Source organism: Epinephelus lanceolatus, chromosome 23 (genome assembly GCF_041903045.1).
Source record: "Epinephelus lanceolatus isolate andai-2023 chromosome 23, ASM4190304v1, whole genome shotgun sequence".
NCBI lineage: Eukaryota > Metazoa > Chordata > Actinopteri > Perciformes > Serranidae > Epinephelus > Epinephelus lanceolatus.
In genome coordinates, this window is record NC_135756.1 from 34,492,241 (window position 1) to 34,604,897 (window position 112,657).

At 41.6% G+C, this 112,657-nt stretch overlaps 2 protein-coding genes across 2 annotated transcripts; one reads left to right on the forward strand and one right to left on the reverse strand.

Moving 5' to 3' along the window:
• The first annotated feature begins 27,406 nt into the window (after positions 1 to 27,406).
• On the forward strand, positions 27,407 to 67,294 carry LOC117249434 (carnitine O-acetyltransferase-like). The gene is made up of 14 exons (XM_078165303.1): positions 27,407 to 27,599; positions 37,566 to 37,838; positions 41,158 to 41,276; positions 41,483 to 41,536; positions 42,124 to 42,274; positions 50,938 to 51,112; positions 53,006 to 53,184; positions 54,633 to 54,733; positions 56,987 to 57,109; positions 57,731 to 57,853; positions 58,291 to 58,426; positions 58,614 to 58,676; positions 65,679 to 65,816; positions 67,009 to 67,294. The coding sequence occupies exons 1-14, from the start codon at positions 27,573 to 27,575 to the stop codon at positions 67,225 to 67,227; spliced, it is 1,881 nt and encodes a 626-aa protein (XP_078021429.1). The 5' UTR covers positions 27,407 to 27,572; the 3' UTR covers positions 67,228 to 67,294.
• Positions 67,295 to 85,419: 18,125 nt separating this feature from the next.
• On the reverse strand, positions 85,420 to 92,103 carry LOC144461791 (uncharacterized). The gene is made up of 3 exons (XM_078165368.1): positions 92,081 to 92,103; positions 91,752 to 91,873; positions 85,420 to 86,242 (listed from the first exon to the last, which is right to left on the reverse strand). Exon 3 carries the CDS (start codon positions 86,053 to 86,055, stop codon positions 85,678 to 85,680), a length of 378 nt encoding a protein of 125 aa, XP_078021494.1. The 5' UTR covers positions 86,056 to 86,242; positions 91,752 to 91,873; positions 92,081 to 92,103; the 3' UTR covers positions 85,420 to 85,677.
• Positions 92,104 to 112,657: the final 20,554 nt, after the last annotated feature.

A 112,657-nucleotide genomic window follows, 5' to 3' on the forward strand; every position in this document is an offset into this window, starting at 1 on the left:
TGTCACACTTCCATCGCGTAGTCATGATGCATGAGTGTGTCAGGTACAACCTCCTCGTTGTTAACTTTCGTGTGGCTAGCTTGCATCTTGCTAGTTTGCATGTCGCTTGCTACGATTTATGTTGACAAAACGTTGCTGTTTTCCATGGAGACTTGATTGTTCGGCATTTAAGCTAGTAACCCATAACTTTTTTTGCGGGGTAATAGTCCTAATTTAACTCTTTTGAGGAACTTTTGTATGCGCTCTCGATAGTGCGTCTGCTCAGTCCGCCATCTTGCCGGCGACCCCAGGAAGTGTATAAATGGTCTGTTACCCGGACTGCTAGCAGAGGCTATGCTATGTAGCTTCGCGCCAGCTACAGGTGGCTGGCTAACAGCTGCAGCTATAGAGTGATTTTCCATGGTGAGGAGCCGCGCTTCCAATTCACTAAGCCTCGCCTCCAACGCAGCAAATAAACTACATTTGTTATATGTACCACTGTCACTAAAGGAGGCAGAGGAATAGCTGAACATCTGGCACACCGAGCAAGAGAGAGCAGGAGAAGGAGAAGCCATTGCAACTGTTAAGCCAACGTAGCTAACAGGGCTAATAGCATGTAAACAACAGCTAAGATTAGCAAGAAAGTCGTTGAAAGTAGAGGAGAGCCAAGAGTGCTTAAACGGAACTAGAGTGGGTTAAAACGTGTAGTAGATGTTTAGCAGCTGAAGTGAGGAAAATCAGAAAACTAGCTGGAAAGGGTTCGCCAGAGCAGCACAGAGTCGCTATTGCAAGAAACACCGGAAATGACACAACACGCTTACCGCAGTACGTCAGCACACAGGGCTATGACACTTCAGTTTCAGAACTGAAGAAGCCTCTTGGATGAGAGGTGAAACGTCTTCAAGAAACTCAAGCAAGTCCAGTTGCCTACGATATAGCACTTAGGATTACCATGACCTGGATGACTAAAAATCTTCACCAACACTCCTCACTCTCACATCTGTCTATTATGCATGTGTATAGGTCCTGTTTGTGCATGTGGGTGTATTTCAGGCCTCTGTGTATGTAACATAAATAACAACAGAGTGGAAAACTTGAATCTCCCCTCAGGGATAAAATAAAGTATTCCTCTTCTCTTTCTTAACTAACTGCAGAATCTGTGAGGAGATCACTCACATTGTCTCAGTAAATGTGTCTACAGCTGTTAGTGTAGTTTTTGAGCTCACACAGTTCTCAGTGTTGCGTGCTTTCATCTCCAGATCTCTCGGCAGTCTTACTCCGACTCCTGCTTTCCAAAACTCTTCGACCAGTTTTTTTTTTGTTCACTTCAGCTTATCCATCTCCAATAAAAGTTAAAGCTGGAGTGTGAAACCTTTGTCAGCACTCTCTGGCAGTGAGATCAATCACACAAAACTCTTGGTCTTCCTTTCCTGGGTCGGTCCTGCTGCTTAACAAAAGCAGTGGGATTCAGAACAGTTACGTATTTAATGTAAAGTTATGAAGGTTACTTTTAGGCAAATAAAGTTACTGTAGTTAGGTTTAGAAAAAGAAACATGATTAGAATTAACCTTCAAATGACTCAAAGTTCACTCAAAGTTCACACAGTTCCGAACACATGAATCCAGGTGAAAGTCCCAGGGGAACGTCTGGGTTTTGGTGACCCATCCACCACCTCCTTACAAGACCGCTTAGAACCACTTCCTTTTGTACTACCATCAGCGCAATGATCACATTTTCACAGCCTTTCAAAATATGTGGGATATGTTTGAATTTGGGTTCTTTTCTCAGGAAAACAAATAAGCAGTTTATGAGAACAGCCTGAATAATACCACATTGCTGTGATCTCTCCCCCTGCCTACCTTTCAAGGTGCTTGGTAATACAGGTAGTACGTAGAGCCAGGATAAACACCTCTGCTGGGCATTCCTGTGGTGCAGCAGTGCAGGATTGTAGCCATAGATCACAAACACCACAACTCCAGTAAACTGATAAATACAGAGAGCTTTCCCTGGTGATGAAAGGCTTCACTGGCATTACATACAAATAAACTTAGTTTATTTATGTAAAAGTTCTTCACTCTCATTTAAACATAACAGTCAAGGCAGTAGAGACCCAGTGCAAGAATTCATCTAAAAATATCCAAACAAAATGTAGTGATAATGTAAGACATATGAATGCAGGGTAGTTAACACTACTTCTGTGCATAAACAAACAAATATATGTACCAAATGGTGTTGTTCACTTACCAGAGCTCTGTTGCAAAATGTCAACATTGTGCTCTCAAGAAACTCTCAGACTGAGGCTAGACGCTATTTACCTGTTTTTTTTGTTTTGTTTTGTTTTGTTTTAACGATACTTATATGTAAACAGACTGTTTGACTTCTACAGAATGTAAACACCAGAGAAGGTTTGTCTGTACTGGACTGTCATGATGTAACTAACTGTCAAACTGTTCCAAATTATATTTGTTTTTCCACACCTGCATTGTTTGTCTGACAGAGGTAGTTAGGACTAATCAAACACTTCTAACTGACAAAGTTGCTAAAGTCATATTAAGTCTTGTTCTACTCTTTACAGTAATTCATGCTGCTATTCAGCAGTCTGATGGCCTGTGGGTAGGAGCTGTTGATCAGTCTTGTCCTGGATTTCACACTCCTGTAGAGTCTGCCTGATGGCAGAAGTGTGAAAAGACTGTGGTTGGGGTTTGCACTGCCCTTGTTGTGGGCCCTCCTGATGACCCTGCTGTTGTAAATGTCCTGGATGGTAGGAAAGGCTGCTCCTGAAATGAGTTGTGCTGTTTTTATCACATGCTGGAGAGCCTTCCTGTCCTGAGCAGTACAGTTTCCATACCAAACTGTGATTGAGCTGGTGAGGACACTCTTGACTATACATCTGTAAAAGATACTGAGGATGTTGGTTGGCATGCCAAATTTCCTCAGCTTTCTTAATAAGTACAGTCACTGCTGGGATTCCTTAATGTTGTGAGACCAGGTGATATCCTCGCTGATGTGGGTGCCAAGAAATTTATACGTTTTCACCCTCTCTACCTCTGTCTCACCCATGTGTAGTGGCATGTGCTCCCTTTTCCTCCTCCTGGGATCAATAATCATTTCCTTATCTGTACTTACAGAGAGATTATTTTCCCCACACCAGGACACCAGGGGCCTCATGTACAAAGACTTGCATGGATTTCCTACTGAAACATGGTGCACGCTTAAATCCAGAAAACATCGTACACACAAAAACATCCAGATGTATGAATCTGTGCATAGGCATGAATCCAAGTACATTTCCTTTGTACATCCCAATCAATGTGGAATTGAGCGCACATGTTGGAGTACCCGACCCATCCCTGTCCACGCCCCTATTTGAATATGCAAACCATATTTAAATTAACCCTGCACCTGAGATTCCCCTCTCTGCACGATCAGAAAACTAAAACAAAAGAATGAGTAAGATGGGAAAAAAGAAAAACTTCACAGAATGCGAATTGGAGACGTTACTCACTGAAGTGGAGGCACGCAAAAATGTACTTTTTGGCACGCTGTCCTCTGGCATCAATACTAAACGCAAGAGGAGTGAGTGGGAGAGTGTGTGTGAGGCTGTCAATGCTGTGGGGTGAGAAAAGCATACACAATTAAAAAAGAAGTGGCCCGACATTAAGGTGGACGTGAAGCGGAGGACGGCTGCCCACCGCCAAAGTGTGGCCAAAACAGGCAGGGGGACAGGAGAGGAGGAGCTCACCCCGAGAGTCGCCTGGGGTCAATTGAAAGACAAATAATTATGTGAACTGGATTTACAGTTTCCATTTGTTAATTTTATACACCACTTACATGGATCACACACTATTGTTGTAAATGAATGCAGAAGTGCGCCGGGGAAAAGGTGAGGCTGATTAAGAAATGTCACACTTTACGCGCTGGTTTATTGACATGAGTACTTTACACACAGAGACAATCAGGGGCTTGTTAGAAAGCTCTGTAGCTGTAGTTTAACCAGCAAAAAACAGCAAGTCACTAACTTTAACCACTGACTGGCACTGATGCTGTGAAGACAGGATAATATTTGGGGGTGCACATGCTCAATGTGCATCAGGGGGATTAATATTAGGACAATTAAACAAATAAATTATTTACTCACGAAGAAGCCACTCATCTCACACAATGCCAGCTTGTAGTCTGTTCCCAACCATGCTGTTACTCACAATGTAGGCTATGAATCGTGCGTTGAACCAGGCCACCTCGCCACAATGTTGGTTAATTGCATTTGCGCATCACATGTGATCTGTACACTGATTGATCGTGCCCTGTTACTGCATCTTGCTAACTCGGCCATACTGCATGTCACTAACTCGCCTTCTTCTCCCGAGCCTTTGTGCTCCACTGTCTCTCAGGTCGGCCAGCTCCCTCTGGAATGCCCCTGTTGCTAGGAACCCTAGTGTGGTCAGCACCTGTATGGATAGGCTACAGGCAGCGCATGGCTCCTTGTCGTGTTGCGCTCCAAGGCTGGCCGCAGCTCTGCGTACAGTTCCAGGAGGATTGCCTTGGGAACCTAAAGCAGCTGATGAGCCAGTTGTTATCATGTGTCAGTGCCATCTGTCTTGGAATACACGCTCTCTTCGTATTGCGCCATTTACAATGTCTTCTAATACTGCTAAAGCAGCTGTTGTTGTTAACAGTATTTTCTGCACCACTTTGCACATGCTTTTATATCCACTCATCAAGTGTCGCCAAAGGATCAACAGCTGTAGAAACGTACGTACGCCAGCCATGAAGTTGGCGTGAGGCACCCCACATTTCCACAGTCATTTCACTCTTGATACATCTGAACTTTGCCATGGAAAAGGACATACGGCACGTTTTTGTGCGTACGCACCCTTTGTACATGAGGCCCCAGGTCTGCCACCTGTTTTCTGTATGATGTCTCTACCCTAGGCTGACCAAACGTCCTCTTTTGCCCGGACATGTCCACTTTTCACGTCCCGTCTGGGGCGTCCGGGCGTCTTTTATAAACTGATGATAATGTCCGGTTTTCCGTGTGTGTGTTAGAGTGCGGCACGGGCAGCATATTTCTGTCCGAACCCGAACCGAGCGCGACATTATTTAATGACCAAAGCACTGAGTTTGTGTCACACAGTGGTTACAGGCTATTTAACAGTTCGGGCGTGCGCCGTGGGTGCTCAGCTGCAGAGAGGGAGACCTACGTGTTTGAGACGGGAGCGGGAGGTCCGGCTTCCAGCGAGAGGAGAGGGAGAAATAAAACAAAATGAGATAAAATAGGAAAAACCTGTCTCCCGCTTTTATTTTATTTTCAGCGTTTAATCAAGGCGGAGGCGGGCGGCTGGAGGTCCGAGACTTCCAGAGAGGAGAGAGATAGAAACAAACAGCCAATGTGTGTCTGTGTGTGTTATGTTCAGGTGTTGTCACGTAAATAACAGTGCCCAAGCAATAAACAGGACAGACAATAGGATTTTATGTATTTTTACACTAAATTTTCACTGAAAGCTGACCGAATCCGACCCGAGCCCGAATACAATTTATAGCCACACTCTAGTGTGTGTATGTGTCCCCTATTGGGGCCTATCTGAATTTCTGTCTTTGAGAGATATTATTTTGTAATATAACTGAATTTTCAATCCATACATATAAATTTTAAATATATTAAAATTATAAGGCATCTTTGAGTAAACTGCGAGTATCATTTAAGTAGGCTATGTCGTGGCAGGCCGAGTGTCCTCTTTTATGGAATTCAAAATATGGTCACCCTACTCTACCCCACCAGTGATCAGCCCAATGACTGTAGTGTCATCTGTGAATTTTGTAAAGCTGGTGTTGGTCTGGGAGGCCACACAGTCATCTGTGAAGAGTGTGTATAGTAGGGGGCTCAGCACACAGCCCTTGCTGGTCCCTGTGCTTACAGTAGTGATGCGCGGGTCTCGCGGGTTACCCGCGGGTCAGGATGGGTTGGGTCAAGAAATGTTCACTTTATTGGCGGGGCGGGTGGGGCGGGTCATTAAAGATTAATGGATATAGCCTACTTGTTAACAAAACTGTTGTAGGTTACGTAAATGCATGTTATGTAACGTAACCTGCGACCTGATGTCACAAAAGCACCAAGCAGCGGCCACAACAAACCAGAATCAATAGGCTCATTCGAGATGAAACTACTGAAGCGGTGAATATGGAAGAAGAAGTGAGGGAAAGATTACGGTCGGGAGAGTACAGAGTTAAAAGAAAAGAAGGTGATGAAGCAGAATTCGGGGCCTGGAGTTGGGCCTGATGACTCCCGACCTCGTCCTCAGCCTCCCGATCAAACTTACTTTGTTTTATATTAACTGTCTAAAACTCTAGTACTCAGAAGTCAAGGAATCACTGGAGACACATAGAATCAGGTGCAACTGAGTTTAATGTGCTCGCAGGCAACAACACATACAACTCAATGAGTCAAGCTCTGGAGCAGGACTGAAGTTTCGCTTTCTGTGCATCCCCTTTTATGCTGGTGAAGATTCTGTCGAATCTCCACCTTCTTTTCTTTAATCCTACCCACCTGAGCCCTAACATAATGGTGTCACGGTTTTTCCCTTTTTTGCCGAAGCCAATTTTAACTGTGTAATGCTTTTCCGAGCAGTCTGGGTCCGATTCATATTTCCAGGCCATATTAGGCCAAGCTGGAATTTCCCCAACTTTCCCACCAATATGTTTGAGCTCAGTCTCACGCTATTTTTTTAAAAATAATGGACATTGAATCCTAGGTACTTTCCAGTACAGCCCTTAAGTGCTCACATGCTATACATAGACCAATGAGTGTGTGTGTCATGGGAATGCATGAAATAATAAACCAGTGTGTGACTGTAAGTGAACAGAGTACATTGCTTTAACAGGTATCTTTTAAAAGTCAGCTTGAAGGCAAAACATAAATACTACATTGAATGAGTACATTACACTACAAAGGCCAAGCTGCTAAATCTCATGTTTGGGACAATTTCTGTGAGGTAGTTAGTGCAGCAGACGACAGCAGCATTGGCTACGTGAAGTGCAATTGCTGTGATAAGCTACATGAGAGCCACAAGACAGGTAAGTTGATAGCGGCGGGGGCGGGTCAAATTATTTCATAAATGCAGGACCCGCGGGTTGGAAAAAACCCCGACCCGCGCATCACTAGCTTACAGTTCTTATACCTGATGTATGGTTTCCAACTCTAACTGACTGGGGTCTGTCTGATAGGAAATTTGGCACTCAGGCACAGAGGGAGGGTGTCAGTCTGATGGTGAGGAGCTTTTCAGAGAGTCTGTGTGGTATGACTGTGTTGAATGCTGAGCTGTAGTCAGTCAATGCCATTCTCACATATGTGTCCTTGCACTCTAGTGTTAGGCCTGTATGGATGGTAGCGTTGACTGCATCATCAGTGGACCGGTTCTGACGATATGTAAACTGCAATGGGTCCAAGGTGGCTGGGATGGCCTTTTTGATGTGGGTCATGACAATGCTTTCAAAACACCTCATCACAATTGTGTTGAGTGCAACGGGACTGCACTCAAACACACCCCCTTACAAGGCCGTTCAGGACTGCTTCCTTGATTGCTCCCATCTGCGCACTGGTCATGTGATCGCAGCCTTTAAAAATACGAGTGACATGAATGTAGCCAGTTATGTCCCTCTTGAGCCACCGTAGAGTCAGGCAGGCCTCAGCCCCTCCCACTTCCTGGTCTTCAAATTGTTTGGCTCAGTATAAAAGCCCACACCTTAGTCTTGGTACAGTCCTTTGTCCTTCTGCTCCCAGGTTTCTGACAGGGTTCCTAAGCAAGTATGGAAAGTATGGAAATAAATTTGATCAATTTCCAGGTATTAAAAAGTATGGAAAATGAAAAATAAAGTATAGAAAAATATTTATGTTTCCAGACTGTTACCACTGTTCTAAAATACTGTTTTCTAAAATAGAAAATTAGGTATTTCCAAAAATAATTTAATCAATCCGGATTGTGTTTTATGCCGGGCCAATCACAGTTTGTGTGAGAGCAAACGTCTCAGAAAACATACCGCTCCTTTTACCTGATTGACAAGTGGTATGTCCAGTCCGCTGCCCCATGACCCTCCTCCAGCCCCCCAGATATCAAGTTTCACTCCAACACTGCACCTGCATCGACAAGAAGACGAATTTCACGTGGTTCACAATGGGTAGATGCAAGTTTTTGGATGGATGGCTTGACAATACTGTATATAAATACTGGTTGGCCAAGGATTCCCAATTCACACACAGAGCTAGATGCAAGCTTTGTGTGAAATCGTCTGACATCGCCAACATGGGGGAGAAGGTGATTCTGAGCCACATGAAAGGAAAAAACACTGACGTTTCGTTACTGCATCGCTTGCACCCAGAGTCCCAACCTTTTTGCCTCAGCCCAGACATTGAACTTACCTGAGTTTTTATTTGCATACCATTATGGTACTTGGCTACAATCGTCGATTAAGAATAATTAAATATGATATGAAATATGATACACTGATATATTTACTCAGATGTCGCATATTCTCTGAAAAAAAAAAAAAAAAACGCTGAGAAGTCTGGAAATTAGGGTTTGGAAAAGTAAAGTATTTAATTTTGAAATTCCAAATGTGTAGGAACCCTGTTCTGACTGCTGGTGATTGGTTCGGTCCTGGTAGGTAGTGATTTTAGGTTTTCTGTTAAGTGAAATGCTGTGTTTTACCCTCTGTTTTGTGTCTTAGGTCCTGCTCCATTGCGAGAATTGCTCCCCAGCGTATTTGGCCTTCTGTGTGAGGTCCTAGTAGTAGTCAGGCAGGAGAGGTAAAGATCAGTGTTGCATTTTGTTGTATGTATTTGTTTGGCAGTGTATTAATTTATTAATCTGCTGTTTTTGTAGATGATACTGCCACTGCTGTCTTGTTCGTGTTGATTTTGTTCTATACGTTTGTACTATACTTTTGTTTTCCCTAAGAGGTACATTTTAAATTTTAAAACAGTTCTTATCTTGTTTCTTTTTTTGGATGCAACAGGATTGTCGGCGTGTGATCGTCGATGGTGGAGGGTTTTTGTGATAGTTTCTCCCCCCTGCCTCACACCTCTTTCACCTGTGTGTTGTGGTAGTTTTTTCTTCCACCTCCTTCATTAATCACATTTTTCTTATGTTGCTCTGTGTGTGTGTGTGTGTGCATGGTGTGTGGAGCACAGTGGCATCGGTGAGTATTCTATCCCAGTCAGATTTCTCATCCCTCTTTTACTGTCTGCGGTCTGTCCCGGCGATCTTTTAGCACTCCATTGTTTTAATGTAATTTGCTGTTTTTAAAGCAACGCTTACCTATCTGGAAATTTTACACTTTTCTTTGTTCAGGTTAAAATGCTATTAATAAGCTGATGGCACACTAAAATGTAAGTGAATTCCACCAGAAATAAAAACTCATAATTATACCATTGTCATATGGCTCTAAGAAAAATCCAACCAATCATTGCATTCGGACCGAATGAGTTTTCTCCTGTCCTGTCTGTCTTCAGGCCTCCAACTGACGTAACCATAAGTAATCAAAGTACTGTAATGCATTACAGAGTAACGCGTTATACCCAACTCTGCAGACAGGTCAGACTCAGGACTTGTATTATGCCTGGTACATACTAGTACTACACAACTTTTCTGCCCATTCTGAAAGTAACTATGTCACATTACACGATTGTGGAGTCCTAAAATCGTGCCGTGACTTGGCCGACAGACACGACACACTACACGATGGTACTCACCAATTATCCCCGGTTGTCTTTCACTATTCATGTCCTATTTTTATTACTTTTACTATTATTTCAGTCACTGTCTGTTCATGTATCAGCCGAAATGTTGTTGTAGTCACCTACAAAGCGTCAGCAGATGGCAGGAGCTTCATTTGAAGTACCGTACGCAAACATTCAAGCTACTGTATCCTCCACAACCAAGTTCCTACAAATGTTTCACAAGCCTATTTAGAAAATGGAGGGATTATCTCATCTGAGGTGTTGGGAATAGAATGACGTTATGTGTTTTACTATAAGTTGTGTTTCACTATATAAGTTTTAGATGTGTGAACAATGAGAATACTGAGATGATTTCAGCTGATCTGAATGTGTTTGCTTTGCAGAAGTGGAGAAGTACAGGAGAGGAAGAGACAAGAAGTCTGAGGAGCAAATACCGCAATGCTTAGATAATTAGTTTCATATATGGTAAAAAGAATAGAAAGTGATATACAGATAGTAAGGTACAGCACGTGTAGGGAGTTGTGTTGTTCTCTTGTCTTTCAAAACAGGAACCACGCCCCCACCGCCAGCGGGAAGGAGTCAGATTAACACGAGGCAGGGGCGTGGTGTGGTGAAGGAGGAAGTGGAACTGCCAATGAGAAGAGGACAACGCCTTGCGTGCACAATGACACTCTGTTACGCTCAAATATACTGGGTCAGGGGAAGGACAGGAGGTCAGACTTCGTGAACTGACACACCTTTGTTGTTCGTCAGGGACGTGAAGTTGAGACCCAGAGCTCTGTAATTTTATTCCTTTACTGCTTAATAAACTACATTAACTGAGACCGAATATCTTCTCCTATTGCTTCATTAAAGAACACGCAGGACTGAGCTCACACATAGCACATTAGAGAGTAGGATGAGACTCTCAGTCCATCAGAGGTTATAAGGGACTTTTAACAAATTCAGGAAGTGTTAAGTTTGTACAGAAGCACATTGCATTCACTGGATAAAAAAAAAATTAGACACCTTATCTCGTAATTACGAGATCCTGATCTCAGAATTACAAGATAAGATCTCATAATTACGAGATCCTGATCTCGTAATTATGAGATCAGGATCTCGTAATTACGAGCTAAGGATCTCGTAATTATGAGATCAGGAAAGGTGCCACATTAGCCACTGCTTCACTCAGAACCACATACTGCACATCCACGAAGGGGGGTCGGAACTACTGTAACCAGCTGCCACTCGGGTGGTGCCATCTTGACTAGCCTATATCCCATATCTTTATTATAATGTGTGTATATATTGGAAATTACGATGGAGTATTAGGGTACAACGGAGTATTAGGGCCACACTGAAGAAATTTTTTTTTTTGAGATTTCGAGAATAAAGTCATAACTGAGAAAAAGTCATAATATTAGGCTACGAGAATAAAGTTGAATTATGAGATTAAAGTCGTTATTTGATGAGATTGAAGTCATAATATTACGAGAATAAAGTCGTAGTTTTTTAAGGAAATAACCAACAACAAACAGAATGTCAGATTGTCTTTCATGCCGTTGTAAGTAGCCTACTTAATTAGGTTCGGGAACCCGCACCGTGCCGGTGTTCTGACGATTTGGTTCTGTGTCAGTTGAAATGCGCTGTTTGTGACTCCGGGTCCATCTCTGCCACCGATTGGCCAGTCTGACATCCTTCATAATACATAAAGAACATTAGTGAAACACATAAGCCTAACAGAAACATGCGTTTGTTTGGGGACAAGTTAGTTGTCACGTTACTTGTTCCACAGGCGAAGGACCCCAGACACATAGCCTACAGTAAATACACCGGTGGTAAGTAACTTTTAACATAGCCTACGTGAGTCTTTGTGACTCTTGACTCTCGTCCCCTAACTAACGCTTGTTTCTGTTTCACTAACGATATTTTCACACGATTAAGTCACATCCCGTTATTTCCTCTGAAAACCTAATGTTACAGCAGCCTACAAGCATATTGTGTCAATAAATCAGCTCAGGCAATGTTAGAAATGTAATATTTAGCCTAATAACATCATGCTACAGCAGTAATAACGTCAGCTTTAGTCAAATGGCTCTAGCTCTCCCGGTAAATGTCACAAACTCTGGACACATTTTCCCTGTATGTTGACATGATAATGGCCGCGTTTCCCAGATCGCTCTTAGCTTAAGAAGATCTTTCACTCAGTGTTGCCAGATCTCGCGAGACAAATAAGCAACCAGACCTGTGAAAACAAGCCCAAAACAAGCGACTTTTCTACTGAGCCCTCCTAGGTTCTGGGGAGAGAAAAATAAATAAACTGAGTGCACGGTTTTACAATCTGTGGGGATGGATTTTAAACTGTGGGTACAGATTGTCAATATACATCCGTGGACAGATTGGTAAACTGTGCGCAGTTTTGCAAAACTGTACCCACGGTACACAGTTTATTTATTTTTCTCCCCCCTGAGCTTCAGGACAATGACTACAAGAGGGAGTTAAACCACCTTTTAACATTATTTAACATTAGAAAACAGATGGGATATCAAATATAGACTGATGTACCAAGTACATTATATACACAGTAAACCTCTGATAATTAAAATTTGCACACACAAATAAATATCATCCTGAATTCACAAATTCTTTATTTATTATTGCTTTTTATGCACTCATCTAACTTTTTTCTTTTAGTTACAGGACTGACGTTTTCCTAACCAGAAAAAAACACATTACCCTGCTCTGCCTCTGATTGGCTAGTACTCGTTGCCATCAGGGTCAGAGCCAATTAGAAGCAGGATGTGGGTGGGAAAAAACTCTGCTGTCTCCTGTGTGTATGGAGAAAGGGGAGGGACAGAGGCAACAGGCAAGACAAACTATCCTACGTTTAAATAACATATCGAAAATATCTGCTTGACAACTTATTATGGAGCTGGGAACAAGCCCAAATAAGCAACTACACTTTAGAAACAAACCCCAAAAAAAACGCGACCCGCGACTACCAATATTTGTAAGCGACTTTACAGAAAAACAAGCCCAAAGTTGCTTATAATAAGCGGACTTGGCAACACTGCTTTCACTAAGAAGGAGTTGTAAGATCGAGCTGATCCACTCTTGACAGTCTTCTTAGCGACCAAACGCTCACAGATCCAGCCGCGGCAGGCACATTAATATTACAATGAGCAAGGAGATATTAAAACAGTGCGCGCTGTATATATTTTGATCTATTTTATACTTCAGATTTATATTGTTTGGCATTAATTGGAGACAGAAAAGAACGAATTTCATTCTGCAGGGAAACGTGTGTCCTTACTGTGCATATTGAATCTTGAATCTATGTTTTATGAAGACCCTGTGTGCGCTCAGAGCTGTGGCACAAGTTACGCACCGAAATCTGACTTATGCGCTGATGAAGTGGTGGGTGATCGATATGCCTGACATCGATTGATTTAGTTTCAGGGGCTAACACTACAAAGAGCAGACAGGGAGGCTGCATCATCTGGTAAGCTCCATGGTGGCGGTCTGGCAATATACACAAACAATTCATGGTGCTGTGATGTGAAGAGGATCTCCCAGTTGTGCTCTAAGGATGTGGAGTTTTTGACTGTGAAACCCTTTTCATCTTACTATTGCACTATATGTTCTTTCTTATGTTGTACAATTTCTTTAAAAAAAAATGTTTTGTTTCTTTTTGCTTGGGGTATTCACCTTATTTTCAAACACGGAAGTAAATAGTGATTAACTTCCGTGTTTTTGTGCGTGACTTCCGGTCAGTCACTTTCCCTTACTGGAGCTAACGGTGCAAGCCAATTTTCAATTGTTTATGTTAGTCAATCAGTTAGTTAGTTAGTCTGTGTATTTTATATAGACAACTGTGCCCACGTTTCCGTTATCCGGTAATTGCTGGTAAAAATAATTCCCCCTAAACGCGAATAAATCGCACGTCAATCATAAACTATGAACCAAAAAAGCACAATCTATCCCAAGTGAGACAAACTGCTTGATCCCCGTCTCCAGTGTACCAGCAGAGAACCTGCAGAACCGAATCAGCGAAAAAACACCGCGCTAAACAGCCTCTCTACTTGAGCAGCTGAAGCTGCGGCTCGCACCCTCGACACACAGACACACAGACGGTGCTTCTGCATGCCAGCCAAACGTGTGCTCAACTGTGAGAAATAAATATGTGAAGTGTATGCTGCTTTTCTATCTTTTTTTCTTTTCTTCTTTCTTTCTGTCAGCGACATACACTCCTAACACAGGACAGGTTGTTTTTATTGACTGAGTTGATTATTAAGCCATAGTGATGCACGGATCGGCTCTGATAGCATCCGAATCAGCATGTACGCATCAATCATCCGGCCGTTACAACATCATTGAGCTAGCAAAGCAGTTTTGTGTTGCTATGTGTGGTATTTATTCAGTTTTGGGAAATCACGATATCTAGAAAGCATCAGTGGCTGCAGCTGACAGGGACAGCTAACAGCAGCAGCAAAGCTAACATCAAGACGTCATCTGTTAAAAGCCTCCCGTTGTTGGACACGACATGAAACTACTCCAGTTAGCTCAATCATGTTGTAACTAAGACATCCGCTGGAAAAAATATTTTTTTCACGGACCGTTTATTGAGTTATTACAGACACCGCTAACGGCTAACAGCTAACAGCTAACGGTTAGCCCAGCAAATCTACGATAACAATGTTATTAATTACAAAATGTGCACACAGAAATAGTAATGTTTGTTCAATCATTGTGTTTATAGACTTCACAAACATCAGATTAGTCTAAACGGTGATATAGTGACGTGAAAAATGTGATATATATATATATATATATATATATATATATATATATATATATATCTAAACTCAACAAGGTGATTCCTATTTACACAGTGGTCAAGAGTGCTGGACCGGAAGTGTTGCACAAAAAAAACGGAAGCTAGATGCATTCTGTTTTGCCTCCATGTTTCTGTGAAAAATAAGGTGAATACAAAATGTCATTTCGTTTTTGTGCTGCGCATAAAAATGACAAATAAAGTATGTTCAGTTCAGTTCATAACATTATGACAACACAGCATCCAGTTGCTAATGGCTAACGTTAGCCTACTGTAGTGTAGCCTCTGAAACATTAACATTATCTTCCTTGTGCATTTCCACTTACTAGTTACGTTAACGCTACTATCTAATGTTAGCACTGTAACCTTATTCTAAAACTCATCAGTCATCACTGACTCCGGTTGAGTTTTAAAACTCTGGGGTTGCATTTGACTGTCTTGGTTGTAACATTATGTGGTAGGATGGCACAGCTCGTCTCCACTCATGTTGTTTTTGTGTGTATTGGACCAGTGTGAATGGCAGTGTAGGCTCCCTCCTTTGCTCCCTGCCCATTGAATGCCGCTGAGCTGGGAGCAATCCAACTTGATCTCACAGAAATACGTGACATGACCACGACCTCTTAACACTGCATTCCGTGGTGGCAGCACGTAATGGGTTGAAATTACGTGCCAGTACCACGGAAACAATGCCAATGTAAAGTCAATTAGGATCCATTGTCGTGGTGGACACACGGATTCCCTGATTCAACAATGTCCTGTATACACACAAAAACATGAAAGTGTTCTTGTTCTTTATAATAATAATAATAATAATAATAATAACAACATGATAGTTCGGCTGTAGTAGATATTTGATATAGGCCTATTCAAATATTCACTGTTTCTACAGTACTAGCTAAATTATCTGAAATTAGCCAACATCCTTGCGTAGTTCATCTAGGTGTAGTGTCATTACTAGTTCGGCTTTACTAGACATTTGATATATTCAGTAGATCTATCTTTTTACAACCCTATTTTACAACTCTTAACTCTATTTTACAAGCCGCAAACAAACCTACTGTCCTAAAAACGCTGTTTCTAGCGTATTAGCTAAATATCGAAAATTAGCCGACATCTGTGCTTTTTCTTACCATAGTTCATCTAGGTGCAGTGTAATAACTAGTTCGGCTTTACTAGATATTAGATATATTGGGTAGATATATCTTTTTACAACCCTATTTAGAACGCTACTTTGCAAATCAAAGAACTACAACTATGTTGCTGATATGTATCAAACTGCATGGCGCGGTCCCAGGGAATTGTAGTTTTTAAAAAATATAAGTGTTTTTCCCAGATTTGGAAGTTGTACTGAATTGAGAGTACATTGTGGACTTTAAGGGGATGGTAAACACACTTGTGTAATCAGATTTTAAATATCTAATTTCTAAATGGGTGAAAATTAATTTTATCCATATTTTACCCATATCTGACAGCACCCCCAGTTGTTGACTACACTCACATGATAGTTGAGGTCAAGAGCTCTCTATAACAGTTGGTCCCATGTCTGTACCCCCTTTTGTTGCTGAGTTAGGAATAGGAATGCAGGGGTCGCGTTAACCGGATATTCTCCGTCACTGACCGTTTTTTTACACAGGCCGCTAAGCAAAGTGGAGTGCCCGCGGAGTAGAGGCAGTGCTTCAGTTCAGCATCTGGTCTCTTTTTCACAGGAGCCACGAGTGTTTATAATTTAAAATAACACAACAGTGCATAACCTAACACATTTTTCAATACCATAATCACTTCATTACAATTTTAATTTTGTGTCACCAAGCCTACAGGCATAACTACATAACGCCCTGGACACACCGGCGGTGTTAGTGCCGTCCGGTGTGTCCGGGGCGAAGCCTAATGGCACAGGTGTGTGGATGTCTGTTCATCTTTTTGTTCATGTCCTTATTAATGCACACTTTATAGCTTGCTTGTTGGATTTATTAAAAACGAATGAATGAAAACTAAATATCTTTGAATATCTTTATTATCATTTAAAAACGAAAATTAAAATGACCGGTAAAAATAGATTATGACCGGATTTTTATGACCCTGTCGGTCAAAATGACCGGCGACGAAAAAGTAGCGCAACGTCTGGGAATGGGACAGCACTTATCCCCCTCTCTACAAAATGTTGTTGACACTGGCGGCTCTGGGCGTGATCATTTATCGGTTATTGTCAGCACGCACAAGGCGTGTGAGGGATAGACTCCCTGATCAGTCAATCCATGTCCAAGCACTTGCGTTGCAAAATGGGCAAGAGGTAAGTTTGAAATAATGAATTTACTGTGTTTTTACCATATGCATGTTTTTTCTAAACTAGCATCAAAAGTGTTGTAAGTGATATAGTGATATCTATCTTATATATATCTATATCGTTACCGTTTGCAGATCTGCCGACCGTGTTTATTTGTTTCCGTTTTTTTTTAACACTTCCGGTGTTCCGAGGGCAACCCCTACATTTGACGTCACAACGCTATGAACTGTGGGTAGTTTCCTTACCGTAAGTCCGCATCGATGCTGATCTACGGTAAGGGGGCATAAAGGGCTCACTCACTGACTTGATGATTTGACAATGGGACAGCCCTCACACACTCACGCACTTCACATGAACGCGCCTCTAAGTCAGTGAGTCTGTAAGGGATCAGATTGGAATTTGGCCACTGACATATGTTACTCTCCAGGATGAGACCTTTCCAATGATGTATTTGGTTTAGCTCTACAACAAAGTTTAGATTTTTTCATTTTTTGGACACAAGCCATGCCAGGTGTAGTTTCAGAGGGCACTTTGAAGGCCCAGTGTATAAAATGATTTTTATTTGTTTCTTTGCTTGTTTTTTTCTTTTTTACTGTAGATATTTACTAAAATGAGTCATCCTCAGACAATACAATACTACTACAAAGTAAACCAATAATAACAATAATGAAATAAACAAAAATAATATTAAAATTATATTGAAATGTTAAAATCTATTTATAGAGTGGAATGGTAGCCTAATAGATAACTTAGATAATATTTATTATTGTTTAGACACTTTATTATTGCTTAGATACTATTTAGCCTATTATTGTATTTACTTTTAGCATGCTCTACTTTTGTCTACTGTGGGCTACATGTTTTAATTTATCTAATAACGAATTTATTTTATGTTAGGCCTACATCTTAATATTTTATGTCATTTATCATAGTTTAGTTCTTAACACCAGTGTTTCCTCAGTGGGAGCGTGTGTGTCGGGGGGCTCTTAAAGCCCTACGCTATCAAAAGCTGGCAAAATACATTTATTTAATTTTATGGCCTTGACATTAACCTGTCATATTGTTGAGTTATTCAATTCAATTCAATTCAATTTTATTTATAAAGCCCAATATCACAAATCACAATTTGCCTCACAGGGCTTTACAGCATACGACATCCCTCTGTCCTTAAGACCCTCACAGCGGATAAGGAAAAACTCCCCAAAAAAAACCCCTTTAACGGGGAAAAAAAAAAAACGGTAGAAACCTCAGGAAGAGCAACTGAGGAGGGATCCCTCTTCCAGGACGGACAGACGTGCAATAGATGTCGTACAGAACAGATCAGCATAATAAATTAACAGTAATCCATATGACACAATGAGACAGAGAGAGAGAGAGAGAGAGAGAGAGAGAGAGAGAGAGATGCAGGTAATGACAGTAGCTTACAACAACATTAATGAAAGTAATAATATTATAGTTATAGTTCTGGCTACTGTGGTACAATATGTTGAAAGTATGTATTAGTATCAGACAGTATACTTGTGTGACAATAGTCATATGTGTATAATAACAGTAGAAGTATGACTAATGACTAATGATGGCAGCAGCAGCAGGAGGCATCTGGCAGGACCACGGCAGCAGCACAACCACACACGTCACACTGTCCAGGCACCGCTGCGGTATGAGTTATTCTGAGAGACAGTGGAGCACAAAGGCTCCGGAGAAGAAGCCGAGTTAGTGACATCCAGAATGGCCGAGTTAGCAAGATGCAGTAATAGGATGAGAGTGAGAGAGAGAGAGAGAGAGAGAGAGAGAGAGAGAGAGAGAGAGAGAGAGGGAGCCCGGTGTATTATAGGGGGTCCTCCGGCAGACTAGGCCTAAGTCAGCCTAACTAGGGGCTGGTACAGGGCAAGCCTGAGCCAGCCCTAACTATAAGCTTTATCAAAGAGGAAAGTCTTAAGTCTAGTCTTAAATGTGGAGACGGTGTCTGCCTCCCGGACCGTAACAGGAAGATGATTCCACAGGAGAGGAGCCTGATAGCTGAAGGCTCTGGCTCCTGATCTGCTTTTGGAGACTTTAGGGACCACGAGTAACCCTGCGTTCTCAGAGCGCAGTGTTCTGGTGGGATAATATGGCACTATGAGCTCTCTAAGATATGACGGAGCTTGACCATTTAGAGCTTTATAAGTTAACAGTAGGATTTTAAATTCAATTCTGGATTTTACAGGGAGCCAGTGCAGAGAAGCTAAAACAGGAGAAATATGATCTCGTTTCTTAGTTCCTGTTAGTACACGTGCTGCTGCATTCTGAATTAGCTGGAGAGTTTTTAAGGACTTACTAGAGCTACCTGATAATAGAGAGTTACAGTAATCCAGCCTTGAGGTAACAAAAGCGTGGACCAATTTTTCTGCATCTTTTCGGGTCAGGATAGGCCTAATTTTCGCAATATTACGCAGATGAAAAAATGCAGTCCGTGAGGTTTGCTTTAAATGAGAATTAAAAGACAAATCTTGATCAAATATTACTCCGAGGTTTCTTACGGTAGTGCTAGAGGCCAGAGCAATGCCATCTAGAGAAACTATGTCATCAGATAAAGAGTCTCTGAGTTGTTTGGGGCCAAGAACAATAACTTCAGTTTTGTCTGAATTTAACATCAGGAAATTGGTGCTCATCCAATTTTTTATGTCTTTAAGGCAGTTATGGAGTTTAGTTAATTGATTACTTTCTTCTGGCTTCATCGATAAATACAACTGTGTATCATCCGCATAACAATGGAAGTTTAGAGAGTGATTTCTAATGATGTTACCTAAAGGAAGCATATATAGAGTAAATAGGATTGGTCCGAGCACAGAACCTTGCGGAACTCCAAAACAAACTTTGGTACGTAAGGATGATTCATTACGAACGTCAACAAATTGAAAACGATCAGATAAATAAGATTTAAACCAGCTTAGTGCTGAACCTTTTAGGCCAATTAAGTGATCCAGTCTCTGCAGTAGAATTTGATGGTCAATTGTGTCAAACGCCGCACTAAGATCTAATAAAACAAGAACAGAGACGAGTCCTTTGTCTGAAGCAATCAGAAGGTCATTTGTAATTTTAACTAGAGCTGTCTCAGTGCTATGATGCACTCTAAATCCTGACTGAAATTCCTCAAATAAATTATTATCCTGGAGAAAATCACACAGCTGGTCTGCGACTACTTTCTCAAGGATCTTTGACATAAAGGGAAGATTAGATATTGGTCTATAGTTGGCTAACACCTCTGGATCCAGGGTGGGCTTTTTTAGGAGAGGTTTAATTACAGCTACCTTAAAAGACTGTGGTACATAGCCTGTTAATAGGGATATATTGATCATATCTAATATATGAGTGTTAACTAAAGGAAAGACCTCCTTAAGTAGCCTAGTTGGGATGGGGTCTAAGAGACACGTTGATGATTTAGATGAAGAAATCACTGCGGTCAATTCTTGAAGAGAAATTGGGGAGAAGCAATCTAAATATATATTAGATTCTACAGCTGTGTTTGAGGTTAGATAGGTAGGCGTACCATCCGAGGGCAGGAGGTCATGAATTTTGCCTCTAATAGTTAGAATTTTGTCATTAAAAAAGCTCATAAAATCATTACTGCTAAGGGCTAAAGGAATACAAGGCTCAATAGAGCTTTGACTCTCAGTCAGCCTGGCTACAGTGCTGAAAAGAAACCTGGGGTTGTTCTTGTTTTCTTCTATTAATGCTGAGTAATAGTTTGCTCTGGCATTGCGGAGGCCCCTCTTATAAGTTTTGAGACTGTCTGTCCAGATTAAACGAGATTCTTCCAGTTTGGTTAATCGGCAATTCCTTTCAAATTTTCGCGATATTTGTTTTAACCTACGGGTTTGAGAGTTATACCAAGGAGCAAACTTTCTTTGCTTTGTTAACTTCTTTTTAAGAGGAGCTACAGAGTCGAGCGTTGTTCGCAGCGAGCTTACGGCGCTATCAACAAAATGATCAATTTGGGAGAGGTTAAAGTCGGCACGGGAAACCTCTGTTACTGAAGGTATTGGTATTGAATTTAACGACGAAGTAATCTTTTCCTTAAATTTTGTGACAGCACTATCTGATAAACATCTAGTATAGTAACTGTTGCTAAGTGGCGTGTAATCGAGTAAAAAGAAATCAAAAGTAATCAGATAATGATCTGATAGCAAGGGATTCTGTGGAAAGACTTTTAGGTTATCAATTTCAATTCCATACGTCAGAACTAGATCGAGGGTATGGTTAAAACAGTGAGTGGGTTCATGTACACCCTGACTGAAGCCAATGGAGTCTATTAATGAGATAAACGCGATAGCCAGGGAGTCATTATCAACGTCGACATGAATGTTAAAATCGCCTACAATAATAACTTTATCTGATTTAAGAACTAAACTGGATAAAAACTCTGAGAATTCAGATACAAATTCAGAATACGGGCCAGGAGCACGGTACACTATAACAAATAAAAGTGGCTGCGAGGTTTTCCAGGTCGGATGTAAAACACTAAGAACGAGGCTTTCAAATGAATTATAATCTAGTTTAGGTTTAGGGCTGATTAACAGACTAGAGTTAAAAATGGCTGCAACTCCCCCTCCTCGGCCGCTGCCTCGAGGAATGTGGGTATTATTATGACTGGGAGGAGTGGACTCATTTAGACTAACATATTCATCTTGACACAGCCAGGTTTCAGTGAGACTGAGTAAATCAATATGATTATCTGATATTAATTCGTTTACTAACACTGCTTTAGACGATAGAGACCTGATATTTAACAGTCCGCATTTAATTCTCCTGTTTTGTCTTTCTGTCACAGAAGAGGTTTTAATTTTTATGAGGTTGTTATGCACAACTCCTCTTTGTTTAATTTTAGATTTAAATAATTTAGGTGGTCGGGGGACAGACACCGTTTGTATAAAACTATGAAAACTATGGCTGGGTAACTGAACTAGAAGCTCAGAGAGGCGTTTAGGACTGCAACTCTCTGTCCTGGTCTCAACTCTGGGTTGTCAGGGATTTAAATTACTAATAAAATTTGCCAGCTTCCTAGAAATGAGAGCAGCTCCATCCAAAGTGGGGTGAATGCCGTCTCTCCTAATAAGACCAGGTTTTCCCCAGAAAGTTTGCCAATTATTAACAAAACCCACATCGTTTGCTGGACACCACCTGGACAGCCAGCGGTTAAATGATGACATGCGGCTAAACATGTCATCACTGGTCAGATTTGGGAGGGGTCCAGAGAAAACTACGGAGTCCGACATCGTTTTTGCATATTCACACACCGAGGCAATATTAATTTTAGTGACCTCCGATTGGCGTAACCGGGTGTCATTGCCGCCGACGTGAATAACAATCTTACTGAATCTACGTTTAGCTTTAGCCAGCAGTTTTAAATTTGATTCAATGTCGCCCGCTCTGGCCCCAGGGATACATTTGACTATGGCCGCTGGTGTTGCTAATTTCACGTTCCTCAGAATAGAGCTGCCAATAACCAGAGTTTTATCCTCAGCGGGTGTGTCGCTGAGTGGGGAAAAGCGGTTGGAAACGTGAACAGGCTGGTGGTGAACCGTGGGCTTCTGCTTGGAGCTGTGCTTCTGGCGAACCGTAACCCAACCTCCCGGCTGAACGGGAGTTACCGGAGGACAGTTAGCAGAGGCTAAGGCTATGCTATGTGGCTCCGCACCGGCTACAGGGGGCTGGCTAACTACCGCAGCTTTTGAATGGTTTTCCATGGTGCGGAGCCGATCTTCTAATTCACTAAGCCTCGCCTCCAACGCAGCAAATAAGCTACACTTATTACAATTACCACTGTCGCTAAAGGAGGCAGAGGCATAACTGAACATTTGGCACACCGGGCAAGAAAGAGCAGGAGAAGGAGAAGCCATGGCTAAGCTAAAGTAGCTAACAAGGCTAAGAGCGTGCAAACAACAGCTAAGAGATTAGCGAGAAAGTCGTAGAAAGAAGGAGAGCTATAAGTGCTTAAACAGAACCAGTGTGGGTTATGACTTGAAGTAGACGTTAAAGCAGCGTTAAAGCAACTGAGGTGAGAAAGCAGGCTAGCAGAATTCACCAGAGCAGTACAGAGACACTGTCACAGAAACACCGGAAATGACACAACTCGCTTACCGCAATACGTCAGCACGTGAGTTATCAAGGACACTTCCGTGTTTTTGTGTGTATACAGGAATGTTAAAGATATCATTGAGGAAAACGAGGTTGACGTGATGTTGTTGAATCAGGGAATCCGTGTGGACACCACGAAAAAGGATCCTAATTGACTTTACATTGGCATTGTTTCTGTGGATCCGGCACGTAATTTCAAACCATTACGTGCTGCTACCACGGAATGCGGTGTTAAGAGGTCGTGGTCTTTTCACGTATTTCTGTGAGATCAGGTTGGAGCAATCATTCTATTCCACCTTGATTACTGGGCAGTGCCATGCAAAGCTATATCTGGGGGAGGGCTACCCAGCTCGGATGTGCGTCCTCCTACCTCTTCCTGGAGCCTGACTTCCGCGTCGGCAGCATTGTTTGGCGTGGCTGTCTTGGATCCACATGGCTGTTACAATGCTGGTGTCGAATTTCCTCTGTTCACAGGGCTCAAAGCTTACCTTTTCTCCAAGTAGCACTGTGCTACCATGCTGAAAAATAGCGTACAACATTTTTTAGTACACACATTCAGCAATTTTCATAAAGGGGACATTTTCAATCAAATAAAGTACTTTATTTAGCCTAACCCTAACCCTGCAGAATTTAATTTTTAATGTTACGACTGGCTCTTCGCTATAACAAAAATGGAAACACACACAATGTAAATGTGTGTAAAAATATTAAGAATATTTATTAATTGTGAATATAAGTATACAGCAAATGGTATGAGTTCATAAATGGTATACAGTAAATGGTATGAGATCATAAATTAAAAAAAACAAAAAACAACCTTGGTAAGTCCATTTAAACGCCAAAAATTTTCCGTTGTCCAGCAGTCTACATTATCTGGTCGCCTGGCCCACTTGGAGCTAAGCCATCGTTCTACAGCTGCACTTGAATCATAACTCTCCAGCGGAAGCCCCTCCAGGCTGATCTGCATCAGGTCTTCTGTCGCGGACACCGACAGGCTGTTTCTGGTCGAATTCTGGCCGAAAACCCCCTCTCACACTGGGCTGCAGAGATGGGCAGCACCAATGTGATCCAAACCAATTCCAGTATGTTCTAAGGGGAGAACAATTTTAATTTTTAACCCTCACCTCTCAATATTCAAAAACAATACACATACAAAAAACAGGAATGTGTTTAAGTAGGGCTGACTACTTTTACTTACTTAGTAGTCTCTCTTGTAGGGGTCTTTTGTAAGAAGAAGCTCCCAGAGGTCGGTGTAGCTCTTGTCACTGAAGTTTTCGCTGATGAGTATTTTGAGACCTTGCCATTCTTCCATAATGGCAGGAATATCACAACCAGCTCTGAAGGATAGAAGAGAGCAATTGAGTTACATGAGTGACTATTCTCCCATTAACACCAATACAGTGCAGTTTTTGTTCCAAAAATGTGAAAACTGCATCATATTGCTTTAAAATGCATTCTTACACTGTCGTGCCTTGCCAGCTCTGCAATGCTCTCATTTCCAAAAGTCAGTAGACTGGCTTGGTCCTTTGGCCAGGCATCAGGGTTCTAGGCTTTGAAGGAGTCCAGCGTGGTCTGGACACCCTCATCGGAGACCAAACTACCGAACCTAAAATAGATTTGTGGCAATATCAACACAATCAATTGGGATTTTCCTTGGTGTGATGATCTTAAAAACTAAAGAGAATGCTCAGAGCTCCTTTATAGTTTTTGTTGTCCATACCTTGATCACATCCAGGTTTATCTTAACGGCAGCATCAACATGTCACTTTAGTTGTAGATGTGTCAGACTGTCTACGTTCCCCTTCAGGATCATTCCCTTCAAAACACACACACATACACACTTACAATTATGGTTTTGACCATAGCAGTATTTCATCCTCCCCTCATCCTCAGACTCTCGCAACCCTGCATAATCCGCAAGATGATCAATTTTAAATCCTGACTTATCCTTATTTTCTAAGTGCTGTGTGAAATGCAAGAAAGGTTGCTTTAACTAGTACTTACTTGCATTTTTATGTAGCTCTTACCTTTTTTTGATACTAGCTTTTAATAGGATTCCTGTTTTAATATATACCTTTTTCTTGTCTTATTAATTTGTTTAATAAACTTTGTAATCTTGCAGGAATTTTTTGTCTCTGCTCATCATCTACTGTATCATAAAGTACCTGTGGGCTTTTGGTTGTGTTGAAGCAAAAATAGTAAAATCTTCTAAATGAAATCAAAGCTGAGCCATGGTCCGGCCACATATACAAATTTGGGTGCGTTACTTTTCGTAGGAAAACATATGAGCAGTTTATGAGAACAGCCTTTTGTAATATCTTTAAATTTCAATGCTTATGCCTCCCATTCAACCAATTTGAAGTGTTATATGACACCCATCTTGGCACTTGTACACTCGAACCAAAATATCCAGACTTCAGTCAAATTGTTAATCTACATAAAATAGTCAGCCGTGTACGAAGAATAGTGCCCAGATCTTTGTTTGACCAACACAAGTGGATAAGTCTCGTTTTTTGCAACATTCCTGGCTTCTTAAGTTCAGATACTGCTTACTTGGACAAATAATCGGGAAAGCCCTCAGGTTAGCCTTAAAGCTTCTAGCCACACAAACCATACAAGGCTGAAAAATAAATATACCTTTCACAGTTTGTGACATCATTGCTGTACAAACAAACATTCTCTGGTCTTTCTATTCAGTTGAACTTAAATAGTCTGTAAGAGCTGGCAGCAGAGCAGTGGTTACAAACTCCTCTCATATAGCAGAAACATTACCTATCTGTATCTTTAAAAAAGACAAAAAAAACACCTTTATAGAGGTAAATAGTGTTCAGCCTTAATCTGTGGGAGTTTCTCTGAAAGCACAATGTTGAGAATTTGCGGCAAAGCTCTGGTAAGTAAACGTTACCATTTGGGTACGCATATTTCTTAATCCTTGCACAAAACTAGTGTTTACCTGTATTCTAATGTTTTAGATTATCATTACATGTTGTTTTTATATGTTGATTTTAATTTTTATTCGGGGTCTCTAACACCCATGGTATGCTCAAGCTAGAGGGTGGAACTAATACATATTAATGAATTCAAACTTTTAATTAATTCAAGCCCGTTCCAAATGAGTTCACACAACGTTGATAAAGCCTTTCACCACCAAGGAAAGCTCTCTGTTCTTCTGACTATACTGGAGTTGGGCTGTTTGTTATCTATGTGGGCATCCAGGGACTTGCACACCAAAGGAATGCCAATATGGCTTATTTGTACTGTCTGTGAACAAGTAGTTTAACCTCACAACAATGTTTTGTTTTTTTGTTTTTTTAAGATATTTTTTGGGCATTTTTGCCTTTATAGACAGGACAGTTAAGTGTGAAGGGGGGAGAGAGAGAGGGGTAATGACATGCAGCAAAGGGCCATAGGCTGGAGTCGAACCTGGGCCAGATACTGCTTACTTGGACAAATAATCGGGAAAGCCCTCAGGTTAGCCTTAAAGCTTCTAGCCACACAAACCATACAAGGCTGAAAAATAAATATACCTTTCACAGTTTGTGACATCATTGCTGTACAAACAAACATTCTCTGGTCTTTCTATTCAGTTGAACTTAAATAGTCTGTAAGAGCTGGCAGCAGAGCAGTGGTTACAAACTCCTCTCATATAGCAGAAACATTACCTATCTGTATCTTTAAAAAAGACAAAAAAAACACCTTTATAGAGGTAAATAGTGTTCAGCCTTAATCTGTGGGAGTTTCTCTGAAAGCACAATGTTGAGAATTTGCGGCAAAGCTCTGGTAAGTAAACGTTACCATTTGGGTACGCATATTTCTTAATCCTTGCACAAAACTAGTGTTTACCTGTATTCTAATGTTTTAGATTATCATTACATGTTGTTTTTATATGTTGATTTTAATTTTTATTCGGGGTCTCTAACACCCATGGTATGCTCAAGCTAGAGGGTGGAACTAATACATATTAATGAATTCAAACTTTTAATTAATTCAAGCCCGTTCCAAATGAGTTCACACAACGTTGATAAAGCCTTTCACCACCAAGGAAAGCTCTCTGTTCTTCTGACTATACTGGAGTTGGGCTGTTTGTTATCTATGTGGGCATCCAGGGACTTGCACACCAAAGGAATGCCAATATGGCTTATTTGTACTGTCTGTGAACAAGTAGTTTAACCTCACAACAATGTTTTGTTTTTTTGTTTTTTTAAGATATTTTTTGGGCATTTTTGCCTTTATAGACAGGACAGTTAAGTGTGAAGGGGGGAGAGAGAGAGGGGTAATGACATGCAGCAAAGGGCCATAGGCTGGAGTCGAACCTGGGCCAGATACTGCTTACTTGGACAAATAATCGGGAAAGCCCTCAGGTTAGCCTTAAAGCTTCTAGCCACACAAACCATACAAGGCTGAAAAATAAATATACCTTTCACAGTTTGTGACATCATTGCTGTACAAACAAACATTCTCTGGTCTTTCTATTCAGTTGAACTTAAATAGTCTGTAAGAGCTGGCAGCAGAGCAGTGGTTACAAACTCCTCTCATATAGCAGAAACATTACCTATCTGTATCTTTAAAAAAGACAAAAAAAACACCTTTATAGAGGTAAATAGTGTTCAGCCTTAATCTGTGGGAGTTTCTCTGAAAGCACAATGTTGAGAATTTGCGGCAAAGCTCTGGTAAGTAAACGTTACCATTTGGGTACGCATATTTCTTAATCCTTGCACAAAACTAGTGTTTACCTGTATTCTAATGTTTTAGATTATCATTACATGTTGTTTTTATATGTTGATTTTAATTTTTATTCGGGGTCTCTAACACCCATGGTATGCTCAAGCTAGAGGGTGGAACTAATACATATTAATGAATTCAAACTTTTAATTAATTCAAGCCCGTTCCAAATGAGTTCACACAACGTTGATAAAGCCTTTCACCACCAAGGAAAGCTCTCTGTTCTTCTGACTATACTGGAGTTGGGCTGTTTGTTATCTATGTGGGCATCCAGGGACTTGCACACCAAAGGAATGCCAATATGGCTTATTTGTACTGTCTGTGAACAAGTAGTTTAACCTCACAACAATGTTTTGTTTGTTTTTTTTTTTAAGATATTTTTTGGGCATTTTTGCCTTTATAGACAGGACAGTTAAGTGTGAAGAGGGGAGAGAGAGAGGGGTAATGACATGCAGCAAAGGGCCATAGGCTGGAGTCGAACCTGGGCCACTGCGGCAACAGCCTTGTACATGAGGTGCCTGCTCTATCCACTAAGCCACCAATGCCCCTCCTCACAACAATGTTATGGGCAATACATGAGCAGTACAAAAAGTGCCACCATCCAACCTTACAGTTCTTCACAACATGTCAAGAGTTTTTGTGTAGAACAGGGAAGCGATTTGTTCTCGTTTGAAAACAGATTAGTCACATTTCTTAATGTTGCAAGAGGACCCAATCTTCGCAAGTTAAAACATTTAAAATTTACATTGATGAAACAGGTTTGTTGGATATTTGGAGGGAGATGCATCCATGGGATTGCAACTACTCGTTTTACTCAGCATCACACAAAGTATATTCACGAATAGATTACTTTCTTATACTGATAGACACAGAATGCAAGAATGCACCATTGGTCCCATGGATGTGTCAGACCATTCACCAATTTACTTAATTCTTCATTTTGACAGCAGACCTAGGAAGCAAGTTGGAGACTAACTACAAGCTTGCTCAATAATAAAATGGTAATTGAGCAAATTCAAGCTGAAATTAAGACATAGAACATAATTATAGGTGGATCCAACTATGCTTTGGGATGCATTTTTAAAAGCCGTCATTAGGGCAAAAATCATCGCGATCAGCTCTGTAATAAAAAAGGCAAAAGAACATAAACTTAAGACATTAGAACAGAAACTTGAACATTTAGAGAAAGGCCATAAAGAAGATTCAACACATCAGAACAAATTAAAGCAGTAAGGAAAGAAATCGACTTATTATATAACAAGGAAATAGAGAAAAAATACAAATTTCTAAAACAAAATTACTATGAAGTCGGTCCAAGAGCTACAAGATTACTAGCAATGAGGCTATGAAGGGAGCAGGCTTTAAACTTTATACCTAAGATTAAAGACACCAAAACAGGGAAGATATCAAATAATCTTAAAGAAATAGAGAAGTCATTTGTATCATACTATAAAACATTATATACACAACCAAGTCAAGAAAGCACCCATGACACATATGCATTCTTAAATATATTAGATTTACCCTCAATAGGAAAAGTTCAAAACACATTTATGACCAAGACAATTACAGAACAAGAACTGGATACAGTAATAGGCAGACTTTAAAATAACAAAACACCGGGAAATGATGGATTGCCTGGGGAGTGATGCAAGACATTCCTTAAGGAGATAAAGCCTGTTCTCCTTTCCTCCTTTAATTGGACTCTTAAAAATTAAATTATCCCTCCATTATGGAATCAAGCCTTGATATCAATAATACCATAGGAAGGCAAAAATAAAGAACTACGTAGCTCATATAGACCAATTTCAATTCTGAATCAAGATTACAAACTTTATGCTGCAATTATAGCCAATAGACCTAACTAATTTGTTCCAGAGCTGACTGACAAGGATCAGACAGGTTTTGTGAAGGGACTCCAAACACAAGATAATATCAGACCTGCACTCCAAGTTCTGCACCTTGTTGAAAAGAGGCAAATAAGTATGCTATTGATGAGTTTGGATGCCGAGAAAGCTTTCGACTGCGTGGGCTAGCAGTTTTTATTTCAGGTATTAGAGAGATTTGTTTTTTCTGAAGATTCAATTAAATGTATAAAGGCTCTGTATTCTAAGCCTGTAGCCAGAATAAGAGTAAACGGTCGTCTTACAGATAGCTTTGAGCTAACACAAGGTACAAGACAGGGATGTCCCTTGAGTCCGACACTGTTTGTCTTTTTTATAGAGCCACTAGCACAGGCAGTCAGACAAAATCAGCATATTAAAGGTGTAGTTATAGATAATACAGAACATAAAATAGCGTTATATGCAGATGATGTCCTACTGTATTTAAGGAATCCAGACCATAGTCTCTCTCATGTCACTGATCTCCTTGAGACCTATGGTCGATACTCTGGATATAAGCTAAACATACAAAAAAAACGCAAGTTTAATCTTTTTTCTTTACCCCAGGTGCTAAAATGAAAGAAAAGTATCCCTTTAATTAGAACCTTGACGCTATAAAATATCTGGGGGTCTGGATACAACACAGGTAGGTGAAAAATGATATGTTAAGAATTATGGCTCCATTAACTCAAACATAAAAGATGATCTCTGCTGTTGGTCCTTACTCCTACTTTACTTGAGTAACAGAATCAAAACTATCAAAATGAATGTTTTACCAAGGCTTTTATATCTTTTCATGTCACTGCCAATCCAAATTCCAACCAAACAATTCAATGAATGGGATAAAGAAATATCACGTTTCATTTGGAATGGCAGAAGACTACGAATTAAGTATTCAAGTATATTAAGTATGTCTCTACCAAACTTCAGAGATTATTACTATGCCGCACAACTCAAATCAGCGGTCCCCTGGTGTTGGGGTCAACACATTAGGCTTCACATGGAGGCACCAAAAATGTTGGGGTTTAATTGGCTATTGGAAATAATTAATAATTATTATTAATAATTAATAATTATGTTAAATAATGTGACTTAATTAATATTAACTCACCTCGTGGGGCACCATTCCCGTAAAGGGAAAAATGATAGCCAGTTAAAGATATCAGTCTCATAAAATAGGCTAAACTATTAATTTGGAGTTTGATTAATAATTAAATTAATGACAACAACCAAAATTAACGGTAATGCCTGAAGGATTTCGGAGTTCTTGACGCAGCAGAGGTTGACTATTCATTCACTCTTGTGCAACATTAAACAAACAGCAGGCATGATTCCAAAGAATTATATTTATTCACAAACTAGCAAAGGAAACCAAAACACACAAATTCTAACTAACTATATACAAGCTTGGTGTGTATGTGTGTGTGTGTGTCAGAGAGAGAGAGAGAAAGAAGAGAAAGGCAAAGGCGGGTGTGGTGATCAAGGAGCCGTTTGGTCTACAAAACCAAATGGCTGACAACAGAGAACTACCAAAATGGCCGAATCAAGTTTGGCTTCCAGGTGGGGGAGGTGTTTGTCTGACCATGTGGTCAGGACAAAGGGTACGTCCCAAGTCCCTTAAAATTACTGCAAACCACCTAACCTAGCCACCGTACCTAACTGTTTAGTCCCTCCCACTTAGGAAAACATTTAAGGAGTCAGGAGTTAGGAGTGAGGAGCGAGGATTGCTGATAAGAGACATGAGACGGCCTTACTCTGAAGTGTCACGTAAAGCGACGTCCTGGTGACGGCGGCACCTATGGGCGGCACAGCTGGATCTGCTGTATAACGGAGCCAGCATTTGGCGTACATCCCAAGTCACATTATATTCGCTGATCAAAGCCCCCCCGCCGTCATGACTTTGGTCACACACTTTTGCATGTATTACCATTGTTACTGAGTCATTTGCCGAAGTTTGTGGCAATTAAAGAACAGTCTGTAGCCCTGCCACTGTCACTGTGATGAGCATCATTATCATTATTATTATCACTACTATTAAATCCACTCGCCATCATTCAACAAGTCAGCTGCTGAGTGACTATGACATCATACCTGTCAGTCTGCCTCAATCAATTCAATTTTATTTAAAAAGCCCAGTTTCACAAATTACAGTTTGCCTCACAGGGCTTTACAGCATATGACATCCCTCTGTCCTTAGGACCCTCACAGCGGATAAGGAAAAACTCCGCAAAAAAACCCTTTAACGGGGAAAAAACGGTAGAAACCTCAGGAAGAGCAACTGAGGAGGGATCCCTCTTCCAGGACGGACAGACGTGCAATAGATGTCGTACAGAACAGATCAACATAATAAATTAACAGTAATCCGTATGACACAATGAGACAGAAAGAGAGACAGACAGAGAGAGAGAGACAGAGACAGAGAGACAGACAGAGAGAGAGAGACAGAGAGAGATGCAGGACAGATGGTAATGACAGTAGCTTACAACAGCAGTAATGAAAGTAATAATAATAATTAATATTAATATTACCTACAGCCTATTAAACATTATTCCACTCACATGACATGCAGGACAATTAATGATGGGCAAATGTGTTTGTGTATGTGTGTGCGTGGTGTTATATCACTTGAGCAGCTGCAGATTTAACAGCCACACATCACCGACAGTCCGCTGAACACCGCAACGGGTTGTGAATGAAATAAACTTAATTACAACATGACACGAAATATCATTAACGTTACTCTTTGTAGTCACGTAGGCATGTGAATTACAGCGTTTCATTGCAAAGAATGCATGCAATGGGTACACTTGCGCTGTTTCTCCGCCATCTCGTTCAAATGAGCCAGACATAGGGGGCGGGTATTTATACGTCATGGCCTCAAGCTGAAAAAGACTTCCTGTTAGGAACCTTTCGTGTTACCTTACTCATTGCACCTAACAGATCCCTCCTAACTCCTAACGCTAACTCCTTACTGGCAGGAATAAGAGACATGAGACGGCCTTAAAGATGGTGGAGCTCGAACGACTTCCGGTTCAAGTAAGGAGTTAGGAGTTAGCAGTATAAAATAAGAGACTTGGGACGTACCCAAAGACAAAGGAAAAGAAGCGGGAATTTTGAGATGCTTGTTTGGGTGTAGCTCTGTTGAAAGCCTATTTGTTAATGAGTCTATGTGAATGTGAGGTGTGTTGCAAACGGTCTGAATTAGTGCAGAGATTGTTTAGTTGCATGCAAGAATCTGTTTGTGAACAGTATTAGCAAACTAAACACTTAGCTTTGGCGAAGCCAACTAATCAGTGACCTAACTGCAATCTATCACAACAATAACTCAGTAAACAGCATCAAATCACATACAACAAGTTAAACAGTCTTGCTTAGCCTGTAAAGCTGTGATAAGCTATGCCCAGTTGTTACGTTACCGATCCTTGAATGGATGGGAGAAAGAGTCACTTGGTGGTGTGCTGCTTTGTTAGCCGGCAGAAGAAGGCTGGGAAGATGGTTCCAGGTGCAGTCTTTGCTGGGTCCTTTGTTCCAAAGGTGAAACTCTGAGGAAGCTGGTTGCTCAGGGTTTCGCAGAGTTAGACCCTGGGTGCTAACTCACTTAGTTCCTTGTTGCTGGAAAGCTAGTTGCAAACCTTGTGTTTGCAAGAGAGTCTGTGATCAGTTGCCCTCCCTTTAGTGGTTTGGGGCTATGGAGCCAGGGTCTGGTCCTCTGGGCTGTTCCAGGCCCAGCCGGAGAGAGGTGTGAGCTCTTGAAGCTCCAGGGCAAAAGAAAGATCTGTTGGAAGGGAGCAGATCTTTGCAGGCCTGTGACATCACAGAGCCACATGTCACTGTAAAAGGTCTTGTCCAATCAAGTTTTGGGACTTGAGTCTCACTGAGGTGTGAGGTGAGATCTCCTGTGGAGATGGGTGTCACCTAGCTGTCTTTGTTTGAAGACAAAGAGCATGCAGAGGAAAAAGCCTTTAAACGAAAAAAATTAAAGCTGCAAGCAGTGTTGGGCAGGACCTCGGACTCCCGCCGTTTTGGCCTCCAGCTCACGTAAACTTTTAGACGATTTTAGACCCCTTTCCACTGGGCATTTTAGTGTGTCTAGGTGAGAAAAAGAGAATTTATGAAAGGGCAAATAGCTCACTTCCTATTGGATTTAGGTCAGGGGTGCGTGATTTGTAGGGCTCGATGAGACGAACAAGCCAGTTTTGGTTTGATCTTTCTATGACATTCCTACAGGCCGCAGTGGCCATTTTTGTGTGTCTAGGTGGCACTAGAGAGCCCATTTTGGCACTTTTAGGTTTATTTTTTTCATTTTATCAAATTTTTTGCCAGTCAATCAATCAATCAAACTTTATTTGTATAGCACTTTTCATACATTAAAAATGCAGCACAATGTGCTTCACAGAATAAAAACATACAACAAAAATATTACATACATATTAAATTAAAATAACATATAATATAAGAATTAAAAGAGTAAAAGAAATCAGTTAAAAGCTAAATTAAAAAGGTGAGTCTTGAGCCTCCTCTTAAAAACATCAACAGTCTCTGCAGTCCTAGTCTGAGTGGCTGAAGTCCCGCCCTACCACCTTCGGTTGTGTAGCAGTTTTCAACCATTTTCAACACGTCCTTTACTAACTTTTGCGGTGTTTGATCTTGCGGGGATGTAGCCATTTTTCTGCCATGGTTCGCGTCCTGTAGGTGATATTTTTGAGGGCGTGTTACACCAAAACCTGTTTACCCCCAGCAATATTTTTGCAAGCGCACCGTTGCTGTGGCACCGCCCAGAACGATTGTGATTGGTTGAAAGAAGTACAAGCAGCCGGGGCGTTTTTTTTCTCCAATCTCAAAGTGAGAGCCGGCCCAGCCAGACCTTTCTTTTCTTGAGAAAGGTCTGGTGAGCGAGACTACTGCAGTCCTGATGCTCTCCGGCAGGCTGTTCCATAAGTGAGGGCCATAATGACTGAATGCAGCCTCCCAGTGGGTTTTTGTTCTCACTTTTGGAACAATTAAAAGGCCAGTGCCGGAGGACCTCAGGATCCGCAAGGGTTGATATGATAAAAGCATGTCAGATAAATAAGATGGCCCAAGACCATTAAGACATTTAAAAACTAATAAAAGAACCTTAAAATTGATCCTGAAACACACGGGGAGCCAATGCAGCGATTTTAAAACTGGTGTAATGTGCGCCCGCCCTCTGGTCCTCGTCAGCACTCATGCGGCTGAGTTTGGAAGTAACTGCAGGTTAGAGATGGTCTTTTTGGGAAGACCAGAGAGCAGGGCATTACAGTAATCTAAACGACTAGAGATAAAAGCATGCATCAGCATCTCCGTGTTAGCCTGAGAGAGTCCTGACATGTGTGCCAATTTTGGTGAGTTTTTGAGCATTTTTAGGGGGTCTTAAACCCCCTAAACATGCCTTTGGCCGAGGTCCCTAACAATCCAGAAGACTGAGATGGGTAAATCTGGAAAAATCTGACTTTTTCAGATACTTACAACTATTTCACTATTTTGATCGTGAAATTCAGCCCCACGGATCAACCACAAATTCAAATCAGCTTATTCTACTATTTGAACAGACATATAGAATGGGGAAAAAGAAAGTAGTATCAAAATTATACCAGAGTATTTCAAACTCCAGAGTTATTACAGAATATATTAAAGAAAACTGGGAAAAAGAAATAAATACCGTAATTACATCTGATCAGTAGCTGAGTATCTGTAAAACACAACACACAATGTTGGACTCCGTAGTTTTCTCTGGACCCCTCCCAAATCAGACCACTGATGAGATGTTTAGCCGCATGTCATCATTTAATCGCTGGCTGTCCAGGTGGTGTCCAGCAAACGATGTGGGTTTTCATTAATCATTGGCAAACTTTCTGGGGAAAGTGCTACACCCATAGTGTTATATAAACGGTGTCTGTCCCCCGACCAGCTAAATCATCTAAATCAAAAATTAAGCAAAGAGGAGTTGTGCATAAGAACCTAATAAAAATTTCACATTCCTTGAGGCAGCGGCCGAGGAGGGTGAGTTGCAGCCATTTTTAACTCTAGTCTGTTAATGAGCCCTAAACCTAAACTAGATTATAATTCCTTTGAAAGCCTTGTTCTTAGTCTTTTAAATCCGACCTGGAAAACCTCGCAACCACTTTTATTTGTTGTAGTGTACCATGCTTCTGGCCCGTATTCTGAATTTGTATCTGAATTCTCAGAGTTTTTATCCAGTTTAGTTCTTAAATCAGATGAAGTTATTACTGTAGGTGATTTTACCATTCATGTTGACGTTGATAATACTAACTCCCTCACTACTGCGTTTATCTCATTATTAGACTCCATTGGCTTCAGTCATGGTGTACATAAACCCACTCACTGTTTTAACCATACCCTTGATCTAGTTCTGACGTATGATTGAGTGCCTATTCCTTTTCATGATTTGTTAATGTTTAACCCATAAAAACCCAGACCCATTTTTTCGTAAAGGAAAATTATGGGGAATATAAAACCGACCAAATGGGCTACATGGAAAACATTTCTGAATTTATTTTTTGAAAAAGAAAAGGCACTCAACTGTGTAGACATGTGCCAAATGAAACAGACACTCCAAAATCATACGTAGCCTACCGTAGCATGTCTGGCCATGGTAAATCTATATAATACAGTTGCACGTTTGGCCAAGGTATATCTGTATAATATATCTGGTGTGTCTAAATACTAACTCATTCATCAAACCTTTGCACTGACTGAATTCATCTGGTTAAAGGCTATCAGAACTGTCGTGAAAGCTACATCTTTTCCACATCAAATCTCTGTGATCGCCTAGACCCGTGCATAAAAGCACAAACAATTCCATGTCCTCTCACCGCGGATGCGGTGATTTGATGATCCGGTACTCATTGTAGTCCATTCTTGTAAGACCCAGGTGCTGATCGATTTTCGTTTGCTATATAGGCCTATGAAAACAACCCGGCCTTGAGTTGGTAGCCAACGAGCTGCTGCACTTAGAAAGTCTTGTCATGTTGTTAAATAAATATGCATAGAGTTCATGAGAATCCCTCATTCAGTGATAACAACAATAATAACAACAATACTACTACTACCACTACTGCAAATACTACTACTGCTACTACTACCAGTACTACTACTACCAGCCTAATAATAAAAACAATAATAATAATAAATAAATAAAGCGTAAAAGCGCAAACAATTCTGTGTCCTCTCACTGCGGATGCTGTGATTTGATGGCCCGGTACTCATTGTAGCCCACTCTTAAAAGACCCAATAATAATAATAATAATAATTATATATATATATATATATATATATATATATATATATATATATATATATATATATATGTTGCTGTGGACCTATATGCCATGCTTTTTAATAAAATTACCAGAGGAGTTCGCTGAAAAACAGGTACTGTCTGTCTGAATCACTCGCGAGCATCCCCAGAGTTCGCTGAAAAACAGGTAGTCTAATGTCGGCCTGAATTACTTGCATGCGTCCCCGGTGTAAATTGCTGAAATGCATGGGAAATACGGCTACTGTCAGGACTCAGGGAACAGAATTCGGAATGTCGACCCTCCTTGGTACAACTCTAAAAACCGAAAATTAAACCGAATATTGCAAAAATTTGAAAGGAATTGGCGATTAACCAAACTGGAAGAATCTCGCTTAGTCTGGGAACAAAGTCTCAAAACGTATAAGAGGTAAATGTTCAAATCATTTCCTGTCTGAGGTTACAAAAAGCAAAGTTTGAAAAAAAAAAGAAAAAGTGGACTTTATATGTGACTGTAGTAGCCTTAAACTGACTTGTCTCCCAATAACTGTATACCTAACCGATTGTTTAATTTCTTTTGGTGGCTTCCTCAGCCCGTTGACATGAATAATACTCTCACAGTTTAATACATAGGAACAAATGAGAGTACAAGATATGTGGACTCATGAGACTGATTCTCATCACAACCTCTCCTTGTTGTCATTATAACTAGTTATACATGTATTTGAGTACATTGTTGTATCTTCCGCATAAAGGTGGGGATGGTGAGGCCCTTTCACTTGGTGAAACCTGTATCAGTGACCCTGGTTCCTGGCAGAAACCTGATCCAGCAGAAGGGATTGCCCAGTCAGCCTGTCCCCCCTCTGCAGCAGACTTGTGAGCTCTACCTCAGCTATATGGAGCCCATTCTGGAGGAGGACGAGTTGAAGCGAACCAAAAAACTGGTGGAGGAGTTTCGGAAAGCAGGAGGAGTCGGAGAAAGACTCCAGAGAGGCCTGGAAATGAAAGCACGCAACACTGAGAACTGGGTGAGCCAAACAACTACACCAGTAGCTATAGACACATTTACTGAGACAATGGGGTAACCTCCTCACACATTCTGCAGTTCTTTAACTCCTGGTTTACTAAATCAGGAGCTCATTATGTACTCACCTCCTGGGATTGACCTTATAGACACATTCTGCCAGTGGAGGAGAGCAGATACAGATCTCCAAGGTTAGAAAATAAATCATATTTATCTTAACCAAATAATTACATAATACTTTTTGCTTCATATTTCTTCAACCACAGTTAAACTACACATGAAAAAAGGTTAATTTATCATAAATTGATGATTGTCTATTAAAATCTGTGGTCTAAAATGAAATGAAATGAATGAAACATTTTGTTGGAAATGAAAAAAGAGAACAAAATAGGCCTTCACAACTGGTGGAGAAAGGATGGGGCTAAAGTGAGAGGGGGTTGCTAGACAGCGATGGAGAGAGAGGGTGGGGCTGAAGAGGGGCAGAGAGAGTAGATGGAGCTGGAGGGTAATGGAGAGAGGGTGTGGCTTGAGAGGGGTGGAGAGAGAGGATGTGGTTGAAGTGGCAGCTGCACCAGCTCAGAGGTGGAGTTTGTGTAGATACAGCAGATGTTTCACTGGAACATAATTAATATAAATGTCTGATCAAAAACCAGAAACACTGCCTGTAGCTCAAGGAAGTAGGTGTGTCAGACCACCGTCAAAGGACACATACCACCTACTGTTCTCTCAGGTAGGTCCCTTCCCACCCTGTCAGGGATGCATCTGTGAGCACCGCGGCGTAAGAGATCACTGGTCCCAGTGGTGTTCCTGCAACAGGTGTTTTGGGGACCCCCAGTATCTCAGGTGGTCCCATACTGAGAGGGGAATGGTGACCAAGCATTGCTTGTGTGTCTTGGCATCCAAGCGAGGGCTGGCAAACCACCTCGGCAGGCACTGCGTGTGCAGTAGCCCCATCAGTACTGCCAGGTGGGCCACTGCTGTGAACCCAAGTGCCTGCATAATGGTCAACGCTATCACTGTCGCACCAAGCTGCTCAACACTCTGCCATATGGCTGGCAGAGGGGGCAAGACAAAAGCCGCATAAGCTGGGTGAGCCAGATCATAACAAAGACAGCTTGCTGGCTTGGTTGGAGTGATCGAGGGGAGCCTGACATGGCCCACTGCATATGGTCCCACCAGCAGGAGTGAACAGGCAGTGGCTGTGGAGTATGGCAGTTGGCGTAGGGGTTCACATCGTCATTGTTCTTGAGTTCCTGCTTACCCTAATGGCGGAGAAGCACCACGTCAAAGTGTCTGAAGTGATCCCACCACTGTTGGTGTCTAAACTTGGGCAGTGCAAGGCAGGCCTTGCAGGCTGGTGGCTTCTGAATAGTGCTCTCTGCTTGGTCTGTGCTAAGGCACTGATGAGGTCCTTGAAGATAAGATAAGATAAGATAAGATAAGATAAGATAAGATGAGATAAGATACACCTTTATTGATCCCACAATTGAGAAATTACAGTGTTACAACAGTCAAGGGGAAAGAGTCAGATTAAAGATTTCAAACTTTAAAAACTTAAAAAACTAGGCATAGTTTAATAATGAGAGAAAGTGAGCATATTTAGTGCAAAGTGAAAATTGTATGTGCAAATAAACAACAACAAGGAGGACAGTTATGCTTATTATGGTGTCCCTAAAGTGTCCATGGTGCAGTATATTGTGAGCAGTGCTGGTTATGTAGCCTGACAGCAGCAGGCTATTTTGTCACTTTCTGTTGACGTCACATCCCGCCTTGAGTATATCCAATCAGCACCAAGTAAACCCCAAGCCCCACCCAGGAGTTTTTCGGGGCCGTTCTGAGTACCTACTCCAAGGCAGGGATTTGTTTAGGCCCTGTAAAAGTTCCGGAACTCTGTCCTTCGGGGGTGGTTCCTGCGGTGGAGACACGCACCAATGGCCCGGCCCCGTAAAATTACCCTGAAGTTCCTGCGGTGGAAACGGGCCTTATGTTTATGCTTTTCTCAGTGTGCGGATGCATCTTATTGAGGAGCATTACCCGAAGAGTCCAGTGGAGGGCGGCGCGTACGTGAGATAGAACAGCACAGTTGCAGCCTGTAAGGATTTTACAATACAGTTATTGTCAAATAAATTAAAATATGAGTTGAGTGAAGATAAGCCACCTCCTGTTAATTTGGTCAGCTACAAAATAATCACATATGTTCATTCATTCTTCCTGCTCTGTATTTCCGTCAAAGATTCACATTAAAGTAGAGATTTGTATTGTCATTAGGTGAACCCAAGATGCTCACAACACTGGGTTGAGTCTTTATTCAACTTATTACCTCCGCCAAGGAGGTTATTTTTTCGCTGGCGTTGGTCTGTTTGTTTGTTTGTTTGTTAGTTTGTTTGTCTGTTTGTTTGTCTGCAAAATAACTCAAAAAGTTATGAACGGATTTTGATTACATTTTCAGGAAAGGTGGATAATGGGACAAGGAACAGATGATAAAAATCTGGTGGTGAACGGTTGAAGCAAAGTGGATAAAATAATAAAAGTCTATCGTCTGACAGCCTCAGCAGCAATTCCAATTTCTAAAGATGGTGAAAATAGTGCCATCTGGTGGCTGGAAAGCAAGTCTTGTTCTACTAAATATTGTTTGAATGGCTCTTTATGAGAGCTTACCAAATAATAAGTGGACAGTGTAGATGTCATAAACTGAAATGTCACTGAATTTTAATGGTGATTACATGTCGAACCTAGTAGTGTCATATCAGTTTCAATTGTTGGATGAGAGGAGGACCTGATGCATTGGAATAACTTTTCAAATGGTATAAAGGTAACTAATAAAAACCCTGCCCAATTTTGCAGCTCTGCTTCTGTTTCATTTCTGACAGAGATGTTCAAGGCGTGTTTGCTGCACCCAGATATCATACAGATGTCTTTTCAAGAATAACTCGCATATGTATAATAAAATGTGACCACCACTAACCTCAGGTGTCATCAAACAGTTACAGTTTCAACCAGAATTAAAACTTTAAGGATTATAACTTTCAATATAAATTCAAACCTTAACTGTAGCAGTCTATGCAACCCTGGAAGGGGTGGAAAACAAGGGAAAGACACTGTTACCGCTCATGTAAATAGGAACTACATTTCACTTTGTTTGGTCACCAACTTTATTCAGGCATTTTGTTTATTTCACCACTAGCTTGGAAGGAGACTATGTCCAGAAACACTTAATATGAAGTACAGGTGCCATGAAAAACCTTCTTTACAAACTCAAGGGACTATATCTGTTTTTGTCTGTATTTTACTGTGTGTCACTTATAGTTTGTAACTGTTCTTAGTTTACAGAGGATTTTGTCAGGACTGGATTTCTTGCTGCACGAAAACCTCTCGCAGGTGTATCAAATTCTGCAGGGTTATTTCCCAAAATAGACTACAGTGATAAAAAGGAAAAAATAAGGTAAACAGACAAGACACACACACACACACACACACACACACACACACACACACACCTTAAAATCCAACAGTTGTTGGATTTTAGGAAATTGACCTGTATAAAGGATAAAAGTAAGCCTCTAATTTGAACAATTCATTAATAACATTAGTCTCTTTTTGGAGTTCCTTTCAAACATTTAAATGAATAACCATGTTTTCTCTGTTCAGGTATGCTGCCAAACACATAGCATCTGCAATGGAATTAAAGACAATGATTGACAAGTGAGTAATGAGCTTAAAATGTTCTCTTTTTACCAGACACAAAGATCTTTTTCATCCTAGGAGTTTCATTATCTTCTGTCATGATTTGCTCACGCAATGTAATCATAAATATTAACTGGAGCTTATCAATTAATTTGTTCCTTTTACCTTCAAACATTAAACAGCATAGGAAGCAGTAAAATTACACATTAACAGAGGTTTCAACTGCTGACTGAAAGTAGTGCTATGCTTTTTTTAAGCCAGAGATATAAAATTAGTTCTCTGAACTCAGGTGTTTGTAGTTTATCTACAGTTGAAAGTTAAACTTGAACTTCAAGAAGTTCAAACAAGTTCAGACATTTGCTCTCCGTACATCTTTGGTTTGGATCAGTTTTAGTGTTTTTACTTTGCAGAGAAATCTATAGGTAAAACTATTCATAAAAAAAGAAATGGCTAAACCTGAAAACCCTGTTTTTTGGTCATCTTATTGAGAACAGTTATATATATTCAAACTTCCATTCAAACTTTATAAAGGAGTATTGTGTGTGCATCACATCCTGAACATCCAGATGGCTGAGGTAGTATTTAATGTTTGTGTGTTTTTCCAGTGACACACTACCAGCTGAGCACATAAAAGGGACGCCACTGTGTATGAAGCAGTTTGAGTATTTGTTTTCATCCTGCCGTATCCCTGGTGCGACAGTGGACACCATGGAGTTCTACACCCAGAAACACATCACTGTAGTACACAACGGTCAGGTGAGGAACAAGTCAAACATCTGTGCCTGAGCTTTTCTGGGACCAGTGCTCATAACAAAATTCTTAAGAATTACACATAGACATTGTCTTAAGAGCAAATTTAGGGGGCGTCTTGGTGTGTTGGGTATTTTGGCCCTGACTATAAACCATACCATCCCCAGTTTGTGTTGGGCCATCCACTTTCTCCCTCTCCTCATTCCCTTCATCTTTCTACTGACACTATTGCGTAGAGGCATAAAATACCCCAAAATATCATAATGTGCTGAGTGAGGAGTGAATAGAATAGGACATTATAAAGTAACTTACTCCTCTTCACAGCAAAGTGTAAGAGGTAAAATGAGGATCTCTCAAGTGATTATGATCAATCACATGAACGCTCAGAGCAGAGCCAATGAGAGACAAGGATTTGTCCTACACCTGCCAGATTATGTTTTCTTTTGAAAAGAAATCCTTACATTTTACCAGTGATTTGTTAATCTCGAAAAGGATCTTATGAATTATGTGAAATCATTAACAATTAATACATGGAAATAATATTCCATATATTTACGATCTTTAAATGTAACAAAGACCGAACTGGAGGATGGTGGAAATACCACTGTTGGAAAACAATGTGATAATTAAAATTTTTAAAGGTGGTGTAATGTCCTATAGTTTAAAAATAGTGGGCTAAAATTGCTCCATTTAGAACTATACATATTATAACATTTGCATTACTATTGTACAGTCATTGCTAAACAACTTCCTTCCCCACCACCCTGTCTCTAAGGCTAAGTCAAGACACTCTGCAAAGAAAGATAATTTCAGCAAGATCTCATTCTTTCAGCCATTACCCACTACTTGTTACCATAGTTGAGAGTTTGAACATAGATCAGTCAAGTACTTCACCTTCAGGTACAGCTCCCTCTTCACTCCAGTAGTCTGGTACAGTCATCTGCATCACTGATGATTGGGTACCAATCCAACTGTCAAACTCTTACCCTTACACAGTGGCGACAGGTGTCTGCTGCATGTCAGATATGCATGCTTGTTTGTTTGTAATTTGTCTTTGTGTGCATTTGCTCTAATAAAAACATCATAATCAGCTATAGATCTTTGAAGTGCTGGATATCAGAATAATAGAATATGATCAAGTTGCATCTAATAGTGATCTTGCAACCTGTTTGACAATCTACTGTTGTGACCATGAAGTGAAACTGTGGCATTGATCAATATTTTGTAAAAGCATTCTGAGCTGATTCAATGAAGTTTCAAAAGCACTCTGAAAAGATAGGACCCCAGAAACTGACCAAAATCCATTGCAAAAAGGTTTATTTATTTACAAAAGTAACAGTCCATAAACCAGAATAGAACAGAATAGAATAGGATAGAATAGATACTTTTTGTCTAAACCAAATGGTACCAGAAATTCCTCTTTGACAGGGCTCAACATAACATTTACACGTGCAAGACTTTACAGACATTATAAAAAGACCTAAGAATCTAAAAAACACATAGGATGGAAAAGAAACAACACACATTGATACATAAAAGAAAAGGACCAGCAGTATTCGCACTGACCGGCGCACTGAAATTCCTCTACTGTTGAGGGCTGTTATTGCATTTGGAATGAATGATTTTTTATAGATTGTTTTTCTGGCCAGCGGGACTTTATATCTCCTGTCTGATGGGAGGAGACTGAATGAATGATGGAGGGGATGAGAGGGTTCCTCTGTAATCAGGGTGGCCTTCCTGATAACAGAGCGCTCATACAGATGGGACAGTGGAGTTTGTGGTGAGCCAATTATTTTGCTGGCTTGATCTGTGATGCGAGAGAATTTAGTTTTCTGTTTGTTAGTGAGAAAGTTGTACCAAGATGTGATACTGAAGGTGAGAATGGATTCATTGAGTGACCAGTAAACCATCATTAAAATCTTTTAACTAACATTAAAATTTCTTAGCTTCCTGAGAAGATGGAGGCGCTGGAGTGCTTTGTTGTAGATTGTGTCAGAGTGTGTTTGGAAGGACAGGCAGGTGTCCATCTGTGTCCCCAGATACTTAAAACACTCCATCTGTTCCACCCGCTCTCCCTGAATAAATAAAGGTTTAAAAAGCTGAAATGTAGTTGCTGCTCTTTCTCTTCCCACAAAGCACAACTCCTTAGTCTTTGAAATGTTTAGTTCTAGTGATTTCTCACTAAAACTTGTGACCAGGTCGTCGGCTGCCAGTTGGTACTGGGTGAGAGCCTCCATACTGTCCACGTGGGCCACCAGGGCCATGTCATCAGCATATTTAAAAAGACTCATTCCCTCCCTACAGGTGATGTTATTGTTTTTCAGACAGCATATGTGACATTAAGTCACACACAACTCCCTCCATGCATTTGCAACGCACTGATGTGAGGGCCACGGGCCTGAAGTCTTTAGTGTCCTTTGCACGCGCCTTTTTTGGGATGGGGATTATTAAGGACTCCTTCCACTGTCTGGAAACACAACCAGAGTCCAGAAGATGCTGAAACAGTCTGGTGATGACTGCACCCAACTGCGCAGCACAGCCTTTGAGCACCCTGCCCCTGAGCCTGTCAGGGCCAGAGGCTTTGTGTGGGTTTACTCTCTGTAAGATGGAGGTCACCAGCTGCTCATCAACAGTAAGGGCTTGATTGTTGGTCAGAGTCTGGCAGCTAAAGCTATCTGATGCTTTGTTTTGATTAAACCTACTGAAGAAGGTGTTCAGCTCTTCTGCAAAAGAGGCAGGGTCTGTGCAGCCTGTCAAAGCTACCTCAGAGCGTTTCAGTTGCTTCACTATTCCAGACTTTAATGGGTTTTGTTATTGTCTCACCTGTTTTAAGCTGTGATCTGTATTTTGGTAGCAGCAGGATGATGTTGTGGTCTGACCGGCCGAGAGGGGGGCATGGCTTTGATACGTATGTGTTTCGGATATTTCTAGGGATGCACCAAAATGAAAATTTGTGGCCGAAGCGGAAGCCAAATACCGAATACCGCTGTTTAGTTTTTCATTAGTTTTTGCAGATAAACCCCCTCCAGATTAGTGTTGTCACGGTACCAAAATTGGGATCCACGGTACGATACCAGTGAAAATATCACGGTTCTGAGTAGTATCACAATACCACAGCAAAAATGAGACAGATGTGCCTTTTGTCATTTATAAAAAGATAAATCACTTGTCTATAATACATCAATGATATTTCAATGGAATAAATTACTTATTGACTTGTTCATACTTCAAAAACAGCATCAATAAGTGATTAACATAGGGGGGGATCAAAATAAATGAAATAAAAATCAACCAGCCACCCTCCTCCCCTGACAAGTAAAGAGCAGTCCCTTCATAAGTAAAGAACAGTCCCTAAAGTGCGGTGAGGTTTGTGGACCGTTACCTGCCACAAAGAGAGAAATGTGAACGGCTCGTTTTGTCCTCTGACACGTCACATACCTGTGTGCTGCCACGGCTCGGCTGTCCAGGTACTGTTGGGCAGTCATGACTGCAAGAAGAGGACATTATTGGAGCCAGACTTCTCCGTCGCCGGTAAGCCTTATCTTGCGCTGCAGAGCACTATGGCTGCCGTATTTGACAGGAATACGTATTCCTGTCTGTGTCTGTGACCCCCGTTCAACCCACAACCGGTGGGATTTGCCTTTCGTTTCTGCTGCTGGTTGAATTCTGTACTCGCACAGCGTGCTGAATGATTTATTTTGCTCGCACAAAACTATTTTTAGTCTCAAATGCGAGTGCGGTGACGGACGGAGTAAAATATCGCCACACTGCCGACATTTTACTCCGTCCATCACCGCAAGCTGTTTGATTGCGTTATCAAAACTCGCCGCTATTATTCGGCCTTGCTTTTCACTTATTCCACCGAATACCGAATGTGTGTTTTTTTGCAATATTCGGCCGAATATATTCGGTTACCGAATATTCTGTGTATCCCTAGATATTTCCATAGCACAGGTCCAGTATATTGTTCATTCTGGTGGGAGTGGTGACATATTGCTCCAGGTCGGGCAGATGTGAGGTAATGTCACAGCGATTAAAATCCCCCAGGAGAAACACAGGCTGCGCTCCAGTCTGATTGGCAGCTTTGTGATAGCTGTCAGCTATCCGCTCTGCTGCCTTGTTAAAATCAGGTCCTGGAACGTATGCTAAAATCACAGTCAACTGGGAGAAGTCTCGGGGTAAATAATGTGGTCTGAAGGACACTGTCAGCAGTTCGTAGTGCTTGCAGCTCTCGGTCTCTCTCACTGTAATGTTTGTAGCCCACTTACTGTTGACAGCCATACAGAGCCCGCCCCCAATCGATTTTCTGGTTCTTGCTGCGTCTCTGTCAAAACAAACAATGTTGAAGCTGTCCAGTTGCAGATCTATGTCCTCGGTAAGCCAGGTCTCAGTGAAGCACAAGAGACTGGTCTGTTGGTAGTCCTGATCGCACTTTAAGAGGGTGGAAGGTTCTTCTGACTAATTCCGGAGCGATCGCACATTTGACAGCGCAATGGCAGGTAGCTGTAGCCGGCTGCCTCTCCTCAGTGGTTTCTTATGCCTCCTCTGGACCAATAAGTCAACTGCATGCATTTGTCTTAAAAACCCCAGGGACCTCCCTCAGATTTGAACCAATCATATGTTCGAAACTATTGGTGACCCATGGTAATGTTTTTCTTTTCTTTTTTTCAACAATTGGTCATCGTTACTTCAAATGATCTGATCTAATCCCTGGTTTTTCCCTAATTTCCCAGCATAGCCCTATTTTGGCTGCATCTCAAGATGACCTATCCCCTCAGGCATGTCCCTGTACCAGCCTGTGTCAGGCTGTCAAAACAGCTTCTCTCTTCTTTTTTTTAAAGTTGTTCAGTGGGTTTTTTTCTTCCAAGTGATTTGGGTTTTGCTCAGATTACATTTTTAATAAACTTTAATCACACAGTAATAAAATATTTCAGCACAAAGAGCTTATGATTGGACTCTTGGTGCTCTTGATTAACATTCAACTTAAACATAAAATATGATGAATGTTATGATTAAAAAGCTTAATTCCACTTTCAACCTTGATTATTGTTTGTAAAAAAACACGACACTACAACACTACACTACTTGTTATTACCGAGTGCGAACAGGTGGATGTGTGCCCACTGAAAGCTATACAAAAGGAAATAAGGCTGACTACAAATTGAAGATTGAGGGGAAGATGAGGTGTGATGACATAAGACAGGCATGACAGAGATTGGACACAAAAGGGAAGGGGAAGATGAGACATGTTAGTAGCAACACAAGACTCTGAGACATAGAAATAAAATGGCAAATTCTTACACCTATTGTCTTTTCCTTAATAGGAAAACATAATCGTACACCAATCCAAGTTTCTCTCTTTTACTGACCCAAGACTAAAGTTCCAAGAGTAGCATAACTTATTTGGAGAAAAGCTCAGTGCACAGTTAGTATGTGTGTGTGTGTGTGTGTGTGTGTGTGCATAAGGTGTGCGTAAGGTGTGCGTAAGGTGTGCGTGGTAGAGCAAGCATGAGCGAGATAGTGGAGTGGAGTGGAGGTGAGTTCACGTTTAGCAGGGTTATATAGATATCAAGGGTGAATATACAATAGAGCTTTAGTTGTGTACTTGTAAGTGCTGCAGCTCCTCAAGACCAGCAGAATTTTTTTGTGTGTTGTTTACCGACTGCTGAGTGGAGCGCTGGGGATTTGCTTGGCACTCCACTCCTTAATCCTTAATTCACAGAGTTAGATGTAAAAAAATTTGCTGGATCTATGTCCCTGCAGTCTCTCTCTACCAGTAGCGGATGCTGGTCTTTCAAACAGGGGAAGCTCATTTTAAGTTTACATCAGAAAATTTGTCATATTGTAGTGAGGTAGTAACTTATAAAAGGAACATTCAATTGAAGCTATTTTTCAACCACATTCATGCCATAGAACCACAGCAAAACACACCTCAGAGATTTTCAGATGGGTTTAAACACCCTAACCCTTATTTACAGTGTGTGTTGTGTGTGTATTGTACAAACGGTGAAAATGAGCTATATTGCTTTTGGAAATAAGGAACTCCAGACGACACTCTGTCAGAAGGCTCCACTCGCAAATATCCGCATGGGACTGAGCTCGAAATGCGACGATGCCAGTGTGTATTTCAAAAGCTCTGTTAATCACAAAGGGGTTCAGCCTTTTTCGACAATTCCTCCAATCATCATGCATACACTGAGCATCCTCTCCTACCTACTGCTCCATTAGGTCCCATGGAAGCTAAGCCTCCCTGGAAGTTATGATTTTGTCACATTTATCCAATGACTGTCTCGCTTTGCTGCATGAAAAAAACCTGCTCAGCGTAGTCTCATAGGAATGCTTGGAGGCTCTGCATCCACCATGCTGACACGAGAATGTATGACATGGAGATCGCGTTTGAAAACTGGTGATAAACAGCTGACGTTTGAACATCATAGTCATCCTAGTGCATGTTTAATGCAATGAAAATTCTTATTTAAATGTAAATTCAATAGTGCATATTTGACCATTTCTTCTATGAAAATTTAGGGGAAGTTCAGCCTCCCTTGTTGTCTCAGAGCAATCGCCCCTGCTCTCTGCGGGCTAAGCAGCTGTACACTAAGCGGCTGTCACTCTTTCTTGGGAGGCAGCTACAGTAACCCTATGGTTCAACAAACGTGAAGTTTATGGCAACAAAACAAACATGGTGTTGTGGCAATTTTTAGCCGATCTGCTTGGGAGTCAGCAAGCAAGCATCTTTATACCTACACTCAGACGACAAGATGATGAGAAATCAATTGTAGCTTTCTTGGGCCTTCTTGATTTAATTATGCTCTCTTGATTATACAGAACATACCTGTTGCAACATGTTAGGTAATCGGCTGTATCTGTTGGACAGTCAGTGCACTGTCTTTGAATGTGAGATTAAAGTGAATCGAAATCTCTTGATGATGTCAAATAAATTTGCGGACGACACCACGGTAATCGGTCTAATCCGGGACTGTGATGATGAGTCTGCATACAGACAGGAGGTGGAGCAGCTGGTCCTCTGGTGCAGTCAGAACCACCTAGAGCTGAACCCGCTCAAGACTGTGGAGATGACAGTGGACTTCAGGAGAAGCCCCCCAACACTGCCCCGCCTCACCGTCCTCAACAGCACAGTGTCTACTGTGGACACCTTCAGGTTTCTCGGTACCACAATCTCTCGGGACCTGAAGTGGACCTCCCACATGGACGCTGTCCGGAAAAAGGCCCAGCAGAAGCTGTACTTCCTGCGACAGCTCAGGAAGCTCAACCTGCCCAAGGAACTGCTGATCATGTTCTACACAGCCATAATCCAGTCTGTTCTCTACACATCCATCACTGTCTGGTTTGGATCTGCCACTAAACAGGACAGGAACAGACTGAAAAGGACAATCAGGTGTGCAAAGAGGATTTTTGGTACTGATCTTCCCTCCATCGAGGACCTGTACATGTCAAGGGAAACAGGCAGGAAACATTACTGTAGACCCCTCACACCCCAGACACAATCTGTTTAAACTCCTTCCCTCCAGTAGGCACTACAGAGCACTGTTCGCCAAAACCACCCGTCACAAAGACAGTTTCTTCCCCCAGGCTGTTGCTCTGATGAACTCCTAAACAGTCACATAGTGGCACTGCATCCTTGTACATTGTATATATTTTTTTATAATATTTTTTGTTTTATAATTTTTTATATTTTTTTATATTTGATGTATAGTTGTATATTTTCTGTATATTGTATATTCTGTATTCCACTTCTTGCCTAAATCTGAGTACTTATGTCAATTCTGGTAGCAAGTCTACCGGAGTCAAATTCCTTGTATGTACACAAGTACTTAATAAAGCTGATTCTGATTCAAATCAAGGAATTCTCAGGGCACTGAGATGCATGTACAGACTCTGAGAGGCTCATAGGAGTCTTAATGAAGCTGAGTGAAGAGCTTACAGTTTACTAATATATGTGAAGCTCTCTACGGTATGAACAATGGTTACAAAACCAGCCACAGCTCGGCCCTGAGCAAGAGTGACCATCCGTTATTGACCAATCGACAGACTGAAGATGTCAAAAGTAAATGTGAAGTACTGTTTCAGTTTGTGTGCTTATAAATGCTGCAGCTCCTTAAGACCAGCAGACATTTCCATGTCTTTTTTATCAACTGCTGAGTGGACCAATGGGGATTTGCTTCAGAGTACCAACTGCAGCTCAGAAGAAAACAAAGTCTCCTCATGGTTCTGACCATGGTCTGGAGATCAACGCAGGAAAACTTAACACTAACATTAGCTTAATTGTCCTGGTAACTCATCATAAAACACACCCCATTGAAATGCAACAGAAACAAAATAAAACTCACCAAAACTGAGATGTTAGTCTTTTCAGTCATCTAGTCAATAAGTCCACTCCTCTAACAATCACTAAAACTGTGTTTTGGTTGAATAAATCCATATGGAGTCTTAATGAATTGATTTGCTAACCAGCGGTCAGAGTGAAATTTAATCAGTTTATTAATTACAAGTTGTAATTACAATTAAAAATTGTAAATCAAATGACCACAACACCATTTGCTCACTGACAACCTAAGGCATTGGGAGGGCTGAGCGTCTTTGCTCCTGGGGGTTTTGCTCAGGTGGTAACCCAGTCTTGCTTTCATGTTTCTTCCCTTTGGATTCAGTTCTTTGTGATGGAAGCATACAACAGTGATGGGAGTCCACTGACAGTTGATCAGCTCTGTGTTCAGCTGGAGAGGATCTGCAACTCCTCACTACAGACCAACATGGAGCCTGTTGGAATCCTCACCACCCAGCGTCGTGACAACTGGAGCAAAACCTACAACAACCTCATCAAGGGTGAGAACAACTCTGTTATAATGCAAGTCATACTGTAGAACTACTGAACTTTGAGGCTGTTTTCACCTGGTATTATCATGCATCCTTGGTGATCCCAACACAAGTGGACAGCTTCAAGTCTGTCACCTGGCATTGGAATGTGTCTCCACATGTGTTTTAAGTGGCCACTTGTGATTGAATCTCACTCCCCTGCTCAATATGCAAATAGCCACATTAATCATTTCCATTTGCAACAACCAAATATGTTCTTTTTTTTTAACCGACGGGAGGTTTGTTGTGCTATACGCACACTTGGTGCCTTTATTATTAATAATGAGTAAAATCTTAATTGTAGAGCTGCCTGCTGTGTATTGATTAGCAGCCCCTCCTTGCCCCAGGACATTCAGGACGCATTTGGTGCATTCGCGCCTGTACTTAGAGCTGACCACTTATGTTCCAATCACCTAGAACGCATGTTAATACCAGATGTAAACCGGGCCCCTGTTATTGTACACATTGCACACACACAGGCCCAGAATACACACACATACAAACATGACCTTTCCACATGCATTAAATGGAGAGATGCCAGAGTAAAGAGCTCTGTGATCGAATTTAGTCGGAAGGAGTAATTCACTCCTTTCCTAGTTCATCTTGTTGCTGGACATTTTGCTATAATTGTTCGGAGAGTTTGTAACTTGATAACTGATTGGGCTGGGTCCTTAGGATATAAATGATACAGTCACTGAATAGGCTGATTGCGTGAGTTAATTGATCCACTTGAATGTCTTTTATATCTGGGTCTGGTCTTACTGCTTGTGCCAGCTGCTTTAATGCTAGGACAAATAGCTGGGCAGGGAGTGGACAACCCTGTTTGCTGCTTCTTTGTAATGCAAAAGAAGTTGACATTTTATCATTATGACTATCTTTGCTGGTGGTTTGTGATATCGAGTTTTTGGGATCTGTGTTTTTTCTTGTCGCCATGGAAAAGGAATCAGGTAGTGATTGTGACTGACAGCAGACGCTCACACGTCTTATCAGTATGCGTGCACAGCGCGTTACAAACGCTACACATACACTACACCTGCGTGTCTATGCACGCACGTCCGAATGATGCTACGTGTCACACGTCCGTAACACGACTCGTTGTTGCTTCAAGAGTTGACACTTTTGACCCCTGTGATACATGACGTGTCTACGCACACACATCTGATTAGAAGAGTTAGCATAGCGATGCTATGTGTCACATGTCCATAACACGACGCGTTGTTGCTTCAACAGCTGACACTTTTGACCCCTCTGATTACATGACGTGTCTACGCATGCACATCTGATTAGCATAGCAAGCTAGTTAGCATAGCGATGCTACGTGTCACATGTCCGTAGCACGATGCGTTGTTGCTTCAACAGCTGACACTTTTGACCCCTCTGATTACATGACGTGTCTACGCACGCATGTCTAATAACCACACATCTAGGCGTGTGCAGGCATTGCACGCACATTGCATGTGTAACAAGTACACGGTGATGGTTGCACACGCAATTTACACGTATAAGTACACAGTGAATGCAGTGTGTGTGTGTGTTCGCTGATACGTTTGACCCCTCATACACACACACACACACACACACACACATATCATCATATCATATTTTTATTTTTTTTCAAGCATCATGTTTCACGCCCAACAAGCCAACAAGCTAGAGATGAAAAACAGCATGCAGATTATTTGACTTTGCTTCACTAGCACTAGCACTAGCATTAGATAGAACATCATACATCAGATCATGCTTGTCTTAACTAAAAAAAACAGTTTTAAGTATATATTGTGAAAATATCTATGACTGATTTGTCGACTGTTGTAGTCTTATAACATAATGTTTGCTCTGTGTGCATGTCCTTGCTGTGTTTAGATGAGACCAACAAAGAGTCAGTGTTGGCTATCCAAAGCAGCATCTTTACAGTGTGTCTGGATGGAGCGATGCCCTCAGAGTCTAATGAGATGTATCGCATCAGTGCTCATCGTCAGATCCTACATGGAGGAGGCAGCCAGTGGTACAGTGGAAATCGCTGGTTTGACAAGGGGCTTCAGGTGATATAACACACATGGAAATTATACACAACTTAACTGTCTTTCTGGCACAAGTACTGGGTACCAATATCAGTAATCAGAAAAACACACTGTAGGTGTGACAATTTACAAGAATCCAACAACAGCCAGAAGACCTTTACTGAATATATTTCTATCTCTCTCTCTCTTGCTCTCACCTTTTTCTAAATATTTTTTCTACATATATACTTTTTTTAAAAAACAAAATTGTGCTCATCATTTCTTATAATGGCAGTGATATTATTACAAAGCAATTCTTCTTTCCGCCCGCTTGGACAATTTATCTCAGTTTCCAGCTTTGACCACATCACAATTCAGCTTCCAGCTTTTCTAAATTTATCTCTCAGCTCTAAACTTCTCTGGGTAATGCACCAATCAGGTAACAGGAACTCACATTGGTGGCTATGGTGTTGGCTGGGTTTTCAAAATAAAAGCTCCCAGATGGTGACCATGGTTTACTGGGGGGCCAGACAAAGCTTATTTTTCAAAATAAAATCCCTCCATGGAAAATAGCTGACATATTGATTTATTGACTGACTAGGGACAAGGTTTAATAAGAGCAAAACTGTGCTGAAAAAAATTTAAATGCAACATTTTGTTTCTGCTCCCATTTTTCAAGTTTAACTTAAAGATCAAAGACTTTTTAAATGAACTCAATGGATATATTTCTCCCAAATTTTGGTTGCCTATTTTCTTAAAATCGGTGTTAATGAGCACTTCTCCCTTTCCAAGATAATCTATCCACCTGACAGGTGTGTATACCAAGATGCTGATTAAACAGTAACTTAAAGCTTAGGTGTGCCTTGGGATGGTCACAGTAAAAGGCCACTCTAAAATTTGCAGACCTGTGGAATGTTCACCCTCTGTTTTTCAATGGCTGTGTGAAGTTGCTGGATATTGGCAACAAGCTTGTTGCACAGCTTGTACAGACAAGAATGGGAAATAAGTAAAAGCAAGAGTTAAAGAGCGCACTGCCCCCCTTGTAATTCTTTGAGTGTAGCAGTACAGGCTTACCAAAACAGTGTCAGATCCAGTGAAGTTAAAAAAATGTATACTTGTTCAGTTTTTAAAGCAGAGGTCAGTACTGGGCAACCAGCAAGCGCAAACAAAACCAGACAGGATGTGTTTACACGTGTTAAAACTGAGGAATGATCAGGTCTTTGTCACTGCACTAGCAATACCCACTACAGCTGGTGATATCCTAAGTTATGAAGAATGTTTATCTTTATCCACTGACAGTGAAGTTAGAAATGGCAAGGACCCAAGTATAAGACAGAACTGGAAAATCCAAATTGGGTAGACAACAGAGATTTGACAGTTTCACTTAACAGTGTGACACAACAGCAGGATTAATTTTTGTGAGAAGCTAAACAGTTATTCCAAAATTCCTGATGTGAGAAGACACTTACCATTTTTTTTCTTTTTTTCAGATAATTATTGGAGAAGATGGGACATGTGGTGCAAACTTCTCATGTACAGTTGCTGATGGTGTAGTCCACTCATCCATTTGTGCGAAGTTAATAACAGACATGTAAGTAGACCATAAATAAACATGTTTTTGTAAGTGTAGGTGTTCTGATTTGTTGTTTTGATGATTAAAAGTTCAGTAATGAGGCATCCTGCTGTAGCATGGATAGGTGGAATGATTGCTGTCTTTGTTCATCCACCCATATGGCTTCTGTTCATACAAATAGCACTGGTCTATAATTGTTGGAGGTACTGGGGCACACCTTCCAGTGTTCATTTTGGCAGCTGTCTTAGATTTAGTATTACAGTCGAAGTACATCGGTCAAGGACACAACATGTAACATAGGTGGAGTGAGGATTTTTTACCTGCTATTTGCAGCATGAGGTTGCTGCCAGCTTCACTATGCGAATATTGAATTTTACCAAGTGTTGATGCAGTGGGTTATGCAGGGTTAGGAAGCGCGGACTATATTCATTTGTACTGAATTAATCCACCAGGTTGTTTTAACAACAGGACATTTGATTTGATCGATTTATATTTAGGTTAAATATAGAAACACATACAAGGTTGTGATGCTGCTTCGCATTTCCTCTGGTACAATTAGGTATTCATTTTTATCCTGTCATTACCTGGCTCATAATCAATGACAAAAGTTGGGACACACTGTGGTGAAAAAATTATTACTTAACAGCAACAGCCAGCTCTTAAATAAGCTGATTGGGCAGGTGCTCCCAGTTGCACTTACTAACTCTGCCTACTAGGGCCTGCAAGACAACAGAGGTACAGACATACAAGGGGAAAACACACCCAGCAGGTACTGCTAAAGCAGGAAGGTTGTCACAACCCTTTTTTAATAGACTGTACTCATTTTTTGTTTTCACGGTTTGTTGTGAAAGGGTCACTGAGTTGTGCACATAAAAACAAAACAAACAAACAAAAGCACACACACACAAAAAAAACAGCTCCATAAAAAAAAGGCTTGGCTTACGTGCTCAACACAGTGCACGCTGGCAGCACTTCCAATAGCTTTCCTTTCACTTAATTGAATCTGACCCGCTAACATCTGCTTCCTTCTCTGCAGTAAACCTCCCAAGATTATTAATAAAGAACTTGAAGTTGCAGAGAACTACTAATTTAATTTTGGGCATGTAATTTTCTAGCTGAGGCCTGAGCCGGAGGCCCAATGTAAATGAGGTTTTCAACCCCTTGACCCCTTGGTATGAAAGTTAACCCACATAGGGTCCATATAGCTGAATGGTTTTACGCCGATGTAAGAGTTCTTCATCATTTTTATACAGCACGCTATTCTCACCTGCCTCTTAGCCTAGACTTCAAACTGCATTGCTGGGATTGAACACCTCACTGTGCATGTGGATCCCGGACTTTGTTACAGCAGACCCTAGATGGTTAGAATTGGCAGACACACCTCTTCCACCCTCATCCTTAACACCGGAGAACCCCAGGGCTAGGTCCCCTACTGTATTCACTCAATGCTGTACACACACAACTGTGTAGCCACTTTTGACTCCAACGCCATCATCAAGTTTGCTGATGACACAGCTGTGGTTGACCTGATCACAGATACCAATGAAAAGGCCCATCTGAAAGAAATAGAGGACCTGACACACTGGTGTCAGGGCAACAAGCTACTCCTGAACGTCGCCAAGACTAAGGAGCTAAGAGAGGCCTTTGGCCAGAAGCAAGTATCTTGGTGTCCACAATGCCTGACCTGGGCATTGCACACTGACTCAGTGGTGAGAAAGGCAAGGCAGAGACTGTTTTACCTTAGACGCCTAAGGAAATTGTGGGTATTCCATCAAATACAGAGGAATTTCTACTCCTGCGCTATTGAGAGTATCCTGATGAGGACCATCACTACTTAGTAAGGAAACAGCACTGAACAGGTCCACAAGGCCCTACAAACAGTGGATTGTTCAGCTAACAAAAAATAGGCACTACTTTACCCCTCCTAAAGGCTGTTTACACCAGGGGCTGCAAGAATAAAGCTATGAGAATCATTGAAGATCCCAGCCACCCGGAACACTGCCTTTTCTCACTGTTGAGATCTGGAAGAAGGAACCAGATACACCAGGCAGGCACTGAGAGGTTCAGGAAGAGCTTCAACCCTTAGGCTACAAGGATCATAAATGCCCCTGCCTAAGATGGCCCAATATTATATTCTTATATGAATTATTACAGTCCTTTTATTTAATGTACAAATTAATAAACTGACAAATTCCATTTGACTAAAATTGTGTTTTGTATAATTTCATGTGTTTGATTGATTGATTGATTTTCTCTTGTGTGTGGAAACAGAAAAAAGCCAGACGTGCAGATGCAGTGTCCCATGAAGCCTTTACCCGTTCCCCAGAAATTACACTTCAACCTCACACCTGAGATCAAGAAGGACATTGAGGAGGCCAAGCAGCACATGGACGCGTGAGAGCAGCTTTTAATTGGGATAGTTACAGAGACACCCAGGGACCAGAACAAGAGAAACCAAGAGGAACATGAAGTCTTTTCCATTTCTCTGTGTTGCTATGTAAACAGCTGCATGCAGCAGCAACTCCATTTTCACAATTAAATATATAGGCTACAGAAAAAGGGCTTCAAATGTGACCTGTGAGCCTAAGCCTGTATTATATCTAATGATTTTTTACATCTAAGGTCAACACTTAAAAAAATATTTTTACAGTATCTTCCACTAAAAGATCATGCACAAATAAACTGTGTTCAAATTATTGTCAGTGTTAGGCAACTACAGTGCTAAAAAGACAAAGGTTAATTGCAGATCTGTGGCAGGCACACAAACCTCTACATGAAAGTCCAATGTGCTATACACCCAGAGTTTAAATTGGGCCAGAGAGAGCAGAAAATTTAGTCTAACATGTACAAAACTAATGCTGCAGGAAGTGTGGTATCTCAGAATAAAGAAATGTTTATTATACGTAACTTCTAAAAATCAATTGGCATTATGCTGTGAAATACTTCTAAAAACATCTGTCAAACTACCCAAGGAAAGTCTCACTGTTCAGACATGTCTCATTTTCTCCACCACAGACTGGCTGACGATCTGGATCTGAGCTGTACGGGATTTGACCACTTTGGGAAAAACTTCATAAAGGCTCACAAGATGCGCCCCAATGCTTTCGTACAGTTGGCGCTAAAGCTAGCTTACTACAGGTGAGGTGCTGAAAACTCATGTAGATTGACTGTCTTTGTATGCAAACATTTCACTCTTTGCTTTATAAACCAAGGGGAACAAGAGAGCTGCAAAGATTGCATTAAAAATACCTTGATTATACAGTCAGGCAGTAACAGGGAATCTTGGAAAACTGAGCTGAAATCGATTGCTCCAGTTTTTAAAAGCTTTTTGGTTGTATTTAAAATGTTTGCATTTGTGATCGAGAAGCAAACTAAGTCACAGGGAGTACATTTTTTCATCAGCCAGAAACTTGTATAGCAATGGATAATCAAAATCTCTTAGCAAATAACACTGGATAGTTAATAAGAGTGTTTGCAGAGCTCCAGTATTTGTTTGACTGATCAACAAGTTTCAGGGCTGTGTATGTTGGAACAGAAGAGTTTGCTGAAAAAAAATCTCTTCTTTCTTTTATCAGGATGTACCAGCAGATCTGTCCATCACTGGAATATGTCTCCCTGCGTGCGTTCAAACTAGGACGTATCAGTATGATGAATACAAACTCGCCTGCCTCAGCTGCCTTTGTTAAGGCCTTTGATGACTCCAAAATACAGGTCAAAATGCAGGGGAACTTTTTATGCAACTTATATAACTCTATCTTACTCAATGTAATGAAAAATAATGTGTTGAAAAGAATAGATTGCTCAAGATCATACTTTTGATGCATAGCAATCACACTTAAAAACACCAACCAACTATATGTGATGGTTTGTAACATTACTGTTTTCCTGTTTTGCACAGAACCCAGAGAAAGTTCATTTATTGGAAAAAGCTTTAGAGTCACATGCATGGTACACTGACATGGTGAGTACCATTCACAGCACCACGCAATACTTCATTTTAGTGTATGTCCAGATTATTGTCGATGTAAGGTATTCTTTGCATAAATGTAGCCAGCCAATCAGGACGTGCCTTCTCAAATACATGCAGACCACACAGTATAAGGGAGTACCACAATGCTATCCCTGATCCTTTTTCATCCTACACCTTCTTCAGTGAGCGACAAGGGAGCAACAGGCCCCCTTGTTAATGGTTACATATCTTCACCTATGTTCAATTTCACACAGGCTCCACCCCCTACTACACTTTGGGTACAGTGGGTGGAGCCCAGTGAAGGAATGCATTGTTGCAACATTAACCCGGCCAAACTGATCCTGACTGACGTTAGTCAAGGAAGTCTCAAGTTGCTGTGGCCTGCCTACTTCTTTATAACCTAGGCCACCGAAGCTGAGCAGCAGATTGTCTTGCAGCGCCAGGAAGAACCATAGTCTCCATTGGATGTAGTGCCAGCTGGCAAACAAATTCACTTTCACTTTTCCGAACTGGTTCTACACTGCTTCACCACCTCACAGTGAAGCCTCCACTTGACTGGTATGGGTGTGCCCTTCGACATGATGTCGGCACCCCTGTTCTACAGTCCTGCAACATGGAGGACCTTCAGAGACAAGAGGTGCTCTAATGCCCAAAACCACAGGCTCTCCGCCATCCTCAAAAGGGCAGTGGATGAAACTCCGCCCTGCCTGTTAATGTAGGCCACCGTGGTGTAGTTGTTGGTCTTCGCCAACACGTGCCCTGCTTGTGTGAGGGGCATAAAGTGTTGGAGGACCAAAAACGCTGCCTGTAGCTTGAGGAGGTTAAGGTGTAAGATCCCCATCAAAGGCCACACACCACCTACCACTCTCCTTAAGCAACCCTCTGGGACTTGTCTGTGAACACCATGATGTACGTGGTCTCTCATCCCAATGATGTTCCCTGCAACAGGTGTTGTGGAGACCCTTAGTATCACAGGTCAGAATGCACTGAGGGGGAATGGTAACCAAGCATCACTTGTGCATTTTGGCATCTAAACAAAGGCTGGCAAGGTGCTGCATGTAAAGTTACCCAAACATGGAAAGATCTGAGATGTAGTGAAGTCTTTGAATCCATCACTGCTGTTGGACATGCAGCTGACAGTCTGTCACTGTATTTAAATCTCTTGTCTCCCATGGAGATCAGGAGGGAGCATTCCACACAGATGCTTAGGGAACACTGTGTGTGCACACGAGAGATGGGGGACTCGAGTCACATGACTAGACTCGAGTCAGACTCGAGTCGCAAATATGATGACTTGAGACTTCCTTGACTAACGTTGATAAACGACTCGACTTGACTTTGACTTTGTATTCATGACTTGAGACTTGACTTTGACTTGAGACAGATGACTCGAAAGGACTTGGCTTTAATTCAATATTAAAGGCACGCCAAGCACCGTTGGGTGTCACTTCTGTTTACGTTCAACAATGTTATCAAACACAACAGAGCTAGCTCGCCCCCCCCCCCCCCCCCCCCCGTCCTCCGTGACTCTGTCATGAACAAGCGATAGCTGCTAGTTACCCTGGATTTACACACCTGTTCAAGGGATAGTGCACCCAATTCAGCCATTATCTACTCACCCTCATGCCGATGGAGTCTCAGGTGAAGTTTTAGACTCCTCACAACACTTCAAGGGGAGAGGGGGTAGCAACACAACTCCACTTAATGGAGACTTACGGCGCCCCAGATTCAAATGTCCAAAAACACATAATTGAAACCACAAAATATCTCCATACTGCTCATCTGTAGTGATCCAAGTGTCCTGAAGCCCCGACATAAAAAGTTGTTTGGAAAAATGTCATTTGACAGAGCTCTACTGTGCGAGCATTTTACTCGCATTTGTGACTAAAAATAGTTTTGTGCGAGCAAAAGAAATCATTCAGGAGCATGCAATGTGAGTACAGATTTCAACCAGCAGCAGAAACGAAAGGCGAATCCTGACAGTTGTGGGTTGAATGGGGGTCACAGACAGGAATATGGCGGAGCACTCTGGCCACCGCAAGATGACAGTTTACCAGCGACCGAGAAGACCCGGCTCCAGGTCCAATAATTTTCTCTTCGTTGGTGTCATGCTCCACTGACTGTTAGCACCCAGCCCACTATGGGTCTATTTGGAAATGTACTAAAATATACCAACTGGGCTGCATGATGCGTGTGGTTTATGCACTGATAAGGGACTGTTCTTAACTTATCAGAGGAGGAGGGTGGCTGGTTGATTTTTATTTAATTTATTTATTTTGATCCCCCCTGTAGCCACAAATATTTTTCCTTGAGCTTTTCGAAGTGACTGGTGGAAAATGCATGACCCTTCGCCATGAATTAGATTTTTAAAATTTAGCTGAGTTCATTCGATAAAATCAGCTAAGCGTGCCAGGCGACCCAAATACAAATCCAGTGGACTAAAGACATCCTTTGTGTCTAATAGTAGAGCAGTAGGCCCAGTGTAGCCCTGTGTGTGTGTGTGCTGGGCCCTTACCACACACATGATGGAGGAGAGGGTGGCTCCAGAGGATCCTTTGTATTTTGTTGTTTTCCTATTAAATGTGTTATTTAAAATTTTCACTGTGCTCCTACATTTCTTTCTGTGCTGCAAACCTTTTTTACTAGGTGCTCCTAGTGAAAAAGGTTAGCGTGCAGCCCTGTTTGAACTGTTTTTAGCCTCATTGTAGCCTGTAGCTCTAACTGCCTCTCTAGGCACCGCGTTCACGTGTGCGCGCTTGCGCGAGACTGTGAGACATGGGCACCACATTCATGTGTGTGTGCTTGCTTTCGCTGGTCCCGCGCTGGCTGGTTGGTGCAGCCTGGACCCAAATGTTTTCGTTGCCATTTGTGGAGCCTGGGCTGCCTACAGAGACCAGACTTTTTCACATGTAGCTAGCAGATCGTGAAGAGATGTTTGCTGTATGTGACATATGACTTGACTTGACTTGCTTGACTTATAGCAGGGACTTGACTTGACTTGCTTGATTCTCACCACAACTAAATTGTTAACCAAAGGTTGGATATGTTAACCAAAGGTGCCATATTGTTATTATCTACAAAGAAGCTGTCTCAGCAGGGATGCCCAGAGCCTGCAGCAGGGTTTTGGTGGTTGGAGTGGGGATCTTGATGTTAATGTTCTTGAGCCTTTGCTTACTATAATGCAAGCGAAGCACCATGTCACAGCGCCTGAAGTGATCCCACCACTTCTGGTGTCTTAACTTGAGCGGTGCCTGGCAGTCAGGCAGGCTGGTGGCTGCTAATTATCGCTCTCTGTGTGGTCTATGCTGAGGCACTGATAAGGTTCCTGAGGCGGCAACTCCATCAACAAAGCTCATCGGTGGGAAAATTGCCTTTGTTGAAGAGAAAAGGGATGATGATGCATGTTGTGGTACTTTCGTATATACTGTGTGGTCCACACGTATTCTGGTAGGCTGTCCTGATTGGCCATCTACGTTTATGCAAACTTCAGTAGGAGAATACGTTTGTGATTGGAGGAGAGTGTTACCCATAGAATCCAGTAGAGGGCAGACCCTGAATGAGATAGAACTGTTGTTAGGATTTTATTAGAGCACTCTCAAACAACATATTTGCTTTGTTCTTGTCCTTTGGAATGAGCCAGGGTCGACAAAAAATAAAAGACATGAAAAACAATTTACTGTCACTCAGCAGTCAAAAAAGGGGGGAAAAAAGAAGAAAACACATGTCAACAAACCAAAAGAATGATGATTAATGACAGTTCCTTATATACCTGTAGATTCAGCTCACATTACATCAACTGCCACACTTGGCTAATTATCAAAGGGAGTGTCTATACTCCATGTTCTAAAAACAGATAACATAATTCCGCTAGTCTATAGATTCCATTATATCTTTGCATAATCCATAAAAAAAAAGTTAAAAAAGGTGTGTGTGTGTGTGTGTGTGTGTGTGCGCGCGCGCGCGCGTGTGTGTGTGTGTGCTTGTGCATCTATGCATGTGTGTGTGTGTGTGTGTGTTTTTTTTATGAGGAGGATATTGTTTATATGTGGTATTGACTCCTGAGAACTTCTAATAGTACATGTCACCATGAATGACTACAAAACTTCATGGACAACAATACATGGGGAAAAGCAGTTACAAAATGTTTTCTTGTTTATTTTGAACAGGGTTTGGCAGGATGTTCAAGGTGACAGCAATGTTCATGAAATATAAAACACAAGCCATGTCATGATTGTAAATTTGCTAACAACATTAACAACATTATTACAACAACACTACATATAAAACAAAAGCCAGAATACACAGTGTTTAGTTGCTGTGAGCTGTAAATAGCCCTCCTCTGAGCAGAAAGTAGAAGATAACGTTATCTCTGAACCTGATAGGGCAGAGCTTCTCTTCCTCTGGGCAGCTGCTGCTGTCTCACTCAGACTTACCCTGGGTCTGGATTCGCAGCTACCTGAACTGTCACAGAAATCTTCACTGGAAGGAAGGAACCACTTGACATAGTGTAACTGTAACTTCTGGGGACCAAAATCCTAACCTCCTTACACACACACACACACACACACACACACACACACACACACACACACACACACACACAAAGAGGGGTCAACTGAGGGGTCTCAGAAAGGGGTCTCAGAAAGTCAGTTTCTTCCTATGGAGCTCGAAGATACCCTGTGAAGTTTTTGACCATTATTAGTGCTATGGAGCAATGCTGTACATGTGGGTCACCATGTCGTTCATTCTTGAACACAAGGCTGACATGATTGTATACAGCGCACTTTCCAAACTTTGAGGAAAAATCAGTGTTTTACCCTCAATTTCCACATACTCCGTTTGCGCTGTGAATCTGGAGTGACCGACAGCGCGTAGCCTCGCCTACTGGATGTGTTTCTGGAGCGCCGCACCGTATAGCGGAGCCACAAGCTCATGTGGGAACTGTGAAATTACAGCATAAAAATCACTTGATAGAGTGTGAGCCAGACCAAAAGAATTGTTCATTCAGAAGGAGAAAGAGAGAAAACAAGTTTAGCTTGAGATTGCCTTGCTGTTCACATCAACATTAGGCTACTTCACGATTTTCAAAAAATTGAGAGTTTACAATCCGTAGTCCGTGCATTGTGTTGTATTTTGAAATTTACCGGATGCTGTGTGCGCTCCGTTTCCGGTTTGGTGCAATCTGAGCTACATGGCTTGATGTGCAATGGACGCACAGTCGCTGAAAAATAGACCTGGCGCGTATCTCTGACTAAGCAGAGTGCCGTGGTGCTTCTGGGACGCTCCAGAGACACTGCGCGGCGCTCGCTGTGGAAATGAAGCTATTCACTGCGTGGCGCAGACAGAGTATGTGGAAATTGAGGGTTAGGAGTAAGGAATTGCACTTAAAACCACAGTGTGTAGGAATTTCTCCCATCTAACGTTGAAATCATATATTGTATTCAAACAGATGGCGCACTCTAGCGCCTCACTGTTTCAAACACGTATTGCAACAACTGTAGCCGCTGTGTACCAAAAAGCTATGATAACAGTGATGAAATCATGTCATCCGATACTACATGGACTATTCATTCAGGCTCCTACACAGACACACGCGACACGAGTTGACAAACCCCCTCCTCACCATGCTGGCTGTGTTTACAACGTAGGACTGTTGGGGCGGATGTAAATTGAAACAAACCGATCACGTCTTGTCTTTTGACAACTGACAAGTGGCTCAACCTCACACACCTCATCCCTCTCCTCGCATTACAGCGCCGCTAACAGCTGTTAGCGGCCAGCAGCACTACTGCCACATAACAAAGTCCCACTCTTTGAGCATAATGCAGGATCATGTATTATGCAGCATCACGGGAGACGGAATCCTCGTCGCCAAGAAAGTGCAAAAGGGAATCAAAAAGGCAGCGTGACCGGCGAATTAAAAAACACAAGGGTCAGCATTGGGGTTGCCTTTCCCAGGTGGAGAGAGCTGCTGAAGGAGAAAGGTAATACAATCACAGGCCAGCGCTAACAGCGGCTAACAGCTAACAGCGGCGCAGTGATGCGAGGAGAGGGATGAGGCTGTTAGCGACCGGCAAATTAAAAAAACGAAGGCCCACATCGGGGTAGCCTTTCCCAGGTAGAGAGCTGAGGGGAGGGAGAATGGTAATGCGATCACAGGCCAGCGCCGCTGTTGGCTGTTAGCCGCTGTTAGCGGCCAGTCGCTAACAGCCTCATCCCTCTCCTTGCATCACTGCGCCGCTGTTAGCCGCTGTTAGCGGCCAGTCGCTAACAGCCTCATCCCTCTCCTCGCATCACTGCGCCACTGTTAGCGCTGGCCTGTGATTGCATTACCATTCTCCCTCAGCAGCTCTCTCTACCTGGGAAAGGCTACCCCGATGTGGGCCTTCGTTTTTTTAATTCGCCAGTCACTTTTCTATTCCCTTTTGCGCTTTCTTGGCGACAAGGATTCCGTCTCCCATGATGCTGCATATGCATGATCCTGCATTATGCTCAAAGAGTGGGACTTTGTTTCAAATTTGCCAGGGTAGTAGCGAAGCGCCTCTTGCTCCTCTCCTTTGGCTCCTCAGTACGCAGTGCTGGCCTGGCTCTCAACGAAAACGCCGAAGGCGGTGCTGTATGTCTCTTGCTGGCGGGTGTATTCTCAAGATGGCGAAACGTAATGGAACCCCACAGACGACTTACCCGCACAATGTACAAACAATCCGAAATTCTCCTTTTACGAGAATAAGTCAAATTATTGGTGGAGGTAATAGTACACCAGTGATGACATAATTATGAATGCAGACATCAATTTTTGCCAATAAACAACTGAAAATGTTACACAATGTCCCTTTAACATATTTGTTATAACTTAATCGCAAACAATGAGTTTTGGAGAAAAAAAAGTGATGGAAAGAGAAGCTTTGTTTACATGTAAAATTGCCAGGGTACCTTTAATACTAAATATGGTGATCGATTTTGTAAACAACTGCATTTACTTTTTTCCAATAGGCATTTAGAGGCCAGGACGTGTCTTGCCACCTCTATGGTCTGAGGTTGCAGGCTGAGGAAGAAAACATCCCCATGCCCAAAATCTTCACAGACCCCTCCCTTTTTAAAGTCTTTGACTGCAAACTTGGTACAAGTTATGTAAGTATTGAAACTGTGACATAAAAATGAAAATACCACAATACTGCAACTAAAGATAGCCTGTTACTTTATACTCTGCAATAGATTTCTCACAGTCTTTCAGCTACCTATTGGGTTGATCTGTCAGTATGCACACAGAGACAGCCACAGAGCTGGAGAGGTCAGGTGAGCCTGCTGAGAGATGAAAAGGATAGAGAGTGTCTGTGGCAGAGTTTAGAGGTATGAGTGGAAAGGAGTCACGTGAGGGGAGAGACAGATGAAGTGAGACAGGAGGGAAGCAGGAAGCAAAAGTTGCAGTGCATAGAGACAGTATGAGAGATGTTTGGGAGTCAAAGAGTAAGGGATAGGCAAGAGGCATAGCAGAAAGGTTAGTGGTGGGGCACTGTCTGGTAAAAATCAGACTGAGTAGGAAAAGAAAGTAGGAAAGGTAATGAGTAAAATGTTTACTTCTCTGTCTGGATGCTGAAGTCACAGAGAACTACAAGCAGGCAGGAATCATCAGGGATGTTCGATAGGACAACGTCTACTTCTGCAAAGAATTCCTTGAGAGGACCTGATGAGCAGTAGAGCACAACGTTTCATTTACAAACCAGCACATTGGAGTTCGGAGAAACGTAATTTCATTCTACTGTGCAATTGCTTATTGTATGGTTTTGATTCACAATAAAGTTCACTTTAACTTTGACTTTTGACTTTGAAAGAAGGAGTGAAATTTGGAAGCAGGTAGAGGAAAAATCTACATTTAGGGGAGATAAGCAAACAAGTGCCACCCCCTCTGCTGGATTGTCTGGGTGTGTGGGTGGAGGAGTAGGCCAAGGACAGGGCTACAGGGGTTGAGGTGTTTTCTGGTGTTATCCAAGATCACAAGAAGACATAGCTAGAGATGAACTGGGTCTGACTGACAATTCTACAGGCCCCTGTGACAAAGTGTTTGGTGTTTGTGGAGTGGGTGGGGTAGAAAGGATTGGAACGGTACTTAGCCTTGATGATGTTTAACTCTCATCTCAGTTGTTCCCCCCTGATTTGTACACTAACTCTGACAGAATATGTCCTAGAGAATGTTGCTGATGTTGCTAATTCTTGCTTAGCCCAAAAATAAGATTCCCTATATTTCACAGAAACACACATCAGAGGTCTCAGTGCTAGAACATTAACTAACAACTGAATTTTCAATTCTGTCCCTGTTCACCAGGTACTACGATTCAATGGAGTTTCACCATGTTATGGCCCAGATGAACCTGAAAAATACGAAGTGCTCTATAGTATTATGGACAATCGCATTGATTTCACTGTGTCTGCTTTTAAATCCTACTACACTGACAAAGAAAAAAATGCAGCATATTTGGCCCGAGTTGTGGAGGATGTGCTGTTGGACATGAGGACCCTGCTGGAACAAACTACAACAAGCTAATCCAGATTTGAAACAATTGTGCAATTTGCTTTGCAGAGAGTTAGATAAAACTGACACCATTCTCATATCTGTCCTTGTTGTTTTGAATTGATTTCACTTTATTTTATAACAAAGAGAAAGGAGGAAGATATGTGTACTAGATATGTAAGGGTAAGAAATGCTGATGCAATCAATACATTTCGGAATGACCTCCTTAGAGAACAATGGAGAGGAGTTTATGTAGATGATGTCAACGCTGCATATGAATCATTTCTAAATCGCTTGTTATTACTGTATGGCGAACAATTTCCATTAATAACAAATAAACAAAAAGGCAAGTATAGTAAAAAACCATGGATTACAAAGAGTTTGCAAAACGCGTGCAAGAAGAAAAATAAGCTTTACAGAGACTTTATAACTTAGAACCAAGGCATCTGAAAAGCAATACAAAGTAAATAAAAATAAGTTTACAGTTATACTAAGACAAGCCAAAATGAATTATTATAATAAAAGGCTATTAGAAAATAAAAATGACATTAAAAGTACCTGGAATATTCTGAATGAAGTAACTGCCAATAATCCAGTTCCCACAAGTAAACCTAGCTTTTACATTAATGATAGCAAGGTGGTCCTAAAAAATCTGAAAGAAGTGGTGAATGAATTTAATTCCTTTTTGTAAATGTTGGGCCGAATCTTGCGAAAACTATTAAACAACATGATAATGGACAAGCAGAAGGTGGCTGGAATGGGGAAAGTAAAGTATTGCAATCTATATTTCTTGGAGAAGTGAATGAGAGTGAAATAATTTCTATTGTGACGAAATTTAAAAATAAGACTTCAACAGACAGTGATGGGATTGACATGATCATTGTTAAAAAAAAAAAAACATTGACTGCATAATTAAACCTTTAACTTACATTTTTAATCTTTCCTTTTGTACAGGTATTTTTCCAAATAGAATGAAAATTGCAAAAGTTATTCCACTCTTTAAAGCAGGAGATAAACATAGTTTCACTAATTATAGACTGGTATCATTATTGTCACAATTTTCTAAAGTGCTGGAGAAACTGTTTGTAATTAAACTGGATTATTTATTGAAAAAAAATCAATTGTTAAGTGAGAGTCAATTTGGTTTTCAAATAAATCGGTCCACAAGCTTTGCTCTAATGAAGTTAACAGAAGAAATTTCCACAGCAATAAAAAGCAAGAAACACACAATTGGGGTTTTTATTGATTTAAAAAAAGGGTTTGATACCATTGACCATAAAATTCTTATTTCAAAACTACATTCATATGGGGTGAGGGGTGTGAGTCCCACAAGGTTCAGTCTTGGGGCCTAAACTTTTCAATTTATATATTAATGATATATGTGAAGTGTCAAAATCACTACAGTTTGTGTTTGCAGATGACACAACTTTTTTTTGTTTAGGTGATGATTTAGAAAGTCTTGCAAAAGGTACAGAAAAGGAAATGTACGACATCTATTGCACGTCTGTCCGTCCTGGAAGAGGGATCCCTCCTCAGTTGCTCTTCCTGAGGTTTCTACCGTTTTTTTTCCCCGTTAAAGGGGTTTTTTTGGGGAGTTTTTCCTTATCCGCTGCGAAGGTCATAAGGACAGAGGGATGTCGTATGCTGTAAAGCCCTGTGAGGCAAATTGTAATTTGTGATATTGGGCTTTATAAATAAAATTGAATTGAATTGAATTGAATTGAAACTGAAAAAAATGGTTTGCTGGAAATAAGTTGTCTCTAAATTGGAACAAAACGAAGTTTATGATTTTTGGCCATCAAAGAAAGGAGGCTAATGTATCACATTCTTTAGAAGGAGTTTTAGTTAACAAAGTGTCAGAATTTAGGTTCTTAGGTGTGAGCATTGATGATAAATTGACATGGAAAGCTCATATAGCTCAGGTAAAATCAAAGGTGTGTGAGAAGATTTTTGTTCTGAATAAGGCTAAGTATATGTTAAATTATAAAGCAATGAGGATTTTATATTGCTCACTGATTTTGCCTTATTTAAGTTACTGTTCTGCAGTCTGGGGTAATACATACTCTACTAACATGAATCCTTTATTTTTACTACAGAAAAGAGCAGTGAGAGTAATTCGTAATGTGGGTTATAAAGAACATACCAACAGGTTATTTATTGAATCAAGATTATTGAAACTTGAGGATTCAGTTAAACTACAGACACTCACAGTCATGTTAAGGGCATGATGTAAAGTATTACCAAAAAATTTTGCAAAATTTGTTTATTTTTTAGTTCTGATAATGAAGATCATTGCAGGAAATTTAATTTTAAGCACCAATTTGCACAAACACCTTTAAAGCAGATGTGTATTTCTGTTGCTGGGGTTAAGTTGTGGAATTCCTCACAGGGTGATTTAAAGAGTTGTTTGAACATATTTCAGTTTTTAAAAAATGCTTAAAGAAAGAATAGTTGCATTGTATGGGGAACTGCCCATTGGTTTGACAGCCCATTGGTTCGACATCCCATTGTTCCGACCATGTTAAACTCATTGTTCCGAAGTCCGTTCTGAAATCATCATGATGCCCTGTGGTTACGGTCTGGTTAGGTTTAGGCACAAAAACCACTTGGTTAGGGTCAGGAAAAGATCATGGTGTGGGTTAAAATGAAAAAGAAAGTGACAAACTCATAAGCCGTGAGCCTGCTCCGCCTCAAGCCGGTCGCAGCGCACCATACACCCGCCGCGAGCCGTTCAGCACCGCGGACAGTCGGACTAATGGGATATCGAACCAATGGGCTGTCGAACCAATGGCATGGACCCCATTGTATGAACTTGATAGTTAGGTTTCTATATTGTATGTGAATTTATTTATGTTTTCATGTTAATGTTATATTGAATACAGAGTAACTGTAATCGGGCAGACCATCTGTTTCTATTGTTTATTTTTGTCTTGAGGGAGGGGCAGGTAAAATAAGATTTTCTTCTTCCTGCTCCTTTTCGGTCATGGAATATGTTTTAGTTGATAGCTGTTTTTGTTTGTACGATTTTGAATATTGCCATGATTGGAACAAATAAATAAAAAAGAAAAAAGGGGAAAAAAATCTTGCATCCCAGGATGTTCATAGTTTTTCAATAAACACAAAAATGCAAAATAATATTTAACCAAACAGTAAAATCATACGATGGAGTATTAGGATCACATTGAAGAAAAAAAAAAATCGGAGATTTCGAGAATAAAATCGTAATATTACGAGAAAAAACTTAATATAATAATATTATGAAAAAAAATGTGTAATATTACAAGAATAAAGTCATAACTGAAAAAAGTCATAATATTATGAGAATAAAGTCGTAATTATAATATTATGAGAATAAAGTTGTAATATTATGAGAATAAAGTCGTAATTTAATGAGAAAAAAGTCATAATATTACGAAACTAAAGTCATAGTTTTTAAGTAAATAACCAACAAACGGAATGGGTTAGAGGATGAACCTGCTTCTGGCAGCTGTTCTTTGTCTCACGTGTGTTGCCTCGACACACATTTGGAGGCAGGGCCGGAGTGGGACTCATTTTCAGCCCTGGAGTTTCATGCCTCACAGTGTGTTCACACCGGGCGCAAGTAAAATATTCGCCTTGCTCTACTTGCGCGAGTTTGACCGCTGGAATATTTGTTTTCACTCGCGACATTCACGCGAGTCATTTGCGCGAGTAACAGTGTGTTCACACCGCTAGTAAATCAGACAAGTACGCCAGCAGGAAAGCAAGCTACATCGGTTGTGCTAACTGGGGCTAATGCTAGTGCTAACTTTGTTGATAGAAATGTACAGCCGATAGTTGGAATCAATTTTCAGAACTTACCAGGCAGACCGACCTCCTCACTCACTCTCCTCCACGTCAGGTCTTTCTTGGTCCGAAGCTTATAATTTGGGGAAGTAACGTCATAAAGCTCAGGGTGGCCACAAACAGCTATTATTAGCTTGTCCTCCATTTTCGGAACAACGCGGGGCAGTTGTTGACCATTGAGGTCCATCCAGATGTGGCAGAGAAGTGTGTGAAGGCTACCTGCGTTCTCCTTAACCCAGACACCTGCAGTGAGGGCGAGCATCCCAGTCGTCCTCGATGAAGTGGAGCCTGCATTGAATATTAGCACCAAAATAAATATCCATCTGTCTCCGGTGAGTTTTTTGCGTGTGAAAATCAATAAATATTCACTGTATCCGTCAAGTCACATGTCGCCTGAATGGATGTTGTTCACTACAGCGAGACAGTGGCAGTTTTTGGCGTGTGAAAATCAATAAATGTTCACTGTATCCAGCAAGTCACATGTTGCCTGAATGAATGTTGTTTACTACAACGGCAGCAGCACGTCAGTGACGTCGGTGACGACAGGAAAATCTCAACGCTGATAGGCTGCCCCGACACAGCATCAAGCGAATATTTCGCCCGAGTTCAATATTTTGAACTTGCGCGAAGAGGCGAATGACGCGAATTTCGCGTGTTTGCTCCATTCGCATAGCGCCATTCGTGCCACTGGCACAAATTCGCGTCTATTCGTGTCTTTACATTGACTTTGTATGTAATCTTATCACACGAAAAATTCACCTCGTGCCTGGTGTGAACACACTGTCAGACCGGCCCACTTTAGATCACAACCTATTATAACCGTACATGTTAAGTCTACAATAGCACACTGTTCTCTAAAGCCTTGTAATTCAGTGTATTTTTCTAAAATATTTCCAATTCAGTGCAAGTAAGGGGTGCTTCACAATGTAGATTTATTTCAACATGAGTGCACATCTCCAACATTATTCTTAACAACACAACATCCTTTTCAGCAATATCAGAATCTATATTCTGTTCAAATAAGTAGTGCCCACTCTGGACTTATGGGCTCATGGCTGGTGCTTGGTGCTGGATCTTGCTTCTGAGGGGCTACAAGACAAAGTTTCCTAGATATGTGGCGTCGCATCATACTTCTATTTTAATTATATAACGTTATGTTATATGTTACAATGCCACACAATTCATTGACTTGATAATTAATTAACTTGAACGGTGGTGGTTGCAGATGTATGCGTAGTCAGACGCAGCTGCTGAGCTCCGTGGAGCTGTTGTCTCGACCTCGGGTGAGGCAGGGACTTCAGCGCTGTCCGTCCACTCTTCTGATGAGGAGGCGTGTCGGTGGTTGATTCCACAAATCGCTGGAGATGTGCGCGTAATCAGACAGCCGCTGCAGAGCACCACGGAGCCGGTGTCTCCACCTCACCAATTCAGCTGCTGCAGAGACTTCACCTTCATCCGTGTGCTTTGTTAATGAAGAGGCGTATTGGTAAAGGACTCCAAAATTCATTGCCGGAGATGCGCACGTAATCTGTGCGCAGCTCACGCGGAGCTGGTGTCTCTGTAACCAAGTGGTTATCTAGCTAGTCTGTTATTCAGTGTCAATAGGCACACTGTCTCTTTAAGAGTCACAGCAGTAAGCTCTGCTTTAGGGCTGTAGAGCAGCGACCTTAGAGCAGGAGAGTTCGCGGGTTTGCACTTGAATACTGCTGAGAGGGGAGGAGACATGGCTGAGCTGTAGCCAGGTCCACTAGCCATCTGTCACATCAAGTCACCACGTTTTATACTGTTTTCCTGCTAGGTGAGCACATATATTGACGTTATGTGATTGTGCTTGTGTTGTAAAAAGAGGTCGCTGGTGTATGTGTAACCATGTATGTGTAAATGTGCATTTTTTTTCAATGTTAGATGCTAATCGCGAGCTAACCGCTAATTCATAGCTGAGAGCTAACAGCAAACAGGCCTGTAAACGAGTCACTGTAATGATTTAGCTGTTAGCTATGTGTGTGTTCAATGTTGTGAACACTGTATAGAGTTTAAAGGGTTTGCACTTGAATACTGCTGAGAGGGGAGAAGACATGGCCGAGCTGTAGCCAGGTCTACTAGCCATCTTTCACATCAAGTCACCACGTTTTATACTGTTTTCCTGCTAGTTTTCCTGCTTGCGTGGGTGGACCAGAGCCAGGCACAGACCGCTGTTTCCCAGGACTTGCCGCCAGCCATCACCCAGCTCTGCTCATGGACCACTTGAGTATCAGAAAACTTCTTCTTTCTATAGAGCTCTATAGTATTTCTTTTGGGTACCCAAATTTTGTTTGGGAGTTTTTTTTTTCCCTCCTGGAAGAAATACCATATTGTGGATCACCACAATTTGCGGAGAGGATTTACTTTTGAGAGAGACTGATTTAAAAGAGACATTACACAAGATTTTCATTCATTCATTCATCTTCTAACCACTTCATCCTCTTGAGGGTCGCGGGGGGGCTGGAGCCTATCCCAGCTGACATCGGGCAAGAGGCGGGGTACACCCTGGACAGGTCTATCGCAGGGCTGACACATAGAGACAAACAACCATTCACGCTCACATTCACACCTATGGACAATTTACAGTTACCAATTAACCTAGTCCCCAATCTGCATGTCTTTGGACTGTGGGAGGAAGCCGGAGTGCCCGGAGAGAAGCCACGCTGACACGGGGAGAACATGCAAACTCCGCACAGAAGGGCTCCCCCGCCCGAGATCGAACCGGCAACCCTCTTGCTGTGAGGCGAGAGTGCTAACCACCACACCACCGTGCCGCCCTACACAAGATTTTGAGTTGTGATATTTCATTTATATTGTTGGCATCTATTTGTGTTGCCGGTCTAAGTCCGATCATTTATATTGAAGCTGAAGAGAATTTATTTTCATTCATTCATTCATTCATCTTCTAACCGCTTCATCCTCTTGAGGGTCGCGGGGGGGCTGGAGCCTATCCCAGCTGACATTGGGCGAGAGGCAGGGTACACCCTGGACAGGTCGCCAGACTATCGCAGGGCTGACACATAGAGACAAACAACCATTCATGCTCACATTCACACCTACGGACAATTTAGAGTTATCAATTAACCTAGTCCCCAATCTGCATGTCTGTGGACTGTGGGAGGAAGCCGGAGTGCCCGGAGAGAACCCATGCTGACATGGGGAGAACATGCAAACTCCACACAGAAGGGCTCCCACACCCAGGATCGAACCGGCAACCTGTGAGGCAACAGTGCTAACCACCACACCACCGTGCCGCCCAGAGTTTATTTTATTTTATTTTATTATTTTACATCTTTATATTCTCTTGTTGAGTGCTTGTGTCACTACAGTGAAAGAACATATTGAGTTAAACAAAAAGACACTGATTTAAAGAGAAGGTACGTTCCAGTCCATAAAATCTTTTGTTTTATTTTATTGGACTTTGGTAGCATACTACTACCAGACCCAGAATAAATTCCTGTTGAGTACATTTGAATCTGATCTCATCTTTGTTTGTTGTTATTGAAAGAGGGACAAATTGATACTTGGTTACGTAAGGAAAAAATGCCTGTTCGGGCGTCATTTTTTCCTTTTAGTTTTAGGAGTTTATCACGTAATATTACGATTTTATTCTCGTAATATTACGACTTTATTCTCGAAATCTCAGATTTTTTTTTCTTCAATATGGCCCTAACACTCCATCATAAAATCATACTGCAAATGTTGTGTATCACATAATTAGCTTAGCTTTAATCAGAGACTGGAAACTGGAAATCAGCTAGCCTAGCTGTGTCTGAAGATCATAAAATCAGCCTACCATCTACTGGGAGCAGCAACTTCCTGAATTCTTGTCAGCACCAAGAGATTGCCTACGAATAGTTATTGTTAAGATTTTACTGGTATCTATGCTTATGGATCTGCCACTCTTATCAGTTGTTTTGGTCATACTTTAAGAGATTAATTAACATTGCTCCATTTTCTTACATGTACTGTAAATAAATCACAATTAAATGTTCATCAATGTCCTTTGTTCCCTGACTAGAACCAGATGTTGACGATGTAAAAATAGATCTTTGATAATAAAAACTATGACAAAATGTATGTTTTGTTTTCATTGACAAGGCGGGACGGGACTAAGCTATCAGTGGTGGGCTATCAGACATTCTAGAGGGGAGGACAGTAGAATATTAAAATATTTTATGTCACATAATAGAAATATGTTTTAAACTAGGACGCCGGGAACAGCAGTGGTTGTAATTATTTTCTACGTGCGGTATGAGATCAGACCACCAACAAGTTGATAAACACCAGTGAATAATTGCCGCAAGGATGTTTCACTAATCTGCAATACACTCATACCGGAAGGACGACTCCAGCTGTTAGTATGAGTGGTGAGCTGTAATTTGGCAGTAAATAATAATTAGTGTATGGATATTTATGGATTGATTGCTGTTTGACAGGCAGGTAGGAGGCTCAGTTATCTGTAAATGTAGCTGTGTTGTAAATAAAAAGTCTTAACTCAGTAGAGTTGTCTCAGGCAGAGCTACAGTGACAGACAGAGCTTAGTTTTATTTAGCTACTCTGTGGGTAAACATTAGTATAAAACTCCAGGCTAACATCTTGCAGAGAATTCTGGCTGAAACTAAGTCATTTTTCTGCTTCTTAACACTGAGAAGTCAGAGTTTAGAGTGAACCTAGGTATAAATCCTAGCTGTCATGTTGTCTCAAATTAGGTATTGATGGTCTCAAAGTTTGAAATGTCAAGTTTTTTAAACAATGATCAGTAAGTGTGTGCTCATAAATCATCCTTTAAACCTTTAAAAAAAACTCAGAGTCCTCTCAGAGAGCTCCTAACTTAGCCTAAAAATTCCTAGCAAGGAATCTTAGCTTAAGAGTGATTCAGGAAGTTTCTGAGAGCAACTCTGAGCAAGGAGGGGACAGAAATTTTTATCTTAGTGAAGAGGTGTGGTTGACCCCGTTGCTAGGTATGACGCATTCTTCTAAAAGCTGTGATTGATTGTTACAAAAAGGAAAAAAGAAAAAAACAAAACAAAAACAAATGCGCTCCTAGTAATGAATGTACAGTGAAATCAACCTATCATAGAACTCATAGACTGTATTAAGAAATGTGTAATCGTGAAAATAATTTTATGTCATGATGATGAAACTCAGCAAAATTGCCGATTATTATATTGATTTGCTTATTGTTATGTTTCTTCGCCATGCTGGTAATTTTACTTTACTACTCTATTTGATATTAATGGTGGACGCAGACTCAGCTGTCAGCAATTACTGTGATGCGTTGTTCCCTCTTCTTTTACGCACAAGCGATGAGTGTGAGAAGCGCTGGTACGTGCTGCAATCCAAAGCGAGAGCGGAGATTGCAGCTCATCCCTGATGAGGGCAACCACAAACATTATCCCTGCACGATCAAGCCAGTAGTGTCTTATTAAATCACTGTCGTTTAATATACGGAGAATATCTATCCTTCCTCTCTGTCTTTCTGCCAAATTCTCTGTTTAAGACACTCTTAGGCTTCTTGAAAGTCCTCCTCCCTCGTCTTCACAGTTTTTCACCTCAGGAGCTCTCATAAGGACTAAGATGCTCTGTGAATAACTTATATCTTACCAAGGGAAAATTCTAAGAAAAATCTTAGAATTCGAGGAATTCTAATATTTTTCTTAGAATGACGCCACTAAGAGCTACTTTTAGTCTTAGGATTCTTTGTGAATATGGGCCCAGAGCAACAGTGATTCTAGATTTGCTTGGCTACAAGATGAACACAATGAGCCACAACGAGCATTACCCTACATGGAGAAGGAGGCTGGAGGCCAAGATCAAAGCAACACAAAGAGAAGTTAGTCAACTTTCAGAGCCACAGAAAGGTGTGCAGAGGAAAGGGATAGATAGGAAGTACAACAAACTGTCCATACCTGAGGAACTGGAGACTGCCAAGCAAAGGCTCACAGCTCCAGCTACCCACCTGAAGAGATTCACAGTGGAAGCAGAAGCCAGGAGAATAAATAGGATGTTCTCTACAGAACCATCCAAAGTGTTCTCTCAGTGGCAAAATAACAACACAAGAATAGATCCACCTGGGGCTGAAACTAGGGATGGGCATCAATTTTCGATTATCGATGATTGATTGTTAAGGCTTTGATCGATCACAAATAATTTTGATCGATAGTCGCAGTGTTTCCCCTACAATGCCTGGCATAGGTCTGGCGTGCCAACGAGACCCTTCTGACCGGTGAGTACGGCGGCTCAATGGGCCTATGAGACTCCTGCCGGACCTATGCCAGGCAAAAACTCAGAAACAGACGGAGGCTCTCATCGGTCTCCAAAGCCTTGGCAGCTTCCCTTGAGGCCTCTGAAAACACTACGCCACTGAAAGATGGAGGTTTTGCTGAAAACTGAAGCCTGTAACTCTGGCTGGCAACGGTTGTAAACACCCAGGGGTGAACTGCGCATGCGCGCCATTCTTCCTCTTTGGCCTGGGGGGTTGAAGCTCAAAACCGGGGCAGCTGCGCTCTCTTGCGGCGACAGTCTGCACTGCACTCTTTTGTTTTCTCTCTTTTGAAATACTCGCTTATCAATTAATTGATAATTGATCGTTAATTTTTTTGATGATCGAATAATGAATTTTGATCGTTTCGCCCATCCCTAGCTGAAACTGAGCAATACTGTAAGAGCATTTGGAAGAAGAAAACATCACATAACACAGATGCTTAGTGGCTAGTGGATCGAAGAGCAGACCACAGCAATCTCCAAGAACAAGAGCCAGTTACCATTACAACAGCAGACATCCAAGAAAGAGTGTTAGGTATGAATAGTTGGACAGCACCAGGCCCTGACATGATTCACACCTACTGGCTAAAGAAACTAAATGCACTCCATGAATGCATCCACTCAATGAGTGGTTGACGCAAAGGACAGACAGTCCTGGTCATGAAGGATCCCCAAAAGGACACAGTTCCATCCAACTACCAGCCAATAACCTGCTTCTGTACAACACATAAGCTCCTGTCAGGCATTATAGAGGCTAAGATGAGTAGGCACATGGCCCAATACATGAGCAAGGCCCAGAAAGGGTTTGGAGCCAAGCACCAGCTACTGGTCATGGAGCAGTCACCCAAGACTGCAAGACCACTGTGCACCTCCTGGATTGACAACAAGAAAGCCTATGACCCACTGCCACACACATGGATACTGGAATGCTTGGAAATGTACAACATCAACAGGACACTAAGAGCCTTCATCAAGAACTCAATGGAGCAGTGGAAAACGACTCTGGAGGCCAACTCAAAACCAATTGCACAAGTGTGGCATATACCAAGGTGATGCACTTTCCCTGCTACTGTTCTGCATAAGCCCGAACCCCTTCAGCCAACTCATCAAAAAGAGTGACTACAGATACCGGCTGCGAAGTGGAGCAACCATCAGTCACCTCCTCTACATGGATAACATCAAGCTGTATGCCAGGTGCAACAACGACTCACTGATCCACCTCACCAGGATCTACAGCAGGGGGATTTAACTAACAGAGGGCAGCATTGCAGATGTTTGGGACAGCTACAAATACCTTGGAGTCCTGCAGGCAAATGGGAACCCTGAGGAGGCCACAAGGAAGTCAGCCACAGCCAAATACCTATACAAGAGTAAGACAGGTCCTGCAAAGTCAACTAAACGGAAAGAACAAGGCCCAAGTCATCAACACGTATGCCCTGCCAGTCATCAGATACCCCACTGGTTTAATAAGCTGGCCAAAGGAGGAGATAGAAGCCACTGATATCAAGAAAAGTAAGCTTCTCACAATGCATGGAGGGTTTTATCCCAAGCCCAGCACCCTGAGACTGTACACTAAGCAGAATGAGGGGGGCCAGAGGACTGGTGAGCATCAGAGCCACTGTCCAGGACAAAGCAACCAAGATCCAGGTATACATAAGGAAGATGGGTCCCAAAGATGATCTGCTAAGTGAATACCTCAGACAGCAGATATCCGAGAATACAGAAGAGGAGGATGAACCATCATGGAAGGACGAGCCCCTGCAACGCATTTACCATTGACAGATTGAAGAAGTGGCAGACATCAAGAAATCCTACCAGTGGCTGGAAAAGGCTGTACAGAAAGACAGCACAGAAGCACTAATGGCAGCACAAGAACAGACACTTAGTACAAGATAAATTGATGCAGGGGTCTACCCCACCAGACAGGACCCCAGGTGCAGGCTGTGCAAAGATGCTCCTGAGACAGTTCAGCACATAATAGCAAGGTGTAAGATGCAGGCAGGAACAGTGTACATGGAACGCCATAACCAAGTGGCTGGCATGGCATAGTTTACAGGAACATCTGCACTGAGTATGGACTGGAAGTCCCAAGGTCAGAATGGAAGACACCTTCTAAGGTGGTTGAGAATGACTGAGCTAAGATCCTGTGGGATTTCTTAATCTAGACTGACCCCCCCATGGGGGTGGTGGTGGTGTGTCTTCCTCAAGCTCGGGCCCTTTACCAGAGGCCTGGGAGTTTGAGGGTTCTGCGCAGTATCTTAGCTGTTCCTAGGACTGCGCTCTTCTTTACAGAGACCTCAGATGTTGTACCTGGAATCTGCTGGAGCCACTCTCCCAGTTTGGGGGTCACAGCCCAGAGTGCTCCGATTACCACTGGCACCACTGTTGCCTTTACACCCCACATCTTTTCTAGCTCCTCTTTCAGCCTGTGGTATTTTCCAGCTTCTCATGTACACTTTGGATGGCTCAGTGGAGAACATCCTATTTGTTCTCCTGGCTTCTACTTCTCTTGTGTATCTCTTTAGGTGGGTTGCTCTGAGCTGATCAGCTATTTGGTCTCAGTAACGGTCCTAGTGGGGATAGTTTGTAGTACTGCATTCACATCATCTAGCAGACTTTCAGAGGGTACTTTGTCACTTAGCCTTGGTAATCGGCCTTGTGTGTGCCAGGATTCCAGCTTATTCATTATTCTCAATCTCAGGTCATTCGCCCTTGCTACAAGGGCTTGGGGGCTTGGTACCCAATCTTTGAATGTGGTGATGATGATGACATCCCCACTGTGACCTGTAGCATGTTTGTTGTACCTCATCAATCTCTAGTTGTGATAGCAGTTGCTGTTTGCAGATGTTGAACACTGGGATAGGTTTATTTCTTTGTCAGTGTAGATGTTGGGTTTCAAACCATCCATATATCCCACATCCTCTGCATGTTACTTACCTCACTGGGGTTGCTATCATAGTAGCATTCCAACAATCCCATATTCTCTGCTCTAATCCAACTATGTCTTGTTCCAGTAGCCCATTTCTCATCAGGTTGCCCTGGTTCCCCAACACTTGACGCAGATCTTGTTGAGCTGGTATGATATTTGCGGTTTCATCCTGAGGTATCCTGGGTTTAAAGTATGCAGTATGCGTCTTCCCCATTTTAATATCAGCAAATCTGTAATTGACCTTATGTTGTGTAAAAGGATGCTGTGAATGCCCATTTATCCTAATTACTTACACTGGCTATAATTAATCGCACTACCTCAACCTGGCTTGGCTAATGTGAAAGAGACAAAGCCATGATGCACTGACTAGACAAGGTCAAACCTTGCTTGATCTGTGATATTTTGTGAAGTTTAAATTTACCACATTTTGTATACAGTAGGCCTAACTGCGGCTGGATTCATTGTTTGTAGGATGTAAGAAATTGCAATTTCTTACATCCTCTGTGAATACTTAGCTTACTGTCATAATAGTCCAGGGGCCAAGGCAGATTTTGGTATCATTTAAAGGGACCAAACAATTTTGGTATTTTTGACTTCCTCTGTGTCTCTAGTTTACATCTTGGTATAACAGACCTGCCTATCTAGTAGCTTAATAAAAATTTTTGGATGATCTTTGGGTCCTCCCCAAAATTGAAAATAGTCAAAATTGAGGCTTCTCCAAAAGGGACAGTGTCTGCCTTATCACATTAATCTTGGGAAATAATTATCAGAATGTCACCAAATTTGGACTGAATGTTCACAAACAGTTGTTGCACACAGTGGAGATTTCATCAGTACCTTGCTCCTTTTAAAAAATGTATGCACACACATGAATTATAGGCGGACTTGGAATAAGGAATAAAATATCCAGAAGACATGTATATATATGTTTGCCATTATTAATGTAAATAAGCCAATCACACCGAAATTGCATTTATATGTGCCAAAGAATGTCATCTTATCATAAAAGTAGGTTATTAGATTATTCACCTCACCATCTGATGTCACCAGGCCCTGAGGGAAGGAGGTGCCTTATTTCTCCATTGTAGGCCATCCTAAAATAGGTGGGGGGGCTGTAAAGAAAATGCTCAACTTTACTCCAACTTTTGGAGAACCACGGAGAGAAGTTACAGCCAACGGGATCACTTTAATTGCAGAACTCAGTATACAACAGTCAACCTTCAAATGCTTTTATAATGGGTGTCTGTTCGTTCATGTGCGTGTGTGTGTGTGTGTGTGTGTGTGAGAACACGCTTGGGTCATATTCCCTGGGAATCTAAACTTCTCCTGATTTCCTTTGTTTGTTCCTAAAGCTGGACTTCGTGCGCCAATATTTCCTGTCTTCTTTGTCTCTCTCAGAACTGGCAAAAACAACCGTTCTATTGCCAAAGTTGGCACATCTGTTCCAATGGTCAGGTCACCCTAACCCAGAACGTTCTACCTCATTTGACCTCCCAAGGCTTGACTTAGGCACGAACTACTCAAATTATCAAAACACCTCTTATGGGTCCTTTTTGCTGCCAAATCTGATATTTGACCAGCTGCTTCCTAAACCTTGTGTAACTGACCTTATTTTTCACCTTTGGTATAAAATGATACATTATCTGCCTCTACAGCCCACCTGCTGCCCTCATCCTAGCTAACACTCAGTGCTACTATACTGAAATTGAATGTCAGCGGAAAGCATGGAGAGACAGCAATGGCAGACTTCGAATCAGGTGGAGAAGAGACAGGAGCTGTGGCTGGTGAGTCCTTAAAACAGAGATGGCATAAGGCAGAGCACAGAGATAATGTCAATACTAGGAACACGAATTAGAATTTAGACCATCTAGAGCCGTTATATAGTATAGCACTTACTCTGTCACATCATTCATTGTCTACATCACTATCATTCAGCTCCGGAAAACATTCCAGCTCATTTGCCTGGTTGCTGCAGGTTTGTAGTTTACACGTGTGTGCAATGCAGACCATTTTGCAGGCATGGGCATTCTGAAATTTTACATGTTCGTGAGCAGGAGCCTGATAGTAGGTCCGATACAGCCTCTGGTGCAGGCGTACCTCGCATCCACTCAGTGGCCAGATCCCCATCATGATCCTTTGGATTTGGTACACTTGGAATGCACTCCAGACTCCTCCGCCAGATAGCAGCATCGAGATTACATACAAAGGCAATGCAAAGACGCGATTAGACGCGGATTCGTGCCGGGCAGCGTGATGGACGTGTCTAGCGCAACACGATAGACGCGATAGATGCGTAGGTGCGGTACGATAGCCGCGAAATTCGCGTCCATTGCCTCATCGCTGGAGTTGAAAATATTGAACTTTTGAGGCGAATTCGCGTGACGCTGTGCCACAAAAGCCAATCAACATTGAGATTGTCCCAACATCACTGACGTCCTGACGTTCTCGCGCCCTGCCTGGTGCCAGTCAAATATGGAGGAGAAGTTAATAGTTGCTGTGTGCGGACACCCCGAGCTGTACGACACCACAATGGTGTTGTACAGGGACAGGAACAGGAAGGAGCAGGCCTGGGTAAAGGTGAGCGAGGAGGCTGGATTACCTGGTAAGTTCTGTAAATATCTGTTGCTTGTTTGCAGCTATCGGTTGTACTGTTTATTCACTTTATTAATCCCCCTGAGGGGAAATTCAGTGTTTTCACTCTTGCTTGTCAATTACACACAGGTCTGAAAGACACCCACATACACAAACAGGACCTATACATGTACAAAGTGGAGAGATCTCAGAGTGAGGGGGCTGCCCTTTGGTCAGGCGCCCCGAGCGGTTGGGGAGTTCGGTGCCTTGCTCAAGGGCACCTCGGCAGTGCCCAGGAGGTGAACTGGCACCTCTCCAGCCACCAGTCCACGCTCCATATTTTGGTCCGGACGGGGCCGGGGACTCCGATTCCCAACCCAAGTCTCTATGGACTGAGCTACTGCCGCCCCGGTACTATGAACATTAGCACTAGCATAGCCCTACTTAGCATAGCTGGCTTTCCCGGCATAACGTTAAAGTTACTTGTCTGGCTTACTAGACAGTTAATTTACGTGTGTTTTTTGGTCAGTGGATGTTTGCCGGCGAAAGTGGAAGAGCCTCAGGGACACCTATTTAAAAGAAAGAAAGAAGAAGACAGAGAAAAAGAGTGGGGCAGCAGCAGGGACAGGGAAGAAATGGAAGTATTTTGTGGTCCTATCTTTCCTCGACCCCTTTGTTGCACCGAGGGAGACGACTGGTAACATGGGTCGGGTCAAGGAAGATAGGACCGCAGACTATGAGTGCACAGAGTCTGGAGCAGGGCCAGTCGAGCTGGAGGACGAGGTAGAGACAGCAGCAGGCCCATCAGGAATTGATATCGGAGGTTTGTTGACAAATGAAGACGCACACACGTACAGTATTGAAAATGTTTTTTGTATAAATGGATAACTGACTTGTATAGATGTCTCAGTAACGTTACAGAGATTTCTTTTCACAGCCTGCACTAAAACACTGACAAAGGAAATGTGAAAATACCCCAGACTAATCTGTACTCTCACCTACACCAAACCATTCATTCAAAACATGTGAAGAATGGATAGAACAACCCAACTGAAGAACACAAAAACACTAGAAGTTACTGAATTGGTTAAATTTATTTATGACTGAAACTGATTTCTTTGAATACTCGATATCTAGAATGAACAATACATAAGGGAAATTTTAGTAAGTCTGGGATCATTTCTTTCTGTACATTAAGGGCTCACTGCATTAAAGGGTTAGATATTACTATGAGTGGAACTGTATGATGTATTAATGGGTGCATTAAATGCTTTATGTGCTGTAATTGACACTGAAAGTTAGAATGACGTAGACAATTAATATACTGTATGTATCAAACAAAAAACTAAGACATCTCTGTCACTACTACAGACCAGCCACGATATCGGTCCTTAGAAAGTGAGGCAGACAGTGACGATGCTGTCCCTGCTGCTGCTGTCCCTGCTGCTGCTGCTGCTGCTGCTGGTCCTGCTGCTGGTCCTGCTGTTGTCCCTGCTGCTGCTGCTGTCCCTGCTGCTGCAAGACCACCCAACGGTATGTACATGACAAAAGTTGGATTGCATTTTTTATGGTACGAGTATATTTTTTTCATCAAGTGTACTGTGACACTATGACAAGTACTGTATTGATTACCTTTCATGTTTGACTCATGTCTTTTTGTCTGTTGCCTGATTTCAATAGTTTAACAAATATTAACTTGGATATTGTCATCTTTTGCATTGGTTTGATGCAGTAGTTTCACAAAATACGATGTGTCCATTTTATACAGTGACAAGGAGGACCAGGAAGAGAGCCAGGGGGTTGGGTGAGCAAGACAGGCAGACACAGATCGAGCGGCTTCTCCTCGAATCCCTCCATCGGACTCCTCCTGCCCCTCAACCTCCCCCCACAGAGGATGAATTATTCCTCAAAAGCCTGGTTCCTTCCCTTCAGAGATAGTTGCCCCAAAGGAAGGAATATGTTAAATTCCAAATTCATAAACTTATTTATGAATCTAGCACTGTTTTGCTTAATTTGGACCCTGTTGAATAGCTTATTAGCTACTGGGGCAACAATCTCTGCAGAGAACAAACCAGGCTTTTGAGGAATAATCCCAGGTGTCCCTGAGGCTCTTCACATCGAGCTACTGTATATATTGTACATATGTTCCACACATTTTCTGTCTTATTGTTTTTTTGATTACTATTAGTTTTTCCATAATCAAGCAGCCCTAATCTGTTCTATCTATAAAAGAAGACAAAATAAATGTATATAGGAAGAGTTAACAGACTGTTATTGTTATTCACCTCATCAGTAAAACAGTATATACATTTAAATACATAAAATAGTAAGTACGTTTGACATGTTCCAAATTGCTATTGATTATTTACTTACCGTGTGCAGGTGGTTTTGTTTGTGTTGCTGCTAAATGTGGTCATATTGAGTCACAACATCTGCACTGGATATAGTGCATAATGTATACTGTAGGATGATTAAATTGTGCAGGATACACAGCTACTACAGAAAAAGTACCAGTTCTAGAAATCAAATGGACATGTTGTCCTTCTCTAAATTAAAATTTTAAACTGTATATTTGTCTACAATAATACCAGATAGCACCATTGATATAATAATCAGCATATCGGTGATGTCTGCTTTTATTTTAGTGTTTATTGTATTATGTTGCACTGTAGACATGCCAAATTAAAGCTTTATTATCTCACAATGATATCAATTGATAACCTAGCATGCATGAACAGGCATATTATTTTTGGTGCTTAAATACAGTCATTCATTTCATTTTTATTTCAATTTTAATGTCAGTATAGTAATACTGCAGGATGTTTGCTCAATAGTAATGTGTGGGTGGCTGTTGTAGGAGTGCTTGTGCACTAAACATTGGCTTGCCACAGGACCGTTCCTTCTGCGGAGAAGCACGCTGTGAAGTTCTCCTGAACCCTGATGGCCTCTCTTGCAGAGTTGTTTGCTGCAACTCTGCCCAGACCTGGCAGCGGGTCCACGTCACCACCTGGGATGCTGCCCCTCATCGCAGGCGTAGGGGTCGTCTTCGACAGGAAGTTGTGGAGCACACAGGTCGCCTTCACGCACCTCTCGGCAACAAAAGGATGGACCTCAAGAGCACGTCGGTACATCCTCCACTGAGATGCCAGGATTCCAAAGGCGTTCTCCACCACCAGCCGTGCCCGGGACAGACGGTAATTGAAGAGCTGACGGTCTCGAGGAAGGGTGCGCCCAGGGAATGGCCTCATGAGGTGTCTCCCGAGTGGAAAAGCCTCATCAGCCACAAAGACGTGTGGCTGGGGTCCTCTGTGGTCAGCTCCAGGTAAGAGATGGTCAGCAGGCAGATGGAGGGTGCCAGAGCGAAGTGCCTGACCAAAGGCTGAGTTGGCCAGGATGCCACCATCGATGGTCCTGTAGGAGTCAGTGGCCAGGTATCTGCACCATAGAAAACATTTAATTTAGCTGAGTTGTAGCGATTGCAGTGATACTGTAGGTGGCAGTTTATAGTTTATTTAGATCCCCATTAACTACTGCACATAAATCATTTAACAATACTTAAATACAGAAAATAGACAGACATTACATTCATACTCACAAGACTCAAAATACAAAACACAACCAAAAAGACACACAACAAATAATAATATTCTATTGATATTGCTACACATGAAAATGTTGAGGTTGCACTATTGCTTTATTGCAGTGGATAAAACAAGAGCTAATTTTCTATTTAAAAACATGACAAGTAGGTCAAGAGCTAGAATTTATTCATACATTAGAAATAAAGTTTTGTACACGCGCGCGCGCGCACACACACACACACACACACACCAACGAGGCTCGCAGCTCAAGTTATGGCCGGCTATGAAGTACCAGTTCTCGGCAGAGCAGCAGCTAAACCTCCCGGTCCTTTCCCGGTCAGTGTCTTGCTAGATACAGTGAATATTTATTGATTTTGACACACCAATAAACTGCAACTGGACAGGCGCTCCGCAGCTGGAATGGAGCGCCTGTAGTTGGTATCCAGGTGGGAGATCCTCGCGCCAACCCTCGCCAACAGGCCCTCAAACTGGGCCCCAGTCAGCCTGAAGTACCGCTGGAACAGACCGTCGTCCAGGCGGAGCTCCTGTAGGAGACGGTGGAACTCGCTGAGCTCAGTGCGCCTCCGCAGGGTATCATGCACCCAGAACCGACGGCGGCGTTTGGCCCTCAGACGAATCTGGAACCTCCAGAGCGAGGAGGGTGTGTCTGCACACCTGGAGACTGCAGATTCAGACCTGCAGATCTGGACCCGCAGTTCTAGACCCCTTGTATTTCGCGACAGCGCCCTCTATTTCATTGGAAGCCAACATACTATTACAACTATTGAATATGGCCAACGACAATCCGAATGTGAGTATGTGAATCATATTATTTGTTTAAACTATTTTGTTGACTTGAATTAGAGAGCGAATTTCATGTTTTACAGTGATACGTTTAAAATGATATGACTGTCTTTACCACGATAGTCTGAAAGGCACGTCAAATATGGGTTAAAGTAGTAGGTAACAGTTTAGCTTGTTAGCAATGAACTGTTTGACCTGCACATTTTGTTTCATGAAACCTAAGCGCGATAGAATGACTTTAGCATGTGCTTTAAATTAAACATGAATAAATGATTAAAGCAATGAAGTGGATGATAAGAGAAAAACGTGTATAGGCTTACGTTTTCATACAAGCATGAAACTGTTTACATATTGGCAATTAGTGTACTTTATGCTAAAAGTTAATTTTGTATTCATGTTTATCATGTAATACACCTACACACGTTTTTCCTTTATTATTCATAATATTATATATCACGTGTGTTTATATCACTACATTGATATTACTCTATAGCATATATTTAGAGATTTTGTGGATAGATATTAAGCTCATCCAGCGCAGATGATCAGAAATGTATTTTTGTCTATTATTAGGTTTTGGCCTTGTTTATGTGTGTAAAACGGTTGAAAAATCTTAACTTTGAATAATTAGGGACTCTCTTTTTAAGGTGCACATAACAATCCAGAAAGGGGAAACCACAGTGAAGTGGAGGAGTTTTGTGGAGGATCGAAAGGCAGATGAGGAAGGAAGGGGCACTATTGTTAATATGTCGATATAATAATGTATTTGCTATGCTCCAGAATCTTCAGTATTTCAGTGTAGACTGTGATAGGCATTTATTTTTTTTAAGTGTTTCTGTTTTCAGTTTTGTGATATGTTTGATTTCTTTTTTTTTCTCTGCAGATCTCCCTGATGTGTGATGTAACCACTGCACACAATAAAACATTTCAAACCATTTCAGTATTTCACAGCCTTTGTTTCAAATTCCCACAACAAAAGTGAGCACTGGACACCCAAGACCAGACATTTCCTATTATATGTTGTAGCGGGTTTGATCAATGCAGTGCAAGTTTTTGGCGTGCTAGTCAGAGCAGTCTGATGAATATTAAGAAATAAAGAACTAAAATAGTTGGATCAAACCATACAGAACAACCAGCAAACAATAATGATGCAGAACAGCACCCAGGCATAAATCAACAATTAAATATTGGTATTTTTATTCGGGCGTAATAAAATTTTAAAATTGTAAATTGTAATAAAGCATTAAAAGTCCAACTTCTTTCAAACAGTGGTGTTTGGGTGAGATGCTGATTTAGTTGCAGTTATACAGCCGTCCAGTAGGGGACAAAAAACAAGGGGTCTAGAACTGCGGGTCCAGAACTGCGGGTCTGAATCTGCAGTCTCCGGGTCTGCAGAGACATACTATTGTCCAGAGAAGGTACAGTACAGCGATCGTGGTGATCTCAGCCACAGTCGATGAGATAAAGAAATGGCGGAAGTAATGTTGTTATCTAGTGAAAATGGGCGGGCTCGTACTCGCGCGTCTGATGGCATAACTCAAATTTTACATTATGGCCCAGCGTCCAAACTGGAGCGAGTAGCGTGATGAATTTTCATTTACTCGCGCGAGTAAATCGCGTTCATCTCGTTTGGTGGGAATACTACGGAAGCCTATCAGTGTGTTCACACCGGGCGCGAGTAAAATATTCACCTCGCTCTACTTGCGTGAGTTTGACCGCTGGAATATTTGTTTTTACTAGCGCCATTCACGCGAGTCATTCGCGCAAGTAACAGTGTGTTCACACTGCTAGTAAATCAGACAAGTATGCCGGCCGGAAAGCAAGCTACATCGGTTGTGCTAACTGGGGCTAATGCTAGTGCTAACTTTGTTGATAGAAACGTACAGCCGATAGTTGGAATCAATTTTCAAAATTTACCAGGCAGACCGACCTCCTCACTCACTCTCCTCCACGTCAGGTCTTTCTTGGTCCGAAGCTTATAATTTGGGGACGTAACGTCATAAAGCTCAGGGTGGCCACAAACGGCTATTACTAGCTTGTCCTCCATTTTTGGAACAACGCTGGGCAGTTGTTGACCATTGAGGTCCATCCAGATGTGGCAGAGAAGTGTGTGAAGGCTACCTGCGTTCTCCATAACCCAGACACCTGCAGTGAGGGCGAGCATCCCAGTCGCTGTCGGTGAAGTGGAGTCTGCATTGAATATTAGCACCAAAATAAATATCCATCTGTCTCCAGTGAGTTTTTTGCGTGTGAAAATCAATAAATATTCACTGTATCCGGCAAGTCACATGTCGCCTGAATGGATGTTTACTATAGCGAGACTGTGGCAGTTTTTGGCGTGTGAAAATCAATAAATGTTCACTGTATCCCGCAAGTCACATGTTGCCTGAATGAATGTTGTTTACTACAACGGCAGCAGCACGTCGGTGACGACAGGAAAATCTCAATGCTGATAGGCTGCCCCGACACAGCATCAAGCGAATATTTCGCTCAGTTCAATATTTTGATCTTGCACGAAGAGGCGAATGACGCGAATTTTGCGTGTTTGCTCCATTCGCGTCGCGCCATTCGCGCAGCCGGCACAAATTCGCGTCTATTCGTGTCTTTACATTGACTTTGTATGTAATCTTATCACGCGGAAAATTCACCTCGCACCCGGTGTGAACATACTGTATTGCTGCCACCGGAGGAAAAAAAATATCTTTTCACGTTTTAACAATATCTTTTTTCATGTTATAACGTTAAAGTATCACGTTATAACGTGAAAGTATCACGTTATTTCAAGATGACATTTTCACGTTATAACATGAAATTATTCGGTGATAAGATGTTTTCACATTATAACGTGATAAGATGTTTTCACGTTATAACGTTCAAGTGTGGTTTTATGTTATTTCAAGATAAGATTCACATCATTCTACGCTTCTCCCACTGTGAACTGGCATGTGTTTCAGTGAGCTCGTACGTCGCCATGGAAAATGTGGATTCTCCACTGTCGAGCTTTCTTCGAGGTCGTGGTGTACCAGACTGTCTGAAGGACTGTCTCCTTCGCATGGAGCAAGATCATGAAGTGTATTTTTTACCGCCCACCATCTAATTCAAACGTTGTGTATGGTTAGCTGTGTTAATGTGTTGATGACAGAGCTCAGATGAAGCTACGTGCAGCAGAGTAGGAGGGCTACTAGCCCCACTAGCTGTCCCGGATGTTAGCGAGTGCTAGCATGTCTCTCTCACAGCAGCAGAAACGCAAAGTAAAAGAAATACAGTCCGAGTGAAGTGCTTGAGCTGCGGGCGGATACCAGGCCGTCACCGACAACTAAAGCCTCGACTGGTAACAAGTATGAGGGCCGTTGTGGTGAGCTAGCTCGATGCTAACTTCGGCTAGCGGTAGCAGTTAGCATCCGCCGCCAACACCCGCTTCCCAGCTCACCACAACGGCCCTCCTGCCCGTTACAACAAAACACTGGAGGCTCCCATTGCCGGTGACGGCCGGGTATCAGCCCATGGCTCCAGCGCTTCACTCGGACTGTATTTCCTTTCCTTTATGGTCCTGACAACTGCTGTTGGTACTGTCTGGGGCAGGATGCTACACAGTTGAGCCCGAGAAGAGGGGCCCAGTTTGAATGTTTTGTTTACAAACTGCAACGAACAAAACTCCAGACTCTACCTTTAACAGATGAGAACTAATAAATCACTTTGATGGTGCATCACTCTAGCCCGTATTTCCCATGGAAGTATGTAGCCTATTGCCGTTCCCCAACCCATAGCAAGTTCCATGTGTGTTTTTCTCCCTCACAGTCAGCGTGTAGCTTCTTACCAGGCTAGTCAGCTAGCTAAATTACCCACCGTAAGCTAACCATACATAACGTTTGAATTAGATGGTAGGCGGTAAAAAATACACTTCGTGATCTTGCTCCATACGAAGGAGACAGTCTTCTGGTACACCACGACCTCGAAGAAATCTCGACAGTGGAGAATCCACATTTTCCATGGCGACGTATGAGCTCACTGAAACACATGCCAGTTCACAGTGGGAGAAGCGTAGAATGATGTGAATCTTATCTTGAAATAACGTAAAACCACACTTTAACGTTATGAGGTGAAAACATCTTATCACGGAATAACGTGATAATTTCATGTTATAACATGAAAATGTCATATCTTGAAATAACGTGATACTTTTACGTTATAACGTGAAAAAAGATATTGTTAAAATGTGAAAAGATATTGTTAGAACAATAAACCTTTCATGTAATTACGTGATGCTAAGCCGTTTTTTTTCCTCCGGTGGCAGCTATACGCTTCCGTAGGAACACAGCACGAGGCATGCATGTAGAGACAATCTTCACAAGATGGAAGGAGACTGGAGTCTGTTTCGCTACGCCTTGCACAAAATAGCTGGTAGCAAAGCTTGTTAACTTTAGTTGTGTTTGTGGAAGGCAGGTACATCTGACATGGGACCAGTGTTGGGGGTCGTTACATTACTAGTTACTTTGTAAAATTGCCTGAATTGCATTGTCACGTAATTTGCCAGTGAACGATGTAGCATTAAAACGTACATATGTGTAACAATCCAAAGGTTTTGTTCTAGTTCAGACAGACTTGATGAGTCAACCAGCCAGTGTTCCACAACTTTATTCTCCTCCAATCCACAGTGTGAACACCATTTTGCGGTGAAAAACTGTAACACAAAATATACACAATCACAATCACATCTACAATAATTACATGTGACACAAAGCCGCCATTAACCTACCATTGTCTCTCTAACATTAGCTAACCCAGACTTGCTAGCTCTGAACGTCAATCCCAAATATGAAATATATATTACAGATCAATAACACAAATACACAATAAAATATACATGGTCATGGTCACACACACATACCGTTTCGCTTTCTGAACCGGAATTTGGAAGTAGTTAGGAGAACGTGAATCCGTCTTGACTCATTTTAAACCCTTTGGACATTTTGGAGCACTCTTGCTCTTGTCTCTTTCTTCTTCTACTAACTTGGTGCTTTTGATCACCTGACCTGTATGCACTGCACTCATTGCAAGACTCAAACCTAACAGCAGGGGGTGCAATTAAACCAAATAAATGTAAATAAATTTCTCAGCATATTATATACTGTACATAGCAATATTATCACAATCATGTATGCAAAAGGTAAGTTCTTTATAAACAATCATGTTAAAATTATGAACTCAAAATCACAGTTACAGTAGGTATAGTTAACTAGATGGGTATACCTCTGCCAGGACTTGAAATTACAATGGCATAAGGAGGACATGCACAAGGTTGTCTTTAGTCTCTTTAATACCACAAAGCCACCAATTCTTGAACACAGAATGATTCCAGGCTCCAATGTTGTAAACAAGTAACAACAGTAAATAGGCTAATGGCCTCAAAGGATGGCCTTCCCAACAATCTAGTGCAAATATTAACAAAATAATGTAGGCTATCCATAAATAACAAAATGAGACTGGCCTTCAACACATTGCATAGGAGAGGTATGCTGTTGAAAAATTAAAAGTAGTAGGCTATACAAACAACTCAGAATAAAACAGTATAAAACAGTCTAGTGCAAATATTAACTCTAGTGCAAATATTAACAAAATAATGTAGGCTATTTGTAAATAACAAAATGAGACTGGCCTTCAACACACTGCATAAGAGAAGTATGCTTTTGAAAAAAGTAAAAGCAGTAGCATGTATAAACAACTCAGTATAAAACAGTATAGTGCAAATATTAACACAACTAGTGCAAACTTGTAGTGCAAATATGAACTGCCTAAAAATGTAAATAAAATCAGAGAATGGCCTTTCGAACACCATTAGATGATGACAGACTTACAAGAGAACTGTAAGCCAACTACTCAAACTCACTCAAGGCATTCCGTTACCAAACCATGGCTTTGTAGAGAGAGAGAGAGAGAATGCTTTGCCAGGGCACACTGGCATGTGTGTATCACAGAATGTCTACTGTAATATAATTAAAATGTATGGTTAAAATTACATTTTATTGGAACTGATTCCAGATGAGGAGATGGTTGAAAGGGTCTTGTTGGGGGGTTAGACTGTTCCTTGTTAATTAGTGCAGCTGGGTTGTAGTAGGAAAGAATGCTCTTAAAGGGAACTAAACCCCCCTCTCTGGGCATTACTCCGCCCACAGGTTGATTTAAAAAAATTCAGAAAAGATAGGCGGAGGGGGGAGGGGTCAGGTGAGTGGCTGAGGAAGGAGGCGGAGTCAAGATTGTCCTGGGAGAGGAGAGAAGGCTTCCTGGAGGTCAGGCCTTTTTACCCGGTCCCTCTCCTCCACACTTTGGCTTATTTTCACCCAGCCCAGCACTGGTACCTTGGAGAACGGTTCCTCACTGTGGGGAGAGGGGAGAGGGCTTCCCCGGAGGTCGACCTCTTTACCCAGTCCCTCTCCTCCACACTTAGACTTATTTTTATTGTGCCGATGGTGGCACCCCCCTAACTGTGTCACACGGGCAGAAGGGAAGGCGGCCGAAGCTCAGCCGGTCCCCTTCTCCACAGTTTGACTTATTTCATCCTACTTGGTTCTATTTCTCCCTCTCTGGGAGCCTGGGCTCACCGCGCAGCAGCCCACCGCATCCATCCACCCCTCACTCCCTCCCTCGCGGCCCCGCACATATACCCCCGAGGGTCGGCTCTCTCTCACCGCGCAGCGCCCCTCCACATCCCTCCCTCGCCGCCCCGCACATATACTCCAGAGCCTTGGCACCTCTCCTTGACCAACTAACCTAAATACTATGAATACACTACTAACTGTAAACCTACACTAAAATACACTATGCTCACAATACAATTCGACAAATTACTAGCTATTCTCTCTGCTCAACTACTCTCTCTGCTCTGATCCAACCTACTCGCTATCAGTTTGATAACTGCGGACAGAATGGTTTTATAGTAAGGGGAGGAGGAGTAAAGGGAAGAGGGCAGGCTTTAGTGTGGACGGTTAGTGACGTCATTTGCCCTGAAAAAGAGTCATTCGCCTCCAATGTAATGTAATGTAAATTCAAATGTAGTAACCAGGTTTCAAGCTGTACAGGGCACTCCATAGCACATTTTTAAAATAAAATGTAGATTTTCAACAGTGCAGCCTTAAGTGTTGCTCCCCCAAAATAAGAGTCAAAAGTATTAATTCAAAACAAAAACCAATCTTAATCAAACAAATTTCCACAACAAAACCAAACTAATAAAAGGAAAACAATCAAGTAGACTCTAATGGGGGGTGAACATATCTGTAGATGTCTCTCTGGATTATATTGTAGAAATTAGTAAATTTCTGGAGTCATGAGGATAAGGAGAGGTGACTTAGCTGAGAGGAGGAGTGAACACTCTTTCTCTCTCTCTCTACATACAGACAATACAATTAATACAATACATTAAATATTTTACATTAAATACACTTCATATTAAATAGGCTGATACAAATACATTAAATATTTTACATTAAGTACATGTTACATTAAATAGGCAGAGTGTTATAAGGAGACTGTTGTTGTGTTGTTGTGTCTCTCTCAGGCTGTAACATGCACTGACATATTTTGCTGCTTCTATGGCACTGACACTGTTTTCTCCAAGTAGACGATGCATTTTCTCCTGATCAGAGAGGGTATCAAAATCTTGGAGTTTATATTTCATTTTTGAAAAGAACTTGGTTCTAAATTCTTCATATGTGTTACATTTTAACAGGAAATGTTGCTCTGTCTCCACCTGTCTCTGTGGACAGAGCTGACACAGCCGGTCTTCTCTGGGCTGCCAGATCTGCCTGTGTCGACCAATCTCTATGGCCAAGCTGTGATCACTGAGTCTGTACATGGTTAATGTCTTTAGTTTCTGATCAGTCACGGTGGTCAAATAGTTCGCCATCGTATACTATCTATTTAGAGCCAAATAGCATTGAAGTTTGCTTTGAGTTTTTGTGGTAGATGTCCAATAGTTAATGTAATTTTCTTTTTCTTTCACTATGATTTGGTTGGGCCGGATTGTGTGAGGGCTGTCCTGAGGCCTTGTGAGGAGGTGAGCCTCAGGACCAGCTGGCTGAGGGGACTCTTCTCTATCTTCTCCTCTTGACTATGGAGAGCTTTGTAATGATAAGAATTGGGGTCACTTGCTTTTAGGTGTTGGTAAAATTTGATAGCTCTTTTTTGTATCCTAATTAAAAGGGGAAATTGTCCTGCGAGCCAGCAGGTTTGCTTCACAGAGTAAGTTGCCACAGTAACTCAAGGTTTCGCTGAGCTAGCTTTCTGAAATGGAACTCAGAGTTTCCCTCATCTCAGGCTCAACATAGTCAGAGTTTTCACTAATCCTGCTTGGGGCACCTGACCAAGGCAGCCCCCCTCACTCTGACATCAATCAATCAATGAATCAATTTTATTTATAAAGCCCAATATCACAATTCACAATTTGCCTCACAGGGCTTTACAGCATATGACATCCCTCTGTCCTTAGGACCCTCACAGCGGATAAGGAAAAACCCTTTAACGGAAAAAAAACAAAACAGTAGAAACCTCAGGAAGAGCAACTGAGGAGGGATCCCTCTTCCAGGATGGACAAACGTGCAATAGATGTCGTACAAAAGGAATCAACATAATAAATTAACAGTAATCCATATGTCACAATGAGACATAGAGAGAGACAGAGAGAGACAGAGACAGAGAGAGATGCAGGACAGACGATAATGTTAATAGCTTACAACAACATTAATGAAAGTAATAATATTATAATTATGATTCTGGCTATTGTGGTACAATATGTTTAAAGTAAATATTAACATCTGATAGTATATGTATGTGACATTAATCATATGTGTATAATAACAGTAGAAGTATGACTAATGATAACAGCAGCAGCAGGAGGCATCAGGCAGGACCACACGTCACCCGAGTTCGTGACATGCAGTATGGCCGAGTTAGCAAGATGCAGTAACAGGACATGAGAGACAGAGATAGAGAGAGAAGGAGAGAAGGTGCCCGGTGTATTACAGGGGGTCCTCCGGCAGACTAGGCCTAAGTCAGCCTAACTAGGGGCTGGTACAAGGCAAGCTTGAGCCAGCCCTAACTATAAGCTTTATCAAAGAGGAAAGTCTTAAGTCTAGTCTTATGGCTGGGCTCCACTGGGCACATCAGTGGCACGATACGTCTGCAGCGTGAGTCCCGTAGCAGCTCGTCCCGTAGCAGCTTGTCCCCCTGTTAATCAATTAGAGCGGCTCCACCGGCAACGGGAGCGGCGTGACAACCCCCGTCTGTCACGCAACAACTCTCTATTTTACGCGGCTCTTCTATTTTTGTTGCACTACGCTCCCCTACGCGACCCTCCAGCAGATAAAAACTACATGAAATAGTGTGCTAAACGAGCACAATGTGTTTTTAAATGAATAAAACATTATCAGAGGTGATATGTGATGATTTTTTTTTCATGCATTTACCCATGTTTATCCGTGATCCTTCCGTTTAAACTATGCATTTTAATACAGTTGAAACTGTTTATTGTATATTGTATTGTAAATATATGTAATAACTTAGGCGGAAAATGCTTTAACTTACCCATTTCATGCAGCCTACATGCGGCTCAGCAAACGGTAAACAACCCCGATGGCTTCTCTACATGTCGCTTCTGTACGCCGTCAGTGGAGCCCAAATGAATACGCCGCGATGCTACGCTGACGTGACGCTTACGTTTGCAGCTGGTGGAGCCCGGCCGTTAAATGTGGAGACAGTGTCTGCCTCCCGGCCCGCAACAGGAAGATGATTCCACAGGAGAGGAGCCTGATAGCTGGAGGCTCTGGCTCCTGATCTACTTTTGGAGACTTTAGGGACCACGAGTAACCCTGCATTCTCAGAGCGCAGTGTTCTGGTGGGATAATATGGCACTATGAGCTCACTAAGATATGACAGAGCCTGACCATTTAGAGCTTTATAAGTTAATGGTAGGATTTTAAATTCAATTCAGGATTTTACAGGGAGCCAGTGCAGAGAAGCTAAAACAGGAGAAATATGATCTCGTTTCTTAGTTCCTGTTAGTACGCGTGCCGCTGCATTCTGAATTAGCTGGAGAGTTTTTAAAGACTTAATAGAGCTACCTGATAATAGAGAGTTACAGTAATCCAGCCTTGAGGTAACGAAAGCGTGGGCCAATTTTTCTGCATCTTTTCAGGTCAGGATAGGCCTAATTTTCGCAATATTACGCAGATGAAAAAATGCAGTCCATGAGGTTTGTTTTAAATGAAAATTAAAAGACAAATCTTGCGGTAGTGCTAGAGGCCAGATCAATGCCATCTAGAGAAACTATGTCATCAGATACAGAGTCTCTGAGTTGTCTGGGGCCAAGAACAATAACTTCTCTCCACTTTGTGCATGTATAGGTCCTGTTTGTGCATGTGTGTGTCTTCACACCTGTGTGTTAATGACAAAAGAGTGAAAAAATTGAATTTCCCCTCAGGGGGATAAATAAAGTATATAAAATTAAAAAACTATAAGTGTACTCTTACTAATGTAGTTGTAATGTCTGTGCTGAACCGCACCGTGTTTAGTTAGGTTACATCGTTTTAGTGAGGTTACGTTAACTGTTGTAAGATACAGTACAGGCCAAAAGTTTGGACACACCTTCTCATTCTCATTCAAAACTATGAATGAACACATGTGGAGTTATGTACTTAACAAAAAAAGGTGAAATAACTGAAAACATGTTTTATATTCTAGTTTCTTCAAAATAGCCACCCTTTGCTCTGATTACTGCTTTGCACACTCTTGGCATTCTCTCCATGAGCTTCAAGAGGTAGTCACCTGAAATGGTTTTCCAACAGTCTTGAAGGAGTTCCCAGAGGTGTTTAGCACTTGCTGGCCCCTTTGCCTTCACTCTGCGGTCCAGCTCACCCCAAACCATCTCGATTGGGTTCAGGTCCAGTGACTGTGGAGGCCAGGTCATCTGCCGCAGCACTCCATCACTCTCCTTCTTGGTCAAATAGCCCTTACACAGCCTGGAGGTGTGTTTGGGGTCACTGTCCTGTTGAAAAATAAATGATCGTCCAACTAAACGCAAACCGGATGGGATGGCATGTCGCTGCAGGATGCTGTGGTAGCCATGCTGGTTCGGTGTGCCTTCAATTTTGAATAAATCCCCAACAGTGTCACCAGCAAAACACCCCCACACCATCACACCTCCTCCATGCTTCACAGTGGGAACCAGGCATGTGGAATCCATCCGTTCACCTTTTCTGTGTCTCACAAAGACACGGCGGTTGGAACCAAAGATCTCAAATTTGGACTCATCAGACCAAAGCACAGATTTCCACTGGTCTAATGTCCATTCCTTGTGTTTCTTGGCCCAAACAAATCTCTTCTGCTTGTTGCCTCTCCTTAGCAGTGGTTTCCTAGCAGCTATTTGACCATGAAGGCCTGATTCGCGCAGTCTCCTCTTAACAGTTGTTCTAGAGATGGGTCTGCTGCTAGAACTCTGTGTGGCATTCATCTGGTCTCTGATCTGAGCTGCTGTTAACTTGCCATTTCTGAGGCTGGTGACTCGGATGAACTTATCCTCAGAAGCAGAGGTGACTCTTGGTCTTCCTTTCCTGGGTCAGTCCTCATGTGTGCCAGTTTCGTTGTAGCTCTTGATGGTTTTTGCGACTCCACTTGGGGACACATTTAAAGTTTTTGCAATTTTCCGGACTGACTGACCTTCATTTCTTAAAGTAATGATGGCCACTCATTTTTCTTTAGTTAGCTGATTGGTTCTTGCCATAATATGAATTTTAACAGTTGTCCAATAGGGCTGTCGGCTGTGTATTAACCTGACTTCTGCACAACACAACTGATGGTCCCAACCCCATTGATAAAGCAAGAAATTCCACTAATTAACCCTGATAAGGCACACCTGTGAAGTGGAAACCATTTCAGGTGACTACCTCTTGAAGCTCATGGAGAGAATGCCAAGAGTGTACAAAGCAGTAATCAGAGGAAAGGGTGGCTATTTTGAAGAAACTAGAATATAAAACATGTTTTCAGTTATTTCACCTTTTTTTGTTAAGTACATAACTCCACGTGTTCATTCATAGTTTTGATGCCTTCAGTGAGAATCTACAATGTAAATAGTCATGAAAATAAAGAAAACGCATTGAATGAAAAGGTGTGTCCAAACTTTTGGCCTGTACTGTATATCAAGTGGCAACACCCTGGTTAAGGTCTTTGATAGAACAGCTGTTGGTGTTGGTAGCTGTTTCTGTTTAGAAATGTCGTATTGTAGTTTTATTGTTCATAGTTAATATGTAGATTGCGCTAAGCAATGAAACGGCATCTGTTGCCATGGCAACAGTAAACATTCATGTTGCGCGCTGGGGGACGAAAGCAGGGTGCAGCATTTTATACATTTTATTTTCATTTTGCAATAATCTCAGTGGCGGTTCTAGGCCAGTTTCAATGGGGGGGCCAAGCTAGGGCCAGTCCTTTTGATACAGGGGCACATACAAGTACGGTCAAATATCTAAGTCTGAACAATAAGATATATATATGTGTAGGGGGGTCTGGGGGCATGCTCCCCCGGGAGAAAATTTTGTATTTGATTTAAAGGCATCAATCTGGTGAATTCTGAGAGCAAAGTTATGATGGCAGAATATGCCTAGATTTCAACATCTTTGTGCTTTTTATGTGTGAAAAATGTTCTATTTTTACTGATAAAAACACTAGTGGTATGTTATAGTGAAGGGTTACACTTAAAATGTATAAAAAGTTAAAAAAAAAAAAAGTATTAGTGGTTAAACATTTCAGTAATCAAAAGAAAAATGACTGATGTACTGATCTGCCTCTGGAGGGCTATTTTAATATTTAAAATCATGTACAGACAAAATATTCTTTTAAAACTCTCACACTCACAAGTACAGTTCCAGATACGCAAAGCAATACAAAATACGCAAAACGAAAGGAAAACAAAAGGTGAGATTCAAATAAATTACACACAAACAGGCACAAATTACTGCTTTCCTCCCTCCCTCTCGATTTGCAAGTACAGCACCCTGAATCAGAGCATTTCAAAAGCCCTCTGGTAATTGAATGCCTCTGGGACAGGCCCATTTATGGCAACCCACTGGATCCGTGGCGTGCGCGATCCGGCCGAGGCGCGGGTGCCAGAGCTAACAGCAGCCATTCAAGAAGCTGTTCCACCAGCCGCGGCCTGGAAGCGGCTCGGATCGTATTTCACATCGCTACATCAACATGATGTGACAGGCATGAGTCAAATGAAAAGGAAAAAGTTTTCAGAGCTTACCTCAATGGTGCTGTATGTTGCCGTGCAGGCTCAGAGTTATCTTAAATCAAAGATATTGGATGAAGCGAGATACCCCACTCAGCTCACTTCCTGATTCCGTGACGTCAGCGCCACGCCCCCGTAGGAGACTTGCGGCAGCTCTGAATGTATTGTCGTCAATGAGGAAAATGAACGTGATCACAATTTATGGTCAATTCTTTCGCCTTATAGTCACTAAAGTAAATATTGGGTTCGTTTTCCACAAGCCACACATCTCATTAACATTCTGACACAGATCAAGAGAAAGTTAACTTTGTTTGAGCCCTGTCCGTCTCAGAAAACAAGTTCTCGCGAGATCTTGTGATCTTGATAAACAGGCGGTAAAATCAGTTAGCTTACAAACAGTTATTTACCGCTAGTAATAAATAAAAAATGCCCAAGCTTTGTGCAACAATAGGCTGCAATAATAGGAAGAATGTATTTTCATTCCACCTGCTTCTCCATCTGCATACACAGACATCCACAGAGCCTCTGTTCAACACGGTGGTGGGGGGTTGAGGGAGAACAGGCTCTGATTGGAGGGAGAGCTAACCACGCCCACTTAGGAGACAGGAAGAGTAACCATTTTCTTAACATTGGATCAGAGCCCTTGAATGTTATATTCTACGGCACTGCATTGGATAAGCCTACGGTGGGGTATCTCGCTTCATCCGATACCTCTGCTTAAATACAGCCACACAATTCTCTATTGATGTTTTCTGCGTGTTTTCAAGAATGCTCACGAAGTGGATGTCAGTATTCCTCAATATTCCGCTTAGAAATGCAGTCTGCTCTATCAACTCAGGCTCACATTAGCGCTAGGAGAGCGACGTCTGTGGTGAAGCCGGGGTGGGTGAGGGGGAGGGAGTCGAAGAATTCTCAGGAGGCGCTCCAGCCGGTGCGCTACAGTGATGTTCATTTACCGGAGGCATTTTATATCTGGCCAGTTTTTGGAGACTGCATGATTCACTGAGTGAGCCTCTTTAAGTGGTCCGACCGGCAACCCGTTGAGACGATTTAGTTCCGCGTTCCCCCTCCGACTCCTCGGCGAGGGGGCCACAGGGGGAGCCGGACTCGGAGTTACGGGGGCACTGGCCCCTGCTGGCCCCCGCCCAAAACCACCACTGAATAATCTGACAAGACTTGATGTACCCTACGTTCTATCATGTACCAAATGTCTGCCATATACATTGTTTGTATGACTTGAAATTTCAAATAAAGGAGGAAAAAAAAACAAAACACAAGCATTTTATACATTGTAAATAGACCAGAGGTCAGTACCATCCAACCTGTAAAGAGGGCCACGGTAGAAGATGCTGATGACTGACAGACATCTCTCCACAACCTTTCAATGCTAGTGTAATCTCAGGCTCTGCTGCTGGGTGTAAGGTGCTTAGTTATCTTCAAGTACAAAGTTAAAATAATCAGGCCCACACAGAAATGGACTGCTTAATTTTTTGTCAGTGACAATGTTAATTAATGCTTAATGTTTTATCTGTAGTGTATGCTTTGTTTGTCCTTTCAATTGACAGTCAGATTTGATTGTGAAATACAACGTTCAGTCAGTAACAAAGACAAAAGGAGTGCAAATATAAATAGAATTTATTGAAATTTTAAACAAGTTATAGATGAATATAAAAAACTCAACACTGGCCATGACAGCCTGGGCTATGTTCAGGCCTAACAAAATGTGTCCTAAAGACCAAATTCAAAAGCAGTGACACTGCCAACAGCAAGCAGTTCACTGCGTTTGGAGATGGTCTTTAAGACAATTAACTAATTTACTTAAAAACATAATTTCTCCCAAGTGTGAGATGAATGTGTCTGATGTGAGGGTGCTCAATTATGGCACAATTTAAACTATGAACAAATGTAGCCATAACACTGTAAACACATTTCCTGGCCTTATAAATTTTTGCTGGATTGCCACCAGCCTCCCACCTGCACCTTTGGGCCAATGAAGAAAATATTATCTTAATGCCAGGATGCTGGAGGTGAAGCTGGTGCAGGTCCTCCTTCATCATGCTGACCAGCTTGACACTGCTGACCTTCCCCATGTCGTTGCTGCCACAGTGGATGATGAGGACATCTGGTGCTGCTCTTCCTCGCAGGGAGTGGGAAAAGAAGGAGAGAAGGCCTCTCCACTGCAGTCCACCCCAGACAAACCAGCAGACACGGACACCCGGCATGCCGAGGGTGCTTCCCAAGGTCTCTGCAGCTCTCTGGACACTACGCCGGACATAGCTGTCACCAATGATCCACACTGCATATGAAAGTAAAATGAGTGTAATAAATAATTAGCGTTATATATTTAAAAAAAGTTGAAGCGTTTTTTTTAAGATAACAGCTGAATCACTGTTTCAAGGTTTGTTGTATAACGTTAGTTTCAGCTAAACTCAACTTACCTCAAGTTTCGTGAGGGAGCTGGCACCAAGCGGTAGCAGACAACACCACAGGACTAGCCAAAGTAGCGTAGCTTCTTAGCCTCGTAGCTTGTTAGCCTCGTAGCTTGTTAGCCTAGCTTGTTAGCCTTAGCTCAGCAGCGCCTAGCAAGGTGGACGTGTTTAGACAACCAGGCTTCCTTCGGCTCCCCTCTTTGCCCATTTTTGATTGTCCGGGAGTTGGGCGGAGTCAGGCACTGCCAAGATGGCGACGTCCAGAGCGGAGTATTTTGAGCTTCAAAGCCACTCTTCAGAAACGGATGGGTGACGTCACAGTGACTATGTCCATTATTTTATACAGTCTATGCTGCCAACTGATTATACATATAGAAAATACCAATTATGCTAAAAACAACAAATGGGGTGAATGATTACAATAAATGCAATAATAAGTGAAACATGACACAAGTTATATTTTACAGGTTGGATAGTACTGACTTCTGGTCTATTGTGTGGTGCTGTCAGATATGGGCAAAATATGGATAAAATTGATTTTCACCCATTTAGAAATTAGATATTTAAAATCTGATTACACAGTTGTGTTTACCATCCCCTTAAAGTCCACAGTGTACTCTCAATTCAGTATTTACAACTTCCAAATCTAGGAAAAAACGCTTATATTTTTTAAAAACTACAATTCCCTAGGACCACGCCATGCAGCTTAATACATATCAGCAACATAGTTGTAGTTTTTCTGATTTGCAAAGTAGGGTTCTAAATAGGGTTGTAAAAAAGATATATCTAATATCTAGTAAAGCCGAACTAGTAAATACACTGCACCTAGATGAACTATGTTAAGAAAAAGTAAAGATGTCAGCTAATTTTCGATATTTTATCTAATATGCTAGAAATGGCGTTTTTGGGACGGTAGATTTTTGTGGCTTGTAAAATAGAGTTGTAAAATAGGGTTGAAAATGATAGATCTACTGAATATATCTAATATCTAGTAAAGCTGAACTAGTAATTACACTGCACCTAGATGAACTATGTTAAGAAAAAGCAAGGATGTTGGCTAATTTCAGATATTTTAGATAGTAATGTACTCTAGAAATGGTGTTTTTGGGACGGTAGTTTTTTGCGGCTTGTTGTACAATAGAGTAGTAAAAAGATACATCTACTGAATCTATCAAATGTCTAGTAAAGCCGAACTAGTAATTACACTGCACCTAGATGAAATATGTTAAGAAAAAGTAAGGATGGTGGTTAATTTCAGATATTTTAGCAAGTAGCCTACAGAAACGGTGTTTTGGGGACGGTAGATCTTCCGGTTGTAGAGTTGTCAAATAGTGTCATAAAAAAGTAAATCTACTGAAAATATCAAATAGTACAGCCGAACTATTGTGTTATTATTATTATTATTATTATTGGTGGGAAATTATAACAGAGGAATATATTTGCCATTTTAATATCAAGAACACTTTTGTGTTTTTGTGTGTATACAGGACGTTGTTGAATCGGGGTATTCCAGTCTAACCCTGAACTCTGAGTTGATTTACCCTGAGATGGGAAACTCTGAGTTACCAGTTCCAGAACAGCTGATTTGAGTTAGTTCAGTCAACTCTGAGTATGTTCACTCTGAGTTAAGCTGACAATAAAAAGCCATCAGCAGTGGAGCTCCGACTCCGCGATTCACCATGGCAACGGGTAAATAAAAGACAGGCTTCCATTTGAATCCAGTGCATGTAGAGATATCAATGCATGTGTAGCAGATGGTGCGCGTTTATCTTTAAAAGAAGAGCCTGAGTCAGAGCGAGGAAAGTGTAAATAAGTTAACCATAAAGTTAATAAAAAAGTTTTATTCAGTGTTGTCCGTTTATTCATCATTTATCAGACTTACATTTCCTTAATTAAGATAAAGTGGTGAAATCTGACTGTGTGTCAGGCTGTAGATATATTACATTATATTAATAATATATAATAATATATTTGTTCAGATTTAATCTGATGGGGGAAAAACACAGGAGGCAGCAACTGAAAAACAGGAAGATTTAAAACATATAGGCTAGGCTATAGATAAAGACATGACTGGAAACTCACAGTCTGACCCAGTAATAATATGTTTGGTGATTTGCACTAGAAAAGACGTTGAGGTTAAAATACATAGATTTTAAAATGTTGGACATCTATTTGTATCTTGACTCAACAGCATTCAGTGACTTTATTTCAGCTACAAATGTAGTAAATTTAAAGACACTGAAATGCTGCACCATTGCTCACTCAGAAATATTAACATATGATCCCCAATATTAGGCTATAGGAATTATGTTCCATCAGTGCGACCAATGACATCAGTGATAGAGATCATTAGTCATTGATACTACGTGTCTAAAGCAATAAACATTTCGGAACTGCTGTAACAGACTGACAGTCTGATCCTTGTGCAAAGTGTTATAAAAAATAATAAATATAAAAAGGACAGAGGTTTGATTCTGAGCTGAGGGTGAATTCTCGCTGTGTAATATTTGAATGTAAAGACAAAAACTGATGTCCAAAGAAATGACTGATGTGCATAAATTCAGTAACTTAAGACAGTCCTGAGTAACAAACTAATATCCAGCAAGATTTAGACTGTGACAGACGGTAAATCTCCGCTAATTAATGCGCTTCGATACAAGCTTTGACACGGACTGAATGAATGAGGAAATGAAACAGCGTGTAAGAGGGAGGAGACAGAGAAAAACTCAGGGTTTATTGAAGAAAACTCGCCAGCGAGCAGGTTAGGTTCACAGACTCAGTTGCCATGGTGATTGACTCAGAGTTTGATTTAGCCTACCTCTCTTTCTTGAACTGAAAACCCAGTTTCCCTCATTTCAGGGTTAACATAGCCTACTCAGAGATTTCACTAAACCCGCTTTCTGGAATACCCCTCTGGGAATCCGTGTGTCCACCACGACAAAGGATCCTAATTGACTTTACATTGGCATTGTTTTCAATGTAATTGTAATGATTCAAATTCCATTTTGCTGTCACTCCTTTTCTAAACTTTTTTACCTTTCCGGCGTGTTGTCTCTCCCTGTAGCGTCTGCTTTCTTTCTCTCTCTCATCTCCCTCTCTCCTGTTTGTTTTCTCACTGTGCTGTGTGTATATGTCTGTAATCCCTGCCCCTCCCCCTTCTGCTCAGCGCGATCACACAGTTGACACCACACATATTGACCAATCACGTGCGGCTTGAACAGAAGAAAGCCGGCTCCCGTCGTTCGCGACTGACATAACTTCAGGGATGGATCTGGACAAAGCCCCCAGTTGCTGCTGTGAAGATAAACAAGGACAGCAAACAGCGAGAGGTTAACGCCTAATCTGCCAAACAACAGTTCCTGCATGCAGTTACTAACATCAACAAAGCTATTGTGAGTCAAAACATGGTAGCTTCAGTGCAGCCTTCCCGCCTGGTAGTATGACAAGAAAAGATTATGACTTTGAAGTTGTCTTATTCTGCGACATCAATGATCCTGACAACTGCAACAACTTCTGCTAAAAAAAAGCCACTGCTGTTGTGTCATTTGGGAACTAGCCAAAAAGGGCAAGCCATTCTTTGATGAAACCATTGTCTTACCCTTAATGGCCCTGCAGAAAGGAGAAGGGGATAAATCAGGGGAGGACAGGGCTGCGGTCGGGCGTTTTCTGCAGCTCACTCCCTCTAACCTCCCACTTATTTTGCCCCCTTTTTTCCCCCCTCGGGAATACGGTGTAGAACGATCAGTCATTCCTCATCTTCTGTCTCACTGGACAAAGTGGGCGTAGATAATGGATACACTCTATTGGTGACCACTTGAACCTTCAGCTTTATTTCTTGTCTATGCAGCAAACCTGACATCAGAAAGAGTGTATCCCCACCTCAGATTAAATATCTCAAAGTGAACTTCAGTCTATACAGTTTAGGGTAAGCGGTTTATATCAGGAAAACTTAAACAGCAAAATTAGAGTCAAATGAAATCCTAATACGCCATTCCTCATCCTTGTTAAACTGTAGCTACACATTGGGAATAGTGGAGGTGTTGTTTGCTGGAGACAAAGAAGACATTGTTAACTGTGTGAAACAAGTTCAACAATCAGATTCAACAGCAGCATAGAGGCTGAGGAATTTGTATGAGAACAGCTTTTTAACATGTCAGCTCTGGAAATCTGCTTGTTAACCGAGGCTAAGAGCAAAGCTAACAATTTATGGCCGCTTGGTCTCAGGCAAAAGCTAACATGAGTACAGGCCTTAGTTGGGGGCAGCAGGGCTAGCTGGTCCTTAGTTGGTCCTTGCTAGCTAACCAGCTAACTCTAACCATAGTTTGAATCTTCTCCATAAAGGGGTATTTCACTGCTGGAAAGATGGCCATTTAGTAAAACAAGGATGTCTCTGCAGTAGAAAGATGCAAATACTTCTGAAACTGATGCTATTGAGCCAGAGGAAACAGAAAAAGGATGCTCTTGCTCAAGAGAGAGAAAACCTACAACTACGACAATGCACAGCGCTGCCAGTGTTGCCAGATCTCGCGAGACAAATAAGCAACCAGGCCTGTGAAAACAAGCCCAAAACAAGCGACTTTTTCTACAGAGCCCCCTAGGTTCCGGTGAGAGAAAATTAAATAAAATGTGTGCACGGTTTTACAATCCGTGGGGACGGATTTTAAACTGTGGGTACAGATTGTCAATTTACGTCCACAAGAGGAAGTTAAACCACCTTTCAACATTATTTAACATTAGAAAACAGATGGGTTATCAAATATAGACTGATGTACCAAGTACATTAGATACACAGTAAACTTCTGATAATTAAAATTTGCACACACAAATAAATATCATCCTGAATTCACAAATTCTTTATTATTGCTTTTTATGCACTCATCTAACTTTTTCTTTTAGTTACAGGACTGACGTTTTCCTAACCAGAAAAAAAACACTGCTGAGTTTTACCGTTTGATAGGATTTCAGTCTGAATTTAAGAGGGTGGAGGGTCTGTCTTTTGATCTGCTTCTATACTCTTTCGGTCCATTCTGAATCGTACTGTTTCATGCCCTAAGCCAGCTTGCTTTTTTGACTGTTCTGACCCACAATCTTCTGCGCAGCAGAGGATATGGCACATCAGCTGAGCTGCAGCCTGATTACAGCTGATTGACAGCTGTCAGAAGTCGCAATGACGGAGGACAACGTACATTCAAGTTACTGATGACCAGTCAAACAGTAATCAAAGGAATATTAATTGATTAAGTAAACAAAATAATCATAACTATTACAAACAGCAAAAGGACATAACTATAAAAACAACTGACAGAGAACTGCAGATATAATTTCACTGTCACAAATATAACATTAGAATCTGCAATCTGTGAAGTTATAATTTTAAAGTTAAACTACATATATTGCATAGACAGCAACAGCAGAGCTCTCCCAGTTGATCTTCATCACTGGCAAATTCAGTGAGTGACATTTGTTTTATCAACAAGGTAACGGATATAAAAGCAAGAGGGTCAAAGTTCAGGGCGTAACATTATGAGAAAATAGTTTGCCCTGATTGTGCGCATACTGCATGCAACATTACTACTTTTTAACCCTCGAGTCACCTTAAGAGACAAAAATGGACATTCTGCTGATGTTATATTTTTGATTCTCAATATATCTGTCAGTTTAAAGGCTAACTGTATTAAACTTTGCCAGGATTTTCTTTTTAAAATTCCACGATCCCCTCTTTTCCAAGGTGTATAGATTAGGAGATATGCAATATGCATACACTTTTTACACTATGGCCCTTTTAGAGCCCATTGACTCCCATTATAACCATATATTTTTGATATGTTGTAATCCTGACATATTATAATGCTTTTCCCATGAAAACCTAATAAATCTAAGTCTCTTCCTTCAAAATAAAGGGAAAACAGGTTTTAGGTGTGATGACCCCTCTAAACCACCAGGGGCAGCACAGTTCATTAACATAAAGTTTCAAGGCGTTTCAATGGTTCAGTGGTTCTCTTACCATGCAAAATGCATGGCAATATAAAAGATGAACACCACAAAAATGGTCTTGGTGTGTTGGTATGGATATAAAACAGTGGTCTGAATGTGGTTGAGACTATATGTATATAATATATGTGTGTGTGTGTGTGTGTGTGTGTGTGTGTGTGTGTGTGTGTGTGTGTTTTGTAATGGCAGCCAATAATGACACCTGCTGGTCAAGTTGACAAGGCTTGATCAATTGGTTATCATTGTCGCCATGTTCTCCATGTGTCAGTGTGGGTTTTCTCCGGGTACTCTGGCTTCCTCCCACCGTCCAAAGACATGCAGGTTAGGTTGATTGGTGACACTAAATTGGCCGCAAGTGTGAATATGTGAATGGTTGTCTGTCTTTATGTCTCAGCCTTGTGATAGTCTGGCAACCTGTCCAGGGTGTACCCTGCCTCTCGCCCAATGTCAGCTGGGATAGGCTGACCTGTTCGGGGAGACATACAGGGAGAGTGGTGCACCTGCTGCCTCCCTGCCTACCCTTTTTGAAGAAGAGATGAAACGTTGCCAGAATGAGACACCACTACGAGCCGACCAGGATCCACTCTTGTGGTGGAAAACTACGCGCTGAAGTATCCAAACATTGCTCAGATAGCGAGGCAGAAGTTGATCATACCTGGCACTATAGTGAGGTCAGAACAGGTGTTTTCATCCGAGTGTCACGTTCATATTGCAATAAGCATCTTATTTTTTGTGGGGGTTTTTTGTAAAAAAAAAAAATAAATAAATAAAATAATAATGATAATAATACTAATAGTCTACGAATACTAATAATAATACATTCTAATATTATTCGAACTCTACTAAATTAATTCGAAAATATTCAAACTCAATTTCCTGGTGCTTTTGACAGTCATACGCACATGACGGCAGGAGGGGACATCGATGCGTGAATGGATTTACCCCTCCCACTTGTGGTAGTTTTACTGATATTTCTTATCCCATGCGAATCGGCCATTAATATTACTGACGTCCTGTGGTAAAGTGACATTACCCCACGTCCCTATATAAAACTAATCCCGTCCGAATAGTGCTTAAGACACTGCATACAAGACACACCATCACAATCCTTGGGGGAGCATGGCATTTATTCACATAAATGTTTTTTGTCTTATTATTATTTTTCAGTTGCCACCATCTCAAAAGTGGTGAAAAGATTGCAAAGATTTACATCGCGGACAGAAGAGTCCGAGACCAGTTAAAGGGTAAATACACAGTTGGGAACTAGCCCACCTGTGTCAGAAAAAAGTTGTTGGTGAACTGGCAGAAAAGATAACTGAAATGAAAACAAACAAACAAACAAAAAATAACAAGAACAAAGAGCTCACCCCCTCTACTGACTGTAATTAGGATTGTTCTGTTGGTATACAGTTGGTCAGGTTTGTTTGTTCCCTCTACACCTAATCTTTGATAGTGACTGCAGAGTAAAGAAAGACTTTGAATTATTTGTAGTTAGCCTAACTGTTAAACAATTCTGAGCCGCCACTGCAGTAAAGGTTCGTATGTGTGTGTGTGTGTGTGTGTGTCATAATATTATTACTAAAATGAATGTTACTGTAGCTATTATCAGTACTGCTTGCCCTGCTTCTCTCTCTGTCTCTCTCTGTCTGTCTCTCCCTGTCTCTATGTATCATTCTGTCATATGAATTACTGTAAATGTATTATGCTGATCTGTTCTGTACACACGACATCTATTGCACATCTGTCTATCCTGGAAGAGGGATCCTTCCTCAGTTGCTCCTCCTGAGGTTTCTACAATTTTTTCCCTGTTAAAGAGGTTTTATTCTGGGGAGTTTTTCCTTATCCACTGTGAGGGTCCAAGGCCAGAGGGATGTTGTATGCTGTAAAGCCCTTTGAGGCAAATTGTGATTTGTGATATTGGGCTTTATAAATAAAATTGAATTGAACTGAATTGAAATAGTCAACAAATTATTCATTCGGTAAGTTTGGGATCCCTTGTAAAATATGCACTTGAGCATATGTTGACATAACCCTGTTAACTTTCAACTGATTAATTTTGAGTTGTTAATAATCAGCTTAGAAGATGCTGACACAATCTACAGATAGTTGAGTATTAGTTAAAAACCTGTTGAAAGAAATATTGACAGTCAAGAGACACTTTTTACAAAATCTGTAGATCAGCACTTGAAATGCACCTTATAGTCTAATAGCACTTAATTGAATGCATGTATCTTGTCTGTTGAAACAGCATTGTTAATGTTAACAAGCTACTGAATAGCTACTGATACCTTGAGTGTCAACATACAGACTATGAAAATAAAATGTTACCAGGCACCATTTTAACAGAAATATCAAAGTTACGCAGGAAAGCCAAATGATTCTGATTCATGTATTAACAATGCATACAAATCCAATCTCCACAAAAAATTGGTTGTTAGAATTTATCCATGCCAACAGTCTACTAAAAGTAGGGATAAGGTATCATAATGATTTTATCAGGACTACTTCTCATCATTAAAATGCTATATGAACTTACCCTTGTATAGCACCTTTCTAGTCTTTGAACCACTGAAAGTGCTTTTACATTACATGTCACATTCACATATTGGTGGCACTTGCTACCATACAAGGTGCCAACTGCTACTGTGATTGAACATTCACATGCATTCACACACTTTGGTTGAGGTTTAGAAAGAATGAAGAACACATCAGTCAGTATTAGTCATTCCTGTCCTCACTCTGCTGAAGTTATGCATTGCCTGTAGGTACCACTGATAGAGGGGGGAGGGCTAGTTTGTCTCAGCCAGCCAGCAGTTTTCAGTTTACAGTCCAGGTAATATGTGAAAATAATGTTTGTTTTGTCTATGGGTATATGCTGTTTGTGTAATTGTATGACTAAGTCATGGATGAACTTCTTGTGGTGAGCTGTCAGAAGACACAAAATAAATTTCAGTGTTAACTGTCAATAAAGTGGTATCGTATCATATCATAGGTGAATAGTTACTGGTGAATTCAGTGATGTGAGAGGAAAATCACTGACTGAGAATCTAAGCACGACTTTATAATATGTCTGTTGTGTAGAGTTTTTCAAAGCTTAATGCTTTTGTTCATTTACCCTATAATTACAGTGGCCATTAAAAGTAAAACAATAATTAATATGGAAATCTGTTGTTGTTTAACCTATATGTGCTGTCTCCTTCACAGTTTCCACAGAACTATGTACTTTAAGAAAGCTTTAGCCCCAGCAGCCTTTGACACCTTTGTTGTGTTTGATTAGCCCTAACTGCCCTTGATATTTAAACATTTTGTTAGCTAAGTTTGTTTGATTACCCCTAACTATCACTGTAGAACATCCATTTGTCCAGTACAACAAACAAACATTCTCTGGTCTTTATATTCAGTTGAAGTCAAGTAGTCTCTAAGAGCTGACAGCAGAGCAGTGGTTAACAACTCCTCTCGTATAGCAGAAACATTACCTATATGTATCTTTAAAAAGATATCTTCTTTGGCCTTAATCTGTGGGAGTTTCTTGGAAAGCACAATGTTGAGAATTTGCAGCAAAGCCCTGGTAAGTAAACTGCACCATTTGGGTACATATATTTCTTAATCCTTGCACAAAACTAGTGCTTACTGTATTACCCTGTATTCTTATGTCTTAGATTTTATGTTTTGATTTTAATTCTTGTCTGGGTCTCTATTCCCTTGTTATGTTATGTGCTGTAGAGCAGAACATTTACTTATAAATGAATTCAAGCATTCAACTCAGTCAAGC

Bases quoted from the DNA above. Each gene is read 5' to 3' on its own strand.
- LOC117249434 (XM_078165303.1), top strand. From the start codon at position 27,573: ATGTTGAGAATTTGCGGCAAAGCTCTG. The intron at 41,537-42,123 runs GTGAGTAATGAG...GTGTTTTTCCAG, and splicing joins TTAAAGACAATGATTGACAA to TGACACACTACCAGCTGAGC. The intron at 58,677-65,678 runs GTGAGTACCATT...TTTTTCCAATAG, and splicing joins ATGCATGGTACACTGACATG to GCATTTAGAGGCCAGGACGT.
- LOC144461791 (XM_078165368.1), bottom strand. From the start codon at position 86,055: ATGAGGCCATTCCCTGGGCGCACCCTTCCTCGAGACCGTCAGCTCTTC.